General features: G+C 44.2%; 3 protein-coding genes across 3 annotated transcripts; 1 reads left to right on the forward strand and 2 right to left on the reverse strand.

Moving 5' to 3' along the window:
* The first annotated feature begins 4,950 nt into the window (after positions 1 to 4,950).
* Positions 4,951 to 63,523, forward strand: b4galt5 (UDP-Gal:betaGlcNAc beta 1,4- galactosyltransferase, polypeptide 5). The gene is made up of 9 exons (XM_046365002.1): positions 4,951 to 5,479; positions 50,394 to 50,513; positions 55,804 to 55,917; positions 56,785 to 56,912; positions 58,004 to 58,120; positions 58,788 to 58,975; positions 59,267 to 59,389; positions 61,842 to 61,943; positions 62,519 to 63,523. Exons 1-9 carry the CDS (start codon positions 5,374 to 5,376, stop codon positions 62,667 to 62,669), a joined length of 1,149 nt encoding a protein of 382 aa, XP_046220958.1. The 5' UTR covers positions 4,951 to 5,373; the 3' UTR covers positions 62,670 to 63,523.
* A 9,986-nt stretch (positions 63,524 to 73,509) lies between these two features.
* LOC124045020 (EMILIN-3-like) lies at positions 73,510 to 75,975 on the reverse strand. Its single transcript, XM_046364222.1, has 2 exons — positions 75,703 to 75,975; positions 73,510 to 75,440 (listed from the first exon to the last, which is right to left on the reverse strand). Exons 1-2 carry the CDS (start codon positions 75,958 to 75,960, stop codon positions 74,298 to 74,300), a joined length of 1,401 nt encoding a protein of 466 aa, XP_046220178.1. The 5' UTR covers positions 75,961 to 75,975; the 3' UTR covers positions 73,510 to 74,297.
* A 6,357-nt stretch (positions 75,976 to 82,332) lies between these two features.
* Positions 82,333 to 103,184, reverse strand: LOC124045421 (EMILIN-3-like). Its single transcript, XM_046364715.1, has 6 exons — positions 102,460 to 103,184; positions 87,884 to 88,006; positions 84,741 to 85,045; positions 84,309 to 84,646; positions 83,724 to 84,071; positions 82,333 to 83,475 (listed from the first exon to the last, which is right to left on the reverse strand). Exons 1-6 carry the CDS (start codon positions 102,657 to 102,659, stop codon positions 82,333 to 82,335), a joined length of 2,457 nt encoding a protein of 818 aa, XP_046220671.1. The 5' UTR covers positions 102,660 to 103,184.
* Between the last annotated feature and the right edge of the window lie 40,995 nt (positions 103,185 to 144,179).

Raw genomic sequence — 144,179 nt, forward strand, 5'->3', positions numbered from 1 at the left:
ACTCGAAATTGCACTCAGGTGCATCATGTTGCCAATGATCATCCTTGAGTTGTTTCTACAACTTGATTGAAATCAACCTGTGGTAAATTCAATTGATTGGACATGATTTGGAAAGCCACACAGCTATCTACAGTTGAAGTCAGAAGTTTATATACACCTTAGCCAAGTACATTTAAACTCAGTTTTTCACAAATCCTGACATTTTATCCCAGTAAAAATCCCCTGTCTTAGGTCAGTTAGGATCGCCACTTTATTTTAAGAATGTGAAAAGTCAGAATAATAGTAAAGAGGATGATTTAATTCAGCATTTATTTATTTCATCACATTCAAAGTGGGTCAGAAGTTGACACTCAATTAGTATTTGGAACATTCTCTCTAAATCATTTAACTTGGGTCAAACATTTCGGGTAGCCTTCCACAAGCATCCCACATTAAGTTCCTTACAGAGCTGCCGTAACTGAGTCAGGTTTGTAGGCCTCCTTGCTCGCACCAGCTTTTTCAGTTCTGCCCACACATTTTCTATAGGATTGAGGTCAGGGCTTTGTGATAGCCACTTCAATACCTTGATTTTGCCATAACTTTGGAAGTATGCTTGGGGTCATTGTCCATTTGGTAGACCCATTTGCAACCAAGCTTTAACTTCCTGACTGATGTCTTGAAATGTTGCTTCAGTATATCCACCTAATTTTCCTTTACTCGTGATGCCATTTAGTTTGTGAAGTGCACCAGTCCCTCCTGCAGCAAAGCACCCCCACAACATAATGCTGCCACACCCGTGCTTCACGGTTGGGATGGTGTTTTTCGGCTTGCAAGCCTCCCCATTTTCATCCAAACATAATGATGGTCATTATGGCCAAACTGTTGTATTTTTGTTTCATCAGACCAGAGGATATTTCTCCAAAAAGTACGACCTTTGTCCACATGTGCAGTTGTAATCCATAGTCTGGCTTTTTTACTGCAGTTTTGGAGCAGTGGCTTCTTCCTTGCTGTGTGGCCTTTCAGGTTATGTCGATATAGGACTCTTTGCTGTGGATATAGATACTTTTGTACCTGTTTCCTCTAGTATCCTAAAAAGATCCTTTGCTGTTGTTCTGGGATTGATTTGCACTTTTCGCACCAAAGTTAATCTCTAGGAGATAGTGCGCGTCTCCTTCCTGAGAAGTATGACGGCTCTGTGGTCCCATGGTGTTTATACTTGCGTACTACAGTTTGTACAGATGAACGTGGTACCTTCAAGCATTTGGAAATTTCTCCCAAGGATGAACCAGAATTGTGGAGGTCTACAATTATTTTTCTGAGGTCTTGGCTGATTTCTTTTGATTTCCCCATGATGTCAAGCAAAGAGGCACTGAGTTTGAAGGTAGGCCTTGAAATACATCCACAGGTACACCTCCAATTGACTCAAATTATGTCAATTAGCCTATCAAAAGCTTCTAAAGCCATGACATAATTTTCTGGAATTTTCTAAGCTGTTTAAAGTCAAAGTCAACTTAGTGTATGTAAACTTCTGATCCACTGGAAGTGTGATACAGTGGATTATAAATGAAATAATCTGTCTGTAAATAATTGTTGGGAAAATTACTTGTGTCATTCACAAAGTAGATGTCCTAACCAACTTGCCAAAACTATAGTTTGTTAACAAGAAATTTGTGGAGTAGTTGAAAAACGAGTTTTAATGACCCCAACCTAAGTGTATGTAAACTTCCGACTTCAACTGCATATAAGGTCCCACAGTTGACAGTGCATGTCAGAGCAAAAACCAAGCCATGAGGTCAAAGGAATTGTCTGTAGAGCTCTGAGACAGGATTGTGTCGAGGCACAGATCTGGGGAAGGGTATCAAAAAAAGTTCTGCATCATTGAAGTTCCCCAAGAACAAAGTGGACTCCATCATTCTTAAATGGAAGAAGTTTGGAACCACCTAGACTCTTCCTAGAGCTGGCCACCCGGACAAAGTGAACAATCTGGGGAGAAGGGCCTTGGTCAGAGAGGTGACTAAGAACCCAATGCTCACTCTGACAGAGCTATAGAGTTCCTCTGTGGAGATTGGAGAACCTTCCAGAAATCCAACCATCTCTGCAGCACTCCACCAATCGGACGGAAGCAACTCCTCAGTAAAAACCTCATGACAGCCCGCTTGGAGTTTACCAAAGGCACCAAAAGAATCCCAGACCATGAGAAACAAGATTCTCTGGTCTGATGAAACTAAGATTGAACTCTTTGGCCTGAACTCTTTTTCCTGCCAAGCGTCAACTCTGGAGGAAACCTGGCACCATCCCTACAGTGAAGCATGGTGGTGGCAGCATCATGCTGTGGGGTTGTTGTCCAGCGGCAGGGACTCGGAGACTAGTCAGGATCGAGGCAAAGATGAACGGAACAAAGTACAGAGAGACCCTTAATGAAAACCTCCTCCAGAGCACTCAGGATCTCAGACTGGGGTGATGGTTCACCTTCCAACAGGACAACGACACTAAACACACAGCCAAGACAACACAGGAGTTGCTTTGGTATAAGTCTCTGAATGTTGTTGAATGGCCCAGCCAGAGCCCGGACTTTAACCCAATCGAACATCTCTGGAGAGAAAGTAGCTGTGCAGCCACTCTCCCCATCCAAGTAGACAGAGCTTGAGTTGATATTTAGAGAAGAATGGGAGAAACTCTCCAAATACAGGTGTGCCAAGCTTGTAGTGTCATACCCTAGAAGACTCAAGGCTGTATGTGACTGTATAGCTAAAATTCAAAAAATCTGTTTTTACTTTGTCATTATGGGGTAGATTGATGAGGCAAAAGCTATTTAATCAATTCTAGAATAAGGCTGTAAACTAACAAATGTGAAAAAATTCAAGGGGTCCGAATACTTTCCAAAGGCAACGTATTCCAGTGTGTTTCTATGATCTGTGGTTTTAAAATGATAAGGCCTAAAAAAATGCTCAGTTTTCACATATTTAGACAGTAGTTTGTTGTTGCAGATAATGAATATGAAGTTGAATATGAAGTTGAAAACTTTCCTATTCATATTTTTTTTGCAACTTTTACTTTTACTCCACTACATTCCAAAAGAACATATGGGTTGGGTTGTACCGTGGCGGAGATCTTTGTGGGCTATACTCGGCCTTGTCTCAGGATGGTAAGTTGGTGGTTGAAGATATCCCTAGTGGTGTGGGGGCTGTGCTTTGGCAAAGTGGGTGGGGTTATATCCTTCCTGTTTTGCCCTGTCCGGGGGTGTCCTCGGATGGGGCCACAGTGTCTCCTGACCCCTCCTATCTCAGCCTCCAGTATTTATGCTGCAGTAGTTTATGTGTCGGGGGGCTAGGGTCAGTTTGTTATATCTGGAGTACTTCTCCTGTCCTATTCGGTGTCCTGTGTGAATCTAAGTGTGCGTTCTCTAATTCTCTCCTTCTCTCTTTCTTTCTCTCTCTCGGAGGACCTGAGCCCTAGGACCATGCCCCAGGACTACCTGACATGATGACTCCTTGCTGTCCCCAGTCCACCTGGCCATGCTGCTGCTCCAGTTTCAACTGTTCTGCCTTACTATTATTCAACCATGCTGGTCATTTATGAACATTTGAACATCTTGGCCACGTTCTGTTATAATCTCCACCCGGCACAGCCAGAAGAGGACTGGCCACCCCACATATGCTCTCTCTAATTCTCTCTTTCTTTCTCTCTCTCGGAGGACCTGAGCCCTAGGACCGTGCCCCAGGACTACCTGACATGATGGCTCCTTACTGTCCCCAGTCCACCTGACTGTGCTGCTGCTCCAGTTTCAACTGTTCTGCCTTATTATTATTCGACCATGCTGGTCATTTATGAACATTTGAACATCTTGGTCATGTTCTGTTATAATCTCTACCCGGCACAGCCAGAAGAGGACTGGCCACCCCACATAGCCCGGTTCCTCTCTAGGTTTCTTCCTAGGTTTTGGCCTTTCTAGGGAGTTTTTCCTAGCCACCGTGCTTTTACACCTGCATTGTTTGCTGTTTGGGGTTTTAGGCTGGGTTTCTGTACAGCACTTTGAGATATCAGCTGATGTACGAAGGGCTATATAAATACATTTGATTTGATTTGATGTACTTTTTACCCGCATACATTTTCCCTGACACCAAAAAGTATATGTTACATTTCGAATGCTCAGACAGGACAGAATGATGGTCCAATTCATGCGCCTATCAATATAACTCGTCATCCCTACTTCCTCTGATCAGGCGGAATAATTCATCACAAACAGTAGTGGTGCGTGGGTAAAATCACCAGGGAAGGCAAGCCAGGAAAAAAGCCATATTACAACCTATGTGTTAGGATAATTGCGTTATTTGCTCTATAACCTGTTAGTTCCTACTGTATGCCTTGACACCGTGATATATAGTCCGAGACAATAAGAAGACAATGACAGAATAAATTCAACCACACCTTTGTTTCATCACAAAACTGGAGACATATTTCCGGTTAAGTCCATAAAACATATTGCATGTGTAACAAACAGTTACATGACCTACAGCATGGTCAAGCAAGTGAATGTTTCCGACATTTTCGCACTACTAAACAACTATTGACTTTGAACCATGGAGAGTTACCGCAAGTTGCAAAGAAAACAGGCGACGCCTCCACTATTCTAGCACCATTTCAACATAATTTAATCACCTACGCTTAGTCTAATACAGTGACATCTAAAATATAACAAAAACGATTTAGTCCAATTAATGTAAGCTAAATATGATGTCACAACTGAGCTAACTCAGTTTAGCTCAATGCTGATGAGCTATTATTATTATTTTTTAAATACATAAACAGAAGCCATTAAACAGTCATTTTCTATGAATGTATCTTTACTTTTACTCAAGAATGACAATTGAGTACATTTTCCATCACTGCATAAAGTCAATCAGTATCAGTGACGTAGTGAAAGAGTTTGCACACACTCCCTATGGGGAAACGAGACGCCTCCTCATAAAGGCATGGCACATTTTTTTGTGGAAGGTAGACGCTAGTAGCTTTCCGTTCATAGTAGGCTACCACCGCCCGAGCGGCCGAGTTCCCCCGCGTCTTACTGTAGGCTAATGATGTCCTTCCACTGAATACGAAACCGACAGTTTTGACTGCATTTTCGCGATTAGCTGTTCCACATTGGGACTTCTTCTAAACTGAATCAAAGCTGGCTTTAGCTGTCTCACCTTTCGATTCTGTCTTTCTATTCTCTAGACTTCCTACTCGCCTGGCCACTCATCTTTCCCGCAGAATATCTGCTGCAGTCGACAAATAAAACCGATTATTCGCAGATTGCGTTTACATCTGGACACGCTCGGGAGATTTGAGGCCTACTGTTAGCCCATCTCTATTGTAAAGAAGAAAACGTCTACGTGTTTTTGCGACTATATAATGCCGACACATCTGCGATTTCGGAGAAGGTCATTCCTTGGGCTTATATTCCTCTTCTCACTGTCCACCACGGCATTGTACTTCATCTATTCAGCGCCTGGTATCGGTAAGTCAGTCCCCATTGATCTGTAATACACTGAAATCACCCTTTATGTGATTATAATGAGATCCTCACGTCTGTGTTGAAGATCATGTACAGCTCGCACTGGCAACTAATGGGTGTGTTTCATAGGCTTGGGAAGCCGCGCGCCTCTCTGCTTAGGCTGCTTGGAAGTCACCAGACTATTTTATGGCTCATGATTCCGGGACGCAACTGGATGCTAGCAATGCACCTGCGTGATGATGGCGAAGTCATTGTTGATTTTCTGCCTCTGAGGATAATCATAACGGCTTTAGGGTTCCTGCTCTTTTGCAGATGAGCAAAGTAGCATATTGGATCAATCTACTTCTATAATTGGTGATTTTATTATCCTTACTAACGTTGGAAACATACGGTTCAGAGTGCAACATGCATGGTTGAATAGAATCGAATTAATGAAATGGAATACTTTGTTATAGAGGATTGATTTTTAGTTTGGTACCAGTCTGTTTAGCTTTCATTGCTTCCACTCCTGTCATTTGCCAAGTCTTTGGCAATGATTTGGCAAAAAACAGGAGTGGCGAGTGGAATGATAGCTGAACAGTCTGGTACCCAGGCTAGATTACAGTAACTGGGCTGCTCCCACTCCCACGGGACTTTACAGTAACTGGGCTGCTCCCACGGGACTTTACAGTAACTGGGCTGCTCCCACGGGACTTTACAGTAACTGGGCTGCTCCCACTCCTACAGGACTTTACAGTAACTGGGCTACTCCCACAGGACTTTACAGAAGAGTAATTGGGTAGCTCCCACTCCTAGAGGACTGTACAGTAATATAGATGCTCCCACTCCTAGAGGACTGTACAGTAATGTAGCTGCTCCTACTCCTAGAGGGCTGTGCAGTAACGTAGCTGGGCTGCTCCCACTCCTAGAGGACTGTACAGTAATGTAGCTGCTCCCACTCCTAGAGGACTGTACAGTAATGTAGCTGCTCCCACTCTTAGAGGACTGTGCAGTAACGTAGCTGGGCTGCTCCCACTCCTAGAGGACTGTACAGTAATGTAGATGCTCCCACTCCTAGAGAACTGTACAGCAATGTTGCTGCTCCCACTCCTAGAGGACTGTGCAGTAACGTAGCTGGGCTGCTCCCACTCCTAGAGGACTGTGCAGTGATGTAGATGCTCCCACTCCTAGAGGACTGTACAGTGATGTAGATGCTCCCACTCCTAGAGGACTGTGCAGTAACGTAGCTGGGCTGCTCCCACTCCTAGAGGACTGTGCAGTAACGTAGCTGGGCTGCTCCCACTCCTAGAGGACTGTACAGTGATGTAGATGCTCCCACTCCTAGAGGACTGTACAGTAATGTAGATGCTCCCACTCCTAGAGGACTGTACAGTAATGTAGATGCTCCCACTCCTAGAGGACTGTACAGTAATGTAGATGCTCCCACTCCTAGAGGACTATACAGTAATGTAGATGCTCCCACTCCTAGAGGACTATACAGTAATGTAGATGCTCCCACTCCTAGAGGACTGTACAGTAATGTAGATGCTCCCACTCCTAGAGGACTGTACATGTAATGTAGATGCTCCCACTCCTAGAGGACTGTACAGTAATGTAGATGCTCACACTCCTAGAGGACTGTACAGTAATGTAGATGCTCCCACTCCTAGAGGGCTGTACAGTAATGTAGATGCTCCCACTCCTAGAGGACTGTGCAGTAACGTAGCTGGGCTGCTCCCACTCCTAGAGGACTGTACAGTAATGTAGCTGCTCCCACTCCTAGAGGACTGTACAGTAATGTAGAAGCTCTCACTCCTAGAGGACTGCAGTAACGTAGCTGGGCTGCTCCCACTCCCAGAGGACTGTGCAGTAACGTAGCTGGGCTGCTCCCACTCCTAGAGGACTGTACAGTAATGTAGATGCTCCCACTCCTAGAGGACTGTACAGTAATGTAGATGCTCCCACTCCTAGAGGGCTGTACAGTAATGTAGATGCTCCCACTCCTAGAGGACTGTGCAGTAACGTAGCTGGGCTGCTCCCACTCCTAGAGGACTGTGCAGTAACGTAGCTGGGCTGCTCCCACTCCTAGAGGACTGTGCAGTAACGTAGCTGGGATGCTCCCACTCCTAGAGGACTGTGCAGTGATGTAGATGCTCCCACTCCTAGAGGACTGTACAGTGATGTAGATGCTCCCACTCCTAGAGGACTGTACAGTAATGTAGATGCTCCCACTCCTAGAGGACTGTACAGTAATGTAGATGCTCCCACTCCGAGAGGACTGTGCAGTAATGTAGATGCTCCCACTCCTAGAGGACTGTACAGTAATGTAGATGCTCCCACTCCTAGAGGACTGTACAGTAATGTAGATGCTCCCACTCCTAAAGGACTGTACAGTAATGTAGATGCTCCCACTCCTAGAGGACTCTGCAGTAACGTAGCTGGGCTGCTCCCACTCCTAGATGGCTGTGCAGTAACGTAGCTGGGCTGCTCCTACTCCTAGAGGGCCAGTTTATCAGCTGAGGTGTCCAGCTGTAGTCATGAGTTTCTTTGTGTGGCCCAAAGGTCAGCTGTTTTTATTACACCACGCTGTACTGTATTATGACTCTTATCCTGTTGTGTGGGATGATTCTTGGCATTTTATTGCCTGTCTTATGCTGCCTGTGAGAGTCACTGTGAGAGACTAGAACAGCAACCTGTTAATGCCACAACATGCAAGGCTACTGTTTAGAAAATATAGTTATTTCTTGATTAGACTCAATTAGTGGTGTGATTATTTAATGAATGATCAGAACAGTTTGACTTCCACAGCACAGCGAGTGAAGAGAGATTGTCATACTTGAGTAAAAGTAAAGATGCCTTAATAGAAAATGACTCAACTGAAAGTCACCCAGTAAAATACTACTTGACTAAAAGTATTTGATTTTAAATATATTTATGGATCAAAAGTAAATGTAATTGTGAAAATATGCTTAAGTATCCAAAGTAAAAGTATACATTTCATATTACTTATATTAAGCAAACCAGATTACACAATTTTACTTGTTTTAAAAGAAATGTACGGATAGCCAGGAGCATGCTCCAACACTGACATAATTTTCAAATGAAGCACGTGTTTACTGAGTCCACCAGATCAGAGGCAGTAGGGATGACTGGGGATGTTCTCTTGATCAGTGTGTGAAATAGACCATTTCTTGTCCTGCTAAGCATTCAACATGTAACAACTACTTTTGAGTGTCAGGGAAATGTGTGGAGTAAAAAGTACGTCCTTTTCTTTTGGAATGTAGTGAAGTAAAAGTCCTCAAAAATATATACCCTAAAAATGACTTAAGTAGTACTTTCAAGTATTTTTACTGAAGTACTTTACACCACTGGATAGGTATATGACTGAGTAAGCTAAACACCAGGGTGGGCGTGTCTCAGTAAACTAGTAGGTACTACTGTGCTGAGAAGGATGAAGTCGCCCTTAATCTAAGGTCAGTTTTGTATTTGAGGAGGGTTGATCAAGCACCTTTACTTCAACTCTGAGCATATAGCACTCCAGCCCCATGCTGTTGAGAAGCTTGGACATGAATCAATGTGCAGCTTTACATTCCGCATGAAATCTGACACAAATGACACAACTGTTTCGAGTAACAATTCCTATGATAAAGAACAAGTTAATAGTTATTTAGTTGAAGTGAGATAACCGATCACATGGTTCGTACTATCCAAACGGCAGAGGCGGGCCCAATCAGAGGCAGGGAAGAAGGGTTACTATAGGGCATATGTTTTGTACGGTAGGCCATGAATGGTTTCACGACTAGTCAAAGATGGCCTTGCTAAAACTAACAATGTGGTAATATATTCTGCTAAAAAAAATGTCTTCTTCCCCCTAGCACTACACAGCTGATTCAAATAATCAACTAATCATCGAGCTTTGACAATTTAAATCAGCTGTGTAGTGTTAGGGCAGAAACCAAAACGTGCACCCCTCTGGATCCTGAGGATCTAGTTTAGGAAATGATTGGGTAGAGGTAAAGTAAGGATTTCAGACAGCACCATATTTCCCTCTGTCCTGGACTCCTTTAAATAATGATTTCATATGCTTATAATGCTTTATAAATGTATTATATAAGAGACCATAGTCAGAACATCACTTCTATTTCAACATACAGCCATCAACGTACAATGTAGTCTAAACTGTTCTGACTTGTCTCTTGATCAGAAGCTACAGTGCTCATGTGCTATTTATTCAATATGCTCATATTCATTGAAGCCTTAATATTGTGCTTCAACCACTTCACTGGAGAACATCCTGCTGTTTTAATGGTGCTATGCTGCTTCACTGGGACGAAAGGCACACTCCTACATAATGCCGACCTCCCCTTACTCAAGCCCCAAACAATTGTCCATGGACAGACATATAATACAAGTATAAAGCATTATAAGCATATGAAATAATGATTTATAGTCATATTAGCTATTATAAGGACGGAGTCCTAGTTCAGCAGGTGTATTTGTTGGTAAACATGTTGATGTCCCATTGGACATTTGATGTCCCCAACCCATTGGATGTCCAACACCTGCTCCAATCCATTGGATGTCCAACACCTGCTCCAACCCATTGGATGTCCAACACCTGCTCCAACCCATTGGATGTCCAACACCTGCTCCAACCCATTGGATGTCCAACACCTGCTCCAACCCATTGGATGTCCAACACCTGCTCCAACCCATTGGATGTCCAACACCTGCTCCAACCCATTGGATGTCCAACACCTGCTCCAACCCATTGGATGTCCAACACCTGCTCCAACCCATTGGATGTCCAACACCTGCTCCAACCCATTGGATGTCCAACACCTGCTCCAACCCATTGGATGTCCAACACCTGCTCCAACCCATTGGATGTCCAACACCTGCTCCAACCCATTGGATGTCCAACACCTGCTCCAACCCATTGGATGTCCAGGTCCTCCCTTGTAAGTCACATGTTGGAACTTTACCAATCATCAAAGGGTAAGCTGATCTCCCTATGTCATCAGAATGGCTATTGACCCACCTGTGCTTTTTACCTATTGAAGCTGACTTAATCAATAATTGAATCAATGTTCATATGGGGGAACACGTCAACTGATTGGAATTGGCTTTGCAGGTCATGGGTTTTTTACCCTGACTCTTGTCTACAATTGTTTTTAAATGTCAGCCAGTTTACTCTTTGAACAATTGACGGCCGTTCTAAAACCATAATTTGCCTTCATTCATTTACCACCATTAAAAAAAACTTAATTTATTGATGATCTCCGTTTGTTAGTGCAAACCGTTTTCCTTCCCTCTGTTATCCTGTCTTTCCCTCCTTCCCTCTGTCACCCTGTCTTTCCCTCTGTCACCCTGTCTTTCCCTCTGTCACCCTGTCTTTCCCTCTGTCACCCTGTCTTTCCCTCTGTCACCCTGTCTTTCCCTCTGTCACCCTGTCTTTCCCTCTGTCACCCTGTCTTTCCCTCTGTCACCCTGTCTTTCCCTCTGTCACCCTGTCTTTCCCTCTGTCTCCCTGTCTTTTCCTCTTTCCCTCTGTCACCCTGTCTTTTCCTCTGTCACCCTGTCTTTTCCTCTGTCACCCTGTCTTTCCCTCTGTCACCCTGTCTTTCCCTCTGTCACCCTGTCTTTCCCTCTGTCACCCTGTCTTTCCCTCTGTCACCCTGTCTTTCCCTCTGTCACCCTGTCTTTCCCTCTGTCACCCTGTCTTTCCCTCTGTCACCCTGTCTTTCCCTCTGTCACCCTGTCTTTCCCTCTGTCTCCCTGTCTTTTCCTCTTTCCCTCTGTCACCCTGTCTTTTCCTCTGTCACCCTGTCTTTTCCTCTGTCACCCTGTCTTTTCCTCTGTCACCCTGTCTTTCCCTCTGTCTCCCTGTCTTTTCCTCTTTCCCTCTGTCACCCTGTCTTTCCTCTTTCCCTCTGTCACCCTGTCTTTTCCTCTGTCACCCTGTCTTTTCCTCTGTCACCCTGTCTTTTCCTCTGTCACCCTGTCTTTCCCTCTGTCTCCCTGTCTTTTCCTCTTTCCCTCTGTCACCCTGTCTTTTCCTCTTTCCCTCTGTCACCCTGTCTTTTCCTCTGTCACCCTGTCTTTTCCTCTGTCACCCTGTCTTTCCCTCTGTCTCCCTGTCTTTTCCTCTTTCCCTCTGTCACCCTGTCTTTTCCTCTTTCCCTCTGTCACCCTGTCTTTTCCTCTGTCACCCTGTCTTTTCCTCTGTCACCCTGTCTTTTCCTCTGTCACCCTGTCTTTCCCTCTGTCTCCCTGTCTTTTCCTCTTTCCCTCTGTCACCCTGTCTTTTCCTCTTTCCCTCTGTCACCCTGTCTTTTCCTCTTTCCCTCTGTCACCCTGTCTTTTCCTCTTTCCCTCTGTCACCCTGTCTTTCCCTCTGTCACCCTGTCTTTCCCTCTGTCACCATGTCTTTCCCTCTGTCACCATGTCTTTCCCTCTGTCACCCTGTCTTTCCCTCTGTCACCATGTCTTTCCCTCTGTCACCCTGTCTTTCCCTCTGTCACCCTGTCTTTCCCTCTGTCACCCTGTCTTTCCCTCTGTCACCCTGTCTTTCCCTCTGTCACCCTGTCTTTCCCTCTGTCACCCTGTCTTTCCCTCTGTCACCCTGTCTTTCCCTCTGTCACCCTGTCTTTCCCTCTGTCACCCTGTCTTTCCCTCTGTCACCCTGTCTTTCCCTCTGTCACCCTGTCTTTCCCTCTGTCACCCTGTCTTTCCCTCTGTCACCCTGTCTTTCCCTCTGTCACCCTGTCTTTCCCTCTGTCACCCTGTCTTTCCCTCTGTCACCCTGTCTTTCCCTCTGTCTCCCTGTCTTTTCCTCTTTCCCTCTGTCACCCTGTCTTTTCCTCTGTCACCCTGTCTTTTCCTCTGTCACCCTGTCTTTTCCTCTGTCACCCTGTCTTTCCCTCTGTCTCCCTGTCTTTTCCTCTTTCCCTCTGTCACCCTGTCTTTTCCTCTTTCCCTCTGTCACCCTGTCTTTTCCTCTTTCCCTCTGTCACCCTGTCTTTTCCTCTTTCCCTCTGTCACCCTGTCTTTTCCTCTTTCCCTCTGTCACCCTGTCTTTTCCTCTTTCCCTCTGTCACCCTGTCTTTTCCTCTTTCCCTCTGTCACCCTGTCTTTTCCTCTTTCCCTCTGTCACCCTGTCTTTTCCTCTTTCCCTCTGTCACCCTGTCTTTTCCTCTTTCCCTCTGTCACCCTGTCTTTTCCTCTTTCCCTCTGTCACCCTGTCTTTTCCTCTTTCCCTCTGTCACCCTGTCTTTTCCTCTTTCCCTCTGTCACCCTGTCTTTTCCTCTTTCCCTCTGTCACCCTGTCTTTTCCTCTTTCCCTCTGTCACCCTGTCTTTTCCTCTTTCCCTCTGTCACCCTGTCTTTTCCTCTTTCCCTCTGTCACCCTGTTTTTCCTTTCCCTCTGTCACCCTGTCTTTTCCTCTTTCCCTCTGTCACCCTGTCTTTTCCTCTTTCCCTCTGTCACCCTGTCTTTTCCTCTTTCCCTCTGTCACCCTGTCTTTTCCTCTTTCCCTCTGTCACCCTGTCTTTTCCTCTTTCCCTCTGTCACCCTGTCTTTTCCTCTTTCCCTCTGTCACCCTGTCTTTTCCTCTTTCCCTCTGTCACCCTGTCTTTTCCTCTTTCCCTCTGTCTTCCTGTCTTTTCCTCTTTCCCTCTGTCTTTCCCTCTGTCTTTCCCTCTTTCCCTCTGTCACCATGTCTTTCCCTCTGGTTCTTCTGGGTGTTGATTGTAGTGTTTTAATGGCTGCGTGACCCTGAAAGTAAGATGGGTCCAGAAACAGAACTAGCAGCAGGCCATTAATAATGGATGGTAACTAGGAGCAGGACTGCTGCTACTAAAAGCTACAGTTTAGACCCCAACACTTGGGGCCTCACAGAGGGGTGATACAGGAGAAGAGGTCAGAGTACAGTAGTTCTGGGGGTGGAGAATACAATGGGGTTAGGGAAGAAGGGTGGAAATTGACTACGAAAAGGAGGAAGAATGAAGGAGAGAGATGTTGGATACAGGGACATCCTAAGTATAGCCTAACTCTCTACTCACTTACATGCACACACACATTTAAACATAACAAATATATTTCATTAATTTACTCATTTATAATTGGTAGATTTTGTTATGTGTTTTAACAAACCTTTATTTTAGTACTTTTTTTTGTGGTGTGGTTTTCATATAATACCTTGTGCTTCCAACCACAACCTACACACCATTTTTTGAAATGTTTTTATCTGTATTGTTCTCTTATCACTTTCTTTGGTGCAAATACATTCACCTTAAACTAATGGCCATACAGGGGAGGAGGAGTTTATGAAAGAAACCGGGGAGGAGATGTGTAGTGTAAAATGGAGGGGGAGGGTACAAGTGGTAGATACACCCTCCCATCTCTCCCCTCCCAATATCTACCACTCCCCCCCCCCCTCACCCGTCTCTCACACTTACACCCTCCCGTCTCTCCCCTCTCCTGTAAGTGGTAGATATAGGGGAGGGTGTAAGTGGTAGATATAGGGGAGGGTGTAAGTGGTAGATATAGGGGAGGGTGTAAGTGGTAGATATAGGGGAGGGTGTAAGTGGTAGATATAGGGGAGGGTGTAAGTGGTAGATATAGGGGAGGGTGTAAGTGGTAGAGACAGGTGAGGGGGGAAGTGGTAGATATTGGGAGGGAGAGACGGGAGGGTGTAAGTGGTAGATATAGGGGAGGGTGTAAGTGGTAGATATAGGGGAGGGTGTAAGTGGTAGATAGGGGAGGGTGTAAGTGGTAGATATAGGGGAGGGTGTAAGTGGTAGAGACAGGTGGGGGGAAGTGGTAGATATTGGGAGGGGAGAGGGAGGGTGTAAGTGGTAGATATAGGGGAGGGTGTAAGTGGTAGATATAGGGGAGGGTGTAAGTGGTAGATATAGGGGAGGGTGTAAGTGGTAGATATAGGGGAGGGTGTAAGTGGTAGATATAGGGGAGGGTGTAAGTGGTAGATATAGGGGAGGGTGTAAGTGGTAGATATAGGGGAGGGTGTAAGTGGTAGAGACAGGTGAGGGGGAAGTGGTAGATATTGGGAGGGGAGAGACGGGAGGGTGTAAGTGGTAGATATAGGGGAGGGTGTAAGTGGTAGATATAGGGGAGGGTGTAAGTGGTAGAGACAGGTGAGGGGGAAGTGGTAGATATTGGGAGGGGAGGACGGGAGGGTGTAAGTGGTAGATATAGGGGAGGGTGTAAGTGGTAGATATAGGGGAGGGTGTAAGTGGTAGATATTGGGAGGGGAGAGACGGGAGGGTGTAAGTGGTAGATATAGGGGAGGGTGTAAGTGGTAGATATAGGGGAGGGTGTAAGTGGTAGATATAGGGGAGGGTGTAAGTGGTAGATATAGGGGAGGGTGTAAGTGGTAGAGACAGGTGAGGGGGGGAAGTGGTAGATATTGGGAGGGGAGAGACGGGAGGGTGTAAGTGGTAGATATAGGGGAGGGTGTAAGTGGTAGATATAGGGGAGGGTGTAAGTGGTAGATATAGGGGAGGGTGTAAGTGGTAGAGACAGGTGAGGGGGGAAGTGGTAGATATTGGGAGGGGAGAGACGGGAGGCTGTAAGGGTAGATATAGGGGAGGGTGTAAGTGGTAGATATAGGGGAGGGTGTAAGTGGTAGATATAGGGGAGGGTGTAAGTGGTAGATATAGGGAGGGTGTAAGTGGTAGAGACAGGTGAGGGGGAAGTGGTAGATATTGGGAGGGGAGAGACTGGAGGGTGTAAGTGGTAGATATAGGGGAGGGTGTAAGTGGTAGATATAGGTGAGGGTGTAAGTGGTAGATATAGGGGAGGGTCTAGGTGGTAGATATAGGGGAGGGGAGGGTGTAAATGGTAGGTGGAGGGAAGAGACTGGGGAGGGTATAAGGGGTAGGTACAGGGGAGGTAGTCAAAGTATGAGGAACGTAGTGGGTGCAGAGAGCAGGGGGAAGAGAGAGGAGGAGAGGGACAGGGGAGGGTGGGAGAATTCTGGGATGAGTAGGTGAAAAGATACCAGAGGAGAATGAAACAAATAGATGAGGAGACATGAGGGGGAGGGATAGACAGATTGGGAATACCCTCGTTCTCTGTTACACTCCAGGGGAGCTTTCCCAAACACCACTATGTATGTTTTACCCAGCATGCCCCTCTGCCTTAGGCCCAGTCCCTAGTTTCTGCGTCACTGGAGTGTAGTCATAAAAACACATATAGACCCCCTCCAACAAGCTCAACAAACTGCACCACACACACACACACACACACACACACACACACACACACACACACACACACACACACACACACACACACACACACACACACACACACACACACACACACACACACACACACACACACACACACATATACCCACATGAGCTCAGCTTCTCTGTGGCCCTGGAGCATGGATGCTGTGATGCAGTTGGGAGGCCGGGATGCAGGCCACAGCTGGGCTTGATGACTGCAGTTTACTTAATTAAAACATGAGAGGATCCCGTCGGAGCTGGGGAAGGCACAAGTCCTATTTATAGAGACACCCACGCACTGGCACACTCAGAGCAAGGGAGACGAGAAATCCAGGTGCTTCTTATGTGTCAGTGCTGTGTGTGTCAGTGCTGTGTGTGTGTGGGGGGTTTGTTGTTTGTAGGTGAACCCCCCCCCCAGGTGTACTGAATGAAAGGAATGTTCTACTACTACATGGTCTGTGCTGTGTGTGTCTGTGCTGTGTGTGTCTGTGCTGTCTGTGTCAGTCCTGTGTGTGTGTGGGGGGGTTTGTTGTTTGTAGGTGAAACCCCCAGGTGTACTGAATGAAAGGGATGTTCTATTACTGGATGGCTAAATGACTTAAATGTAAATGTACTACATGGTCTGTGCTGTGTGTGTCTGTGCTGTGTGTGTCTGTGCTGTGTGTGTCTGTGTCTGTGTCAGTGCTGTGTGTGGGGGGTTTGTTGTTTGTAGGTGAAACCCCCAGGTGTACTGAATGAAAGGAATGTTCTACTACTACATGGTCTGTGCTGTGTGTGTCTGTGCTGTCTGTGTCTGTGCTGTCTGTGTCAGTGCTGTGTGTGGGGGTTTGTTGTTTGTAGGTGAAACCCCCAGGTGTACTGAATGAAAGGAATGTTCTACTACTACATGGTCTGTGCTGTGTGTGTCTGTGCTGTGTGTATCTGTGCTGTCTGTGCTGTCTGTGCTGTGTGTGGGGGGTTTGTTGTTTGTAGGTGAAACCCCCAGGTGTACTGAATGAAAGGAATGTTCTACTACTACATGGTCTGATGCTGTCTGTAAATGTCTGTAAATGTGTGTGGTCTGTGCTGTGTGTGTTTGTTGTTTGTGTCTGTGCTGTGTGTGGTCTGTGCCACTGTTAGTTGTCTGTGCAGTGGGTGTGTCTGTACAACCATGTCTGTGTCAGTAAACATTTTGGTTACGTTTGTTGTTTACAGTCTGAAACCCCCAGGTGTACTGAATGAAAGGAATGTTAACTAGCTAGCTTGTGTTTTTATAGATTTTACAGTCTGCTAACTAGCTAGCTTGTGTTTTTATAGATTTTACAGTCTGCTAACTAGCTAGCTTGTGTTTTTATAGATTTTACAGTCTGCTAACTAGCTAGCTTGTGTTTTTATAGATTTTACAGTCTGCTAACTAGCTAGCTTGTGTTTTTATAGATTTTACAGTCTGCTAACTAGCTAGCTAGCTAGCTTGTGTTTTTATAGATTTTACAGTCTGCTAACTAGCTAGCTTGCGAGCTTGTGTTTTTATAGATTTCACAGTAAATTGGAAATACAATTTGTATGTAATAATTTGTTTATTTGGGCATCATCATGTCATTAAAATCAATGTTTATAAAACACTGACCACAATGCATGGTTATGTTCTCAAAGCTAAAATTGCAGCATTGGAGGTATTACTTTAAACATATTGATGCAGCTAAACTGTCAACTTCCTTATTCTGCTCCCTTTTATGGGTGTTGAGGAAGTAAGTTCACTCTGTACCAGGAACAAGTAGGTCACGGTACGTTTGTGTAAGACATTCTGTGTCTGGTTATTCATTTGTAATTGCCCTATGGGTTTAACCTTTGGCCTCTAATGGATAGGGCTAAAGGAAATGTTTCTTAAAGAAGACACAAGCATATGCATAACCATGGGAGCACATGAAAGAGAACAGTTTGGAGCTTATGGGAAAAGTATTAGACTAAAGTTGAGAACACGAGGTCACCTGACACAAGACTGAATCCAAACATGACACTGTTGATTGTAACATAAACATAAATGACCGGGCCGAACACCTCTCTAAAGTGTGCGCAGTTTCAATGCACTTTTATGACTCACCAAACAGTCTTCAACTACAAGGTGCTTTTAATTAAAAAAAATGTTTTGCTTTTGCTCTCCTAGCTATGCTATTGAGGAATTAGAGCCAGCACACTTAGTTGTTTTGTTGGAAACACATTTAGGCTCGGCCCTAATTTATGTGTTTTCTGTTACATGGAACTGCATGGCAAATGGTCCAGGAGCAAAGGTCAATGCCCAAGGACTAGTCAGCCCTTCTCCCTCTGAGGGGCCAAAATGTATCTATGTTACAGTATCCAGAGTACTGACTATTGAATGACTGATAGATACCAACTGTTCACTGAGGAGAACTCTGATGCTATCTATATGGATGGATGGATGATCTCTGTGGTAACTGTTCACTGAGGAGAACTCTGATGCTATCTATATGGATGGATGGATGGATGGATGGAATGGATGGATGATGGATGGATGGATGGATGGATGGATGGATGGATGATCTCTGGTAACTGTTCACTGAGGAGAACTCTGATGCTTTCTATATGGATGGATGGATGGATGGATGGATGGATGATCTCTGTGGTAACTGTTCACTGAGGAGAACTCTGATGCTATCTATATGGATGGATGGATGATCTCTGTGGTAACTGTTCACTGAGGAGAACTCTGATGCTTTCTATATGGATGGATGGATGATCTCTGTGGTAACTGTTCACTGAGGAGAACTCTGATGCTATCTATATGGATGGATGGATGATCTCTGTGGTAACTGTTCACTGAGGAGAACTCTGATGCTTTGGATGGATATGGTAATGGATGAGAACTCTGATGCTTTCTATATGGATGGATGGATGATCTCTGTGGTAACTGTTCACTGAGGAGAACTCTGATGCTATCTATATGGATGGATGGATGATCTCTGGTAACTGTTCACTGAGGAGAACTCTGATGCTTTCTATATGGATGGATGGATGATCTCTGTGGTAACTGTTGTTCATCTATATGGATGGATGGATGGAGAACTCTGATGCTTTCTATATGGATGGATGGATGATCTCTGTGGTAACTGTTCACTGAGGAGAACTCTGATGCTTTCTATATGGATGGATGGATGATCTCTGTGGTAACTGTTCACTGAGGAGAACTCTGATGCTTTCTATATGGATGGATGGATGATCTCTGTGGTAACTGTTCACTGAGGAGAACTCTGATGCTTTCTATATGGATGGATGGATGGATGATCTCTGTGGTAACTTGTGTCTGGGCAGCTCTAAAACTGGCTCTAAAACAGGTTTTCTTGTCATTTCAGGAATTCTGTCTTATTTACACAAACCTTTAACTGCTGTGACATCCTGTTTAGGTTGGGCCTTGGTCGTCAGGTTATTCTGGTAACTCGGTATCGTTTGATTGACCAATGGTTGGTTTTGGGTTGAAAGGTTACGTCTTCAGATGTTCTAAATGGAATTAAATGCCTTTGTTCTCTCTCGTATCCAGTCCATGGAAGAAGGTTATATGATCAATTTTCATTTTCTAGGCCTCCGGTCTAGTAAGCGTCTCTTTGTTCATTTTTATTTTTACCTTTTATTTAACTAGGCAAGTCAGTTAAGAACACATTCTTATTTTCAATGACGGCCTAGGAACAGTGGGTTAACTGCCTGTTCAGAACGACAGATGTCATGCTTTGTCTTGTAAGTTAACCTTAGGATCTATATGCTTAGAATAAAGCATTCATTGCCTATTACTGTAACTCAACTATGGTGTTCTTGCATATTGCTAAATAATCGTTCTGGAGTCAGATAAACATTTTAATAGGCTAATTGCTTAGTCTTATTAGGAGTCGCATGTGATGCATTGATACATATTTTGCCCACAACACACAACCCTGGATCCTCGCCATCACACAATTACTGTTTACACAATCCCAAAATTGCCCATTTTCTAAATTGCAATCTGGCTCAGGTGGGCATCATTTGAAAGCTTGTTCTATTGCCAACATGACTAGCTAAGTTATGAAATACGATCTTACAGTGTTTCACAAGGCAATTCAGAGAAATGTAATTTTGGTGCACATAGAAAGGACTCATGAGTGCATTCAGGCATTTTCTTCACAATACACAAACAGGCTCATTCTGTTCAGAACAACCCAGGGTATGACGCCATGTCGACTTGCAACTGCACATCAAACCTCGTGATCATAAACGTTGACATGAGTTTTATGACTTGGAAATGTGAAGTTGACATTTGGATTTGTGGGAATTTATTATAATTCTCAAGGTCTCATCTTTCATAATACATCGTCCTCTTCATTTACAGCATTCCCCTCACTCGGACAACCAAAAAGTTCCCCACTTACCAGGAGGGATGGGGCAACTTCTTGTCACACGAGTTGCTCAAGTTCAGAACGTCAGTCAGCATAAAACCCACACATCTATACAGCCACTGCGTTCAGATTTAGGTGCTTATTAGTGCCCAAATCTGCCATTTTCAACCCATGTACGAGTGTAAAGGCTACATGCTTTGAACCAGCAAAACAGTGCTTTAGCTTAGTTAAGTGTCAGTGACTGACTGTACCCTGACACACACACACACCTCATAAAAATGACATTGCATACATCGCCAAGGTGTTGACTGCTAAAGCTTATCCTGCGACGCCAGGCTGATGACCATGGTTTTATGGCACACATCTCCATGGTATAATTCTCCCATCCTGATAGCATGTGATTCTGTTAATTACAGGGAGGGAGTGGGTGTGAACTGATAGTTAGTTCATGTTGCCTGCTGTGGTAACTATGGCTGTCTGTTTGTTTTTATGGTCGGTCAGTCACCCACACACAGCGACCAGTGGTAGCAGTCCTCTTTTCTCAGACCCCGGTGATCCGGGATACCCAAAGAGAGAGACTGAGGCTAAAATGTATTACTAGAGGGTGGACAGACAGACAGACAATGCCTATGTACAGTGTTGCAGCAGAGGGTTGGCTCTAATGCTTATTTAATAATAATAATGTTTTATTGTCGCACACTGGACAGGTGCAGTGAAATGTGTTGTTTTACAGGGTCAACCATCGTAGTACGGTGCCCCTGGAGCAAATGAGGGTTTCCTTGTTTAAGGGGACATCGACAGATTTTTCACCTTGTCGGCTTGGGTATTTGAACCAGCGACCGTTTGGTTACTGCCCCAATGCTATAACCACAAATGCCCTGCTGATGTTGCTAAGCTCCACACACTAGCTGCATCTGTAATGTGTAGATAACAGGCTATAGCCTTGCTCACCTGATAACATCTAGTGAAAAATTGGAGCGAGCTCAGCTTTCACTCAACCTGCCCTGGTCGGGTATGTCCGACCCCCCCCCCTCCAAAAGAAGTTATTTCACGGTTTGACTGGCCTCTCCCTGTTTGACTGGCCTCTCCCTGTTTGACTGTGTCTTTGTCTCCATGCCAACCTCTTACGTCACCATTTCCTTGCTGCATGCCACCTTTGAACCTGAAATCTGTTGTCTGGTTTTGTCTCTGCTTGTTTTCTCCATAAACCACTCTACAGCTATGGACAATTTGTGAGTTGGCAGGGTTTCAGCTGAAATCTGTTCATGCAGGGCCTAAATCGACTGCTTCTTTAAGGGTTTTGGAATCCGGTTTCCTGACTGTAAAACCCTGAGGCTTGCAAAACCCATCCAAGTAAAGGAAATGACTAGCAGAAATATTGTGTCTGTGATGCAAAGTTTTTACATTTTTCATTATCTGTTGAATTTGAGTTGTGTAGTTTCCTTGATGACTCAGGGTCAGTTTGTACCCCTCTTCCTGCATAGCTTGTCTCTCCAGGCTTTTTAGAGCCCCCACCCGAGTTTCCTGCAAGGCAGCTCAAAAAATAGCTGTGTTTCCTAGAAATGCTTTTAATTTGTGTGTGTGTGCGTGCTTTTATTTGTCCTGTGTGCCAGACTGGTCTCCTAGACTACATGTAACATAGTAAGCGTAAATCCAGGACACTGAAATTAGTATGCTATGTTGTATAACATGGAAGGTTACTTAATGCGTGTTCGAATCTCATCACGGACAGCTTTAGTATTTTTAGATAATTATCAACTTTGCAATGACTTACTACTTTTGAGCTATTTTGCAACTACTTAGCATGTTTTGCAAATTCGTAACATACGAAATGGAGTTTCTCAAAATTACGTACAGAATAATACAAAATGCTCTGAGACTACGTTTTGTGTGTGTGTGTGTGTGTGTGTAGCAAGCCACTTCCTTCCAAGCTGCCATTTTGGCTTAACAATGGAAGGCAGCAAAGCAGCATCCTGCTCATAGCATCATTTGAATCCTGATTTGTGTAAACTCAAAGGGTGTGTGTGTGTCAGCGCTCATATCATGAGCATGGTGGTGTGTAGCAGGGTGCTTTGCATTTTGGCAAACGCGAATGGAGGCAAAAACCATGTCTGGCTGTCAGTCTGTCTTGTTGACCTCCAGTCCGTGTGTAGCTGGTTGGTAGGGACTAGAGAATGACCATTGAGGGTAATGTCTAACTCATTAACAGTGAGGCAGCACTTTAGGGCCAACAAACTACAAACAACTATTTGGGATTTATAATGCCTAATATAATTAATCTGCTTAACAATACCATTCAGTCCATCCAAATCCAGTTAGTTTCATCCATAGTCTAAACAGTCTCCTTTCGTGTCACATCTGAGGTGAAAGAATTGGACAGGTGATTGTACACAGTCTACAAAACATTATGAACGCCTGCTCTTTCCATCAACTGACCAGCTAAATCCAGGTGAAAGATCCCTTATTGATGTCACTTGTTAAATCCACTTCAATCAATATCGGTGAAGGGGAGGAGACCGGTTCTTGAAAATCCTTCTTGAAGGGGGTGGAACTAAATATTAGGAAGGTGTTCTTAATGTTTTGTACACTGTATATTTCATCCACCATATTTCTTTCATGTGTTTTTCCATCAGTCAAGTTGAAGATGATGAGGAGAGGAAGCCTCCAACCATTAAGATGCCTCATCCTATATAGTGTATAAAGTCCTTTATTCTCCATGATGTTAACACACTATCCCAGATGAATAATGATACTGCTCTTTTCTCTTGACACATTTATAGACCCGGCTGCCTGTGTGGTTGCCATAATGGTGAGGACCGGGTTTGGACCTAAGTTAACATAGTGTGTAACTTGACGTCTGTTTTTTTTTATTGTATATTCAGGCATTTCTGAGTCTGTAGTGGCTCCACTTTAGAGCAGGACTGTGCATCTCCAGTCCTTGAGGCCAATAGTGAGGCAAATGTATTTTCTTTGATCAATTCACCCAGTTGGCTTCTTAGGGAACATTTCCAGTCACTAGTTCATTTTAACCCTAATTGTAACCCTAAACCAAACCCCTAAGCTTAAATTAACCTTTGTCCTTCTGGGGACCTGGAAAATTGAGAATGTTCCTTGTTTTACTATCCTTGTGGGGACTTTTGAGGAAGTCACACACCCACACTGCAGACTTTCCATAGATTGAATGTCTCCTCTTTAGACCATGAAACCTACTGTCTGTCTCTGACGTATGTCATTTTCTTGTGGTTTTTTAAACATTTATTTTTATTTGACCTTTTATTTAACTAGGCAAGTCAGTTAAGAACAAATTCTTCTAGTTACCGTGGTCCCCAATACCTTGATCAGACCGAAACACTGCCTTTGTATATCTTTATCGTCACAGTAACAGCAAACATTTTCCTTCCAGCCACAGTGCTTTGTGTGTGTGTGTGTGTGTGTGTGTGTGTGTGTGTGTGTGTGTGTGTGTGACTGCAGGTTCCTCCCCAAGAGAACCAAATGGAAAAGGCAGAGTTATTCTGTGCCTGGTGCATACATCCAAACACACTTAATCAGTCCCCATGCGTTTGGAATAAGTTAATGCTCTGCTGTGAAGGGAGTTGAATATATGTTTGGAATTAAATTGATTACGTCACGTGTAGTTAGATCTGCTTTCTCATTTTGCATATTAGTAGGCCTATTCATTAATATCTGCCAAATGGCCATTTCAAAAGAACATGCAATTTGTCAAAGTGACATGGCCACACATGGGTAATCAAACCGTGAAAGCTCTATGAATTGAGTACTTTTAATTTGTTCCATGGAAACCAGTTAGGTCTAGAGTGTTAGGTCGGTGGGCCTATGTCTTTCTGCCCTAACTGCTATTGGACCCATTGTTTTAAGCGTGTGTAAGGTGAGGCCCAAGGACATGTGATGCTATATTAACAAAGGAATTTGGTTAAACACTATAACGTGAGTTCATTGCACCTATCGAGTCTCTCTCAACCACCAGAAATCCGCTTATAGCCTTTCATTGACTGTGTTCCTTCCTTTACGAAAGCATTCACTTTCACACTATCTCTACTGCAATTTCTCTCTCACAACTTAATGACCATAACCTTTTGTGGTTACCATGGGACACAGTACTCTCTTGAGAGGCTATTAAGCAGGACTAACATAGTTGAGAAACCCACTTCCCCACTGATATGGCAAGGACAACTTATCTAGTTATCTATAGCAATCTATTGGTGCATTATCAATGATGCCCCTCCCCCCACTCATTGTAGGCTAATGAAGATGATGTATGTGGAAACTTCTGTCTAATTTACTGTGGGCCAATAAAGTGGCTGATAGATCAATGGTGTCACGGACTCCTCCTAGATACACACCAACAGTCACACCTCTCCTAAATAAATGGACTCTGCCATCATGTTGTGAGAATACTTCAGAAATACAAACTAGTGTCTGCAGGTTTTTGGTTTTTCCTGTCAACTAATCCCTAAACAACCAGGTGAGTGAAGTTCCTTACTAATTTATGAATCAAGTACAAGGGAGGAGCGACAACCCACGGCCACTTGGCCCTCCGGGGAAAGAGTTTGACACCTGTCTACTATTGCATGGCAGCTTCCTCACTGAAAGTATAGGCAGCACCTCTAGTTCACCATTGTCAGATTGTTTCAGCACAACATCCTGTCTCTATCCACCTCTGACGTAGATTAGTTCCCCCTAGTGACTACACTAGCAAAACCACATGATCCTACTCCAAAACATGTCAACTTCTTCTGTCACTCAGATTCAGATCTATTTCATTTAGATGTGTTGTCCTCTAATCTTGGGTGGGTTGTTTTATTAGGTGTGTGAGGATTGGGGTAGTTTGGAGTAAGGGAGATGGACACTAATCATCAGTGTAACCTGAGGGACAGGAGAATAATCTGTTTGTTTTCCGCGGCCCGTCCCTCCCCTTGTTATTGATACTGCTGCCGTGGTTACGCTGGTCTTGTGCTGCTGGCACACAGCAGCTGGTGGTAATGGAATCACTTGTTAATGTCAACAACATGACCACAACATGAACAGCCCAGTTATCTCATCTCATCTCATAGGGACCAGGGGGGGCGGTGTGATTGGGGGGGATGATGATGATGTCCACAACATGACCACAACATGAACAGCCCAGTTATCTCATCTCATAGGGACCAGGGGGGGCGGTGTGATTGGGGGGGGTGATGATGATGATGATGATGACATTGTCCTCACCATCATAACAAACAATGTTGTTACGACAAATACTGTAATGATGGTGATGACAATTTTAACAAGGTACCCGTTCCACTTTGCCATTGCAACAGATCCTGTTGTTGACCATGCCGTCTTAGTCATCTGCTGTTCAGGAACTCCTGTGTTTTCCTGTTGTCTGTTCCCCATGGTACCATGTATAAAAATAGTCTTGTCAGAGCTGCCCTGTAAATCCTCTAGAGGGGAGTTAAAGTCAGTTCTACTCTGGAGCTGTGGATGTATTTTTACATTTAGCAGTGGTCATGTATTTTTACATTTAGCAGTGGTCATGTATTTTTACATTTAGCAGTGGTCATGTATTTTTACATTTAGCAGTGGTCATGTATTTTTACATTTAGCAGTGGTCATGTATTTTTACATTTAGCAGTGGTCATGTATTTTTACATTTCACAGTGGTCATGTGTTTTTTTACATTTCACAGTGGTCATGTGTTTTTTTACATTTAGCAGTGGTCATGTGTTTTTTTTTACATTTAGCAGTGGTCATGTGTTTTTTTTTACATTTAGCAGTGGTCATGTGGTTTTTACATTTAGCAGTGGTCATGTGGTTTTTACATTTAGCAGTGGTCATGTGTTTTTTTTTTTACATTTAGCAGTGGTCATGTGTTTTTTTAACATTTAGCAGTGGTCATGTGTATTTTTTACATTTAGCAGTGGTCATGTGTTTTTTTACATTTAGCAGTGGTCAGGTAATTTAGCAGACACTCTTATGCAGAGCAACTTACAATTGGTGGATTCATTATTTATGTAGCAAGTTAGCTGACGTTTTTTTATATGCTTGTAGAGAAATGCTGCAGAAGCTACTATCTTCTGGTCCTGTTTTCAGTGTAGCAGTATAGGGTTTGTCTGTATCTTGCGGTTGTATGTCTGTAGTTGCTAGCTTCTTCCTCTCTTTATGTAGTGTTAGCGGAGTGTGCTGTGGCCTATTTGTTCAGTGAACAGTAGCAACCCTCAGCTGTGAGGAGACCCCGCCCTTCTTCTGCTGAGAAAGAGCGGGAGATGTAGAGAACGAGGAGGGGTGTGTTTTTTTTTTGTATGTTTGCTTGTGCGCGTGTGTGTGTTTTGTAAGGTGTGTGGCTTTTCAGAGCCAGAGTGAGCTACTGCAATAACACAATGTTGCTCTGGACAGCTGCCAAATAAAAGTGCAGTGTAGACTCTGCCAGTGGGATAAGTGCAGTGTAGACTCTGCCTGTAGAGGAGGGGGGTTGGAGAGTGGGATAAGTGCAGTGTAGACTCTTCCTGCAGAGGAGGGGGTTGGAGAGTGGGTGCCTGCAGGGGGGGGGGTTGGAGAGTGGAATAAGTGCAGTGTAGACTCTGCCTGCAGAGGAGGGGGTTGGACAGTGGGAGAAGTGTAGTGTAGACTCTGCCTGCAGAGGAGGGGGTTGGACAGTGGGATAAGTGCAGTGTAGACTCTGCCTGCAGAGGAGGGGGTTGGACAGTGGGAGAAGTGCAGTGTAGAATCTGCCTGCAGGGGAGGGGGTTGGACAGTGGGAGAAGTGCAGTGTAGACTCTGCCTGCAGAGGAGGGGGGGGATTGGACAGTGGGATAAGTGCAGTGTAGACTCTGCCTGCAGGGGGGTGGGGAGTGGGATAAGTGCAGTGTAGACTTGCCTGCAGGGGGGGGGGGGGACTTGCCTGCAGGGGGGGGAGTGGGATAAGTACAGTGTAGACTCTGCCTGTAGAGGAGGGGGTTTGGACAGTGGGATAAGTGCAGTGTAGACTCTGCCTGCAGGGGGAGTGGGATGGGTGCAGTGTAGACTCTGCCTGCAGGGGGTTGGACAGTGGGATAAGTGCAGTGTAGACTCTGCCTGCAGGGGGGTTGGACAGTGGGATAAGTGCAGTGTAGACTCTTCCTGCAGAGTGGGTGGAGTGGGATAAGTGCAGGGTGCCTGCAGAGGAGGGGGTTGGACAGTGGGAGAAGTGGGTGCCTGCAGAGGAGGGGGTTGGACAGTGGGGGCAGTGTTGGAGAGGGGGGGGTTGGACAGTGGGATAAGTGCAGTGTAGACTCTGCCTGCAGAGGAGGGGGACTCTTCCTGCAGAGGGACAGTGGGAGAAGTGCAGTGTAGACTCTGCCTGCAGAGGAGTGGGGGTTGGACAGTGGGATAAGTGCAGTGTAGACTCTGCCTGCAGAGGAGGGGGTTGGACAGTGGGATAAGTGCAGTGTAGACTCTGCCTGCAGAGGAGGGGGTTGGACAGTGGGAGAAGTGCAGTGCAGACTCTGCCTGTAGAGGAGGGGGTTGGACAGTGGGATAAGTGCAGTGTAGACTCTGCCTGCAGAGGGGGGGGTGGGGAGTGGGATAAGTGCAGTGTAGACTCTGCCTGTAGAGGAGGGGGTTTGGACAGTGGGAGAAGTGCAGTGTAGACTCTGCCTGCAGGAGGGGGGAGTGGGATAAGTACAGTGTAGACTCTGCCTGCAGGGGGGGGGGATGAGTGCAGTGTAGACTCTGCCAGTAGAGGAGGGGTTTGGACAGTGGGATAAGTGCAGTGTAGACTCTGCCTGCAGAGGAGGGGGTTGGACAGTGGGAGAAGTGCAGTGTAGACTCTGCCTGTAGGGGGGAGTGGGATAAGTGCAGTGTAGACTCTGCCTGCAGGGGGGGACTGGGATAAGTACAGTGTAGACTCTGCCTGTAGAGGAGGGGGTTTGGACAGTGGGATAAGTGCAGTGTAGACTCTGCCTGTAGAGGAGGGGGGTTGGACAGTGGGATAAGTGCAGTGTAGACTCTGCCTGCAGAGGAGGGGGGGGGTTGGAGAGTGGGATAAGGGGTGAGGCTGGGGATGCTGTAGGAATGAATCACTGCTCCGTAGCGTGGTCTGACAGGGAAACTCACCTCAGACTGAATGCTGCCTGGGAGGGGCACAAATAGAATTTGTGTGTGTGTCTGTGTGTGTGTCAGTTGCAGGATATTGGGTTAACCAGCTTTAGGGGATTACAGTGTTCAGACAGTGTCATTTAGGGATGAGCATGGTGTGCCTGTGAAACAGATGAGGAAGGGATTGGGAGGTGGAGGGATGGATGGATGGATGGATGGATGGGACAGGCAGGAAAGAACAGTTGTGAAAGAGTGTTTCTGTGAGGTGGGAGAGAGACGTGGGCTTATCTCTTTTTAAAATCCTACCTAATAGTATCCACCCATTTTTCTGTCTTTGCTCTCTCTTTTTCACCTGAGAAATCAACTGGGCTCTGTCCTCATCTCGTAGGATATCGCTTCACTAACCCACTCTGAAAGAAACAAAGAGCGCCTTGTTCTACCGTCTGCCTGCTCTGTTTACCACAGCAAGGATACAGCCAACAGTGCAAGAGAGGAGTGAAAGAATAAAGAGAAATGCAACAGTTTTCTGTCCCTCAGTTCATTTTCCAGTGTTATTCTACAGTAAAAGTGAGAATGTGTTTCTGGTACTCTAGTTTTGTATTTATGTTATTCTCTTCATCTGGTCCCCATGTTTTTCTGCAATGTTGCGTGGCTCAGCTCTGTGTGCAGGATGACTCAGGAGGTGCACACACACACACACACACACACACACACACACACACACACACACACACACACACACACACACACACACACACACACACACACACACACACACACAGACGGGACAGAAGAGCAGATGGAGGAGCAGAGTGGCTGGTGTGAGACAGAACATGAACTCTAGCTGGCCCCCTGCTCTCCCTGCTGGCTTATGTCCTCAATAGTATGTGTGCCATATTGTGTGTGCTCACTTCTCTTCCCATCCCTCCTGAACCAGCCAGCTTTTTACCCTCAGAACAGCCTCAATTCGTCGGGGTCTACAAGGTGTCGAAAGCTTTCCACAGGGATGCTGGCCCATGTTGACTACAATGCTTCCCACAGTCGTGTCAAGTTGGCTGGATGTCCTTTGGGTGGTGGACCACTCTTGATACACACGGGAAACTGAAAAACCCAGCAGCATTGCAGTTCTTGACACAAACGGGTGCACCTGGGATCTACTACCATACCATGCTCAAAGGCACTTTCAGCTTCTGAATGGCACACATACACAATTCATGTCTCAATTGTCTCCAGGCCTAAAAATCCTTCTTTAACCTGTCTCCTCCCCTTCATCTACACTGATTGAAGTTGATTTAACAGGTGACATCAATACAGGATCATAGCTTTCACCTGGATTAACCTGGTCAGTCTGTCATGGAAAGAGCAGGTGTTCCTAATATTTTGTGCACTGTGTAGCTAGATGTCACTTTCATTTGCCTATCACACTTTTGCATTATGTCAATTCTACATTGCAAAAGTTGTGTTGTCACTCCCACGTACTTCAGAACTGCATTTAGACGTTAGGAGATCATTTATGGTGATTTTAATCTCAACTGTACATATGGGTAAAATGCATGGAGAAATTCATAGAACGCTGATGTGCAATGTTCCAAACTGATTTTGGATATGTATGCAACATGTCATCTGGGCTGTTCAGTGACCTATAGTGTGAACACTGTATCATTTCAACACCCCCCCCCTCCCTAGGGCTAGTACACCTGCTGACACTGACATGGATAAAGAATGTGAATGACCCTTTTTAGATAATGATTGTGTTTGTATTTCTTCCTATATGATTGCCCATACGGGTGTGTTGTGCGTGTGTTGCTCACTATTGTCAGTGAATGATTCATATCTACCAGTCAGGAGGATTGATGGGTTTCTGGGAAAGTCCTGTCCCTAGTTTCTTAGTACACATGACTCACTGCCACTCACAGGTTAGTTTAATTTCTTTATTTGTGTCTCGTGTTTAGGGCTATTGGGTTGACTCTGAGGTTTGTCCTAATCAGTGCCAGAGCTAATTTGGTGACTAATTGTATGGCATTAATGTTGTTGATCTTACTCTGTAGCTGTTCGGATTGAAGGGATCCCTAAAACGCATCTCTCGCTTACCGCTTCTTACTGTTTCTAGCCTACGTTTAATGAGGAGTTGATGAGGATGTTGCATGAATAGTGTGTAGTCTCTGGCTTGTAATCATGCTTGGCCTGGTGCTGAATTGGGAGAGGGGGTGGAGAGGGATGGAAGAGGAAGCGTTGTGTGTTGACTCCAGCAGGAAGTGGGCACGGTGCCAAATAGCGCTGTGGTGAGTGATGTCATCATGGAACACAGACTGGAGAGCAGTTCCTCTCAAAGGGAGAATGAACAGATTTCTCTCTTCCATCTCAATCCCTCTAAGATGAGAGAGGAAGGGATGCGGAAGAGAGGAATTTGTTAGTGGAAATCATAAGAGTGGAATGGAAGGGGAAACTCCACAGACATCCGGCCCTTTATTCAGCGTAAAGTGTGTGAGTGTGGTCATGAATCAGATATTTATTTGTGTCTGACAGAGAGAGGAATTCATTCCCGCTTCTAGGAGCCGTGTGTGTGTGTGTGTGTGTGTGTGTGTGTGTGTGTGTGTGTGTGTGGAGGTGTCTACAGAGTGGCCCCTTGGGAAAGACAAACACATGCAGCTGATAATTTAAGGTTATGTAATCTCCGGCAACCAGGTGGATGGGGAGCGTGAAGGATGTAGGGAAGAGGAGGAGAGAGAGAGAGGGGTAAGAGGAGAGAGATATGATGGAGAAAGAAATTACAAGGGGGAGGGAGATTTTTTTTTTGGAAAGGAATGCGTGTCAATACAGCACAAAGAAGAGATGAGAGAAATAGAGCGCGTGATCAAGATGAAAGAGTGAGATAAATAACACGGAGGGGGGAGATGGGGAGGAGGGCATGGGAGAGCGAGAGAGGGCATGGGAGAGGGATAGTACAAAACTAGGGTAGAGGGATGAAAAAAGAAGGAATGTGACAAATCACTTTTTTTGTAGACCAGTTAAATTTTGGAAGTGCTTGCAAAGCCAGTCACTCTATGCTTTCTGGAAGTGTTTGTGTAAATATTGGAAGTGCTTGCAAAGCCAGTCACTCTATGCTTTCTGGAAGTGTTTGTGTAAATATTGGAAGTGCTTGCAAAGCCAGTCACTCTATGCTTTCTGGAAGTGTTTGTGTAAATATTGGAAGTGCTTGCAAAGCCAGTCACTCTATGCTTTCTGGAAGTGTTTGTGTAAATATTGGAAGTGCTTGCAAAGCCAGTCACTCTATGCTTTCTGGAAGTGTTTGTGTAAATGGAATTGGAAGTGCTTGCAAAGCCAGTCACTCTATGCTTTCTGGAAGTGTTTGTGTAAATATTGGAAGTGCTTGCAAAGCCAGTCACTCTATGCTTTCTGGAAGTGTTTGTGTAAATATTGGAAGTGCTTGCAAAGCCAGTCACTCTATGCTTTCTGGAAGTGTTTGTGTAAATATTGGAAGTGCTTGCAAAGCCAGTCACTCTATGCTTTCTGGAAGTGTTTGTGTAAATATTGGAAGTGCTTGCAAAGCCAGTCACTCTATGCTTTCTGGAAGTGTTTGTGTAAATATTGGAAGTGCTTGCAAAGCCAGTCACTCTATGCTGGAAGTGTTTCTGGAAGTGCTTTTGTGCTTTAAATAAATTGGAAGTGCTTGCAAAGCCAGTCACTCTATGCTTTCTGGAAGTGTTTGTGTAAATATTGGAAGTGCTTGCAAAGCCAGTCACTCTATGCTTTCTGGAAGTGTTTGTGTAAATATTGGAAGTGCTTGCAAAGCCAGTCACTCTATGCTTTCTGGAAGTGTTTGTGTAAATATTGGAGGTGCATGCAAAGCCAGTCACTCTATGCTTTCTGGAAGTGTTTGTGTAAATATTGGAGGTGCATGCAAAGCCAGTCACTCTATGCTTTCTGGAAGTGTTTGTGTAAATATTGGAGGTGCATGCAAAGCCAGTCACTCTATGCTTTCTGGAAGTTTGTGTAAGTATTGATGACGGTATAATCAGTAAAACAGAAACCGTTACATAGAGATGTAGGGCTTCCATATGCAGTGCCTTTTTTAAACACATTTTTTTTACGTTACAGCCTTATTCTAAAATTGCTGAGTTAAAAAAAGTATCTATAATATTTATTTCTTTTTTCTACACACAATAACCCATAATGACAAAGTGAAAAGTTTTGGGGTATAAATAGAAATACCTTATTTCCTATGAGACTTCAAATTGAGCTCAGGTGCATCCTGTTATCAGTGATCATCCTTCATTTTTCAACAATTTGATTGGAGTCCACCTGTGGTAAATGAAATTGATTGGACATGATTTGGAAAGGCATAACTGTCTGTATAAGGTCCCACTAAGACAGGATTGAGTCGAGGTACAGATCTTGGGAAGGGTACCAAAAAATGTCTGCAGCGTTGAAGGTCCCCAAGAACCCAGTGGCCTCCGTTCTTAAATGGAAGAAGTTTGGAACCACCAAGACTCTTCCTAGAGCTGGCCACCCCCGGCCAAACTGAGCAATTGGGGGTGGTAGCTTGGCTAGACAGCCTGCTTGGAGTTTGCCAAAAGACTCTCAGACCATGAAAAATTAATGATGAAACCAAGATTGAACTCTTTGGCCTGAATGCCAAGTGTCACGTCTGGAGGAAACCTGGCACCATCCCTACGGTGAAGCATGGTGGTGGCACCACCATGCTGTGGGGATGTTTTTCAGCGGCAGGGACTGAGAGACTAGTCAGGATAGAGGGAAAGGTGAACGGAGCAAAGTACAGAGATCCTTGATGAAAACCTGCTCCAGAGCACTCAGGACCTCAGACTGGGGCGACGGTTCCCCTTCCAACAGGATAATGACCCTATCGCACAACCAAGATAATGCAGGAGTGGCTTTGGGACAAGTCTCTGAATGTCCTTGAGGGGCTCAGCTAGAGCCCGGACTTGAACACAATCGAACATCTCTGGAGAGACCTGAAAATAGCTGTGCAGCAACCCTCCCCTCCAACCTGACAGAGTTTGAGAGGATCTGCAGAGAAGAATGGGAAATACTCTCCAAATACAGGTGTGCCAAGCTTGTAGCATCACATCCAAGAAGACTTGCGGCTGTAATCACTGCCAAAGGTGCTTCAACAAAGTATTGAGTAAGGGGTCTGAATACTTATTTCCTTCTTTTTTTTTTTTTTTGCAAACATTTTGCTTTGTCATTGTGTGTAAAACAAAAACATTTTTTTAGAATAAGGCTGTAAAGTAACAATATGTGGAAAATGTCAAGGGGTCTGAACTTTCCGAATATACTGTACAGTCGTGGCCAAAAGTTTTGAGAATGACACATATTAATTTCCAGTTTCAAAAGGGTCAAATGCTTTTATTGACAATTACATGAAGTTGATGCAAAGAGTCAATATTTGCAGTGTTAACCCTTCTTTTTCACACCTCTGCAATCCACCCTGGCATGCTGTCAATTAACTTCTGGGCCACATCCTGACTGATGGCAGCCCATTCTTGCATAATCGATGCTTGGAGTTTGTCAGAATTAGTGGGGTTTTGTTTGAGGTCTGGGGAGTTTCCTGGCCATGGAACCAAAATATTGATTTTGTTCCCCGAGCCACTTTAGTTATCACTTCTGGGTTATGGCAAGGTGTTCCATCATGCTGGAAAGGCATTGTTCGTCACCAAACTGTTCCTGGATGGTTGGGAGAAGTTGCTCTCGGGGGATGTGTTGGTACCATTCTTTATTCATGGCTGTGTTCTTAGGCAAAATTGTGAGTGAGCCCACTCCCTTGGCTGAGAAGCAACCCCACACATTAATGGTCTCAGGATGCTTTACTGTTGGTATGACACAGGACTGATGGTAGCGCTCACCTTGTCTTCTCTGGGCAAGCTTTTTTTTTGGATGCCCCAAAAAATCGGAAAGGGGATTCATCAGAGAAAATGACTTTACCCCAGTCCTCAGCAGTCCAATCCCTGTACCTTTTGCAGAATATCAGTCTGTTCCTGATGTTTTTCATTTTTTCTTCTTTGCTGCCCTTCTTGACACCAGGCCATCCTCCAAAAGTCTTCGCCTCACTGCGTGTGCAGATGCGGCCATTCCTGAGCAAGCTCTGTGGTGGTGGTGCCCCGATCCCGCAGCTGAATCAACTTTAGGAGACGGTCCTGGCGCTTGCTGGACTTTCTTGGGCACCCTGAAGCCTTCTTCACAACAATTGAACCACTCTCCTTGAAGTTCTTGATGATCCAATAAATGGTTGATTTAGGTGCAATCTTACCGGCAGCAGTATCGTTGCCTGTGAAGCCCTTTTTGTGCAAAGCAATGATGACGGCACATGTTTCCTTGCAGCTAACCATGATTGACAGAGGAAGAACAATGATTCCAAGCACCACCCTCCTTTTGAAGCTTCCAGTCTGTTATTCGAACTCAATCAGCATGACAGAGTGATCTCCAGCCTTGTCCTCGTCAACACTTATACCTGTGTTAACGAGCGTATCAACTTTTGGCCACGACTGTATATTGTACTTGTTTGCATTCGGCTAACTGTATCTAACTGTATGCCCGGCTAGCATCACCACACTGGATGGTTCCGACCTTGAATATGTGGACACCTATAAGTACCTAGGTGTCTGGCTAGACTGCAAACTCTCCTTCCAGACCCATATCAAACATCTCCAATCGAAAATCAAATCAAGAGTCGGCTTTCTATTCCGCAACAAAGCCTCCTTCACTCACGCTGCCAAGCTTACCCTAGTAAAACTGACTATCCTACCGATCCTCGACTTCGGCGATGTCATCTACAAAATCGCTTCCAACACTCTACTCAGCAAACTGGATGCAGTTTATCACAGTGCCATCCGTTTTGTCACTAAAGCACCTTATACTACCCACCACTGCGACTTGTATGCTCTAGTCGGCTGGCCCTCGCTACATATTCATCGCCAGACCCACTGGCTCCAGGTCATCTACAAGGCCATGCTAGGTAAAGCTCTGCCTTATCTCAGTTCACTGGTCACGATGGCAACACCCATCCGTAGCACGCGCTCCAGCAGGTGTATCTCACTGATCATCCCTAAAGCTAACACCTCATTCGGCCGCCTTTCGTTCCAGTACTCTGCTGCCTGTGACTGGAACGAATTGCAAAAATCGCTGAAGTTGGAGACTTATCTCCCTCACCAACTTCAAACATCTGCTATCTGAGCAGCTAACCGATTGCTGCAGCTGTACATAATCTATTGGTAAATAGCCCACCCATTTTCACCTACCTCATCCCCACAGTTTTTATTTAACTTTTCTGCTCTTTTGCACACCAATATCTCTACCTGTACATGATCATCTGATCATTTATCACTCCAGTGTTAATCTGCAATATTGTAATTATTCCCCTACCTCCTCATGCCTTTTGCACACATTGTATATAGACTCCCCTTTTTTTCTACTGTTATTGACTTGTTAATTGTTTACTCCATGTGTAACTCTGTGTTGTCTGTTCACACTGCTATGCTTTATCTTGGCCAGGTCGCAGTTGCAAATGAGAACTTGTTCTCAACTAGCCTACCTGGTTAAATAAAGGTGAAATAAAAAATTAAAAAATAAATCTAAGGAATGAGTTTCTCTCAAACAATGGCTCTGATTTCCTTAGAAATGCCAGTCTGCAGACTGTATACAGAAACCCACAAGTGCACAAATATGTGAAGTGTGTGTGCTTGTGTGCGCACACTGGTCAGGAAGGGGTGTGTATTTTAAGTCTGTATGAATGGCACAACCCTTCTAGGCCCACATAACAAAACACAGCCATCTTGATGGTAAGTTTGACCTACAGGTAAGAGATACATCTTCCATGTACACAAGTCGTCCTTCTGCAGACTGTGTGTGTGTCTTGATCGATTATGCTCTTACAGTATTGTGCAGTTTTGTGCTTTTGATTGAGGTTTTGAAAGTGTGTGTGTTTCTTGAGTTAGTTAAATACATATTTTCTAAGTGTCACTCCAGTCACAATACAAAATACAGATTTTTGTTTAAGTACCACTCAGAGTTTTGAGACAATCCTAGTCAAACATGGTTCAGGGCTTTCTTTGGCGTCATCTATAATACATCATCTTTACATTGGTATCATTATAATCCATCAGGTAATCTCTCTTAGATATATATCTATCTCACACACGCACACACACAGTTGAAGTTGGAAGTTTACGTACACCTTAGCCAAATTCATTTAAACTCAGTTTTACAATTCCAGACATTTAATCCTAAACATTCCCTGTTTTAGGTCAGTTAGCATCATCACTAAATGTCAGAATAATAGTTGAGAGAATTATTTTATTTTTTATTTTATTTCATCACATTCCCAGTGGGTTAGAAGTTTGCATACACTACATTAGTATTTGGTAGCATTGGGTCAAACATTTCAGGTAGCCTTCCACAAGCTTCTCACAATAAGTTGGGGGAATTTTGACTCATTCCTCCTGACAGAGCTGGTGTAACTGAGTCAGGTTTGTAGGCCTCCTTGCTCGCACACGCTTTTTCAGTTCTGCCCACACATTTTCTATAGGATTGAGGCCAGGGTTTTGTGTTGGCCACTCCAAATCATTGACTTTGTTGTCCTTAAGCCATTTTTGGAAGTATGCTTGGGGTCATTGTCCTTTTGGAAGACCCATTTGCGACCAAGCTTTAACTTCCTGACTGATGTCTTGAGATGTTGCTTCAATATATCCTCATGATATTATCTATTTTGTGAAGTGCACCAGTCCCTCCTGTAGCAAAGCACCCCCACAACATGATGCTGCCACCCCTGTGCTTCACGGTTGGGATGGTGTTCTTCGGCTTGCAAGCCTCCCCCTTTGTCCTCCAAACATATCGATGGTCATTATGGCCAAACAGTTGCAAAACGTAGTCTGGCTTTTTTTAATGGCTGTTTTGGAGCTGTGGCTTCTTCCTTGCTGAGCTGCCTTTCAGCTTATGTCGATATTGGACTCGTTTTTACTGTGGATACTAGAGGTCGAACGATTTTATGATTTTTCAACACCGATACCGATTATTGGAGGACCAAAAAAGCCGATACCGATTTAAATCGGCCAATCCCCCCCCACATTTATTTGTAATAATAACAATTTACAACAATACTGAATGAACACTTATTTTAACTTAATATAATACATCAATAAAATCTATTTAGCCTCAAGTAAATAATGAAACATGTTAAATTTGGTTTTAAATAATGCAAAAACAAAGTGTTGGAGAAGAAAGAAAAAGTGTACTTTAGTATCGACAGTGTAACAGTATAGCTTCCGTCCCTCTTCTCGCTCCTCCCTGGGCTCGAACCAGCAACACAATGACAACGGCCACCATCGAAGCAGCGTTAGCCATGCAGAGCAAGGGGAACAACTACTAGAAGGCTGAGAACGAGTGACGTTTGAAACACTATTAGCGCGCTAACTAGCTAGCCATTTCACTTCGGTTACACCAGCCTTATCTCCGGAGTTGATGGGCTTGAAGTCCTAAACAGTGCAATGCTTGATGCACAACGAAGAGCTGCTGGCAAAACGCACGAAAGTGCTGTTTGAATGAATGTTTACGCGCCTGCTTCTGCCTACCACCGCTCAGTCGGATACTTAGATACTTGTATGCTCAGTCAGATACTTAGATACTTGTATGCTCAGTCAGATTATATGCAACACAGGACACGCTAGATAATATCTAGTAATATCATCAACCATGTGTAGTTAACTAATGATTATGATTGATGGATTGATTGTTTTTTATAAGAAGTTTAATGCTAGCTAGCAACTTACCTTGGCTTACTGCATCCGCGTAACAGGCAGTCTCCTTGTGGAGTTCAACGAGAGAGAGGCAGGTCGTTATTGTGTTGGACTAGTTAACTGTAACGCTGCAAGATTGGATCCCCTGAGCTGACAAGGTAAATCTGTCGTTCTGCCCCTGAACAAGGCAGTTAACCCACCGTTCCTAGGTCGTCATTGAAAATAAGAATGTGTTCTTAACTGACTTTCCTGGTTAAATAAAGGTATATAAAAATATATACATGAAAAAATATACATATTAAAATCTGAATATCGGCGCCCAAAAATACAGATTTCAGATTTGTTATGGCCATTCCGATTGATCGCTCGACCTCTAGTGAATACAGATACATTTGTACCGGTTTCCTCCAGCATCTTCACAAGGTCCTTTGCTGTTGTTCTGGGATTGATTTGTACTTTTTGCACCAAATTCCATCTCTTGGAGACAAAACGTATCTCCTTCCTGAGCGGTATGACTGCTGCGTGGTCCCATGGTGTTTATACTTGCGTACTGTGTTTGTTTGTACAGATGAACGTGGTACCTTCAGGCGTTTGAAAATTTCTCCCAAGGATGAACCAGACTTGTGGAGATCTACAATATTTATTCTGTGGTCTTGGCTGATTTCTTTTGATTTTCCCATGATGTCAAGCAAAGCGGCACTGAGTTTGAAGGTAGGCCTTGAAATACATCCACAGGTACACCTCCAATTGACTCAAATTATGTAAATTAGCCTTCAGAAGCTTCTAAAGCCATAACATCATTTTCTGGCTGTTTAAAGGCACAGTCAAAGTTAGTGTATGTAAACTTCTGACCCACTGGAATTGTGAGACGGTGAAATAATCTGTCTGTAAACAATTGTCGGAAAAAATGACTTGTGTTATGCACGAAGTAGATGTCCTAACCAACTTGCCAAAACTATAGTTTGTTAACAAGAAATTTGTGGAGTGGTTGAAATTTGTTTTAATTACTCCAACCCAAGTGCATGTAAACTTCCGACTTCAAGTGTGTGTGTGTGTGTGTGTGTGTGTGTGTGTGTGTGTGTGTGTGTATCTATCTATCGAAACACATGTACACTAGATGACACTACATTAAAGCACTTGTGAAGAAACGTCTCTGTTGGAGGATGAGGTGGCAGGCGTTGGTGCAGGCATTTATTGTTACCTGATAAAAGTTGACACAATTTATTATTTTCATCTAGACCATTCAAATCATTTGTTTAGTTGCCGAGGAAGATCATCCCTAATGTTGTTGTATGACCCACAGTAAAGCAAGGCTTGAGCCTGTTTCAATGGATCCATTGTTACAGAATGTACAGATCGGTTTATCTAAGGGAGGGTTTGTGTATCGACCAGTCTTTATAGCGAGAGGGGCCCCTTCACATCTAAATTTAGCTAAATGAAGTGTGGGTGTGTGGGTGTATGTGTGTGTGAAGCATGTCGATCTCGGACTGCCTTCGTGCTTCTCGGCATCACTTACTGTGGTCAAGCTGGGCTAGCGGTTCCAGAGAGGACATCCAATAATAGTTTAGCATCAACGGGAACCTTTCACCTGCAACAGCACCCCCTAATGATGCTAGAGCACTACTCTATGGTCCGTCATCATCAACATACTCTCTGATCTATAGTAGCAATCATCATCGACATACTTTTTGATCTATAGCAGCAATCAATCTTCATAATTGTGCGTTTTTTGTTGTAATTATTTGCGGTCCAATTGAATCGCTTAATTGTTTAAAGGCCCAGTGTAGTCAAATTTGGATGTTTCTGTGTTTAAAAAAAATATACTTCCACACTAAGGTTGTAATAAGAGTGTGACAATTATGATAATGCTTTTTTGGTGTTAGAGCTGTTTGAAAACACTGCCTGAAATTTCAGCCTGTTTTGGTAATTGGTAGACCAATAAGAGTTCCAAACCTCTGCCAATAACAGCTATCTCTCTGGTTATAGGGGTTCTTTGTATTTTGTGTTTGTAGGTCCTCAGGCTCTGTTGCAGGTATGTGGGAAGTGCTGATATGGGCTGATGGTAAAAATGACAGTTTTTCAGAGTGACAGCTTTAAAGCCTTAGTCTTGTGTGTGTGTGTTCCTATTGTAAACCTGGCCTTTCAGCTCTTATCAGACAGCCAGCAGGATCATCTCCTATTGCTGTGTGTGTGTGTGTGTGTGTGTGTGTGTGTGTGTGTGTGTGTGTGTGTGTGTGTGTGTGTGTGTGTGTGTGTGTGTGTGTGTGTGTGTGTGTGTGTGTGTGTGTGTGTGTGTGTGTGTGTGTGTGTGTGTGTGTGTGTGTGTGTGTGTGTGTGAGAGAGAGAGTTTATGGTCAATATTGCCTTCATGGCAGTATTTTGTGGTCGTGTTCTTGTTATCAGACAGCCAGCAGGATCATCTCCTATTGCTGTGTGTGTGAGAGAGAGTTTATGGTCAATATTGCCTTCATGGCAGTATTTTGTGGTCGTGTTCTTGTTATCAGACAGCCAGCAGGATCATCTCCTATTGCTGTGTGTGTGTGAGAGAGAGTTTATGGTCAATATTGCCTTCATGGCAGTATTTTGTGGTCGTGTTCTTGTAAGCCAGTTAACATTCTTTCAATCATTTAATCTCTGCAGATGACCAAGGAGAATTACATTTACATTTACATTTAAGTCATTTAGCAGACGCTCTTATCCAGAGCGACTTACAGAATTCACATGTACTAGATGGAAATACAGCCGAGCAGATATTAAACATCACATCATGCTGCATCTGCAGGGCCCATATTCACAAAGCATCTCAGAGTAGTGTAGATCTAGGATCCGGTCACCCCTCTCCATATAATCATTATGATCTAAAAGACCAAACTGATACTAGCCTTCCATCAAATGATTGAAAATACCAAACCCTGCATAGCTTCAAACGCGAGCCAGCAGTAGGATGCCAGTTGGGATGGCTGCTAGCTTACCAGAGCCCTCTTCCTTTACAGCTTCACATTCATCACTGCTGGTTGTCATAGTGGAACGTTGAAACTTGACAGAAAATGTACAGAGGGGGAGAGAGAGGAGGGAGAACACAGAGGGGGAGTGAGAAGAGGATAGGATAAAGGGAAGCCAGGTAGGGGTGAGCTTGGCATGAGAACAGTGTGTTTTTACAGAGCTCTGGAGAACAAGGTCGACCAAGGTCTCCCATCAAGCTTGAAAGGGTTCAGTGCTGGGCATGTGAGAAGGGTTTTACTGGACAGGTCTCAGATGGACTCATCCAAAAGATTTACTGTCTTTGTTGTTTACCCAGAAGGAGCATTACTTAGATGATTTGATCATTATGGACCCCCCCCACACACACACACACACACAGACCGTGACTTGTCTGTGAGCTCTGAGATAGGCTCAGGCATAACATGAGTTGGCATCGGCACAGAGTGATGAGTGGGTGCCTGCATGTGGAAATAAATATATATATATATATACACACACACACAGGAAATGCTACATTGATGTGGATACGGATGCAGAGTATTTTATTGGAATCTCAGCTATGTTTATGTGTTCTGCAGAAATAAGAGGAGAACATTAATTCAGTTATTGGTGGTCTGTAGTCTCTCTAGGTCTGCAACCAAGGCTATTATTGGTCTCTACCAATGTGAATGTCATGGTAATAGAATTACTGATAAATTACATTTCATGGCGTTACACACATACACAATCCATGCTCACGATAGCATACATGTAAGGCAGTGTACACACACAAAGAAAGCGAGTGTTTTGCGGAATGCTGCTGGGAATGGGATATTGGTTGATGAGATTAATCAAGAGATATGAAAGGCACACTGAGACAAAGCTCCTCTTGGCTCAAAGGCTCATTGTCCTCGACTTTCAGGCCTTGTGACTCAGCTAACGAGTGACACACACACACACACACACACACACCGTACGTACACTAATACACAGCGATGCGGACATAGACACAGCTTTGTAGGAATCAGTCAGTTGTAGTGGTCCTACCCTTCCACTGTTGTAGTCTCTCAGGCAACAGTCCAATGAACAATGGGCAGTGCTCCACTTAGCACCACTCTGCTAATTACTGGCTATGACATGGATACATGTGGACCATAGGTATATGTTTTACTAAAGGAGTATTACATGTATAGACCGCTGTGCAGCTGATATTATTATAAATACTGAACATATGGCCTTTGTAGTGCCGTGGTTGATTGTGCTATTAATCTACATTGAGTGTACCATTATGTACACCTGCTCTTTCCATGACAGACAGACCAGGTGACTCCAGTGAAAGAAATGCCTTATTGATGTCACCTGTTAAATCTACTTCAATCAGTGTAGATGAAGGGGAGGAGACAGGTTAAAGAAGGATTTTTATGCCTTGAAACAATTGAGACATAGATTGTGTATGTGTGCCATTCAGAGGGTTTAAAAATATTTAAGTGCCTTTGGATGGGGTGTGGAAGTAGGTGCCAGTTGCAACAGTTTGAGTGTGTCGAACGGCAACACTGCTGGGGTTTTCACATGTGTATCAAGAATGGTCCACCACCCAAAGGACATCCAGTCAACTTGACACAACTGTGGGAAGCATTGGAGTCAACATGGACCAGCATCCCAGAGGAACGTTTTAGACGCCTTGTCGAGTCTATTCCTCATTGTATTGAGTCTATTCTGAGGGCAAAACGGGGTGCAACTCCATATTAGGAAAGGTGTTCCTAATGTTTGTGTGTGTGTGTGTGTGTGTGTGTGTGTGTGTGTGTGTGTGTGTGTGTGTGTGTGTGTGTGTGTGTGTGTGTGTGTGTGTGTGAGAGCTGGGTATAGCAGTTGAACCACATCCTTTATGCATGTACTTTCCAGACGACACAAACAAGTCAGCCCACTCATGTGGTTCCCACGCCCAGACAGATGGACAGACCTGTTTAAAACCACTAACCAAACATTTACAGTGGAAGAAGAAGCCAGTGCTCTCATTTGGGTGACCAGAGCTGTGTTCAAATACATGTGTATTAGAGTATCTGTGTATTTGAGTACTTTCAAATACACAGACTCAAAAAAGTAATTTTATTTGAATGGTTCTTTTGTAAAAAAACAAATAGTCTACCAAAATCTATTTGACATTATTTTCAAATACCTAGGTTAAATACATGGGAGTGTATTTTCAAATACCTAGGTTAAATACATGGGAGTGTATTTCCAAATACATACAAATATATTCAAATAAAACAAAATCAGAATACTTACTTCAAATGTATTTGAGATATTTTAAGCAGTATTTGAACCCAGGTCTTGTGCTGACAGAATGAATGATAACAATTTAGACATTCTTGATTCTTTTGGTCTGTTTGGTCTTGTGATTTGGTGCGTATATGTGGTGCGGTGCTGCCTATATGTGGTGTGGTACTGCCTTCAGTTGAAGTCGGAAGTTTACATACACCTTAGCCAAATACATTTAAACTCAGTTTTTCACAATTCCTGACATTAATCCTAGTAAAAATTCCCTGTCTTAGGTCAGATAGTATCACCACTTTATTTTAAGAATCTGAAATAATAATAGTAGAGAATTCTTTATTTCAGCTTTTATTTCTTTCATCACATTCCCAGTGGGTCAGAAGTTTGCATACACTCAATTAGTATTTGGTGGCATCGGGTCCAACGTTTCAAGTAGCCTTCCACAAGCCTCCCACAATAAGTTGGGGGAATTTTGACCCATTCTTCCGGACAGAGCTGGTGTAACTGAGACAGGTTTGTAGGCCTCCTTGCTCGCACACGATATTTTCAATTCTGCCCACACATTTTCTATAGGATTGAGGTCAGGGCTTTGTGATGGCCACTCCAATACCTTGACTTTGTTGTCCTTAAGCCATTTTGCCACAACTTTGGAAGTATGCTTGGGGTCATGTTTATTTGGAAGACGCATTTGCGATTTAAGCTTTGACTTCCTGACTGATGTCTTGAGATGTTGCTTCATTGTCCACATAATTTTCCACCCTTATGATGCAATCTATTTTGAAGTGCACCAGTCGCCCCCGCCAGCAAATAAACCCTACAACATGATGCTGCCACCCCAGTGCTTCACAGTTGGGATGGTATTCTTCGGCTTGCAAGCCTCCCCCAAACATGTCCTCCAAACATATCGATGGTCATTATGGCCAAACAGTTGCAAAACATAGTCTGGCTTTTTTTTTATGGCGGTTTTGGAGCAGTGGCGTCTTCCTTGCTGAGCTGCCTTTCAGGCTTTGGTGATATAGGACTCGTTTTACTGTGGATATAGATACTTCTGTACCGGTTTCAAGGTCCTTTGATGTTCTTCTAGGTTTGATTTGCACTTTTTGCACCAAAGTACGTTCATCTTTAGGAGACAGAACGCGTCTCCTTCCTGAGCGGTATGACGGCTGCGTGGTCCCATGGTGTTTATACTTTTGTACTATTGTTTGCACACATGAACGTGGTACCTTCAGGCGTTTGGAAATTGCTCCCAAGGATGAACCAGACTTATGGAGATCTACAGGTCTTTTTTTCTGAGGTCTTGGCTGATTTCTTATGATTTTCCCATGATGTCAAGCAAAGCGGCACTGAGTTTGAAGGTAGGCCTTGAAATACATCCACAGGTACACCTCCAATTGACTCAAATTATGTCAATTAGCCCATCAGAAGCTGCTAAAGCCATGACATTTTCTGGAATTTTCCAAGCTGTTAAAAGGCACAGTCAACTTGGTGTATGTAAACTCCTGACCCACTGGAATTCTGATGCAGTGAATGATAAGTGAAATAATCTAAACAATTGTTGGAAAAATGACTTGTGTCATACACAAAGTAGATGTCCTAACTGACTTGCCAAAACTATAGTTTGTTAACAAGAAATTTGTGGAGTGATTGAAAAACAAGTTTTATTGACTCCAACCGAAGTGTATGTAAACTTCCAACTTCAACTGTATATGTGGTGTGGTGCTGCCTATATGTGGTGCAGGTTGTCATGTGGGAAGGTTGACAGTAGGTTAAAGGGAGAGAAACAGGCCTGTTTTCTGCTCTCTGACTCCCCAGAGAAACCTACAGGAAACAATTAGGAAAGACTTTAGTGCTTCTTTATTGCGGGTCTGTCTCAATTCCCAAAGCAAGTCAAATAGATAAATAAACAAATGAAACAAACAATTTAAAAAATGTACCTTAAACACTACACTTACAATAGTTTCAAAGGAAAAATACATTTTAAATGTGATATTATGTCTATATACACTGTTGTAACGATGTGCAAATAGTTAAAGTACAAAATGGAAAATAAATAAACATAAATATGGGCTGTATTTACAATGGTGTTTGTTCTTCATTGGTTGCCCTTTTCTTGTGGCAACAGGTCATCGGTCTTGCTGCTGTGATTGCACACTGGCATTTCACCCAGTAGATATGGGAGTTTATCAAAATTGGAAATGCTTATGAATTATTTGTGGGTCTGTGAAATATGAGTGAAAAATGTGTCTCTATGGTCATACATTTGGCAGGAGGTTAGAAACTAGGCAAGGGGCAGTGATGGGAGAAGGGTGGGCAGGGGCATATCAGGATTATTTTATACTATTGGACAGAATGGGAGGGGCCATCAGTATAAGATGTTCTTATTGGACAGACGGCAGAACTGGAGGTCAGATCTGCATAGAAAGTTTGGTGTTTATTTTTGTTCTTTCTCCTCGATATCAAGTGCAGCCATGTGAGTCTGTGATCATGGCTGGAGATTTGTCTCTCCTCTGATCATTGTTGCAGTTTCTGTTTTTTCCTTTTTTTTCTCTCTTCTGGATTTTGTGGGCAGTGTGCACATACACAGACCTGGCTCTCAAGAGAAGGCAGGCTAAGGCTGCCTTTCTCAATATCAAGGCTATGCTCACTGAGTCTGTTAAAGCTTTCCTTAGTTTTTCATCAGTCACAGTGGTCAGGTATTCTGCCACTGTGTACTCTCTGTTTAGGGCCAAATATAGCATTCTAGTTTGCTCTGTTGTTTTGTAAATTCTTTCCAATGTGTCAAGTAATTATCTTTTTGTTTTCTGATGATATGGTTGGATCTAATTGTATTGCTGTCCTGGGGCTCTGTTTGTGTTTGTGAACAGAGCCCTAGGACCAGCTTGCTCAGGGGACTCTTCTCCAGGTTAATCTCTCTGTAGGTGATGGCTTTGTTATGGACGGTTTGGGATTTTTTTTAGGTGGTTGTAGAATCTTTTCTGGATTTTGATCATTAGCCGTTATCAGCCTAATTCTGCTCTGCAAAAATATCCTCTGGGTGAAACACCAAATAATGCATGCAGAGTCTTTAATTTGGTGTTTGTCCCATTTTGTGAATTCCTGTTTGGTTCGCAGACCCCTGACCTCACAACCATGAAGGGGAATGGGGTTCTATTGCCCTTTTGTGGTTGTATTTTTAGCCTGTTGATATGTCAAATTTGATGGTCCGTTTGATTGCATAGAAGGCCCTTCTTGCCTTGTCTATCAGATCGTTTACAACTTTATGGAAGTTACCTGTGGCGCTGATGTTTAGGCTGAGGTACGTGTCTTTTTTTGTGTGTAATCTAGGGCAATTGTGTCTAGATGGAATTTGTATTTGTGGTCCTGGCAAATGGACTTTTTTTGGAACACTATTATTTTCATCTGTGCAGAAGATCTAGGTGCTGCGGTAGGCCCTTCTTGGTTAGGGACAGAAGCACCAGATCATCAGCAAACAGTAGACGTTTGATTCCGATTCTAGTAGGGTGAGTCGGGGCGTGGCACATTTGTTTTAGTGCCTTCGCCAATTCGTTGATATATGTGTTGAAGAGGATGGGGCTTAAGCTGCATCCCTGTCTCACTCCACGGCCCTGTGGAAAGAAATGTACATGTTAAGGCCAGAGCCAATTTTAACCGAACACTTGTTGGTTGTATATATGGATTTTATAATATTGTATGTTTTTCTCCCAACACCGCTTTCCATCAATTTGTGTAGCAGACCCTTAAGCCAAATTGAGTCAAAAGCATTTTTGAAATCAACAAAGCATGTTAAGATTTTGCCTTTGTGTTGGTTTGCTTGTTTGTCAATTAGGGTGTGCAGGGTGAACACGTGCGCTGTCGTTACCGTAATTTGGTAAAAAGCCAATTTTGACATTTCCTCAGTACATTGATTTCACTGAGGAAATGTACACGTTTGCTTTTAATGATAATGCAGAGGATTTTCTGAAAGTTGCTGTTGACGCATATCCCACATTAGTTATTGGGGTCAAATTTGTCTACGCTTTTGTGGATTGGGGTGATTAGTTCCAAATATTATTGGGGAAGATGCCAGAGCTGGTTGGAGGGTTTGTATTGTACATTCTATGGGTTCTTCAGTTACATTGAGCTGATTTCTGATGTGCTGTTCCTTTTTCCATAGTGTGTTTCTGTATTGTTTTAGTGATTTACCATCGTGAAGGCGTAGGCTCAGGTTTTCTGGTTGGATAGGTTTCTCAATTTCTTTCTTTGGTTTGATGAAGAACGCAAAAACCTTTTTATTGTTGTTAATTATCTTAAGTTGTCTGCTTGACATTTTGGATTTGATACGGAAGCTGAAAGATCAAATATATGGTCTAGGATTTCTACTGCTAAGTTTACACCTTCGCTATTAAGAGAAATGTTTTGTCCAGGAAGTTGTCTGGAATGGATTGAATTAGTTTTTGTTTTTCTTAATATTATGTTTTATTGATGTTTTTCTTAATATCCTTTGGATTTGATGCCTCATGATTTGAGTATTACTTAAGTTGAGTGTGATTTTGCTGTGATAGGGGTGTCAGTGGGCTGACTGAACGCTCTGAGAGTATCTGAGTTGAGGTCTGTGATAAAGTAATCTACTGTACTACTGACAAGGGATGAGCTGTAGGTGTACCTACCATAAGAGTCCCCTCGAAGCCTACCATTTGACTATGTACAGATCCAGCGTGAGACAGAGCTGTAGTCGTTGTGACTCGTTTTTGTTGGTGGTTTTGTCATAGTTGTGCCGAATAGTATATTTGGGAGGACATGCTGTCTGTGTGCTAAGAGTGTCAGGTTATTTTCCAGTTCTGGCATTTAGATCGTTAGACTAGTACATGTCCCTGGGCCTGGAAATGGTTGATCTCCCCCTCTAGGATGGAGAAGTTGTCATCGTTGAAGTATGAGGATTCTATTGGAGGTATATAAACTCAGCAAAAAAATAAACGTCCTCCGTCAACTGCATTTATTTTCAGCAAACCTAACGTGTAAATATTTTTATGAACATAACAAAATTCTACAACTGAGACATAAACTGAACAAGTTCCACAGACATTTGACTAACAGAAATGGAATAATATGTCCCTGAACAAAGGAAGGGGGGCAGTCAAAAGTATCTGGTGTGGTCACCAGATGCATTAAGATGCATTTGCCAGTTCTTGCTGTGAGATGTTACCCCACTTCCACAAAGGCACCTGCAAGTTCCTTGACATTTCTGGGGGGAATGCCACTCACCCTCCGATCCAACAGGTCCCAGAAGTGTTCAATGGGATTGAGATCTGGGCTCTTCGCTGCCCATGGCAGAACACTGACATTCCTGGCTTGCAGGAAATCACACACAGAACGAGCAGTATGGCTGGTGGCATTGTCATACTGGAGAGTCATGTCAGGATGAGCCTGCAAGAAGGGTGCCACTTGAGGGAGGAGGATGTCTCCCCTGTAACACACAGTGTTGAGATTGCCTGCAATGACAACAAGCTCAGTCCGATGATGCTGTGACACACCACCCCAGACCATGACGGACACTCCACCTCCAAATTGATCCCGCTCCAGAGTACAGGGCTCGGTGTAACGCTCATTCCTTTGACGATAAACGCGAATCCGACCATCACCCCTGGTGAGACAAAACCGTGACTTGTCAGTGAAGGGCACTTTTTGCCAGTCCTGTCTGGTCCAGCGACAGTGGGTTTGTACCCATAGGCGACTTTGTTGCTGGTGATGTCTGGTGAGGATCTGCCTTACAACAGGCTTACAAGCCCTCAAACCAGCCTCTCTCAGCCTATTGCGGACAGTAATTGCAATGTATTGCCCTGGCCACATTTGCAGTCCTCATTCCTCCTTGCAGCATGCCTAAGGCACATTCATGCAGTTGAGCAGGGACTCCTGGGCATCTTTCTTTTGGTGTTTTTCAGAGTCAGTAGAAAGGCCTCTTTAGTGTCCTAAGTTTTCATAACTGTGGCCTTAATTGCCTACCGTTTGAGCGGGCTCGAGCGGTCACGACAACTCAGACGAAAATTCCAAATAGTGTCCACAGAAACATGTCAAACGTTTTTTATAATCAATCGTCAGGTTGTTTTTTAAAATATGTAATCGATAGTATATCAACCGGCATGGTCTCTTTTTCAGTAGGAGAGGGAGAGACGATGGCTGCCCAAGCTCTGTTGCGCAAGCAAAACTCATGCGAACACCTGACGCAATGTTATCTTTCTCGCTCATCTTTCTTGTCAGCTCGGGGATTTGAACAACCTTTCGGTTACAAGTCCAATGCTCTAACCACTAGGCTACCCTGCCGCCCCTAAAGACTGACACCTTGAGGAAGCGATAGGAAAAGGAATATGGTTGATGTGTCTTTAAATGGAGCGAATGCAGGCTATGGAACATGGAGCTTTCAAAATAGAAGCCACTTCCTGGTTTGATTTTCCTCTGGTTTTCGCCTGCAATATCAGTTCTGTTATACTCACAGACAATATTTTGACATTTTTGAAAACTTTAGAGTTTTCTATCCTAATCTGTCAAGTATATGCATATTCTAGCACCTGGGCCTGAGAAATAGGCCGTTTTACTTTGGGAACGTTATTTTTCCAAACATAAAAATAGTGCCCCTACAATGTGATTTTCATAGTTGAAGTGTACCTATGATGAAAATTACAGGCCTCTCATCTTTTTAAGTAGGAGAACTTGCACAATTGGTGGCTGACTAAATACTTTTTTGCCCCAGTATATGTATTTTGTTGACAAGCTTGAAATGGGCTTGATCTAATTTGACACAACAAGCAAAATCGCATATCAAAGTTTAGCTCTCTTAATAAATCAGGAGGGGGAGAGAGAGTTCTGCCCTTATATTTACGTATAATATAGGAGTTTTGCCTTTGGAGGATATTCTTTTTATGTTGCAACCTCACTGGGCGCCCCCATTTTTAATTTTGGTTAGTTTCGGGTGGTTATATTAGACGCATCCATGCAAGATCTGAAATAAACATTCCAGTCTGAAAACACCCTTTATGAAAATGATTGCTCATTCAATGTTGGATTGAAAACTGATGTTACAGTTCCCTGACAGAGTTAGCAGTGTCTTTTTTCTTCATTGTAGTTCTTACTTACAGTAGTTCATCCTTCCTGTTAGTGATGTGGTTTCTAAATGTCTCCTCAATCTTTTTTGGCAGAAAATATACCAAATTGCAGGTAATTTTGACAGAGCAGGACCGTATGACTGTATCAATGAACTAACTTTTCACTCCTCTCTCCCTCCTCCTCTCTCCGTAGTAAATGAGTACCTGTTTATGGTGCAGGCCACAGGGATTCACATCAAGGACAACGTGAAGAATATCGGTGTTCAAGTTCTAGAGCAGGTGGTCAGAGGTGGTTACAATATCAATGGCACAGGTAAGACACAGCTAACACAGGTTCTTAATGTTAGGGCACAAGTCTGCCAACACAGGTTCTCGATTTAATATGTTTCTTAACACTTCTACATTATTGTGGATGCTACCATGATTACGGATAGTCCTGAATGAATCGTAAAAAATGATGAGTGAGACAGTTAGACACACCAATATCATACCCATAACACATGATAACCTCTCACCATTACAATAACATAGGAGTAGGGATGCATGATATATCAGTGAACATATCGGATTCGGACGATATTAGCTAAAAGTACCAACATCCATATCGGCTCATGTCTAGTTTAACGCCAAAGTGCAAAAACAATGTCAAAGCTGACGTGCATACCTATATAACGTAGGTACATGACGTGCATACCTATATAACGTAGGTACATGACATGCATACCTATATAACGTAGGTACATGACGTGCATACCTATATAACGTAGGTACATGACGTGCATACCTATATAACGTAGGTACATGACGTGCATACCTATATAACGTAGGTACATGACGTGCATACCTATATAACGTAGGTACATGACGTGCATACCTATATAACGTAGGTACATGACGTGCATACCTATATAACGTAGGTACATGACGTGCATACCTATATAACGTAGGTACATGACGTGCATACCTGTATAACGTATATAACGTACATGCATACCTATATAACGTACATGACGTAATGACGCCACATAAAATTTTGCACTAAACGTGCAACACAACATTCCTATCCTAGCCCACAATATCTTCTGTGTGGATCGAGCAGTCAACAAGTCGAGCAGTCATTTGAAAGAGTAAGAACATTTCAGCGAGACAACTCAAAGATGAAATCCATTAAAGACAAGATAATAGATTCATTGCCCTTTACAATCAACCGTTCTCTGTCGTGGGTGATGTTGGCTTTCGCACACTGGTCGAGCACCGGTACACACTACAAAGTGCGCTATTTTTCAGATGTTGCCCTATCGGAGTTGCACAGTAATAGCGTCACTGCTATTAGCTTCACGACATACTTGCTATGGAATGCCGTTTGGGTCTTTGCGTGTTAAAATAAGATACAGTAGCACTGTCAAAGCTGTACAAAAAGTCTGCAAACACCAGCCACGAACGATGTGTTTTCAATACCGCGTTGGTAATAAAGCATAATTTGTTAGACTGCAACTTCTGGGGTAGCTAGCTTTAGCCTTGGTACCTAGCTAGAACCAATACAACCAGCCTGAAAACAATGACCAGTAGAAACTGCAGTCATTTTCATTATTCTTAGCAATGATTTTGGAAACCTTGTGAGTAAGTATTAGCTAGGTTGCCACTTGTTGTTCACCTATTGAAATTGAACTTAAGTTCATGAAAATAAAAAGCTAGCCAGCTACTTAACCCTTTTGCCCAAAGCTAACATTATAAGCAGCCAGCTAGCTTCATCTTGCTAGTGAGGCTCGACCGGACTATGTGTTCTGAAGCTAGCCACAATAAGGATTAGGAAGAATAGTCTAATTTACGGGTTGCCTTCAAAATTAAAGTGTCATTGACAGTGCCGCAAATGAATACAAATAGTACAAACAGCAAATAGGTCATTTAAAAAGTTATAGTCAATCGATCAATAATATAATTATTCTCTTGGCAAAACATTTGATCTTTAATTTACAATCTGTAAAAACTATGAGAATAGAAAAATTAAGCACAGTTGGAAAAATATATGCCAAATAGAAACTGTACCGTGTTCAGAGATGGATGGGAGGGGTTGTGAGGGGAGCTGAAGGGTGGGGCTAAAAAATAACATAACTAATGTCAAATATACTGTGTCCGTAATGTCAAATATACTGTGTCCGTAATGTCAAATATACTGTGTCCGTAATGTCAAATATACTGTGTCCGTAATGTCAAATATACTGTGTCCGTAATGTCAAATATACGGTGTACGTAATGTCAAATATACGGTGTCCGTAATGTCAAATATACGGTGTCCGTAATGTCAAATATACGGTGTCCGTAATGTCAAATATACGGTGTCCGTAATGTCAAATATACGGTGTCCGTAATGTCAAATATACTGTGTCCGTAATGTCAAATATACGGTGTCCGTAATGTCAAATATACGGTGTCCGTAATGTCAAATATACGGTGTCCGTAATGTCAAATATACGGTGTCCGTAATGTCAAATATACGGTGTCCGTAATGTCAAATATACGTAATGTGTCCGTAATGTCAAATATACGGTGTCCGTAATGTCAAATATACGGTGTCCGTAATGTCAAATATACGGTGTCCGTAATGTCAAATATACGGTGTCCGTAATGTCAAATATACGGTGTCCGTAATGTCAAATATACGGTGTCCGTAATGTCAAATATACGGTGTCCGTAATGTCAAATATACGGTGTCCGTAATGTCAAATATACGGTGTCCGTAATGTCAAATATACGGTGTCCGTAATGTCAAATATACGGTGTCCGTAATGTCAAATATACGGTGTCCGTAATGTCAAATATACGGTGTCCGTAATGTCAAATATACGGTGTCCGTAATGTCAAATATACGGTGTCCGTAATGTCAAATATACGGTGTCCGTAATGTCAAATATACGGTGTCCGTAATGTCAAATATACGGTGTCCGGTGTCCGTAATGTCAAATATACGGTGTCCGTAATGTCAAATATACGGTGTCCGTAATGTCAAATATACGGTGTCCGTAATGTCAAATATACGGTGTCCGTAATGTCAAATATACGGTGTCCGTAATGTCAAATATACGGTGTCCGTAATGTCAAATATACGGTGTCCGTAATGTCAAATATACGGTGTCCGTAATGTCAAATATACGGTGTCCGTAATGTCAAATATACGGTGTCCGTAATGTCAAATATACGGTGTCCGTAATGTCAAATATACGGTGTCCCGTAATGTCAAATATACGGTGTCCGTAATGTCAAATATACGGTGTCCGTAATGTCAAATATACGGTGTCCGTAATGTCAAATATACGGTGTCCGTAAAATGTATAGAAGTTCAGAAAACCGCACTGTTGAAAAGGATATGGCAATTTGAAATCAAAACTGGATGGTGTTCAGAGATAAATGGGAGGGGTTGGGGGGAGCTGAAGGGTGGGACTAAAAACAAACAGGCCCAACCTCTACTATTGTAAAGTGTACTGTGTCCATAAAATGTATGTATAAGCTAGAAGTAGAAGACTAAGTGTTGTTGTCCATAAGTTTACTCCAATTAGTGGAGGGGTGGTAGGGTTAGGGGAAAATAATAAAGGAGAATATTTATTTATTTACTAACAAATATATATGGGGATTGGAAATGATGCAGACAATTGAATTGATGGAACCCACAATCTATCTGCAATAAAGCTGTGCTACCTCCTAAAAAAAAACTGAAAAATAGCAAATGCATCCATTAAGTTTGTAGAGTCACAAGCTTATTGTAATCATTGTGAATATGGGACCAAATACTAAACTATTGACTACTTTAATTCACGTATACAGTACCAGTTAAAGGTTTGGAGACACCTACTCATTCCAGGGTTTTTCTGTATTTTTACTATTTTCTACATTGCAGAATAGTAGTGAAGACATAAACTATCACATAACACATATGGAATCATGTAGTAAAAATATATTTTATATTTTTCAAAGCAGCCACTCTTTGCCTTGATAACAGCTTTGCACACTCTTTGCATTCACTCAACCAGCTTCACCTGGAATGCTTTTCCAACTGTCTTGAGTAGTAGTAGTTCCCACATATGCTGAGCACTTGTTGGCTGCTTTTCCTTCACTCTGCGGTTCAACACATCACAAACCATATCAATTTGGTTGAGGTCGGGTGATTGTGGAGTCCAGGTCATCTGATGCATCACTCATCACTCTCCTTCTTAGTCAAATAGCCCTTACACAGTCTGGCGATTGAGTTTTGGGTCATTGCTGTGGTAGCCATGCTAAGTGTGCCTTGAATTCTAAATAAAGACCGTGTCATCTACAAAGCACCCCCACACCATCACACCTGCAGACATGCAGAGATCATCCATTCACCAACTCTCAAATTTAGACTAATCAGGCCAAAGGACAGATTTCCACTGGTCTAATGTCCTTTGTTTGTGTTTCTTGTCTCAAGCAAGTCTCTTTTTATTGGTGTCCTTTAGTAGGGATTTCTTTTCAGCAATTTGACCATGAAGGCCTGATACTCAGTTTCCTCTGACCAGTTGATGTTGAGATGTGTCTGATACTTGAACTCTGAAGCATTTATTTGGGCTGCAATTTTTGAGGGGGTAACTCTAATGAACTTATCCACTGCAGCAGAGGTAACTCTTGGTCTTCCTTTCCTGTGGCGGTCCTCATGAGAGCCAGATTCATCATAGCACTTGATGGTTTTTGCGACTGCACTTGAAGAACGTTTAAAAGTTCCGGATTGACTGACCTTCATGTCTTAAATTTACAGTCCATCATTACTTTTTCTTTGCTTATTTGAGCTGTTCTTGCCATAATAAGGACTTGGTATTTTACCAAAGAGGGCTGTCTTCTGTATACCCCCCTACCTTGCCAGAACACAACTGATTGGTTCAAACACATTAAGAAGGAAAGAAATTCCACAAATGAACTTTTAACAAGGCACACATGTTAATTGAAATGCATTCCAGGTGACTACCTCATGAAGCTGGTTGAGAGAAGGACAATAATGTGCAAAGCTGTCAAGGCAAAGGGTGGCTACCTTGAAGAATCTCAAATATAAAATCTACTTTGATTTGTTTACTACATGATTCCATATGTGTTATTTCATAGTTTTGATGTCTTCACTACAATGTATAAAATAAAGAAAAACCCTGGAATGAGTAGGTGTTTCCAAACTCTTGACTGGTACTGTAAGTGAATTTGTCCCAATGCTTTTGGTCCTCTAAAATGGGGAGACTCTGTACAATTTTTGAGATGTGTAACGATGTTCACCCGATATGGATGAATATACCCTCAAATTAAAGCTGTCAGTCTGCACTTTGACTTCATAGTCATTGTATCATTTCAAATCCAAAGTGCTGGAGTACAGAGCCAAAACCCACTGTAGTAGTCTAAGGTGTCATAATTAATGAGTTCTCTCTGGCTGCGTCTAGGCACCCTATTCCTTTTTATAGTTCACTAATTTGCACCACAGCACAAGGTGAATAGTGTGCCATTTTTGTACACAGTCTGTGTGTCCGGACGATTAACACTGAGCAACATACTGGCAGTAGTGGAAATGTATTTAGGTTAGGCCATTGATTTCTCCTTCTGTCTGGGACCAGATTATGCCTATGACTTCAACCTGAGTGAGAGTGATGTGCCGCCCACCACATACCTCCCCGACAGCTTCACCTATTTGTCCTCACAGATTTGCCCAGAGAGACTGCCCTCCATGAGTGAGTACACACACACACACACATGTTTGTTTTACTATACTTGTGGGGACCAAACGGTTGATTCCCTTTTAAAAATCTGCTTTTCCAATAACCTTAACCCCAAATCCCTAACCTTAAACCTAACCCTTAATTCTAACCCTATTGTAAACCTAACCCTTAATTCTAAACCCTATTGTAAACCTAACCCTTAATTCTAAACCCTATTGTAAACCTAACCCTTAATTCTAACCCTATTGTAAACCTAACCCTTAATTCTAACCCTATTGTAAACCTAACCCTTAATTCTAACCCTATTGTAAACCTAACCCTTAATTCTAACCCTATTGTAAACCTAACCTTTAATTCTAACCCTATTGTAAACCTAACCCTTAATTCTAAACCCTATTGTAAACCTAAGCCTACAATATCTTTTTTCCTTGTGGGGACCGGCAAAATGTCCCCACTTGTTTCCTTGTTTTACTATCCTTGTGAGGACTTCTGTTCCCCACAATGATAGTAAAACCATAAACACATCCTCTAGAATATTGGCCTAAAACCATTAGCTAGTCACATGGTACACACGTTTGATTTATTTCAAGCACTACTTTCAAAGAGTTCACTTCACAATGAGATTGGTATTTTATACCTATAGAGTTATATTCTGGGCTTTGTGCTCCCCTAGCTAGTTAAGTGAAAGACTGTTACCTCAGTTCTTGAATGTCAGTTTACTTAGTCTTACGAGTGTATATGGTTGCGTGCTGTCCTGTTCATTCAGTGTTGACCTCTCTCTCTCCTCTCTCTCTCTCACTCACTCACTCACTCACTCACTCACTCACTCACTCACTCACTCACTCACTCACTCACTCACTCACTCACTCACTCACTCAGAGGGGAGGCTGGAGGTGAATATGAGTGAGATGGCTCTGGAGGATGTGGAGAGGGTTCTGTTGAATGCTGAGCCTAGCATGACCCTGGGGGGCTACTGGAAGCCCAGGGACTGTGTCCCACGCTGGAAGGTGAGTTAGTGATTGGCGCAGTCAATCACACACACTGTCATACTGCACATGCATGTAGCCTGTATAGGACTCTGATGGAGGCACTGTACTGTACAGTCTGGATCAACACATCAGCCCTGGATAATGTATTTATTAGTCTTTTTCAAATTGAACTGGAAATATATATTGCACTTCAACAGTGTGCAGCCAGGACTTCCATTCCTCCCATGTCTAAATTCTTCAGGAAATGAAGGCACACAAACACATTCGCAAAACAGAGCAGCCAAACAGTGACACTAAATTCCAGCTAGATGTGTGTGAACCAGACACTGTTTCTGCAGCAAGACAGCTGATTGACAGAGGGGGTTTGATGGTTGACATCTCCATTTCCCTACTCAGGCTCAAAGGAAACCTAAAGACATGTTCTGGAACTTTGGCAATTATTATTATTATTATTATTATTTTACCTCCTGCTTTGGATGTGCCAATGTGTAGTTCATACATGCATCATCTCTGGGAATAACTACGGTCTTACCTCACTTAGCCACGTAACCCTAGTTTGAAAGTGACCATTTTTCTGGAACTTGTGCTGCACCATTTTCCATACAAGTTCCCCCACGTAGGCCAGTACTCTAGCAATTCGAGTTCTAGCCAATGAGCTTCAGCCCCTTGCCATTTGAGTGACAGCTAACCATATGCACACACAGCAGAGCGAGAAAGAGAGCAATGACGTGGTGCACATCTCTGCACAAGTACGCAATTTACTGGGATCAGTTTTGGCTTGTGAGCACTTCTTTCAGAACTACTGGCTAAGAAGTATACAAAAGTACTGGAGAATCTCTTTAAAGCTGCTGCTTTTACTAAGATGACTCTTCTACATTTACATTTACAAAAACCAAAACCAGGGAAAGCATTTAGTTGGCCCTCTCCAGAGTGACCTTCAATCCACCTATCCCCATGCTATGATCAGTAGATGCCATATCTGATTGTGTGAAATGTATATTTTTGAAAGGCCTTTCAAAAAGGCCTTTCAACAATGCCTTCTTCCTTACTTCTGTAGTGGTTGTGCCTTATCTGATGTGTAATAATGTTGTTCCCCTCCCTATCCCTAGGTGGCGATACTGGTCCCATTCCGAAACCGCCATGAGCACCTGCCTATCTTACTCAAACACCTGATACCAGCACTACAAAGACAGAGGCTACAGTTCGCCTTCTATGTTGTAGAGCAGGTAAACACGCATGCACACACTGCTTGGGTATGTGTGGCTCACTGGATAACCACAGAACTGCTTGGGTATGTGTGGCTCACTGGATAACCACAGAACTGCTTGGGTATGTGTGGCTCACTGGATAACCACAGAACTGCTTGGGTATGTGTGGCTCACTGGATAACCACAGAACTGCTTGGGTATGTGGGGCTCACTGGATACCCAAGCAGTTCTGTGGTTATCCAGTGACCCCCACATACCCATGCAATTCTGTGGTTATGTGGGGCTCACTGGATAACCACCGAACTGCTTGGGTATGTGTGGCTCACTGGATAACCACAGAACTGCTTGGGTATGTGTGGCTCACTGGATAACCACAGAACTGCTTGGGTATGTGTGGCTCACTGGATAACCACAGAACTGCTTGGGTATGTGTGGCTCACTGGATAACCACAGAACTGCTTGGGTATGTGTGGCTCACTGGATAACCACAGAACTGCTTGGGTATGTGTGGCTCACTGGATAACCACAGAACTGCTTCTGTATGTGTGGCTCACTGGATAACCACAGAACTGCTTCTGTATTTGTGGCTCACTGGATAACCACAGAACTGCTTCTGTATGTGTGGCTCACTGGATAACCTCTTTCTCTCCCCCCTCCCTCGGACCACTCCTCCCTCTCCTCCTAGGTTGGTAGTGAGCCCTTCAATAGGGCCATGTTGTTTAACGTGGGCTTCCAGGAGGCTATGCGGGACCTGGACTGGGACTGTATGGTGTTCCATGATGTAGACCACATGCTGGAGAACGACAGGAACTACTACGGCTGTGGAGACATGCCTCGCCACTTCGCTGTCAAACTCAACAAGTACTCCTACATGTAAGTCTCTCACAAACTTTCAGACACTCGTGTGTGTGTGTGTGTGTGTGTGTGTGTGTGTGTGTGTGTGTGTGTGTGTGTGTGTGTGTGTGTGTGTGTGTGTGTGTGTGTGTGTGTATTGTCACGTGCTAACACGCATACACAATTTTTCCATTAGTTGGAGTCCAGGTTTCTCCTAACCATTTCTTAGATGTGTGTAATGCTAACTGTGTGTGTGTGTGTGTGTGTGTGTGTGTGTGTGTGTGTGTGTGTGTGTGTGTGTGTGTGTGTGTGTGTGTGTGTGTTCTCTAGGCTTCCGTACAATGAGTTCTTTGGTGGCGTCAGTGGTCTAACAGTGGAACAGTTCACCAAAATCAATGGCTTTCCCAATGCATTCTGGGGCTGGGGAGGAGAAGACGACGACCTTTGGAACAGGTGAGGAGAACGCCCTCCATACCCACACGCTTCACTCCTCCCTTTTATTACTTCCTGTACTCATACAGAACATAAACAACACACACCGTGTCCCCTGTGACAGGTTTACAGTCCTGAACTATCCTGAACTTTAACCAATTGCAATTCAAAGTCTTTTTTTTTTACCCCTTTTTCTCCCCAATTTCCAATTGTTAGTAATTACTATCTTGTCTCATCACTACAACTTCCGTACGGGCTCAGGAGAGACAAGGTCGAAAACCATGCGTCTCCGAAACCCAACCCAACCAAGCCAAGCCGCACTGCTTCTTAACACAGCGCGCATCCAACAAGGAAGCCAGCCACACCAATGTGTCGGAGGAAGCACGGTGCACCTGGCGACCTTGGTTAGCATGCACTGCGCCCGGCCCGCCACAGGAGTCGCTGGTGCGCAATGAGAGAAGGATATCCCTACCGGCCAAACCCTCCCTAACCCGGACAACGCTAGGCCAATTGTGCGTCGCCCCACGGACGGTTTTGAGAAAGATACCATGTGAAATCAAATTTTATTTGTCACATACACATGGTTAGCAGATGTTAATGCGAGTGTAGCGAAATGCTGGTGCTTCTAGTTCCGACAATGCAGTAATAACCAACGAGTAATCTAACCTAACAATTTCACAACTACCTTATACACACAAATGTAAAGGAATGACTAAGAATATGTACATAAAAAAATATATGAATGAGTGATGGCCGAACGGCATAGGCAAGATGCAGGGGATGGTATAGAGTACAGTATATACATATGAGATGAGTAATGTAGGGTATGTAAACATTATATGTAGTGGCATTGTTTAAAGTGGCTAGTGATACATTTATTACATCAATTCTTCCATTATTAAAGTGGCTGTAGTTGAGTCAGTATGTTGGCAGCAGCCACTCAATGTTAGTGGTGGCTGTTTAACAGTCTGATGGCCTTGAGATAGAAGCTGTTTTTCAGTCTCTGCACCTGTACTGACCTCGACTTCTGGATGATAGCGGGGTGAACAGGCAGTGGCTCGGGTGGTTGATGTCCTTGATGATCTTTTTTTGGCCTTCCTGTGACATCGGGTGGTGTAGGTGTCCTGGAGGGCAGGTAGTTTGCCCCCGGTGATGCGTTGTGCAGACCTCACTACCCTCTGGAGAGCCTTACAGTTATGGGCGAAGCAGTTGCCATTACCAGGCGGTGATACAGCCCGACAGGATGCTCTCGATTGTGCATCTGTAAAAGTTTTATTTTTTGGTGACAAGCCAAATTTCTTCAGCCTCCTGAGGTTGAAGAGGCGCTGCTGCGCCTTCTTCACCACGCTGTCTGTGTGGTTGGACCATTTCAGTTTGTCTGTGATGTGTACTGTACACAGAGGAACTTAAAACTTTCTACCCTCTCCACTACTGTCCCGTCGATGTGGATAGGGGGGTGCTCCCTCTGCTGTTTCCTGAAGTCCACGATCATCTCCTTTGTTTTTGTTGACGTTGAGTGTGAGGTTATTTTCCTGATACCACACTCCGAGGGCCCTCACCTCCTCCCTGTAGGCCGTCTCGTCGTTGTTGGTAATCAAGCCTACCACTGTAGTGTTGTCTGCAAACTTGATGATTTGAGTTGGAGGCGTGCATGGCCACGCAGTCATGGGTTAACATGGAGTACAGGAGAGGGCTGACAACACACCCTTGTGGGGCCCCAGTGTTGAGGATCAGCGGGGTGGAGATGTTGTTACCTACCCTCACCACCTGGGGGGCAGCCCGTCAGGAAGTCCAGGACCTAGTTGCACAGGGCGGGGTCGAGACCCAGGTTCTCCGGCTTGATAACTAGTTTGGAGGGTACTATGGTGTTAAATGCTGAGCTGTAGTCGAGGAACAGCATTCTCACATGTTATTGAGTAAATGTATTTCTTGGTTTCTTTTCATTTTATTAAGAGAACCTTCAATTCATTGCATTTTTATTTGTTGATGTAAAAATCGAAATTGACAGATTTATTTTTAAGGTTGTGCATTAGATTTGAGGTGGGTTGGGGTCGCAAGAAATTCTTGGGAGAAAAAGTGGGTCCCCAGAGAAAGTTTGAATACCACTGCCTTAACCTTTACATTAACCATTAAGAATGAGTGCCTAAACGTAATGTTTAACCCTTTCCAAAACATTAAACTAAATTTGACATTTGGGACAACTTAGAAATTTGTTGTGTAGTGAGACTGAGAACTAGTTGGACACACAGCAGGCATTCTTCCTGCATTTGTCTTTGCCATACAGCATTGTTATCCCCCCACACACACACGACTCAGAGTCCACTCCCACTGAAGCAGATGTGTCTACTGCGCCCCAAGCTTTACACAATCACTGACAACAGTATGTACTGTACAGTTTGTGCTGTGTCTTTGAATTGTTTATACCATGCCGTAGTGAGTGTGTGACTCTGTAGTGTTACTGTGTGTCTGACAGGGTGCAGTATGCTAACTACACGGTCAGTCGGCCGCAGGGAGAGTTGGGCCGTTACATGTCAATCCCACACCACCACCGTGGCGAGGTGCAGTTCCTGGGAAGGTTAGTCTCACACACACACACACACACACACACACACACACACACACACACACACACACACACACACACACACACACACACACACACACACACACACACACACACACACACACACACACACACACACACACACACACACACCACTCTCTAGTACATTAACACACATCCCCGGTGATACTTGGGGATTTGGATAAAGAGGGTGTTTGTGAGATGAATGCAGCCTCGGCCCATGTGAGCCAGTCACATGAAGGGTCCGAGTTCGTGGCTTTCAGGGATTTCTCCACTCCTCCAAAGATTTTGCATGTGACTTGCTTGGGAGCTACATTCCAAGCATATCCTCTCTACTCTCATTCCTAAATACTTAACATCTTTTACAAGTCAGCAGTTGGTCGAACACATCAAATTGAGCCGTCGTAAACCTGGGGTATTTCCCAATAGTCTACCATGACTTCCTTCTGGTCTCTTCTACTTCATCTTCTCTGGGACCCAAACTGACCTTGGAACAGTGTCTAGGCTCGAGGCCGGCAGACTTCATTCTCCTCTGTCTGATCCCTGTCTTTCTTCTGTCCTCCCAGGTACACTCTCCTAAGGCGCTCTAAGGAGAGACAGAGTCTGGATGGGCTCAACAACCTGCGGTACTCCCCCCTATTGTCCCGGAGGCCTCTCTACACCAACATATCAGTCAGCCTGAGCAGGAAGCTAGCCCCTATAGCAGACTATAACTGACCAGGATGCAGCGGGCCACACAGCCCTCCGGGGAAACGAAGTCATTATGGACGTCAGCCATATCTCACCAGTCACAGCACTCCTTAGGACTTTTTAGTTCATTTACTTTGATTCGGTTTTTTAAGCAAAAAAGACATGCAGAACGGTGTTGATTGATCAATCCTCGTGACATGTAAGGAGAAAGCCGCACTCGTTTTGTGCTGTGGTCCATCAATCGCTTCTATCATCCGGGCTTCTCCACTCTTCTGTCTCCACCTGCCCTCCACACCATTTTGGGCCTTTAGCATTCATTCTTTCATTAATTTGTTCAGTAAGTCATTAATTCACTCATGGAGACAATGGCAACTGTAACCATAAGGGAAACAGGAACACTTTCCCTCTATAGGGCTGTGGTGTGGAGGGGACAGTAGTGTAGTTTGTGGATGTGGCTGAAGGAGTTAGGTTGTACACAAATCTGCTGACACAGTCCCGAGGCTTTGATTTTATTTTGACCTTGAATATTTGACCTGAATATTTTTCATTGACTTATTAAACCTGTGAAAAACAGACCCACACAGAGTAGGTCCTCACAGCTGGCTCTGTGTAGGACATGGAGGGAGAGAGAGACGCTGTGGACAAAGGTATAACATTAGCTTGAGACTGACTTGTGTGCAGAGTGGCTGACTGGTCACAGTAGACACACCTTTAGCTAAATAAACATACTAGCCTAGCAAATTGAACATATTTGACAGTACAGTGTGAGAGAGAGAGGGATAGCTATGTATGTGTGAGTGAGAGAGGGATAGCTGTGTATGTGTGAGAGAGAGGGATAGCTGTGTATGTGTGAGAGAGGGATAGCTGTGTATGTGTGAGAGAGAGGGATAGCTGTGTATGTGTGAGAGAGAGGGATAGCTATGTATGTGTGAGAGAGAGAGAGAGAGAGAGATAGCTATGTGTGTGTGTGTGTGAGAGAGAGAGGGATAGCTATGTGTGTGTGTGTGAGAGAGAGAGAGAGAGAGAGGTGTGTGTGATAGCTATGTGTGTGTGTGTGAGAGAGAGAGGGATAGCTATGTGTGTGTGTGTGAGAGAGAGAGGGATAGCTATGTGTGTGTGTGTGTGTGTGTGAGAGAGAGAGGGATAGCTATGTGTGTGTGAGAGAGAGGGATAGCTATGTATGTGTGTGTGAGAGAGAGAGGGATAGCTATGTATGTGTGAGAGAGAGGGATAGCTATGTATGTGTGAGAGAGAGATAGCTATGCACATGGGCTTGTCAGCATCCTGTTTTCACTGCTTTGAGGGATTTCTGATGTCAGACACATGTTTAGTGAGTCTCCTAAACTGAAATGTTCACTATTCACATCATGTCATGCAGTTTAAGCCTGTCTCCCAATTCACACTCTTTTCCCTATAGGCCTTTATGTTCCACAATCATGTGTAACACTGTATAGGAATAGGATGATGTTTGAGAGGCAGTCTAAAACTAGAGACCCTGTTCTATCCCCTTTACCCTAAACAGAAATGTTTATTCATCTATAGGGTCATTTGCGATGGAGCTTGCAGAGGCACTTTCACTAGTGTCTATTTAAAGAGACACTGCACTGTGTTTGCAGCTGCTTTGTGTAATGTCATTCTGACGTTGGTTAGACACCGTGGCAACGCTTTCCACCCCCCCCCCCCCATACTGCTGGACTATGATGACGGTGCCCTTAGGCACTGCTCAAAGGTCAGAAAGTAACTGCAGACACAGATTAAGTCATTAGCAGTGGTTAATCTTTTGCCAGTGTGTGTGTCTGTGTGTGGGAAAAGTCTGAATACTGGGGTTTGTGTTTGGGTGGAATGCTACATGAGACCTCACAAACTAAGGTACATTCACCACTCCAAATATCTCCAGCAATTCCAGCCCTTCCTCTTCTCATCTGTGCAGATATGTGTATTTTTGTATTTGTAGTTTTTAAGGATCTCCATTAGCTGCTGCTATGGCAACTCTTCCTGGGGTCCAAACAAATGAAGGCAAAAATAAAACGGTACATCATACAACATTATTACAGTAGAACATTTATAATCCCATCATACGTATGTGTGTGTAGAGTGCATGTGCTAGTGTGTGTGTGTGTGTGTGTGTGTGTGTGTGTGTGTGTGTGTGTGTGTGTGTGTGTGGCAGTGTTTGAGTGAATTGGTTTTGTCACAGTACTGAAGTAACATCAAATCTGGTCCTACTGTTGTCTCTGTTCAAAGGCCTATATTCCAACACACCGGCCCCGCCATGTCTTGGTGTCTCCATAGCTTTAATATACTGATAGTTCATTTCACACACATCGCCTTGTCAAATCATTGACTTTCTTCAGATGTATCATTTGGGAAAAAAGTTTTTTTTTGTGTTCCCATGATATGACGGAGGCGGGACCTCCTTTTATTTATTTAATCTTTTAAAGATGACTTCCTGTGATTGATTGATTGATTTTTGTTGTGGTGGTGATGATGATGATTCAGTAAACTTTCTGTGAGACAGGCTGTGTTAGAAGCACTGAAACTTGTGATTGTGAGATTGAAAGTTCAACCTGTGTGGAAAGATGTTCCAAATGAACCCCTGCCCCTAAACTCTATGCACTTAGATCTGAAACAATTAGCAAAATGGTAATGGCTCCACCTTTTTTAAAATGCTAGTTGGAATGTCTGCCATATTGCTTATACCTGTCCAATCCACTTGGATCTACACACATGCATAGAGATTAGGATATAGAGGTTAATTTTGGATTTTATATGTTCGTTAAATCAGCTGAACCGGCAATGTAGACGTAGGCCATTTTGTGTGACAACCACAGGAAGAGGAAGATGCCTAATTATAAAGTCACTTCCTCCTGCTAAGCACCTTCTGTTTCTTCATCGATAATCAATGGTGCTGATCTGCTTGCCCTTCGATTGGGGGAGCCACTCACTACATGCTGCCTGGGAACCAATCCTGTGTGTAGATAGCTACAGGAAGTACCCCTCTTATTGGTTCATCCTTCCTCTTTTTAATGTCACCCAACTAGAAGCATGTGTTTACTTACCTACTGTGGCCAATCACGTTGGAGGTGCTTAGTGGAGAGTTGTTGACATTTAGCTGCTAGTTTCTCTAAAGTCTTCCTCTTCGAGTGTGTTTGATTGAAATGGTGGAGCCTGTCAATGCCAGGGGCCCAGGTGTCATTTACAAGAGGTTGTTGTTTTTTGTTTGTAAATATTTAGGTTTTGTTTGTTTTCAAGCTCTGCTCTGCTCTGCTCAGAGAGCCTGAGTTTGTAGGCTGGAGTGTTCTGATTCGAGCCCTAAGGTTTCCACTACTGCTGGAGGAGGAGAAGAATAAAACCCAGTAGTAGTGCTAACCTGAGGCCTGGGTGTGAATCACCCTGCTGTCTGTCACTTCTAGGTTAACCCCAGACCTTCAAGGTAAATCCCAGTCCAGACCCGAGGCCTGCAGCCTCTGGTTCTGTTCCTTTGCCTTGAACCAGTGAGTGACCTAGACCTGGGAAAGCAAGTAAACATGTACTGTAGTATACTGTCTTGTCAGTGACATTGGTTGGTCTTTACAGTGCTGCAGCTCTCGAGGATTAGGACTGGGGACACCTTGGTTTAGGCATGGTCTTACGTCAGATAGCCCAACGATCGTCTTAACGGCGTGTCCCGTTAGAATAACGCCATCTGCCGGAAGACAATGGGGTTTAGATTGTTGTTGTAACTGATCCTGTGTCAGTGTGGTAATCCCAGAGCTCAGCCAGGGTGTGCTGCAACGCCCTGGTCTTGTCAGGCTCCTCTCTGACCGAGCAGAGCCATGATCTGATCCATTCTGTGCCAGTCCAAATGAAGGGCTCAGTGCTGCAACGCCCTGGTCTTGTCAGGCTCCTCTCTGACCGAGCAGAGCCATGATCTGATCCATTCTGTGCCAGTCCAAATGAAGGGCTCAGTGCTGCTCCGCCCTGGTATGACTAGCCACTGTTATTATTCTGTCTAGATGTACATGTAGCAGACTGGATAATCATGGAGGCTAGTCGTCTCAGAGATGAGCACTGACGCCCTGACAGACTGGCAAGCCTTAATAAAAACCTCTTTAATTTATTTCACTGTTTTCACACGCTTACATTTTTTTATGAGCAAATCTATTTAAATTGATGGAAAAGGTGCACATAAGATAAATGTCCACTCTGTAAATATTATTGTCTAGTGTTATTGAAAAGAGAAATTAAAGGTCTTAAATCCCTACAAATGCTTAACGAACAAGGGGTTCTGCTGAGTTCCTTCTGGTGCCATGGACCTACTTACCCTCATCAAGCGCTACATAATCACTTTCACGTTATTGGTTCCAAACTCATTGTAGATCAGGAATAATGTAAGGGTTAGTCCATCAGCATTAGAACCCATCAGCATTCTGGTATAGTTCCCATTGTCATGAAGTAGATGATGTGGGTCATCTCAGTAGTCTAAAGTGGTAAGGTGTAGGTGTAGCTTATAGGCAGTGCTTGACTTGGGGAGGAGCTCACCGGAGCCGCTTACCGGCACCTCAAATGTTCTCCTGCTTGAGCTCCTGTTCCTCTTATAGAATATCAGCTCAAAAGTATTGTGGAGCTCCTGCACCTAAATATAAACTGTACTGGCACCCAAAATGAGTACTCAATCTATTTCAGTCCAAGTCAAGTACTGCTTATAGGGTACAGGGAGAACTACATCAGCCAGAAACACCATTATGTTTATAGTAATGGGACAAGGAAGCGAAACCATGTTCCAACTGCAACCAACTCCAGATTATACACCCCCAAAATGTGTTTTTGTATAAAGGCAAATTAAAAGATGAATAAATACATGACTATATTACTAATATATCTTTCTCTGATTGTAAGGACTTTATTTCTCCTTGAATTGAAGCCATTTGAAGCCACTTGTAAAACTCGATGTCAGCCTTATGTCTGTCTGTCTGTCTGTCTGTCTGTCTGTCTGTCTGTCTGTCTGTCTGTCTGTCTGTCTGTCTGTCTGTCTGTCTGTCTGTCTGTCTGTCTGTCTGTCTGTCTGTCTGTCTGTCTGCATTATCTTTTGTATGATTTTTTTTTTACCATCGTTATTGTCAAAGTACACCAATAAAATTAACTTTAAACGATGTCCATGTGCTCTGAAATTATTATAATTAATGGAGCCATGTTGGCTCAGAAAAGGGCTAGAAATGGGAGGAGTAAGGAGAAGAGGGAGTGGTCAGAGCTAGTCGCACCAGTACTGTAGGAAAACTAGACCAAATCATGTCTCCTGTTAACAGAACTCTCCACTGCATGGCTGTTCTGTATCAGATCAGTGACTGGGACAAAGGTTGTTTAATGTTGTGTGTGTGTCATCTTTCACAGCAGGGAGCAGAAAGAGAGTCTGAGAGGAGGGTCACAGCTGCATTTAGAACGTCAACAACAGCACATCACAGGTTAGCCCACTGTAGTCACAGGTTAGCCCACTGTAGTCACAGGTTAGCCCACTGTAGTCACAGGTTAGCCCACTGTAGTCACAGGTTAGCCCACTGCAGTCACAGGTTAGCCCACTGCAGTCACAGGTTAGCCCACTGCAGTCACAGGTTAGCCCACTGCAGTCACAGGTTAGCCCACTGCAGTCACAGGTTAGCCCACTGCAGTCACAGGTTAGCCCACTGCAGTCACAGGTTAGCCCACTGCAGTCACAGGTTAGCCCACTGCAGTCACAGGTTAGCCCACTGCAGTCACAGGTTAGCCCACTGCAGTCACAGGTTAGCCCACTGCAGTCACAGGTTAGCCCACTGCAGTCACAGGTTAGCCCACTGCAGTCACAGGTTAGCCCACTGCAGTCACCCGCCTTTTCATTTGGCTCCATTCAATCGTCAAAAACCACTAGGAGACATATACCACATAATTGTACTGTCATATGGCCATATTTGCTCATTCATATACACTCTGTGCAGTGACACACAATTATTTTGACTGTTTTATTAGAGAAACGAATGTGAAAGGGTATACCTCACCTGTTTCACAACTGAATGTGTTCAAATGTGTCTTCCACATTTAACTTTAATCGAAGTCCATTTCATCGGTGCATATGCATATGTACACTCAACCAAAATAGAAACACAGCATGTATAGTGCTGAAATAAAAGATCCCAGAAATGTTCAATATGGAAAAAAGCTAACATCCCTGTTAGTTTTCATTCCTCCTTTACCAAGATAATCCATCCACCTGACAGGTGTGGCATATCAAGAAGCTGATTAAACAGCATAATCATTACACAGTTGCACCTTGTTCTGGGGACAATAAAAGGCCACTCTAAAATGTGCAGTTTTGTGTCACAAAACAATGCCACAGATGTCAAGTTTTGAGGGAGTGTGCAATTGGTATACTGACTGCAGGAATGTCTACCAGAGCTGTTGCCAGAGAATGTAACGTTAATTTATCTGTCATAAGCCATCTCCAACGTCGTTTTAGAGACTTTAGCAGTAAGTACAAACATCCTTACAACCGCATACCACTTGTATGGCGTCATGTGGGCGAGCGGTTTGCTGATGTCAACGTTGTGAACAGAGTTCCCCATGGTGGCGGTGGTGTTATGGTATGGACAGGTATTTCCAGCAAATTCGCACAGGCATTGAAGAGGAGTTTGACAACATTCCACAGGCCACAATCAACAGCCTGACCAGCTCTATGTGAAGGAGATGTGTCGTGCTGTATGCTGCAAATGGTGGTCACACCAGACACTGGCTGGTTTTCTGATCCAAGCCCCAACTGTTTTATAATGATCTGTGACCATCAGATGCATATCAGTATTCCCAGTCATGTGACGTTCATAGATTAAGGCCTAATTAATTTATTTCAATTTACTTCTTGTATGAACTGTATGCATGTTGCGTTTTGTATTTTTGTTCAGTATATGTATGTACCTGCGTTTGTGCCTCTCTCCAGTAGTCTTTATGCCACTAATGAAAGACTTGGCCTTCAGTGCTGATGAATGGCAATTTCTGATTCTATGGGTAGCACTTTGTTCCTATTCTGTGTGTGTGTGTTTTGGTGTGTTTCAGTCACTTCCCTTCATATCAGCACACAAAGTGACAAGCCTCAGAGCTGCTCTCTCTCCATCCTGTGTGTCTGTTCTCTAGGTCATCCATGGTTGGGTCCCTCTGTGCCTCGCTGCGTCCCCAGGGAGGAAGAGGGTAAAGTTTGCTGGAGCGGGCACCCAGCTGTTCCCTGCCCATGGGGCCCTGCTCACTCTGTGTTTGCTCTATCCTGCTGTGTGTTTTCTATTTGTGTGTATATAGGTATGTATGTATGCAGTTGAAGTCGGAAGTTTACATACACCTTAGCCAAGTACATTTAAACACAGTTTTTCACAATTCCTGACATTTAATCCTAAAATTCCCTGTCTAGGTCAGTTAGGATCATCACTTTATTTTAAGAATGTGAAATGGTAGAATAATAGTAGATTGATTTATTTAGGCTTTTATTTCTTTCATCACATTCCCAGTGGGTCAGAAGTTTACATACACTCAATTAGTATTTGAGTATTTGGTAGCAGTGCCTTTAAATTGATTAACTTGGGTCAAGTGTTTCGGTTAGCCTTCCACAAGCTTCCCATAATAATTTGGGTGAATTTTGGCCCATTCCTCCTGACAGAGCTGGTGTAACTGAGGCAGGTTTGTAGGCCTCTTTGCTCGCACACGCTTTCTCAGTTCTGCCCACAAATTTTCTATAGGATTGAGGTAAGGGCTTTGTGATGGCCACTCCAATACCTCGACTTTGTTGTCCTTAAGCCATTTTGCCACAACTTTGGAAGCATGCTTGGGGTCATTGTCCATTTCGAAGACCCATTTGCGACCAAGCTTCAACTTCCTGACTGATGTCTTGAGATGTTGCTTCATTATCCACATAATTTTCCTCCCTCATGATGCCATCTATTTTGTGAAGTGCACCAGTCCCTCCTGCAGCAAAGCACCCGCACAACATGATGCTGCCACCCCTGTGCTTCACGGTTGGGATGGTGTTCTTCGGCTTGCAAACCTCCCCCTTTGTCCTCCAAACATAATGATGGTCATTATGGCCAAACAGATTTTTGTTTCATCAGACCAGAGGACATTTTTCCAAAAAGTACAATCTTTGTCCCCATGTGCAGTTGCAAACTGTAGTCTGGCTTTTTTATGGCGGTTTTGGAGCAGTGGCTTCTTCCTTGCTGAGCGGCCTATCAGGTTATGTCGATATAGGACTCGTTTAACTGTAGATATAGATAATTTTGTACCTGTTTCCTCCAGAATCTTCACAATATCCTTTGCTGTTGTTCTGGGATTGATTTGCATTTTTAGCACCAAAGCACGTTCATCTCTAGGAGACAGAACGCGTCTCCTTCCTGAGCGGTATGACGGCTGCGTGGTCCCATGGTGTATATACTTGTGTACAATTGTTTGTACAGATGAACGTGGTACCTTCAGGCGTTTGGAAATTGTTCCCAAGGATGAACCAGACTTGTGGAGGTCTACAATTTCTTTCTGATGTCTTGGCTGAGTTCTTTTGATTTTCCCATGATGTCGAGCAAAGAGGCACTGAGTTTGAGGGTAGGTCTTGAAATACATCCACAGGTACACCTCCATTTGACTCAAATGATCAAATTATCCTATCATTATAAGTGAAATAATTTGTCTGAGATGTTGGAAGAATGACTTGTGTCATGCACAAAGTAGATGTCCTGTGTGTGTGTGTGTGTGTGTATATATATATATATATATATATATCCATTGTGTGTGCGTGCATTCCATCAGTAATTCCACAGCCTTGTTGTGACTCCTGCCTTCATATCTGTCAGGGACACGAGTGACGCCTGTTCACCCATCTGCTCTTCAAACACTCTCCTCTCTTCCTTCCCCTCTTCCAATATCATTCTTCCTCCCTCTCACCCTTCCATCTCTAACACAGCCAACCACAGCAGTGTTTCCCATCTCTCTACTCTCACCCTTCCATCTCTAACACAGCCAACCACAGCAGTGTTTCCCATCTCTCTACTCTCACCCTCCCCCTCCTTTCGCTGCCACCCTTTCATTCTCCTCTGGAACCTCCCCATCCTGGTGACAGTGCTGAGTCACATCCTGTCCTCCTGTTTACCCTGTAGTCTGACAGCATGGAAAACATTTTGTTCTGTTTAGTGAATGGTATGGAATGTGCAGTCCCTGATAAGGAGAAAGGGTTTAACATACTGTTCTTGTGTTTTGGAAATACTACTGAAAATCTGAATAATAAACCACAACTTCTGTCATTATCAGAGGATTTGATGCCCCCTGCTGGTTATTCTTAGATCTGCATCAGAACATGAGAAATCAAATCAGAGTTTATTGGTTGTATACGTAGATTTGCTAGTGTTACAGCAGGTGCAGTGAAATGCTTATGTTAGTAGCTCCAACAGTGCAGTGAAATGCTTATGTTAGTAGCTCCAACAGGGCAGTAGAATGTCTTATGTTAGTAGCTCCAACAGTGCAGTAGAAATGTCTCCAACATGTTAGTAGCTCCAACAGGGCAGTAGAATGTCTTATGTTAGTAGCTCCAACAGGGCAGTAGAATGTCTTATGTTAGTAGCTCCAACAGGGCAGTAGAATGTCTCTCAAACACAATACAAATACACAAATAATCAATAAATCAAGAACTGTCAGAACTAGTCCAATTAATACTCCAAAGATACTGTATATTAGCGTGAGCAGTTACAGTATATAAATATGTGATGTTTTATAGACAGCATGTCATTTGGAAAATAAAATGGTATGTACAATAGTAGGTATATTAGGATGGGCTATGTGGAGAATACAGTATATACATACACAGTGAGTAAGCAACAGTATATAAACAGTATATGAAGTTACCAGTGTTCAATGTCTCACATGGGACATTAGTCTCAAGATGTAGAGCGGAGTATCGGGCAGGTAGCCGGCTAGTGATGGCTGTTCAACAGTGTGATGACCTGGTGATAGAAGCTGTTTCTCAGTCTCTCAGTCCCGGCTATGATGTACCTTCTCCGTTAGACAGTATCAGAGTTAACAGACCGTGGCTCCGGTGACATGACAAATTTCTTCAGCCGCCTGAAGTTGAAGTTGTTCCGCCTTCTTTACCACAGTGCTGGTGTGGAGGCACCATTTCAGGTTCTCAATGATGTGCAGGCCAAGGAACTTGAAGCTTTTTAACCTCTAGACTGTGGCCCGTGGATGGGGACGTGCTACCTCTTCTGTCTCGTGTAGTTCACGATCAGCTCCTCTGCTTTGTTGACGTTGGTGGAGGGAGTATTTTCATGGAAACACTTTGCCAGGGTCTCTAACCTCCTCCCTGGTGGCTGTCTTGTTGTTCTGGTCCTCAGGACTACCACTGTCGTGTCGTCAGCAAACTTGATGATTTAGTTAGAGTCGTGATCGGCCAGACCGTCATGTGAGTACAGGAGGGGGATGAGCAAGCACTTTGTTGAGGCTCAGTATGGCAGAAGTGTTGTTGCCTGTCCTCACCACCTGATGTTGGCCTGTCAAGAAGTGTAGGACCCAGTTGTACAGGGATGACTTCAGGGCCATGAGCTTAGTGACGAGCTTGGAGGGCACTATGGTGTTGAAAACTGAGCTGTAGTCAATGAGCAGCGTTCTCACACAGGTATTCCTCCTCCAGGTGGGATAAGGCGGTGTGCAGTGCTTAAGAGATTTAATCGTACATGGATCTGTTGGGGTGGTATGCAAATTGTATGGGGTCTAGGGTGTCATTTAAGATGAAGGTTGTATGGTCCTTGACTCTCAAAGCGCTTCATGATGACAAAGGTGAGTTCTACAGGGTGATAGTCATTTAGTTCAGTTACCTTAGCTTGCATGGGTAATTTGAGGTTTTTTGTATGAGTAGGCCCAGTGGCCTAGTATGAGTGCCAGTCGGTTTGTGCCATCATGTCAACTGCCCGTCACTCATTGTTTGGCTTGACAATGAGCAATGGAGATGGAGAAGCACAAACAGATCTGGGACCAGGCTACTAGTTCACCTTAGTATCAAAACTCTTCAGCATAATACTATTCCGTCTTAGACATCAGAATGACCAAAGAAGAAAACACAAAACTTTAAGGAGAAATACATTTCTTTTTTACAATAAAAAACCCTAAATGTTTACAAATATTATAGCACCTTTCATGTTGACATAGGCTCCAGTATTTTTAAAGGAAGAGTCCACACAGAGTGGAGTGTGTTTGCCAGTAGAAAGCCATAGCTGCTCATTAGTCTTACATCATTCACTTTGTTTTTGTTATTGGTTTTACACACATCTCTAATACGTAAAGTATAACAATGCAACCATCATTTCTTCATATAAGTTAAAAAGTCAGTTATTAAAAATCCTAATAAAATGTCAAAAGAACAAAAATATCAGAAAAACAACAACAAAAATATCCCTTTAGGGAAAATATTGCCCAACTATACAACCAAGTGTGCATGTCAATAGTTTCAAATAGCCTCTTCTCCTCATCTCCTCTCCTTCCCAGATCTGAACAGTTAGGGTAGGTCAAAGCAATATGATGGAATCCTGAATTTCTTCTCAACTTTCCCATCAGAGGAGATGAAGGAAAGCAGATGAAAATGTGAATCCTCTTCACACTACTGACACACATAAGTCTCTCTCCGTAGCTCGGCTGCTACTGGTCTCCCCTATGATTGGCTGAGCCCTTCCCGACACAGTCTTTGATCTCTCCCTTCAGCTCGGCTAGCTGTGTAGAGTGACTGGCCAGCGTTCCATTCACCTGTGACAGGTACGAGTCAGAGTGTCTCTCCAGCTCTGCTCTGATCCTCTCCAGGTGGTCCGCCAGCTCCCCCAGGCTGCCACACTGTCCCTCCACCTGGGACACACGACTATCCACCTCCTTCACCTCCCTCTGAACCCCAAGGGCCGTGCTCCAGCAGCCCTGCAGCTCTCCGGCCAGCCTCCTCCTCAGGCCCACCAGTTCCCCCTTCAGCTGGGCTAATCGGCGCTCCCCGGCCCCTAGGAGGGAGGCCTGGCGCCCCACCAGCTGGGTGATGCCCTGGACCTCGGTGGCTAGCTGGTTCTCCCTGTGTGTCCATGTGGCATTAGCTTGGCCCACTCCCTTAGTGAACAAGCTAACCGAGTCCCTCAGACCCTTCAGGGTGCGGTTGACAGAGTTGACATTGATTTTGAGGAGGGTGATCTCTCCTTGGACAGAGCCTTCCTGATCCTCCTGGGCGATACGGTTCAGAAGGGTCTGCAGCGTGGTGTTGAGATGGTCTAGCTGGTCGGCATGGGAGTCCAGACGACCTGACACCTTCTTCTCTACCTCCCCACACTCCTCCTCTGCTAGGCCTGTCCCCGTGCCTCCTTCAGGGGTAGTTGCGGGGGAGCAGGAGGAGGTGCAGAGGAGCTCCAGGTCTGTGAGCTGTTTCTGAATGCCGTCCAGGTCTCCCTCCACCCTCCTCCTGACTGACTCGATCTCTGTCTCCAGGGCAGGCACCACCTGACCCTCCAGCAGAGCTGGGGCGGTGGCGTTTCTCAGCTCTTCCACGGCCACAAACACCCTGTTCTCCAGGGTCTTCAGCTTGTCCTCCAGGTTCTTGAAGCCGTCCAGCTCCCAAGGCACCCTGGCAACCCCTACTTCCCCAGACTCTGTGGCATTGAGCCGGCCATCCATGTTCTCCAGACGGGCCTCTATCAGGGTCTCGATGTGGATAGTCTGGTCAGTGAGAGCAGCCTGGAGCTGGCGCTGAGACTCCGTTAACCCCGTCACTGACTCCTCTAGCATCAACACCCGCTGGGACAGGCTGTTCACCTGCAATGACAGTGACATGTCAGGCATGTAGTGTAGCAATAAGCCAGTCATATGTACATGTTTAAGCCATTTACAGATTGTGTGTTACAGATTGTGTGTTACAGATTGTGTGTTACAGATTGTGTGATAGAAATGTAAAGTACATTTTCGATTGAGCTGTCATATGCAACATTTACTGTGAATGCATTCTCTGCTAAAGCGGGACGATTGCCTTTACATTTCAGCTATATGGATTGAATAGAGCCCCAAAGTGAATTGGTACCTGTCCGCAGCAGCTCTCAGTGAGGGTCAGTCCCTGTATTTGGGCCTGCAGAGTACCCAGCTCCTCTCTCAGGCCAGTCTCTCTGCTGTCCAGTGACTGCTGAATCTGTTCCTGTCCGTTCATGTGTTCATTATGACACTGTCTCTGGACCTCTCCTATCCTCTCCTCACAGTGGTTCTCCAGGCCAGACAGACGCCTCTCGAAGCTGTCCAGGATCTCAACGCGGACGCCAGCAAGCTTAGCATCCAGCAGCTCCATGATGGAGGGAGAGCCCGATCCAGGGATGGGCCTGCCGGTCGCAGCCTCCAACATCCTCTTCAGCTCCCAGTCATGGCCCAGAACCATACCCTAATGAATGAGAATGACAATGGTTTGGTTTTAGGTAGCACTTTCCTCAAACTCTTGACATTGTGTGGAAATAGGTCAGTGCGGAGTCAAAGATGTACAGAATCTCAGTGTGAGATTCAGGATCGTCCTGATTGGCATTGTGCCACAAGTTTGATTATTGATTTGGACTTGTTTTTCTACATTTCCATAATCTAGCATAAACTATTCTAATCACAAAACCTTAGCACCCACCTGTATCTCCTCCAGCATGTGTCACTTGGCTCTGAGCTCATCCTTCACCTCCGTCACCCTCCCAGCCAGATCCCCAAACCCGGGGGAAACCTCTCCCCCCTTCAGGCCGTCTGGGGTCCCGTCTGGGATAACCCCGAAGCCAACGGAAGAGTCGGAGAGACGGGGGGCACTGGAGAGCAGGGAGCCCAGCATCTTTGTGGTATCCTCCCGGAGAGAGAGGCGCAGACGGTCCTCCAGGCCAGCCACCACCCCGTTCAGAATGTCCAGACCCTGGGTTAGGCGACGCAGGTCCACCTCCATACGGTCCAGACGCTCTCCACTAACACCAACCTTATAACCTAGAGAGAAAGAAAATGATGATTACATAGGGAAAGGGAAGAGTAAAGATATAAGATATAAATTGGTTAATATTCCACCCCTGTCTGGTCTGACCACATGTATAGTGCTGAAATAGAAGATCCCAGAAATGTTCAATATGGGAAAAAAGCTAACATCCCTGTTAGTTTTCATTCCTCCTTTACCAAGATAATCCATCCACCTGACAGGTGTGGCATATCAAGAAGCTGATTAAACAGCATAATCATTACACAGTTGCACCTTGTTCTGGGGACAATAAAAGGCCACTCTAAAATGTGCAGTTTTGTGTCACAAAACAATGCCACAGATGTCAAGTTTTGAGGGAGTGTGCAATTGGTATACTGACTGCAGGAATGTCTACCAGAGCTGTTGCCAGAGAATTTAATGTTAATTTATCTGTCATAAGCCATCTCCAACGTCGTTTTAGAGACTTTAGCAGTAAGTACAAACGTCCTTACAACCGCATACCACTTGTATGGTGTCATGTGGGCGAGCGGTTTGCTGATGTCAACATACCACTTGTATGGCGTCATGTGGGCGAGCGGTTTGCTGATGTCAACGTTGTGAACAGAGTTCCCCATGGTGGCGGTGGTGTTATGGTATGGACAGGTATTTCCAGCAAATTCGCACAGGCATTGAAGAGGAGTTTGACAACATTCCACAGGCCACAATCAACAGCCTGACCAGCTCTATGTGAAGGAGATGTGTCGTGCTGTATGCTGCAAATGGTGGTCACACCAGACACTGGCTGGTTATCTGATCCAAGCCCCAACTGTTTTATAATGATCTGTGACCATCAGATGCATATCAGTATTCCCAGTCATGTGACGTTCATAGATTAAGGCCTAATTAATTTATTTCAATTTACTTCTTGTATGAACTGTATGCATGTTGCGTTTTGTATTTTTGTTCAGTATATGTATGTACGTGCGTTTGTGCATCTCTCCAGTAGTCTTTATGCCACTAATGAAAGACTTGGCCTTCAGTGCTGATGAATGGCAATTTCTGATTCTATGGGTAGCACTCTGTTCCTATTCTGTGTGTGTGTGTTTTGGCGTGTTTCAGTCACTTCCCTTCATATCAGCACACAAAGTGACAAGCCTCAGAGCTGCTCTCTCTCCATCCTGTGTGTCTGTTCTCTAGGTCATCCATGGTTGGGTCCCTCTGTGCCTCGCTGCGTCCCCAGGGAGGAAGAGGGTAAAGTTTGCTGGAGCGGGCACCCAGCTGTTCCCTGCCCATGGGGCCCTGCTCACTCTGTGTTTGCTCTATCCTGCTGTGTGTTTTCTATTTGTGTGTATATAGGTATGTATGTATGCAGTTGAAGTCGGAAGTTTACATACACCTTAGCCAAGTACATTTAAACACAGTTTTTCACAATTCCTGACATTTAATCCTAAAATTCCCTGTCTAGGTCAGTTAGGATCATCACTTTATTTTAAGAATGTGAAATGGTAGAATAATAGTAGATTGATTTATTTAGGCTTTTATTTCTTTCATCACATTCCCAGTGGGTCAGAAGTTTACATACACTCAATTAGTATTTGAGTATTTGGTAGCAGTGCCTTTAAATTGATTAACTTGGGTCAAGTGTTTCGGTTAGCCTTCCACAAGCTTCCCATAATAATTTGGGTGAATTTTGGCCCATTCCTCCTGACAGAGCTGGTGTAACTGAGGCAGGTTTGTAAGGCCTCTTTGCTCGCACACGCTTTCTCAGTTCTGCCCACAAATTTTCTATAGGATTGAGGTAAGGGCTTTGTGATGGCCACTCCAATACCTCGACTTTGTTGTCCTTAAGCCATTTTGCCACAACTTTGGAAGCATGCTTGGGGTCATTGTCCATTTCGAAGACCCATTTGCGACCAAGCTTCAACTTCCTGACTGATGTCTTGAGATGTTGCTTCATTATCCACATAATTTTCCTCCCTCATGATGCCATCTATTTTGTGAAGTGCACCAGTCCCTCCTGCAGCAAAGCACCCGCACAACATGATGCTGCCACCCCTGTGCTTCACGGTTGGGATGGTGTTCTTCGGCTTGCAAACCACCCCCTTTGTCCTCCAAACATAATGATGGTCATTATGGCCAAACAGATTTTTGTTTCATCAGACCAGAGGACATTTTTCCAAAAAGTACAATCTTTGTCCCCATGTGCAGTTGCAAACTGTAGTCTGGCTTTTTTATGGCGGTTTTGGAGCAGTGGCTTCTTCCTTGCTGAGCGGCCTATCAGGTTATGTCGATATAGGACTCGTTTAACTGTAGATATAGATAATTTTGTACCTGTTTCCTCCAGAATCTTCACAATATCCTTTGCTGTTGTTCTGGGATTGATTTGCATTTTTAGCACCAAAGCACGTTCATCTCTAGGAGACAGAACGCGTCTCCTTCCTGAGCGGTATGACGGCTGCGTGGTCCCATGGTGTATATACTTGTGTACAATTGTTTGTACAGATGAACGTGGTACCTTCAGGCGTTTGGAAATTGTTCCCAAGGATGAACCAGACTTGTGGAGGTCTACAATTTCTTTCTGATGTCTTGGCTGAGTTCTTTTGATTTTCCCATGATGTCGAGCAAAGAGGCACTGAGTTTGAGGGTAGGTCTTGAAATACATCCACAGGTACACCTCCATTTGACTCAAATGATCAAATTATCCTATCATTATAAGTGAAATAATTTGTCTGAGATGTTGGAAGAATGACTTGTGTCATGCACAAAGTAGATGTCCTGTGTGTGTGTGTGTGTGTGTGTATATATATATATATATATATATATCCATTGTGTGTGCGTGCATTCCATCAGTAATTCCACAGCCTTGTTGTGACTCCTGCCTTCATATCTGTCAGGGACACGAGTGACGCCTGTTCACCCATCTGCTCTTCAAACACTCTCCTCTCTTCCTTCCCCTCTTCCAATATCATTCTTCCTCCCTCTCACCCTTCCATCTCTAACACAGCCAACCACAGCAGTGTTTCCCATCTCTCTACTCTCACCCTTCCATCTCTAACACAGCCAACCACAGCAGTGTTTCCCATCTCTTTACTCTCACCCTCCCCCTCCTTTCGCTGCCACCCTTTCATTCTCCTCTGGAACCTCCCCATCCTGGTGACAGTGCACATCCTGTCCTCCTGTTTACCCTGTAGTCTGACAGCATGGAAAACATTTTGTTCTGTTTAGTGAATGGTATGGAATGTGCAGTCCCTGATAAGGAGAAAGGGTTTAACATACTGTTCTTGTGTATTGGAAATACTACTGAAAATCTGAATAATAAACCACAACTTCTGTCATTATCAGAGGATTTGATGCCCCCTGCTGGTTATTCTTAGATCTGCATCAGAACATGAGAAATCAAATCAGAGTTTATTGGTTGTATACGTAGATTTGCTAGTGTTACAGCAGGTGCAGTGAAATGCTTATGTTAGTAGCTCCAACAGTGCAGTGAAATGCTTATGTTAGTAGCTCCAACAGGGCAGTAGAATGTCTTATGTTAGTAGCTCCAACAGTGCAGTAGAATGTCTTATGTTAGTAGCTCCAACAGGGCAGTAGAATGTCTTATGTTAGTAGCTCCAACAGGGCAGTAGAATGTCTTATGTTAGTAGCTCCAACAGGGCAGTAGAATGTCTTATGTTAGTAGCTCCAACAGGGCAGTAGAATGTCTCTCAAACACAATACAAATACACAAATAATCAATAAATCAAGAACTGTCAGAACTAGTCCAATTAATACTCCAAAGATACTGTATATTAGCGTGAGCAGTTACAGTATATAAATATGTGATGTTTTATAGACAGCATGTCATTTGGAAAATAAAATGGTATGTACAATAGTAGGTATATTAGGATGGGCTATGTGGAGAATACAGTATATACATACACAGTGAGTAAGCAACAGTATATAAACAGTATATGAAGTTACCAGTGTTCAATGTCTCACATGGGACATTAGTCTCAAGATGTAGAGCGGAGTATCGGGCAGGTAGCCGGCTAGTGATGGCTGTTCAACAGTGTGATGACCTGGTGATAGAAGCTGTTTCTCAGTCTCTCAGTCCCGGCTATGATGTACCTTCTCCGTTAGACAGTATCAGAGTTAACAGACCGTGGCTCCGGTGACATGACAAATTTCTTCAGCCGCCTGAAGTTGAAGTTGTTCCGCCTTCTTTACCACAGTGCTGGTGTGGAGGCACCATTTCAGGTTCTCAATGATGTGCAGGCCAAGGAACTTGAAGCTTTTTAACCTCTAGACTGTGGCCCGTGGATGGGGACGTGCTACCTCTTCTGTCTCGTGTAGTTCACGATCAGCTCCTCTGCTTTGTTGACGTTGGTGGAGGGAGTATTTTCATGGAAACACTTTGCCAGGGTCTCTAACCTCCTCCCTGGTGGCTGTCTTGTTGTTCTGGTCCTCAGGACTACCACTGTCGTGTCGTCAGCAAACTTGATGATTTAGTTAGAGTCGTGATCGGCCAGACCGTCATGTGAGTACAGGAGGGGGATGAGCAAGCACTTTGTTGAGGCTCAGTATGGCAGAAGTGTTGTTGCCTGTCCTCACCACCTGATGTTGGCCTGTCAAGAAGTGTAGGACCCAGTTGTACAGGGATGACTTCAGGGCCATGAGCTTAGTGACGAGCTTGGAGGGCACTATGGTGTTGAAAACTGAGCTGTAGTCAATGAGCAGCGTTCTCACACAGGTATTCCTCCTCCAGGTGGGATAGGGCGGTGTGCAGTGCTTAAGAGATTTAATCGTACATGGATCTGTTGGGGTGGTATGCAAATTGTATGGGGTCTAGGGTGTCATTTAAGATGAAGGTTGTATGGTCCTTGACTCTCAAAGCGCTTCATGATGACAAAGGTGAGTTCTACAGGGTGATAGTCATTTAGTTCAGTTACCTTAGCTTGCATGGGTAATGTGAGGTTTTTTGTATGAGTAGGCCCAGTGGCCTAGTATGAGTGCCAGTCGGTTTGTGCCATCATGTCAACTGCCCGTCACTCATTGTTTGGCTTGACAATGAGCAATGGAGATGGAGAAGCACAAACAGATCTGGGACCAGGCTACTAGTTCACCTTAGTATCAAAACTCTTCAGCATAATACTATTCCGTCTTAGACATCAGAATGACCAAAGAAGAAAACACAAAACTTTAAGGAGAAATACATTTCTTTTTTACAATAAAAAACCCTAAATGTTTACAAATATTATAGCACCTTTCATGTTGACATAGGCTCCAGTATTTTTTAAGGAAGAGTCCACACAGAGTGGAGTGTGTTTGCCAGTAGAAACCCATAGCTGCTCATTAGTCTTACATCATTCACTTTGTTTTTGTTATTGGTTTTACACACATCTCTAATACGTAAAGTATAACAATGCAACCATCATTTCTTCATATAAGTTAAAAAGTCAGTTATTAAAAATCCTAATAAAATGTCAAAAGAACAAAAATATCAGAAAAACAACAACAAAAATATCCCTTTAGGGAAAATATTGCCCAACTATACAACCAAGTGTGCATGTCAATAGTTTCAAATAGCCTCTTCTCCTCATCTCCTCTCCTTCCCAGATCTGAACAGTTAGGGTAGGTCAAAGCAATATGATGGAATCCTGAATTTCTTCTCAACTTTCCCATCAGAGGAGATGAAGGAAAGCAGATGAAAATGTGAATCCTCTTCACACTACTGACACACATAAGTCTCTCTCCGTAGCTCGGCTGCTACTGGTCTCCCCTATGATGGGCTGAGCCCTTCCCGACACAGTCTTTGATCTCTCCCTTCAGCTCGGCTAGCTGTGTAGAGTGACTGGCCAGCGTTCCATTCACCTGTGACAGGTACGAGTCAGAGTGTCTCTCCAGCTCTGCTCTGATCCTCTCCAGGTGGTCCGCCAGCTCCCCCAGGCTGCCACACTGTCCCTCCACCTGGGACACACGACTATCCACCTCCTTCACCTCCCTCTGAACCCCAAGGGCCGTGCTCCAGCAGCCCTGCAGCTCTCCGGCCAGCCTCCTCCTCAGGCCCACCAGTTCCCCCTTCAGCTGGGCTAATCGGCGCTCCCCGGCCCCTAGGAGGGAGGCCTGGCGCCCCACCAGCTGGGTGATGCCCTGGACCTCGGTGGCTAGCTGGTTCTCCCTGTGTGTCCATGTGGCATTAGCTTGGCCCACTCCCTTAGTGAACAAGCTAACCGAGTCCCTCAGACCCTTCAGGGTGCGGTTGACAGAGTTGACATTGATTTTGAGGAGGGTGATCTCTCCTTGGACAGAGCCTTCCTGATCCTCCTGGGCGATACGGTTCAGAAGGGTCTGCAGCGTGGTGTTGAGATGGTCTAGCTGGTCGGCATGGGAGTCCAGACGACCTGACACCTTCTTCTCTACCTCCCCACATTTCTCCTCTGCTAGGCCTGTCCCCGTGCCTCCTTCAGGGGTAGTTGCGGGGGAGCAGGAGGAGGTGCAGAGGAGCTCCAGGTCTGTGAGCTGTTTCTGAATGCCGTCCAGGTCTCCCTCCACCCTCCTCCTGACTGACTCGATCTCTGTCTCCAGGGCAGGCACCACCTGACCCTCCAGCAGAGCTGGGGTGGTGGCGTTTCTCAGCTCTTCCACGGCCACAAACACCCTGTTCTCCAGGGTCTTCAGCTTGTCCTCCAGGGTCTTGAAGCCATCCAGCTCCCAAGGCACCCCGGCAACCCCTACTTCCCCAGACTCTGTGGCATTGAGCCGGGCATCCATGTTCTCCAGACGGGCCTCTATCAGGGTCTCGATGTGGATAGTCTGGTCAGTGAGAGCAGCCTGGAGCTGGCGCTGAGACTCCGTTAACCCCGTCACTGACTCCTCTAGCATCAACACCCGCTGGGACAGGCTGTTCACCTGCAATGACAGTGACATGTCAGGCATGTAGTGTAGCAATAAGCCAGTCATATGTACATGTTTAAGCCATTTACAGATTGTGTGTTACAGATTGTGTGTTACAGATTGTGTGATAGAAATGTAAAGTACATTTTCGATTGAGCTGTCATATGCAGCATTTACTGTGAATGCATTCTCTGCTAAAGCCGGACGATTGCCTTTAAATTTCAGCTATATGGATTGAATAGAGCCCCAAAGTGAATTGGTACCTGTCCGCAGCAGCTCTCAGTGAGGGTCAGTCCCTGTATTTGGGCCTGCAGAGTACCCAGCTCCTCTCTCAGGCCAGTCTCTCTGCTGTCCAGTGACTGCTGAATCTGTTCCTGTCCGTTCATGTGTTCATTATGACACTGTCTCTGGACCTCTCCTATCCTCTCCTCACAGTGGTTCTCCAGGCCAGACAGACGCCTCTCGAAGCCGTCCAGGATCTCAGCGCGGACGCCAGCAAGCTTAGCATCCAGCAGCTCCATGATGGAGGGAGAGCCCGATCCAGGGATGGGCCTGCCGGTCGCAGCCTCCAACATCCTCTTCAGCTCCCAGTCATGGCCCAGAACCATACCCTAATGAATGAGAATGAGAATGACAATGGTTTGGTTTTAGGTAGCACTTTCCTCAAACTCTTGACATTGTGTGGAAATAGGTTAGTGCGGAGTCTAAGATGTACAGAATCTCAGTGTGAGATTCAGGATCGTCCTGATTGGCATTGTGCCACAAGTTTGATTATTGATTTGGACTTGTTTTTCTACATTTCCATAATCTAGCATAAACTATTCTAATCACAAAACCTTAGCACCCACCTGTATCTCCTCCAGCATGTGTCCCTTGGCTCTGAGCTCATCCTTCACCTCCGTCACCCTCCCAGCCAGATCCCCAAACCCGGGGAAACCCTCTCCCCCCTTCAGGCCGTCTGGGGTCCCGTCTGGGATAACCCCGAAGCCAACGGAAGAGTCAGAGAGACGGGGGGCACTGGAGAGCAGGGAGCCCAGCATCTTTGTGGTATCCTCCCGGAGAGAGAGGCGCAGACGGTCCTCCAGGCCAGCCACCACCCCGTTCAGAATGTCCAGACCCTGGGTTAGGCGACGCAGGTCCACCTCCATACGGTCCAGACGCTCTCCACTAACACCAACCTTATAACCTAGAGAGAAAGAAAATGATGATTACATAGGGAAAGGGAAGAGTAAAGATATAAGATATAAATTGGTTAATATTCCACCCCTGTCTGGTCTGACCATAGTTGGGTTTGCCGTTCCCAGTGGGAAGTTGTCCAGTGGGAATGGGTCTACTATCAGGCTGATTTGGGAAGGGCCTCCCAGGGACAGGTTTGTGGTCCAAGGGGGGTCTGGGCTGCCCGTGAGGGTATCCCTTCGTTCCTGGGCGGTGGGGGGCACCACCCCTGAAGGGGGGCATCATATCGGGCAGGGAAGTGGGTCCATCGTAACAGTTCTCTCCAGAGTAGCCAGGACAGCACCTCCACTCCAGCTCAGTGATGGTTTTATAACCCACCTTGTATTTAGGCTTGTAGAAGGTCCGGTACCTGGAGTGGAGGATGGAGAGCAGGAGTGGAGGATGGAGAGCAGGAGTGGAGGATGGAGAGCAGGAGTGGAGGATGGAGAGCAGGAGAGGATGGAGAGCAGGAGTGGAGGATGGAGAGCAGGAGTGGAGGATGGAGAGCAGGAGTGGAAGATGGAGGAGTGGAGGATGGAGAGGAGGAGAGAGCAGGAGTGGAGGATAGAGAGGAGAGAGCAGGAGTGGAAGATGGAGAGGAGGAGAGAGCAGGAGTGGAAGATGGAGTGGAGGATGGAGAGGAGGAGTGGAGGATGGAGAGCAGGAGTGGAGGATGGAGAGCAGGAGTGGAGGATGGAGAGCAGGAGTGGAGGATGGAGAGCAGGAGTGGAGGATGGAGAGCAGGAGTGGAAGATGGAGAGGAGTGGAGGATGGAGAGGAGGAGAGAGCAGGAGTGGAAGATGGAGAGGAGGAGGGAGCAGGAGTGGAAGATGGAGAGGAGGAGAGAGCAGGAGTGGAAGATGGAGAGGAGGAGAGAGCAGGAGTGGAAGATGGAGAGGAGGAGAGAGCAGGAGTGGAAGATGGAGAGGAGGAGAGAGCAGGAGTGGAAGATGGAGAGGAGGAGAGAGCAGGAGTGGAAGATGGAGAGGAGGAGAGAGCAGGAGTGGAAGATGGAGAGGAGGAGAGAGCAGGAGTGGAAGATGGAGAGGAGGAGAGAGCAGGAGTGGAAGATGGAGAGGAGGAGAGAGCAGGAGTGGAAGATGGAGAGGAGGAGAGAGCAGGAGTGGAGGATGGAGAGGAGGAGAGAGCAGGAGTGGAAGATGGAGAGGAGGAGAGAGCAGGAGTGGAAGATGGAGAGGAGGAGAGAGCAGGAGTGGAAGATGGAGAGGAGGAGAGAGCAGGAGTGGAGGATGGAGAGGAGGAGAGAGCAGGAGTGGATGATGGAGAGGAGGAGAGAGCAGGAGTGGAGGATGGAGAGGAGGAGAGAGCAGGAGTGGAAGATGGAGAGGAGGAGAGAGCAGGAGTGGAGGATGGAGAGGAGGAGAGAGCAGGAGTGGAAGATGGAGAGGAGGAGAGAGCAGGAGTGGAAGATGGAGAGGAGGAGAGAGCAGGAGTGGAAGATGGAGAGGAGGAGAGAGCAGGAGTTGAGGATGGAGAGAGAAAGAGTGGAGGATGGAGAGGAGGAGAGAGCAGATAAGAGATCAGGAAGTGAGATGGGAGGAGAGGACAGGATAGATCAAAGGATTAGGGTGTGTATAATGAGATGGTGGAGGGTATAAACAGTAGATTAGGGTGTGTATAATGAGATGGTGGAGGGTATAAACAGTAGATTAGGGGATAAAGAGATGGTGTAGTGTGGAGATTATACAGGCTCAGGTGAGGGATTGTTACTAGGTTTATTACCCTTGTCTTTCTGATTCCCTCCATTTTCTTTGAAGTAGAAATCCTTTGACTATTTATCTCTTTGAGGTCACTACAGAGGACCTTTGAGAGGCTTCAGTCACACCAGAGAGAATATGACATCCCAGCTCACACCCTCATTACATGAATTACCATAATATATGTTTGTTTATAATCCACTGGGATGAAAATAAATGGTCAAACAACACTTTCAAACCCCTGTGGCCGGTTCAGAGTCACAGAGCCACTGACAAAACAACACAGTTGGGTGTGCAGCTGGGGGGACGGTATGGCGTTAACTAGTAGTACACACTGACACCACCAGAGGGCAGCACAAAACAACTTTAAGGAAAATATTTTTTACATTTTTTTACATTTTTTATGATCAGTTCACATAATATAATTTTAAAGTATGCAATAAGGTGCATGTAATAGAATATACCGGTCAAAAACGAATGTAGATATTATAACATGTCATTCTAAAGCTTCCAAAATCTCGTTTGCAATAGGAGTACCATCATGGCTGCACGGTTGTTTCCAAACAGCGCCCCCTGTCAGTCATCCATGATTTATACATATCATTGGTCCAAATGCAAAGCACACTGACTACTTTGCCATGCTCGTCAAAAATACATGGAAAGTGTACAACAGTGGTTGAGTCTCATTGTCAGTATCCTTTTCAGCCCCCTCTTACAGTTCGTATGAGTGTCAGAGGCTGCTGGGTCTGAATTCTCTACAGTAATTATATAGTTTCCAGTTTTATGTTTTAATTGTCCTTTCCCAACAATGCAATAGTTCCATAAAAAAAGAAGTGAGCTATTAAAAGTAAGTAAGCTATATACAGGGTCAGTGCCAATACCATATTTATCATATTTAATATGCAGGGCTACTGGAGTGGTGGGGTAAGGTAACTAGGCATAAGGGTACAGTATGAATAACCGAGTAGCAGCAGCGTATGTGATGATTGCATGTGAGTATGTGTGCCTGTGTGTGTGTGTGTGTGTGCGCTGAGTCAGTGTAAATGTGTGCGCTGAGTCAGTGTAAATGTGTGCGCTGAGTCAGTGTAAATGTGTGCGCTGAGTCAGTGTAAATGTGTGCGCTGAGTCAGTGTAAATGTGTGCGCTGAGTCAGTGTAAATGTGTGCGCTGAGCCAGTGTAAATGTGTGCGCTGAGTCAGTGTAAATGTGAGCGCTGAGTCAGTGTAAATGTGTGCGCTGAGTCAGTGTAAATGTGTGCGCTGAGTCAGTGTAAATGTGTGCGCTGAGTCAGTGTAAATGTGTGCGCTGAGTCAGTGTAAATGTGTGCGCTGAGTCAGTGTAAATGTGAGCGCTGAGTCAGTGTAAATGTGAGCGCTGAGTCAGTGTAAATGTGTGCGCTGAGTCAGTGTAAATATGTGCGCTGAGTCAGTGTAAATGTGAGCGCTGAGTCAGTGTAAATGTGAGCGCGTGAGCAAGTGAAGTGTACTTACATGACGACAGGACACTTCTGCCCCCAGATGCACTTGGTTGTGTACTCTGCCGTTACGTAAGTGGCCATACCGTCCTGCATCGTACACGTGATGTTCTTCTGGACCACATACGCACAGTGGTTTCTGATAGAAAGAGAGAGAGAATAACAATAACGACACAAACAACAACAGGATATCATCAAGTCCCCAAGCCAATGCTGTTTCTCCTGTAGAACTCTGTCCATAAGAGCATTAGTGATGGTTGCCACTCCAGCACATATAGCAGCTCTTTACAATGACCAAGGTTGGAATTCACTCATTCCGTATCACACTTTCTGAAAGTGCAGTGATGAAAATCAAGTTGAATTCTGGCCCATGTTAGACATTTCCAATGACACTGATTCCCGCATATACTATACTTTAGGCCAAAATCCTACATGAAGACATATGTGTTGTTGAGCCATCGACTGTCTCCAAGAGGCTCTGCAGGCTCATTCTGTCACTTTGACGCCAGTGCAACTATAGCAACTGCTAAATGTTCCTAGGCCGCTCCACACAGGAAGCAATGCTCCGGCTTCTGTAGGACGTTAGATGTTGTTGGGTTTCCAAGGGATAATTATTATTAAGTGTGAAACGTAGCACTGCTCCACAGCACACAGAAGTGTTTTGGAGGAAAATGAGGGAATACGTTTGAGGCAGAGAAGTGTGTGTATGCCAAGTTAACAGGTTCATGGGGCAAAGAGAGAGGACAGGCTGTCGGAAATTATGAGAAACCACTGCCTTATTGGTTTAGGCATCCCTTAGCTTTCTCTCTCTCTCTGTGTGTGTGTGTGTGTGTGTGTGTGTGTGTGTGTGTGTGTGTGTGTGTGTGTGTGTGTGTGTGTGTGTGTGTGTGTGTGTGTGTGTGTGTGTGTGTGTGAACTCTCGCTCTCTCCATGTGTTGACTCTATTGATAGGGGACTGGAGCAGGAATGACTGGGCTCCTTTCATACAGAGCAGGAAACCTGTTGCCGGGGTGTGCGTCGTCAAGGAAGTGGTTAGCTGTGCTGTCGTGTGACCTGACCTGTTGAAGTATTATGGGATGTTCTTCGAGTCTATGGACTGCACTAACGCCACTTTCTAGTGGGAGGGATATATTGTGCCTTCGGAAAAGTCTGTGTGCATTTTCTCAAAATAACAAAAAGCAAGAAAGTACACATGCAAATCACTGTGCACATGTACACAGACAAAGGCAAACATGAACACAGACATCCCCTCTCACCCATATTCACGTAGAAGACCTCCTTTACAGTAAAATGCACAACATACAACTGGTTTTAGAATCATACAGTAAAATGCACAACATACAACTGGTTTTAGAATCATACAGTAAAATGCACAACATACAACTGGTTTTAGAATCATACAGTAAAATGCACAACATACAACTGGTTTTAGAATCATACAGTAAAATGCACAACATACAACTGGTTTTAGAATCATACAGTAAAATGCACAACATACAACTGGTTTTAGAATCATACAGTAAAATGCACAACATACAACTGGTTTTAGAATCATACAGTAAAATGCTGAAGAGGATTTTATGCTGGTAGTTTCCTCCCTATAAAGGCTGGATATATTGACAGTATGAAACAGCTTTCCTTCTTGTTATTGGTTAATTCATGAGAGTGCAAGGAGAAGGCCTGTTTTAGGGTTAAGAAGTTAAGGTGATTGACAGCTGATGGAAAGGGGACTGTGTTTGTGTGTGTGGTGTCAGATGGAGGAGGGAAAACAGACTACACTCTCAGATTTCTTTGTCAGGTGCACATCTGGGCTGAGTGAGCAACCTTTAGATTCTTATCACTGAGGCCTAAAGACCAGGAATCCAAATGGGCACAGCCACCAGAAAGCCTCTGCTCCCCTCTTCTCCTTCTTTCCCTGCTTGCTTTCATCCCTCTCTCCCCTCCTCCTTCTCCTTACTTCCTCCACTTTGATTACCCTCCCTCTCCCTCATCCTTCTCCCATTCCCTCTTCCTCTACTTTCTCCTCAAACTTACTATCTCCTTTCTCTCCAACTTGTCAGCCCCCTTTTTTACCCCCTCTTCTCCTCCTCCCTTCTCTCCAGCCCCCTATTTCATGAGTCTGTCAATGTAATTTGGGTCTCTGTGTGTTATTCATTCCTAGCAGGTGTCTCAAAGACATTCAGAGAGAGAGTGAGACAAAGAGATGGAGGGAGGGTAAAAAGAGAGAGTGGGAGAGCATGAAAGTGACAGAGAGAAAGAGAGTGTGAGAGAGAGAGCTAAGATACTGTCAACTCAGTGTGTCTCTCTACAGACAGTGATTTGGGCCAGAGCACCTCAAGGCCAATCCATCTGCTTTGGAAAGCAGATGGATGGAGATGAAGAGATAAACCTGAGAACAGCACCACAGACACACACTGGAGATCTGACCTCCTCGCCTCACAACCACTGAGACCGCAAAGCAAGAGCCATAAAGATTACAAGGGCTTCACAGCTGTGTGTGTGTGTGTGTGTGTGTGTGTGTGTGTGTGTGTGTGTGTGTGTGTGTGTGTGTGTGTGTGTGTGTGTGTGTGTGTGTGTGTGTGTGTGTGTGTGTGTGTGTGTGTGTGTGTGTGTGTGTGTGTGTGTGTGTGTGTGTGAGTGAGTGATTGGCTCAGCTGCTGTCCTGGTACTGAGAATTTGGACTTGGTCTGTTGTGTAAAACTGCGTTAATCCTGACTCTGGGGAACAGGGATGAACTGATCCAGGATCTGAGATGAGAGGATTAAACGTCATACTGTTCTCAGTCTTTCCATCTTCACCATCAAAGATGTGTACAAAACAGAGATCTGTCGATAACCCTACATGCTATTGCCTGAAAGACAGTTCTCTCGTCATTCTTTTCAACCATTCCACACTACCCAAAACAGATATCTCACCTTCCAAGCTCTCTCCCCAAAAACAAACCTTCCTCTTCAACCTTACCCCACCCTGCCTCACCCTCTTTCTCTCTATGCCTCACCTCTCACAACTCCCCCCAACCTCCCCCAAAAGACAGAGCACAGCCCCTTCCTCACCCTTTCTCCCAATACTTCTCCACTCTCTCTCTCAATTCAATTTAATGGCTTTATTGGCATATGTTAACATTGCTAAAGCAAGTGAAGTAGATAATAAACAAAAGTGAAAAAAACAATACAAATTTAACAGTAAACATTATACTCACAAAAGTTCAAATGTCATATTAAGTACAGTGTTGTAACGATGTGCAAATAGTTAAAGTACAAAATGGAAAATAAATAAACATAAATATGGGTTGTATTTACAATGGTGTTTGTTCTTCACCGGTTGCCCTTTTCTTGTGGCAACAGGTCACACATCTTGCTGCTGTGATGGCACACTGTGGTATTTCACCCAGTAGATATGGGAGTTTATCAAAATTGGGTTTGTTTTTGAATTCTTTGTGGATCTGTGTAATCTGAGGGAAAAATGTCTCTAAAATATTGGCCTTAATTTAACTAGGCATGCCAGTTAAGAACAAATTCTTATTTACAATGACGGCCTACCCCGGCCAAACCCGGAGGACGCTTGCCAATTGTGTGATTCAGCCTGTGAGTAAGTCGTTTTTCTGGTGTAGGTCTGGTCCCACTGTAAATATTTCCAGTATATCCTTATAGTTCCTAAATCCCCACTGAGTCTCCGAAGGGGAAAGGATCATTCCCTTTCAAATTCTCCTATGGAGCGCTTTGGCAAATATTATTGCAAGTAGTCCCTCAACCTCTCCCAAAACAACTCACCTCTCAATCCATCTCCCCTTTTCTTTGTTCTCCTTCTTTCTCTGCTCCTCCTCCTCCTCATTCTCTCTTTCTCAATTTATATTTCATTTCCTAACTTTCTCACAATCTCTCTCCTCCCCAAACACTATGCTCCAGGGATCAACAGCTTTTCTGGAATGGGTGGTTGGGGGACCCAAACCATAATTACTAATCATTTGTAAGAAGCCAAACAGATATGTTTGACTATAACATAAGTTGAAACCTTGCTAACAGTTGTATACGATCACGTGTCACTCTATGATGCGTGGAAATACTTGGACAGATTTCTTCAATCACTGCTGATTTCCTCCTGTTTTTACAGTCTTTTATGTCCAACATTGAGAATTCCACACCTTCTCTTGCTGTCTTCCATAGTTGTAGTGCCAATGTGAAGTGTGATTTTACCATGTTGTTCTCAACTGCAAGGGTCCTGCCTACCTTTCCCTCAAACAGATTTATTCGTGGACCAGGGAAGAAACTTTCCAAAAAGTTTCAACGAATGATCAGTCTTGCATATGACCCCCAAAATCTCTTTCCTGATCTCTCTCTTTCCTTCAGTCTCTCTATCTCTTGGTCTCTCTTTCTCTCTCTTCTGAAACTTCTCACGAGGGGCCGCAGTTGCCCCCCCCCCCCCGCCCCATTTGGCAATTTTATAACTAAATTCCTGGCCATCCCTGTCTTAGAACAATGAAATGATGCAGGTGCAGTTTTTAATATGATATCTGAGTGAGACAATCAATAGTGGTCCCCCAGCAGGTTATTAAACCATGATACAAGTTTACATTGCTGGCCGCTAAACTAACTTAGCAATCTGAAAAATGTTAGCTGGCGTGGGCTCATCAGTGACTTACATAACGAGAGATAAACCGATGATGCACAACCAAATTTAGAGAAATTAAAGTAAGTTGAGCCCCCCCCCCAAAATAAAAAATCAAAGCGCCTTGAAAAGGGGTCCAGCTCAGGCGTATACAGTGCATTTCCTATAGCTTGTTTACTTTTGGAAGCAGAGTAAGACTCAAATACTGGCAGTTCTTGTGCTAGCCCATTTAAATACCTCTCTTTAGCCCAAGGTATTTCCTGATGCATTTAATCTACTTTAGGCTATAGCTACTAAAACTAAGGGATTGCAGTCCGGGAGTAAAATGACTGCCATCGTGGGAAAGTATGTTGTGTTTGCTACAGTATAATGCATGCCTGTCTGTCGGACATCTACTTCGCATTATGAGTGAGCAAAGAGAAAACAGTATAAAACTTATAGTGACAAGCTCAACTGCTTGTTGAGAAATATTAAAGAGTATTAAAAAGTTATTTCTAACCTCTCGTTCTCCGTTATGAACCCATACAGCACACAACAGCAGAGTTGACTATAGCTGAATGCATCCATGTCAAAGCCTCTACAGCCCCATTCTCATCGACAGGGCAGTAGTGGAGCAGATCGAGATATTCAAGTTCCTTGGTGTCCACATCACCAACAAACTATCATGGTCCAAACACACCAAGACAGTCGTGAAGAGGGCACGACAAAACCTTTCACCCCTCAGGAGACTGAAAAGATTTGGCATGGGTCCTCAGATCCTCCAAAAGTTCTACAGTTGCACCATCGAGAGCATCCTGACTGTTTGCATCACCGCCTGGAATGGAAACTGCTCTGCCTCCAACCGCAACGCCCTACGTCCCAGTACATCACTGGGGCCAAGCTTCCTGCCATCCAGGACGTTTATACCAGTCACTGTCAGAGGAAGGCCCTAAAAATTGCAAAAGATACCAGCCACCCCCCCCCCCCACCCCATTTTTATTCTGCTACTACTCTCTGTTTATGATCTATGCATAGTCACTTTACCTCTACCGACATTTACATATTACCTCCATTACCTCAACTAACCTGTGCCCCTGCACATTGACTCTGTACCGGAACCCCCTGTATATAGCCTTGTTGCAATTATTTTATTGTTGCCATTTACTTATTTGTTATTTTTCTATTTTCTTATTTTTTACTTTGTCTATCCTTTTTACTTCAGTTTATTTTAGCAAATACTTTCTTGACACTTATTTTTCTTAACTGCATTGTTGGTTAAGGGCTTGTAAGTCAGCATTTCCCTGTAAAGTCTACACCTGTTGGTTAAGGGCTTGTAAGTCAGCATTTCCCTGTAAAGTCTACACCTGTTGGTTAAGGGCTTGTAAGTCAGCATTTCCCTGTAAAGTCTACACCTGTTGGTTAAGGGCTTGTAAGTCAGCATTTCCCTGTAAAGTCTACACCTGTTGGTTAAGGGCTTGTAAGTCAGCATTTCCCTGTAAAGTCTACACCTGTTGGTTAAGGGCTTGTAAGTCAGCATTTCCCTGTAAAGTCTACACCTGTTGGTTAAGGGCTTGTAAGTCAGCATTTCCCTGTAAAGTCTACACCTGTTGGTTAAGGGCTTGTAAGTCAGCATTTCCCTGTAAAGTCTACACCTGTTGGTTAAGGGCTTGTAAGTCAGCATTTCCCTGTAAAGTCTACACCTGTTGGTTAAGGGCTTGTAAGTCAGCATTTCCCTGTAAAGTCTACACCTGTTGGTTAAGGGCTTGTAAGTCAGCATTTCCCTGTAAAGTCTACACCTGTTGGTTAAGGGCTTGTAAGTCAGCATTTCCCTGTAAAGTCTACACCTGTTGGTTAAGGGCTTGTAAGTCAGCATTTCCCTGTAAAGTCTACACCTGTTGGTTAAGGGCTTGTAAGTCAGCATTTCCCTGTAAAGTCTACACCTGTTGGTTTTCCCTGTAAAGTCTACACCTGTTGGTTAAGGGCTTGTAAGTCAGCATTTCCCTGTAAAGTCTACACCTGTTGGTTAAGGGCTTGTAAGTCAGCATTTCCCTGTAAAGTCTACACCTGTTGGTTAAGGGCTTGTAAGTCAGCATTTCCCTGTAAAGTCTACACCTGTTGGTTAGCAGGGCTTGTAAGTCAGCATTTCCCTGTAAAGTCTGCACCTGTTGGTTAAGGGCTTGTAAGTCAGCATTTCCCTGTAAAGTCTACACCTGTTGGTTAAGGGCTTGTAAGTCAGCATTTCCCTGTAAAGTCTACACCTGTTGGTTAAGGGCTTGTAAGGGCATTTGTCTACACCTGTTGGTTAAGGGCATTTCCCTGTAAAGTCTACACCTGTTGGTTAAGGGCTTGTAAGTCAGCATTTCCCTGTAAAGTCTACACCTGTTGGTTAAGGGCTTGTAAGTCAGCATTTCCCTGTAAAGTCTACACCTGTTGGTTAAGGGCTTGTAAGTCAGCATTTCCCTGTAAAGTCTACACCTGTTGGTTAAGGGCTTGTAAGTCAGCATTTCCCTGTAAAGTCTACACCTGTTGGTTAAGGGCTTGTAAGTCAGCATTTCCCTGTAAAGTCTACACCTGTTGGTTAAGGGCTTGTAAGTCAGCATTTCCCTGTAAAGTCTACACCTGTTGGTTAAGGGCTTGTAAGTCAGCATTTCCCTGTAAAGTCTACACCTGTTGGTTAAGGGCTTGTAAGTCAGCATTTCCCTGTAAAGTCTACACCTGTTGGTTAAGGGCTTGTAAGTCAGCATTTCCCTGTAAAGTCTACACCTGTTGGTTAAGGGCTTGTAAGTCAGCATTTCCCTGTAAAGTCTACACCTGTTGGTTAAGGGCTTGTAAGTCAGCATTTCCCTGTAAAGTCTACACCTGTTGGTTAAGGGCTTGTAAGTCAGCATTTCCCTGTAAAGTCTACACCTGTTGGTTAAGGGCTTGTAAGTCAGCATTTCCCTGTAAAGTCTACACCTGTTGGTTAAGGGCTTGTAAGTCAGCATTTCCCTGTAAAGTCTACACCTGTTGGTTAAGGGCTTGTAAGTCAGCATTTCCCTGTAAAGTCTACACCTGTTGGTTAAGGGCTTGTAAGTCAGCATTTCCCTGTAAAGTCTACACCTGTTGGTTAAGGGCTTGTAAGTCAGCATTTCCCTGTAAAGTCTACACCTGTTGGTTAAGGGCTTAAAGTACACCTGTTGGTTAAGGGCTTGTAAGTAAGCATTTCCCTGTAAAGTCTACACCTGTTGGTTAAGGGCTTGTAAGTAAGCATTTCCCTGTAAAGTCTACACCTGTTGGTTAAGGGCTTGTAAGTAAGCATTTCCCTGTAAAGTCTACACCTGTTGGTTAAGGGCTTGTAAGTAAGCATTTCCCTGTAAAGTCTACACCTGTTGGTTAAGGGCTTGTAAGTAAGCATTTCCCTGTAAAGTCTACACCTGTTGGTTAAGGGCTTTGTAAGCAGTAAAGCAGGGCTTTTCCCTGTAAAGTCTACACCTGTTGGTTAAGGGCTTGTAAGTCAGCATTTCCCTGTAAAGTCTACACCTGTTGGTTAAGGGCTTGTAAGTAAGCATTTCCCTGTAAAGTCTACACCTGTTGGTTAAGGGCTTGTAAGTAAGCATTTCCCTGTAAAGTCTACACCTGTTGGTTAAGGGCTTGTAAGTAAGCATTTCCCTGTAAAGTCTAAAGTCTGCACCTGTTGGTTAAGGGCTTGTAAGTAAGCATTTCCCTGTAAAGTCTGCAGGGCTTTCGTTTCCCTGTAAAGTCTGCACCTGTTGGTTAAGGGCTTGTAAGTAAGCATTTCCCTGTAAAGTCTACACCTGTTGGTTAAGGGCTTGTAAGTAAGCATTTCCCTGTAAAGTCTACACCTGTTGGTTAAGGGCTTGTAAGTCAGCATTTCCCTGTAAAGTCTACACCTGTTGGTTAAGGGCTTGTAAGTCAGCATTTCCCTGTAAAGTCTACACCTGTTGTATTCGTGGCATGTGACAAGTAAGATTTTTTCTGATTTGATCTTGGAGAATGTCAAGAATATCTATCACTGCTGTCATCTCTGCAAATCTTACAATATACTGTATACACGACTTGTAATTGTCAAGTTTACCAGATGGACGGACAGACAGACAGAGTCGGTATAGCCTTTGCCCCTACCCACTGGTACCCATATCTGGGTCTGGCTCACATAACCATTTTCCAGTCTATTGACAAGATGTTTGTGAGAATCAGCTGACTCTTAAGAACCCGCCCCTTTTTTAAAAATGATCGCCTAAAATGACATACCCAAATCTAACTGCCTCTAGCTCAGGCCCAAAAGCAAGGATATGCATATTCTTGGTACCATTTGAAAGGAAACACTTTGAAGGTTGTGGAAATGTGAAAGGAATGTAGGAGACTGCCCAAATGTGCCTAATTTGTTTATTAATCACTTTTCATGTTCAAAATTGTGCACTCTCCTCAAACAATAGCATGGTATTCTTTCACTGTAATAGCTACTGTAAACTGGACATGGCAGTTAGATTAAAAAGAATTGAAGCTTTCTGCCAATATCAGAAGTGTTCATGTCCTGGGAAATGTTATTGTTACTTACAACCTCATGATAATTGCATTAGCCTACGTTAGCTCAACCGTCCCGTGGAAGGGACACCGATCCCGAAGGACCATACTGTCCCATGGGAATCAAGCTTGGGGATGCACTCCATACGTTTCCTGTGGAGCCCTCCCTCTGAATGCTGTGTCTGTAACCACTACATTTCTGGAGTTCTGTTAAAATGAAGACAGAAACATGGCAGCAGTAGAATACACCACAAACAACATCCCAATGAGCTAAGTTGGAGTGCAAACAAAGATTTTCCCCAATACTCCCCCTGTAGCCCTCTATGGTCTGTGTAAGTCCCCATGCAGTCCAGTTGTAGGCATTGTGATCATTGTCTACCTTGTTACTACCAATGAGGAGAGGGCCACATTCCCTCCCACCAGGAAATAGTCGGCATGAATGGGACTGAACGGCTGTCAAATCACATGCTCCATTGCAACAAGACAGTTAAAAGCAAAACAAGAAAAACGGCCAATGCACCAACGGCTGAAGACTAGACGGAGAACGTTGTGATGTGTTAATTCCATGTAGTGACTAGTAGCCTATGGAAATAAATGTATTTTGTTATGTAGCTTTGTACATGTGTGTTATGTTATTACTGGTATTTATAGGTGTTAGACATTCCAGATAATCAAGCTCACACACACACACACACACACACACACACACACACACACACACACACACACACACACACACACACACACACACACACACACACACACACACACACACACACACACACACACACAGGCTCATTGCAGCGCGTGTGATATTAGTAAAGTAAAGTACCAGTCAAAAGTTTGGACACGCCTACTCATTATCTTCATTTTTACAATTTACTACACTGTGGAATAATTGTGAAGACATCAAAACTATGAAATGACATGGAATCATGTGGTAATAAAAACTCAAAACAATGAAAATATATTCTATATTTGAGATTCTTCGAAGTAGCCACCCTTTGCCTTGTTAACAGCTTTGCACACTCTTGGCATTCTCTCAGCCAGCTTCATGAGGTAGTCACCTGGAATGCAGGTGTGCCTTGTTAAAGGTTAATTTGTTCCAACATCTAGTGGAAAGCCTTCCCAGAAGAGTGGAGGCTGTTATGGCAGTAAAGGGGGGACCAACTCCATAATAATGCCCATGAGTTTTGTAGTGAGATGTTTGACGAGCAGGTGCCCACATACGTTCGGTTATATAGGGCATATCCACTGCCCCAGACACCAACTGAAGTCATATATCTACGGTGACTGTTTGCCTGTGACAGATCCCCAGGGTCCTGTATGACCTGGGTGAGTTAGACAGCCTATTAATACAACTGGAAGATAGATAGATGTCCACCTGTCTCTTTTTGTTTACCTTCAACTATGTCTCCACTGCAGCTAAAGGTAAAGAATTAAAGGTTGCCACACTCAATTCTTTAGAGACTCATTGGCTGCAGGGGTTCAAGTGCCTATTCTACTCCTATGCCGAGGTTATAGACCATGAATCTGGAAATGCATATGTGTGTGTTCCTGTGTGTATATTTAAACCTATTGGCATCAGTGTCCCTGTCGTAAACCAAATAATCTGCCACTATAAAGGAGCACTAGGCCCTGTCTCGTGACAGCACAGTTGCAGTGGCATTTCAGCCATTTTAGACTTCACTGTAAAACACCTACTGTCTCTATGGAGATGTAAGGCAAGGGTGAGGGAGGAGGTTGAGGGTGAGAGGGAGGGATAGGGAGGAAGGGGGAGGTTGAGGGTTGAGGGTGAGAGGGAGGGATAGGGAGGAAGGTGGAGGTTGAGGGTGAGAGGGAGGGATAGGGAGGAAGGGGGAGGTTGAGGGTGAGCGGGAGGGATAGGGAGGAAGGGGGAGGTTGAGGGTGAGCGGGAGGGATAGGGAGGAAGGGGGAGGTTGAGGGTGAGCGGGAGGCATAGGGAGGAAGGGGGAGGTTGAGGGTGAGACGGAGTGACAGAGATAGGGAGGAAGGGGGAGGTTGAGACGGAATGACAAGGAGGAATGTGGTTGAAGAAGAGGGGGAGGGAGAGGTAGTGAGCGAGTGATTGATTGAGGGTGAGGTTAGAGAGACTGAGGAAGGGGAGAGAGAGTGAGATCTAGTGAGGAATGGTGTGGTGAATATATGGATTAGGGCGGGATAAAGACAACATTAGGAGAGACATCTCTGGGTCAATTAATGTGAGGAAATGATAAGGGTAAGGATAAGGGCAGGTGGGGAAAGAGTACTGATGTCACACCCTGATCTGTTTCACCTGTCTTTGTGCTTGTCTCCACCTCCCTCCAGGTCTCGCACATTATCCCCAGTGTATTTATACCTGGGTTCTCTGTTTGTCTGTTGCCAGTTCATTTTGTTTCGTCAAGGCTACCAGCGGTTTTCCAGTGCTCCTATCTTTCTCTAGTTCCTGTTTTCCCAGTTTTGACCATTCTGCCTGCCCTGACCCTGAGCCTGCCTGCCGTTCTGTACCTTGTCACACCACCCTGGATTACTGACCTCTGCCTGCCCTGACCCTGAGCCTGCCTGCCGTTCTGTACCTTGTCACATCACCCTGGATTACTGACCATTCTGCCTGCCCTGACCCTGAGCCTGCCTGCCGTTCTGTACCTTGTCACACCACCCTGGATTAGTGACCTCTGCCTGCCCTGACCCTGAGCCTGCCTGCCGTTCTGTACCTTGTCACACCACCCTGGATTACTGACCTCTGCCTGCCCTGACCCTGAGCCTGCCTGCCGTTCTGTACCTTGTCACACCACCCTGGATTACTGACCTCTGCCTGCCCTGACCCTGAGCCTGCCTGCCGTTCTGTACCTTGTCACACCACCCTGGATTACTGACCTCTGCCTGCCCTGACCCTGAGCCTGCCCCCCTGTTTTTGTAATAACTTTTTGTGACTTTGAAAGTGTCTGCATTAGGGTCTTCTCCTGAACCTTGACAACTGAACTATCCTGCTCTAGTAGAAGTATCGTTACTTCAATTACATTTGACTCAAGTAAAAGTAAAAAGTAGCTCATTTAAAAAGTACTCAGAGAAAAAGTAATTGAGTTACTTAAAAAAAATAAAAAAATAAACCTTGATAATTAGCAAATTTTTCTAAGGTTACCTGAACATTGTTACACATTATCTTTTCAATGCATTACATTGAAAAAGGAAGAGAGGAAATTAATGTACAGTAGGAACTACATTTTCTTATATGAGTTGCAATAAGGTACATCTGTATGTAAAAGAAAAATAAGGATTTGTCAAAAATATGCAATTAACATTAAACATTCAAAGCAATTAAAATGTTTTAATAAATAAAAACGCAATGCAAAATGAGGTGCATGAACAATAAAATTGCCAGACTTCAATATACTTCAGACTCCAGAAATAAACATGTCTAATTCTTTCACCCATTCAATCCCTCGTTCACCCCTCTGTTTCTCCATGGGACCGGTTGACATTCACTCACTCACCCATTCACACTCTTTCCCTCACTGCACTCACTCCCTCTTTCCCTCACGCACTCCCTCACTCACAAACTCTCTTTCACTCCCTCACCAGGGGTGGAAAGAATACTGAAATATCCTGCTCAAGTAGAAGTCAAATTACATACTTTGAAAAATACTGCAAAAAGTACTTGGAAAAGCTACTCAATTATTACTTTCCACCTCTGTGTATGGCTGATGCGGGTGATAGAGGCTGGTTAAGAGTCGGAATAAAGACTACGTCGGGCTGGGTCAGGGTCTGTCTGCTTGGTGAATTAGGGTGAGAAGGGAGTAGGGTGAGGGAGGGGTGAGGGTGTAGGAGGGGTGAGGGAGGGGCGAGGAAGGAGTAGGGTGTAGGAGGGGTGAGGATGAGGGAGTGGTGAGGAAGGAGTAGGGTGTAGGAGGCGTGAGGGAGGGGTGAGGAAAGAGGAGGGTGTAGGAGGGGTGAGGGTGAGGGAGTGGTGAGTAAAGAGGAGGGTGAGGGAAGGGTGAGGAGGTGGTGAGTAAAGAGGGGGTGAGGGAAGGGTGAGGGAGTGGTGAGGAGGGAGGAGGGTGAGATATAGGGTGAGGGAGTGGTGAGTAAAGAGGGGGTGAGGGAGTGGGAGTGGTGAGTAGGGAGGAGGGAGGAGGGTGAGGTAAAGGGTGAGGGAGTGGTGAGTAAAGAGGGGGTGAGGGAAGGGTGAGGGAGTGGTGAGGAGGGTGAGGGTAAAGTCTAAGTAGGGCCAGACCAGGCTCTGTCTGCTGGGGCTGGTAGAGGAAAACAGCAGGGAGCTGTCCAGAGTGGTCCATCTCTCAGGGGAAGCCAAGCAGGAGAATGAGAGAAAGGAGACAGCAGACCCCAGGGCCAAACAACCTAACAATTCCTATGTTCGTGTGTATAATCAATGAATTGCCATGATAGTCTTTTTTAGGTTTTATAATAAAACGAGGGAGAGAACCACAGGAAGTGGAGCGAGAGATTATCCTCCCAGAGCCAGCTATTTTATCACTTGGGTAAGTATTTGGTGGTGAATAGAAGAGATCAAAAGCTTTACTTGCGTCGGAGCACAAAGTATGTCCCCACATGTTTACCCCTTACTGTAAATCTACTGTAGCCTGGTATTGAATTACACTGAGGCTGGAATTCAATCAAATTCACCACAGTCATGTCTTCATGACCAAACTTTAGCCACCACCAAATACTTACCCAAGTGATAAAATAGCTGGCTCTGGGAGGATAATCTCTCGCTCCACTTCCTGTGGTTCTCTCCCTCGTTTTATTATAAAACCTAAAAAAGACTATCATGGCAATTCATCAACACACTTCTTATTTTGACACAAGCCACAAGACTCAACGTGAGGGAAGCCTGTCAGGTAGTAGTAGGTTTTCCCTTCCCAAAATACATCATACCTCAATAAGGGTTTGATTGAATTGAGCTGTGAATTACTACATGACTAAAGCAGGATCCAAAAGCAACAAGCCTTGGTACTGGTTTAGACTTCTATTAGCATCACTCCCATCTGGCTAGGGGTACCCAGCTGTATGTCTGCTTCTAATTGAGCTCACACACACACACACACGTGCGCGTGCACAAACACACAGAGCTCAGAAGATCAATACCCCTGACATCAGCTCAGCTCTCCTCTTATAATGAGCTCTTTGTCTCCATAATGTAGCATGTCATTGTTTCTTAATAATGTTTATCTTCAGTCACAGATGGTTTTAACCGCAGAGATAGGCTGACGGTGTGTGAGAGAGAGAGAAACAATTCAGTCAATTCAGCCAGTGTTATTGAAGCGATACAGTAACCGAAAGCATATTTGTATTACCCATCCGTGACATGGGTTAAGATATAAGATTCATGTGGAAAAGAGCTATAAGCCCATATTCTATTTGCCATGGAAATCCTTATGGCCTTGTAAATCACTTGGAGAGGTGCTGTATAAATGTATGATTAGTAAAGTTGAAGCTAGACGCAGTTTCAGGAGATGCACTTACTTGTGGCGGGTCATGGGTTTTCCTGGGGTGTAGTGTGGGTTGACTCCAGCCTTGTACAGGTTGTATCTGTTGCCATGACTTCCTCCAAAGAACGGGTTCCCATGGCCTGTTCCATAGAAGGTTCCTTTGGTGTCCACCAGTGACAGGAACACTCCTAGAATAAAGGGCTGCAGAGCAGCTTGAGAAAACCTGGACCTCATTTTCTCTTCGTAGAGGCTGCCAAAATAGCACCCGTGGAAAAGCACCAAAAAGGAGGACCAATATAAATGATTAAGGAACCGATTGATATCTAGAAAGGATATTTTTTTAAAGAGCTGTGTGTCAGGTGCCTGCAGTGTTGTTGTCTTGTCTTCAGTTAGCCCTGAGGGAAACCTCTAGTCCAAACATCTGCAGTGTCAACAGCAATCTGACCTGTCCTCTATCTCTCTTCTTCAACACATCTCTCCCAGACAGCTGCCAGCAATAGGCAGAACAGAAGAAAACCTAGAGAATGAGATGGAGAAGGAAAGAGGGAAATAGGGAGGGAGAGAGCACAACCAAATGTAAAGTAAAGGACAGGTGAAAAAGGGGGAGACAGACAGAGGAGAGTGAGAGATAGAGATGGTCTCTAGGAATGCCACAGCTCCATACACAAACACGAGTGTGTGAGTGAGCGGGGGACGTGCTGACTAAGCTCCCCCAGCCTTCTGTATGCTGTGTGGGTGTGTGTGTGTGTGAGGTGTGTGGATCAGCGTGCTCCACTACTGACTCTGAGGGGGCAGGCTGACAGGCAGCAGTCATTTGCATATCCCTCCCAAACCCCAGCCCCTACCCCTGGCCTGACATGTTGCCCAGCCCAGACACAGGGGAACAACCCCTATTTTTTTCTCTCTCTCTCTCTCTCTCTCTCTCTCTCTCTCTCTCTCTCTCTCTCTCTCTCTCTCTCTCTCTCACTATCGCTCTCTCTCTCCAACCAGACTCAAATGGAAAAACAGAGCAATCCAGGCCAGCACCCACCTAACCTACCCTCTTTCCTCTTTACCCCTCCTTAACCCCTCCTTCCCTTTACCTCTCCTTAACCCCTCATTCCCTTTACCCCTCCTTAACCCCTCCTTCCCTTTACCCCTCCTTAACCCCTCCTTCCCTTTACCCCTCCTTAACCCCTCCTTTCCTTTACCCCTCCTTAACCCCTCCTTCCCATTACCCCTCCTTAACCCCTCCTTCCCTTTACCCCTCCTTAACCCCTCCTTCCCTTTACCCCTCCTTAACCCCTCCTTCCTTTACCCCTACTTAACCACTCCTTCCCTTTACCCCTCCTTAATCCGTCCTTCCCTTTACCCCTCCCTAACCCCTCATTCCCTTTACCCCTCCCTAACCCCTCCTTCCATTTACCCCTCCTTAACCCCTCATTCCCTTTACCCCTCCTTAACCCCTCCTTCCATTTACCCCTCCTTAACCCCTCCTTTCCTTTACCCCTCATTAACCCCTCATTCCCTTTACCCCCCCTTAACCCCTCCTTCCCTTTACCCCTCCTTAACCCCTCATTCCCTTTACCCCTCCTTCCCCCTTTACTACCTCTCTCTCTTCTTCCCCACACACACCAGCTCTTGCAGCAGTAGGCTTCTCTCTCTCTCTCTCTCTCTCTCTCTCTCTCTCTCTCTCTCTCTCTACCCCTCCCTCATATCTACCATCCACTTCCTTCTCTGTTTCTTTCTCTCGGTCCCCCACTCCCTCCTTCCTATACGCCCCCATCCCTCTCCGCCAGTCTCTCGCTAGCAGCTGGACATCAAAGGGGAGCCACTGTGCAGTGAGGGGTTTCCATGTGCGCCTCTACCCAGACACAAGGATGGACCCTCTATCAGCCTCCCTGTGTTCCCTCTACCACTTACCCCACACCGCTCAGCCCCCACTGGATGCATTCATATAGACACCTCATCCATCTTCATATAGCCACCTCATCCATCTTCATCATGTCTACTTACAGTACATGACAAAACGGATGCACATACAATTCATTTGATGAACAGTGAAAGAAACAGTGTCAGCCAAAGCGTTCCCCATACGACCCTGTCTTTCATAACCCTGGGAAACCCAAACACTCAAGTGTCAGAGACCTCACATAGTCTTATCAGTTAAACACCGCCTTGCTTTCTGTATATCTTATCAGTTAAACACCGCCTTGCTTTCTGTATATCTTATCAGTTAAACACCGCCTTGCTTTCTGTATATCTCTTATCAGTTAAACACCGCCTTGCTTTCTGTATATCTCTTATCAGTTAAACACCGCCTTGCTTTCTGTATATCTCTTATCAGTTAAACACCGCCTTGCTTTCTGTATATCTTATCAGTTAAACACCGCCTTGCTTTCTGTATATCTTATCAGTTAAACACCGCCTTGCTTTCTGTATATCTCTTATCAGTTAAACACCGCCTTGCTTTCTGTATCTCTTATCAGTTAAACACTGCCTTGCTTTCGGTATATCTCTTATCAGTTAAACACCGCCTTGCTTTCTGTATATCTTATCAGTTAAACACCGCCTTGCTTTCTGTATATCTCTTATCAGTTAAACACCACCTTGCTTTCTGTATATCTCTTATCAGTTAAACACTGCCTTGCTTTCTGTATATCTCTTATCAGTTAAACACCGCCTTGCTTTCTGTATATCTCTTATCAGTTACACACCACCTTGCTTTCTGTATATCTCTTATCAGTTAAACACCGCCTTGCTTTCTGTATATCTCTTATCAGTTAAACACCGCCTTGCTTTCTGTATATATCTTATCAGTTAAACACCGCCTTGCTTTCTGTATATCTCTTATCAGTTAAACACCACCTTGCTTTCTGTATATCTCTTATCAGTTAAACACTGCCTTGCTTTCTGTATATCTCTTATCAGTTAAACACCGCCTTGCTTTCTGTATATCTCCTATCAGCTTAAAATATAACAATGTCATTGGGACACACCTGGATAAATAACCAGTAAGTAGATGGTCATCTGTGCCTGGTTTAGGACACTAAATGTCACTTCCCTTCCCTCCTCCCTAACTGTGTCTTATTGTTGACTGTGAGAAGAGAGTCGAGCCATCCTGAGAGTCGTGAAGGGAAAGAATGGTGTATGGTGTGTTTGATGTGGGAGACCCTTCTTACCACTGTGCCTATAGTTTACACTGTCTTGTTTGCTCTTAATTTGTAAGCCATTGTAAAAGGAAAACAGCACCTCACAGTATTCTAAACGATGCACACACATAAAGGTACACACACACACACACATTTTCTGTCCTCTGAATTGCACAAAGAATATCACTCAACATTTGCAATGGTATTTATCTCATAAAAGCAATGCACTGGTAGAGCTGTTTAGCAAACAAAGGGTTGGTATCTACAGAATTGTTTCGCTTCAGCTTCATGCTGACGCTGATCTAGATTCTGGAAGCTGATGAAGATTCCCTCTCTGTCTTCCCAATAACTGACACACGCACGCACGCACGCACGCACGCACGCACGCACGCACACACACACACACACACACACACACACACACACACACACACACACACACACACACACACACACACACACACACACTGATTCTGTCTACGGAGGCAGTTGGTGAAGATTCACCCTTTGTCACCCCCATAACTGTCACCTCCAAGACAAATGTGAAAAACTGTTTTTGACAGTGTCACCTCCAAGACAAGACAAATGTGAAAATTGAAGAGGAAACTGTTTCTAAACTGTGTATTTTCTGGCAGTGAGAGATCATTTGAGAAGTGTGTTTTGAAGCCATCTTTTTGGTGGATCACCGACAGGAGACTTTGATGGCTGTCTCCAACCAAGCCACTCCTAAACCAGATGCTATTACATCCTAGCCTATCCAGTCAGGGACTATGTGGGGAAATTAGCTGTCCGCTAACTCACTAAATCACTTTTACGTCTGTTGATTAGGAGATGATGATTATATTGACAATCTAAAGTAGATCAAATAATGGAAGAATACATATTTGACTATGTTCTGTAGCAGAGCTTTCTGTTTTCTGGGAGCTTTCTGCTTTCTGGGAGCTTTCTGCTTTCTGGGAGCTTTCTGCTTTCTGGGAGCTTTCTGCTTTCTGGGAGCTTTCTGCTTTCTGGGTGCTTTCTGTTTTCTGGGAGCTTTCTGTTTTCTGGGAGCTTTCTGCTTTCTGGGTGCTTTCTGTTTTCTGGGAGTTTTCTGCTTTCTGGGAGCTTTCTGCTTTCTGGGAGCTTTCTGCTTTCTGGGAGCTTTCTGCTTTCTGGGTGCTTTCTGCTTTCTGGGTGCTTTCTGTGAGCTTTCTGCTTTCTGGGTGCTTTCTGTGAGCTTTCTGCTTTCTGGGTGCTTTCTGTTTTCTGGGAGTTTTCTGCTTTCTGGGAGCTTTCTGTTTTCTGGGAGCTTTCTGCTTTCTGGGTGCTTTCTGTTTTCTGGGAGTTTTCTGTTTTCTGGGAGCTTTCTGTTTTCTGGGTGCTTTCTGCTTTCTGGGTGCTTTCTGTGAGCTTTCTGCTTTCTGGGTGCTTTCTGCTTTCTGTTAGCTTTCTGGGAGCTTTCTGCTTTCTGGGTGCTTTCTGCTTTCTGTTAGCTTTCTGGGAGATTTCTGCTTTCTGGGTGCTTTCTGGGAGCTTTCTGCTTTCTGGGAGCTTTATGCTTTCTGGGAGCTTTCTTGCTTTGCTGTTTAGTCAGTGCAGGTGTGCACATGAAGTGATTTGTGCTGTCAGGTTTATGAACTTTAATCAAATTGGTAAGTTGTTATAAAACAAACTTCAAGAAACAAATGAAGGTGATAGGAATCCTGGGAATCCATAGTAATACTCCTGATTTTCTCTTGATTTGATGCCTCTTCTCTCTGGTCATTTCTCTGTGATTTGGTGTAGATCAGTCCAATATGGTACCCATATTCCTCGTAGCTTCATAGTTTTATAAAACGTTTGTGTGCCGTTCCAGATAAGCACTCTTATCTATCTGGACAAATAGCGTCCATACCTCCAAGGGAACTTTGCATTGGCCTCCTATTGTTCACTTTGTGAATATGTCAAATGCTTTCCAAGGTTTCTCAGCACTACTCTAAAGTCTAGAGAGCTCCCTGATCCTATGGTCCCACAACACAGTGTGAACAGTCCTGCGCTGAAAGAGCCACCAGAGACTGGCTGAATGAAACCACTTTAGCGAAACAGTACACCACTCAATTAGTTGCATTACTGTAACCCTTCTATGAACATCACTGCCTCCTATTATCAGCCTGTGCTTTTTCTGGACACACTTCTATTAGATTCAGACAGAAAAAAGACAGACAGACAGACAGACAGACAGACAGACAGACAGACAGACAGACAGACAGACAGACAGACAGACAGACAGACAGACAGACAGACAGACAGACAGACAGACAGACAGACAGACAGACAGACAGACAGACAGACAGACAGACAGACAGACAGACAGACAGACAGACAGACAGACAGACAGACAGACAGACAGACAGACAGACAGACAGACAGACAGACAGACAGACAGACAGACAGACAGACATATACACACAGAGACACAGAGACACACAGAGACACAGAGACACACAGAGAGAGATTCCTGGGTTGTGACATCAGCCTTTTATTTCAGAGTTAGGACACTCGATCCATTCTCATAGTAGTGACCTGGGAAACGACCCTCTCTCCATAAAGAGAGGGAAGAAGAAAAAGGAGAGGATATTTATTTAAGTTATTATGGATTTCATAGGCATGTGGATTTCGCTCCAGCTCAGCAGCAACTGCCAGAGTGGAGAATGGGCCTGGGTCACATGTGTACATAATCAGTTCTAATATATGGTGATATGTTGATTTCCCTTCGCCATGCTTCTGCCAATGGACATGGGGCCATTTGTGGTGTATGAGGGAAGAGAGGGAGAGTGTGTGTGCATGCGTGTTTGCACGTGTGATTGTTGGTTTTCAACGTAGCCTGGACTTCAGTTTTCATTGATTATTGTATCAACTAAAAAACTGTGAGGTAAAAGAAAGTATAGGGTCTGTCTCGTGTGACATACACTTTAGGTGATTTGACCTCACTCTCTTACTCTTTTAACCCTGGCCATTAACCCTTTACTCCTGGGAATTGGCCTCTACGAATAGGGCAAAATGTAAATGTTTCTTACAGAAGAAATATGAAAATCATATGCATAACCATGGGAACAACTGAAAGGGGACCGTTTGGAAGTAAAATGGAACATTATTAGACCAAAGGTGAGGACACAACTGTTCACCTGACACAAGACTGAATTCAAACATTACACTGCTGTTTTTTTTGTGTTTTACATTTAATGTACTTTTCGCCACATTTGTTGATAACGAAGTCTTAAAATACTCTGGATAAATTCAGTAACATGATGACTATTCCTGAAAAATGTGGGGTAGGTGCAACACAAAAAATGACAAGGGTTTGGGTGAGAGGACTAACTGGTGTCTCCAAGTTGCCACACACCTCTCCAAAGTGTGTACAGTTCCTATGTAAGTTCAATCCACTTTTATGACTGAAAGAAGAGTTCAACTATAAAGTGCTTTTTTGAGCTCTCCTAGTTGTCCCGTTGAGGAACTAGAGCAAGCACAATTGTAGTTGTTTCGTTTGGAACATAACTCTGCATCCCTGCCATCACACAATTAATGTTGTTGTTTACGCAATCTCAAAATTGTCCATTATAAACCTCACTCTGGGCCAGGTGGGCATGATTTCAAGCTTGTTCTATTGTCAACATGTCTAGCTAAGTTATGAAATACGATCTTACAGTGTTAGGCTTTCACCTCATTTTGTTGAGCATAGAAAGGAGTCATGAGTACATTCAGGTGTGTGTTCCGCTGCAAATTGTCTTCACAACACACTAACAGGCTCATTCTGTTCAGAACAACCCAGGGTATGACCACACGTCATCTTGTAACTGCACATCAAACAGACGGCTCCTGTTCAGAACAGGGTATGACGCCATGTCATCTTGAAACTGCACACTAAACATAGTGATCATAAACATTGACAATGAATATGAATTGAGTTTTATGATTTGCACATTTGGACTCATGTGTGTTTGCTTGTATGACATGATCACGGTATTTATTATCATTCTCAACATTGTATCTTTCGAATTACATCCAGTCATCTTAAAGGAGAAGTTTACCAAAAATCCAGAAACTTCCAAGTGATTCCACGTATTGCGACTAGTTCAGTGGAGTTTCCCCTCTTCCCCTCTCTCTCTCTGGAGGGCAGAACTGAGACAGCTGCAAAAACAGGTCACATGACTTGTTAAGTTGCTTGACGCAGGCCTCACTCAGCTCCATTGTCAGTGAATGCATGATTTACAATAATACGAACTGTGGACAAATTCATTGTTTTATTGAAAGAGTACCGAATAGCCAAATTTGCTATTTTGGTCCAAAGTACTATCCGTTTGGAGTCAGGAAATCTGTACTTTTCCACCTAAAATATTTGCTATTATTTGATGTAATGATTTAATGTAGCAGACCGACACAGCAGTGAAGATGGGTAACAACTGAGCATAAACACTCTCGTAGGGGAAACCCTGCTACGTAGGAACTTCACAATATGCCCTTATATGGAGATTGATGTCAGAAATTTGTGTGTTTTGGAGGGTAGAAGTAGTAAGGATATTGAAGGCATTTGATTTGATCTTCTGCATCTCTATATATCCTTTACTGGAAAACAATACCATTTGGTGCCTCCTTCCCTTGATTTCCTGTATAAAGTGCAGCTAGAGACTGAACACCAGCCTGCTCTTGATACCATCTATTTTTCCACTCGGCGAAACTAACTTTACTGCGATAGGTATAACGATAGGTATACTCAACTTTTGCACCAACTCCTTCTCCCACCAAATAAATCTGTGACATCAAGCTCCATATAAGGGCATATTGTGGGCAGACTTTCCCCCACGAGGGCGCACATGCACAGTTACACATCTCCGCTACTGTGGCAGTTGGCTACATAAAATAATGACATAAAATATTAGCAAATATTTTAGGTGGGAAAGTACAGATTTCCTGACTCCAAACTGATAGTACTTTTGAGAAAAATAACTAATTTGGCCTTACGCTTTCAATTAAACAATGAATTTGTCCACAGTTTGCGGATTTGTGAATCATGAATTCACAGACAATGGAGCAGAGCGAGGCCTGCAACCAGCAACGTCACAAGTGACCTGTTTTTGCAGCTGTCTGCATTCCAGAGAGAGAGGGGAGAGGGAAATCGACGCAAGTTTCAACGTATGGAATCACTGGAAAGTTTGGGGATTTTGTGTAAACTTCTCCTTTAATTTACAATAATTCCCTCAGTTAGACAACAAAAAATTTGCAAAAGTTGCCCAGTTAGTGGGAGGGATGGGGGCAACTCAAGGCAGTCAATACCCACACAGCACTCTGAAGGCAGAGCCAGAGGTCTGATGTCATGTATCTATGTACAGGCAGTACTTTCCAGTTTAGGCGCTTATTAGTGGCCATTTTCACCCCGAATACAGGTAGGAGTTAAAGGGCTACCATCTGACACACACACACACACACACACACACACACACACACACACACACACACACACACACACACACACACACACACACACACACACACACACACACACACACACACACACACACACACACACACACACACTATAAACCCTGGCTGTTAACATTTGACACCAACTGTAAAATCAGACCCCCATCTTTAACCGCTCACGATGAACAGCAATAAATTACCTCCCAATTTACACACCACTGGTATTAAAGGCCCACAGATGATCTCCGCAAAGAGGGGGGGGGCATACAGGGTAACGGCTGGTTGGTGGGTGGTGGATATTCACATGGAGCAGAGGAAAAAGTACCTTGATGAAGGCTAAATATGTCTTTATTTATTTATCTACCATTGTCCCCCATGAGAACAGCACCATTTAAAATAATTCATTAAGTATTTTATCCCATACATTTTATCCCTGTAGACCACCCCTATAGACCAGCCCTGTAGACCACCCTTATAGACCAGCCCTGTAGACCACCCCTATAGACCAGCCCTGTAGACCACCCCTATAGACCAGCCCTGTAGACCACCCCTATAGACCAGCCCTGTAGACCACCCCTATAGACCAGCCCTGTAGACCACCCCTATAGACCACCCCTATAGACCACCCCTGTAGACCAGCCCTGTAGACCAGCCCTGTAGACCCCCCCTATAGACCACCCCTATAGACCAGCCCTGTAGACCAGCCCTGTAGATCACCCCTATAGACCACCCTTATAGACCAGCCCTATAGACCACCCCTATAGACCAGCCCTGTATACCACCCCTATAGACCACCCCTATAGATAGCCCTGTAGACCAGCCCTGTAGACCACCCCTATAGACTAGCCCTGTAGACCCGCCCTGTAGACCACCCCTATAGACCACCCTTATAGACCAGCCCTATAGACCACCCCTATAGACCAGCCCTGTATACCACCCCTATAGACCACCCCTATAGACCAGCCCTGTAGACCAGCCCTGTAGACCACCCCTATAGACTAGCCCTGTAGACCCGCCCTGTAGACCACCCTATAGACCAGCCCTGTAGACCACCCCTATAGACCACCCTTATAGACCAGCCCTATAGACCACCCTATAGACCAGCCCTATAGACCAGCCCTGTAGACCACCCCTATAGACCAGCCCTGTAGACCAGCTCTATTGCCACCCACAGATAGAGGGACAAATACATTTTCATTAGGTTCACAGGTTGGCTTCCTGTGATGAAATTATATCTCTTTCTGCACAATAAGACCAAGGGGATATGACATAGATAGGTGTGGGAATGGAACAAAATTTCACCATATAACCAATGCTCACCTTTTCCTCTCCTCTTTCCTTTGTTTAACCCACACAGTCCCTCGTGTCTTTTAGTGTCCCTGTGACAGGTGTGTATGACTACTCACCCTCTGTTAGGTTTGTGGTGGAGGTGTGGAGGGAATAGGGGTGAGAGGGCATGGGGGCATGGGAAGAGGGTGAGGATGTTGTCACAGAGGGGTGAGGTGAAACAGAGAGGTACCCAGTTGTGACCGGAGGGGGCATATTGCATCCTGGCCACCGTTAAGAGAATGACAACGGTCCCAAATGAAAAGCAGTTCTCGTATGAGCCCTGTTCTCTCTCGTGATCTTTCTATGAAGTAAAGCAGTTAGTTCACTCTAATCCCATGTTATTTGTCCCATGCTTCATGAACAACATGTGTAGACTAACATTGAAATGCTTACTAACCAGTATTTTTTTAACAATGCAAAAAAAGATTAAGATTCAAATAGAAATAGTGAAGCAAGGAATAAATACACAGTCAATAAGGAATAACAATAAGGAGTAAAAGTTACACGGCTATACAGGGACTACCAGTACTGAGTCGATGTGCAGGGGTATGAGGTAGTTAGCTACCTCTCGCTGTGACTCTGTCAAAGAGTTGTGTTTTATCTACACTGGAGATATTTATGACAACAGACACCCAGGCTGAAACAGAGACAAATCTGTTCTCACAGGAACACATTGTAAGATGTGGTTTGATGACTAAGGTCCAATACAAAACAGCAGTCATCACGGAGTCTGATGCAGATTACCAAACTACTACATTACTGTTCACTATTTACATTAATAATGTTGGTTTGTCCATGAATAATAAGAACTGGGGCTTACATCTCTTTGTGGATGACACGGTTATTTATTACCATGACCCCTCAGTGCAGCAGGTCCTTCATGACCTTCAGCTTGGCTTTTATTCAATTCAAGAATCACTCACTGATCTTAAATTGGTGATAAACATTGATAAAACCAAGTTTATGTTTTTCTCTGGGTCTCGTACAATGTATCCTAAAGACCTGCGTATCTGCACCTTGAGAAGAGTCCAAATTGAGCTAGTCCCCCATTATACATACATGTATATAGGTATTTGTTTCTACTGCCCTTTTGAATGTAACATAATTTATTAGAAATGTTGTAACTACATTTGTAATGATCATGCTTGAACTGTTGTTCTCAGGGCACCATTGGAAATTATACCCTGGTCTCAATGGGTTGCCCTGGTTAAATAAAGGTTCATAAATGTCTCGAATCCTGTCCAGGTTTTACCATTTCCATTTCGACCGGAACCCAGCACCTCTCCTCTGGACAGTACTTCTCCCACTCCACGAGATATTAAAGGACCCTTGCCTGGCGCCTCAAATCCAGTATGGAGCGAACGGAGTACGCCAGGGCCCCCCCGATGTCCAGAGGGGGCGGAGGAACCTCCCACACCTCAGACTGCTGGAGCGGACCAACCACCACCGGCCTGAGGAGGGACACATGAAACGAGGGGTTAATACAATAATCAGGAGGGAGCTGTAACCTATAACAAACCTTGTTCACTCTCTACAGGACTTTAAATGGCCCCACAAACCGCCATCTGCATTCTCCTGCATTCTCCATTTTGCGCGTCCACCCCTGAGGTGGAAATGTGATACCCTAGGAAGGAGACGGACTGCTGGGAGAACAGGCATTTCTCAGCCTTGACGTACAGGTCATGCTCCAACAGTCGACCAAGCACCCTGCGCACCAGGGACACATGCTCTGCGCGTGTAGCGGAGTATATCAAAATGTCATCATTATACACCACTCCACCCTGCCCGTGCAGGTCCCTGAAAATCTTGTCTACAAAGGCAAGGAAGACTGATGGCGCATTCATCAACCCGTAAGGCATGCCGAGGTACTCATAGTGCCCTGAGGTGGTACTGAAAGCCGTCTGCCGTCTTCCACTCGTCTCCCACCTGGATACGCACCAGGTTGTAAGCGATCTAGTTTGGTGAAGAAGCGCGCCCCGTGCATTGACTGAATCGCTGTGGCTATGAGAGGTAGCGGGTAATTATACCTCACAGCGATCTGGTTCAGGCCCCGATAGTCAATAGACGGGTGCAAAGACTATGTTACAACGGTGCAGTTTAATAATAAGATCACAGAGAACAAACACAAATAAATAAAAATGATGGGACAAAACCCTTCGCACGCCAGACATAACGTGCACAAACTCTTACAATCAACAATACCGGACAGGGACATGTGGGGAACAGGGGGTTAAATACACAACATGTAATTGATGGGATTGAAACCAGGTGTGATGGAAGACAAGACAAAACAAATGGAAAATGAAAGGTGGCTCGGCGATGGCTAGAAGACCGGTGACGTCGACAACTGAACGTCACCCTAAACAAGGAGGAAGTCATGACAACTATGCAACAGTGGTGGCATTGTTAACAGAAAAGGTACACAAAAGCATTTGTGAAATAAGTAGTTCTTACCAAAAATCCAAATGCCTCCAAATGTAATTACGTCTCAATGGGTCAACAGATTAAATTGATTAAATCTGTCCAGGTCACTTGTTAGGTTAACATGTCAAAATTGATCCAAATGCATCTACAGTAAAAGAGGTCTGAATCACAGATCTAGATACATATATGTCTGTTTTCCATTTGCCATGCTATCCTTATCGGTACAGTTATTATATGAAATCCATATGATTGATGAATCCATCCATACGAGACATGAGCTCATGCTAACTTGCACGACATCCCTGGTCTGCCATTATGGCTTTGTGATTACATTGAATTTATCATCAACACTCTCTCTGTCACGTTGTAGAAACACACACACACACACACACACACACACACACACACACACACACACACACACACACACACACACACACACACACACACACACACACACACACACACACACACACACACACACACACACACACACACACACACACACACACACACACACACACACACAGAGAGAGAGAGACATAGAAACACACAGAGCCATTCTCTCTCCAGGGGGTACAATAGTCTACTCAACATCAGGCTTTAATTACCGCAGACCACCACCACCCTTCCCACAACTACTGCAACACACACACGAACACACAAACGAACACACAGCCATCATCTCAGCCATATTCCGTACCTCATTATACCGCTCTCCAGTCCCTGAAAAACCCAAGCACAATGTCTGCTTTTATCTAGGGATAGAGCCAAGTTTACCATTTACATACCTCAATCCCCTCACGACGTTGGACAAAGAGCTGGCTGTAGGCTATCAGACCTAACTACTACCGTTACTGCTGTGTGCGTACCTGCACACATACGTATGTGTGTGTGTGTGTGCGCGTGTAGGACTGGGATCCTTTATCTTAATTGTTGCGTTCATGTATCCTAATTGTTCTGCTTGTGTTAGCTCATAAATGTTGTGGACTCTTGCTGGGTTTGTGTGTGTGGAGTGGCGCTGGTGGTGCTGGCGGAGCTGGAAGGCAGGCGGGCTGGGGAGAACTGGTGTGTTGAAAATATGAGGTGTGTTGAGATGAACATGCTCTTACAATGGGCCCCTTGTTTTCCAGACCAATGTGCTCTCAGTTGCATGGCAATTAAAGAGCAGTTTACTGGCCAGGACCAGTCCTGTTCCTCTTTTTACCTCTGACGCAATCCTCCTGCTGCCCTGGCCGCGGAGCTGTGACCAATGCTGATGTTCACACACCTTCCAGGTCTGGCAGAGAAAACATACTGCCTTCACAATGCACAGGGCATGCACTGTATCCAGACCACTTTAAAACCTCAGGTTTTAACGCTGAGGTCATATTTTATACCGTGCTCACTTTATTACAGAAATGTACAATCACTTTGACACTACTTTCAGAACCTTGGTCATTTTTCAAAAATCTAGACACAAAACTGAAAACGGTCATCACTTGTCAATGTTCAAAACATTGCATATTCATATCTTTAAAGAAACCTTGCAGTGGAAGAATCATCGGTTCAAATAACTCATTTATCATGAAATACCAGAGGAAGATTCATTTAGATCACCCACACACAAGATACCGATAGTTTCACTGCCTAGTTGTTCATACAATTATTAAATATTTATATATTCACAAATTATGTGAAACATTGTTTCATTATGCTACTACACATAAATACATTACTGTAAAATGACTAGTAGAGAGAATACTACAGACAGTGGAGTCACTGAACAAATGTATTGATGAAATACAATAAAATCACAACATAGGTTTCTTTGAATCAAAGTGTAATGGCTGTTGGTGGAAGAAGGTGAGGACCAAGGTGCAGAGTGGTGTGTGTCCATATTTATTACAATGAACATGGAAATAACAAAGAAAATAAACAGAAAACAGTTCTGGCTGGTGCAGACACACAACAGAAAACAGTTCTGGCTGGTGCAGACACACGACAGAAAACAGTTCTGGCTGGTGCAGACACACAACAGAAAACAATCACCCACCAAACACAATAGAAAACAGGATCCCTAAATATGGTTCTCAATCAGGGACAACGATTGACAGCTGCCTCTGATTGAGAACCATACCAGGCCAAACACAGAAATAGCAAATCATAGAAAAACTAACATAGACAACCCGCCCAACTAATGTCCTGACCATACTAAAACAAAGGCATAACAAAAGAACTAAGGTCAGAACGTGACACAAAGCAAAAATAATTAGCTACAAAAAATAAAGAAACTACAGTAAATGTCAACTGCAGTGTTCCTCACCTGGCTTACTGTAAAACATCACTGCTGTGTTCCTCACCTGGCTTACTGTAAAACATCACTGCTGTGTTCCTCACCTGGCTTACTGTAAAACATCACCACTGCTGTGTTCTTCTTAGCTAGCTACATAGCCGTCTTTGTATCAAAGATAATTGGGTAATTATCGTATTTTGTCGTCCTAACGTAGTCTTCACTGCTCTGCCCAGCAGCTAGCCAGCTAGCAAACTTCCACCGATTAGCTGCACTGTAGAAACTATTACACTCAACTGAACGACTTGATTAGTGTAGTGTTAGCTAGCTACATAGCTGTCTTTGCTGTCTTCGTATCCAAGATAATTGTGTAGTTTAGAGTGTGTAGTCTTAGAGTGATTATCTTAATTTACCGAGGTTAGCTAGCCAGCTATTTGTCGTCCTTAACGTAGGAGACTCTGCTAGCTAGCCAACAGCTAGCCAACAGCTAGCCAACGTCTTCTGAATAGAACTCAACAACCCGGTCGCATTCACAGGTAGTATCACATTTTCATTTCATTTCATTACAGTAAAACGGTTTGATTTGTTTGATCGTAGCTAGGCACATAGCTAGCTACATAGCCGTCTTTGTATCAAAGATAATTGTGTAGTCTAGAGCGATTTTCTAGGTTAGCTAGCCAGCTATTGTCGTTCTTTTAACGCAACGTAACGTAATCAACACTGCTAGCTAGCCAGCTAGCCCCGAATAGCAGCACTGTCGAAACTATTACACTCAACGGAACGACTTGATTAGTGTAGTGTCAACAACGCAGCCACTGCCAGCTAGCCTACAAAATCAACAACGCAGCTACTGCCAGCCAGCCTACTTCAGCAGTACTGTATCATTTTAATCATTTTAGTCAATAAGATTCTTGCTACGTAAGCTTAACTTTCTGAACATTCGAGACGTGTAGTCCACTTGTCATTCCAATCTCCTTTGCATTAGCGTAGCCTCTTCTGTAGCCTGTCAACTATGTGTCTGTCTATCCCTGTTCTCTCCTCTCTGCACAGACCATACAAACGCTCCACACCTCGTGGCCGCGGCCACCCTAATCTGGTGGTCCCAGCGCGTACGACCCACGTGGAGTTCCAGGTCTCCGGTAGCCTCTGGAACTGCCGATCTGCGGCCAACAAGGCAGAGTTCATCTCAGCCTATGCCTCCCTCCAGTCCCTCGACTTCTTGGCACTGACGGAAACATGGATCACCACAGACAACACTGCTACTCCTACTGCTCTCTCTTCGTCCGCCCACGTGTTCTCGCCCACCCCGAGAGCTTCTGGTCAGCGGGGTGGTGGCACCGGGATCCTCATCTCTCCCAAGTGGTCATTCTCTCTTTCTCCCCTTACCCATCTGTCTATCGCCTCCTTTGAATTCCATGCTGTCACAGTTACCAGCCCTTTCAAGCTTAACATCCTTATCATTTATCGCCCTCCAGGTTCCCTCGGAGAGTTCATCAATGAGCTTGATGCCTTGATAAGCTCCGTTCCTGAGGACGGCTCACCTCTCACAGTTCTGGGCGACTTTAACCTCCCCACGTCTACCTTTGACTCATTCCTCTCTGCCTCCTTCTTTCCACTCCTCTCCTCTTTTGAAAAATGTGCATTTTGATCATCAGTTGTGAGTTTTGTGTCTAGAGTTTTGAAAAATGACATCAAGGTTCTGAAATTAGTGCTAAAGTGTTTGTAAAAAACTGTAATAAGCATGGTAGGTCATTGAGAACACATATAACAGGCAGTGTTTGGAACTATCATCCTCTTATGTTTGATTGATTTACCCCCCTCTACCAGTATACCGTTTCAATCAAAATTTAGTGTAAATTAGCTCCGTTACATATTTTGCCTCCCCTGTATATTGAGTCAGAGAAATGTCTGTGACCTTTTAGGACAGTTCAACCCACTGATGACCTTCACAAATCGAGGCTGAGCTGAAAAGGCAAGAAGTTTGCAATAAGTCAATGTTATTCCCTTTCATACCACTAATAAACGCCCTGTGTAATGAATATTCCAAGGCTAAATATTATTCCGGTTTTGTGGGTCGGTATCCAGGGATCTGGTGGGAATGTGCAGGGTATGTGTTTTTGCTGTGGGACTACCTCGGAAGGCAGATCCTCATTCTAGCACTATACTCCACATTGTGTGAAGGGGCATAACTGTGTCCATGTGTGAGGGATAAGTTCTTACTTTCTACATTCTCTCTGATTCCTTTCCAATAAGACTATAGATACACACATGAAAGGGCAAAGCCCAGCATCATATGGAGGGTCTGAAAGCTGCGTTTGGAAATGGTTGAGCCAGTCAAGTTCAATGGGTTTTACACTTTGCTTTGTGTGGACACACATATGCCTACCCTCTCTCTGCTGTGAACTTAACAGAGAACCAAAACTTCAACCCTGCTGTGGCTTGAGTTACGTAAATCATTGAGGATTATATTATCAGGCACTTGAGGAAAATAAATCAAGCCAAGTTGCACTTGCTCCTGATAAGAGGGGTGTTGTCCTGTCATAGTCAGTGAAGGGGCCTGGAATAAATGTGTTTGCTCCTTTGTGGTTTCGGGGTCAATGTTCTGCAAGTGGGCCTATCATTCTAATGGTTTGGCACTAGATTCTAGTGTGTGTGTGTGTGTGTGTGTGTGTGTGTGTGTGTGTGTGTGTGTGTGTGTGTGTGTGTGTGTGTGTGTGTGTGTGTGTGTGTGTGTGTGTGTGTGTGTGTGTGTGTGTGTGTGTGTGTGTGTGTGTGCGGGCGGGCGGGTGTGTGAGCACCCGCGTGCGTAGTGTGTGCAGTGAGCACCCGTGTGCTTGTCTGTGTGCATGCGCGCATGTGTCCGGTTCACTCAAGGTCCCCTAAACATACCATGTGGGTGGTGTGTGCAGTGAATGTGTTTGTCTTATATAGGTCCATGAGTCCATCCATTTTGTTTTGGTATTATAAAACAGAGTAACACACCAACACACTCTCTCCTTGCTTACTTTTGACCCCTTCAATCTTGGCCTGAGAATGTTACCCACCACCTTCTCCTCCCCTACCCTCACTCACCCCAAACCCCACCACCCCACCCCAAGCCCCACCGACCCCTAACCCCACCCCTCCACCCAAAACCCCAACCCTCCTCCCCTAACCCCCATTTCTCCATCATACTAGAGTGGTTTGGTTCTGTGTGCTGACCAGTGTTTCTCCCTGGCCACTGGCTTGGCTTGGGTTCTAAGCTGATTCTGAAGTATTGAGCGGTACCAATGTCGCTGCTTTCCAAAACACTGGGGAGCGGGCCAAGAAGACTGGGGAATGTTTGGAGTAGAACCATAGAACCAGGAGCCCAGAAACCTTTGGATTGGAACAAAGCGCTTGGTGTCACAATACACTCTGACCCCCAAATCTACAGCAGCAGTGTCTGGTTGTATTGAGCTAGATGAGGCCCTGGACTGGCTATATAGAGATTTCCACTGAATGGTCTCCTCAACCATTGATCTTACAACAAACCTTCAGCATCCAAAGCGTTATTCACTTCAGGGCCACACAAACAGTGGGGTTTGATGGTAAACTCAAAGGTGGCTGGTCAAGTGACTATCCCACGATGCTGCATACTAAAATAGCCCTTCCCAGGTCTATATACTGGAGTAGGCCATTCTGAGTCTGAATGAGGGGAATAGAGTTCCCTCCCTCCATGCACGCCCCGTCAATGAAGCATTGCCCTTACTCAGGCCTCGCACTGACAGACATCAGATCCCTGAATGGGGGTCGGCTGGTGGGAGAACTTCTACACAGTCAATTGATTGACCCTGAACTGACAATAATGTGTGTTTCTGTTACTGTGTTTATCCTTGCACATCACTAAGATCATTTTTTTCAACAGTTTTGAGTGGCAATAAAGTGGGACTGCGTATGATCTTCTTCTAGATGACAGATTCAAATGCAATTGTGAAGAATCTGCCCCAGCTTTGCTGGGGCCCAAAACCAATTGTTTTTGGACTGTTTTAATGTGCTCTCTTCTCTCCACAAGACTGTCTCCGTGATTTAAGACAGGCCTCCACTGCCGTGTGAAGGATCAGAGGGAGGATTATACATACAGTACTTAACCTCTGGCCCTTCACAGTCTGTGGACACACACACAAGTGCGAGCGCACTTACACACACAGGCTCAGGGGACAACTGCCTGGTTTGTCCACCTTTACCTCCCCTCCCCTCCTCTTCTCCGTAGCCCTGTCCACAGTAGGCTGTCCCTGTGCTGATTTTATGACCTCTCAGTGAGGCAGAGGAGAGGATTTGGCCACAACCGGAGGATTCTTCACCACCCTGTGATCTGGGTCTGGGTCTGGGTCTGGGTCTGGGTCTGGGTCTGGGTCTGGGTCTGGGTCTGGGTCTGGGTCTGGGTCTGGGTCTGGGTCTGGGTCTGGGTCTGCTTCTCTTTTGATCCTTTATCACTCTATTCTTTACATTGTCTGGACACTGGTCTGTCTGTCTGTCTGTCTGTCTGTCTGTCTGTCTGTCTGTCTGTCTGTCTGTCTGTCTGTCTGTCTGTCTGTCTGTCTGTCTGTCTGTCTGTCTGTCTGTCTGTCTGTCTGTCTGTCTGTCTGTCTGTCTGTCTGTCTGTCTGTCTGTCTGTCTGTCTGTCTGTCTGTCTGTCTGTCTGTCTGTCTGTCTGTCTGTCTGTCTGTCTGTCTGTCTGTCTGTCTGTCTGTCTGTCTGTCTGTCTGTCTGTCTGTCTGTCTGTCTCTGTCTCTGTCTGTCGTCGGTTTCTCTCTCTCTCTCTTGTTTTCACCAACCGCTCCTTCCTTTTTTGTAGTAAAATACTTTAGCAGTCCTCTGTCAGGTAAATTCCCCAAACTGGAGAACTTCAAGACCATATGTAATATAATGAAATCACCAACTGGGCTTATGTCATTGACACTTGACATAAGCTAATTTTTTCCACACGTATACTGTAGAAGATATTTACATTTGTAATTTTGAGGGTTTTGTTTTAAAGCTTGATTTGAGGTTCTTAATTGAGGTGATTGCAATCAACACAAAAAAATAGAGAAAATAAAGGTACCAACTCTTTTAAGAGCTACACACACCTCACATTTTCATAAAACTCTGTCTGAGAGTTAAAGCTTTGGCTTTTTTCTCAATTTCCTGTGAGGCCGGCATGTAGTAAAGACTGCCTCATACGGGCCACAGTCTGGGACACACACACACACACACACACACACACACACACACACACACACACACACACACACACACACACACACACACACACACACACACACACACACACACACACACACACACACACACACACACACACACACACACACACACACACACACACACACACACTCATGCGCATGCATGCAGGCACGCATGCACATGCGCAAACACGTGCAACACACACACACACACATACACCACGTAAGTAAACCCTGGACTGCATACCTAGGAGCAGAAACAGGATGCAAGAGGTACAGCATCAAAGAGGTACAGCCGCCAGTTTAAACACTGGAGCAGAATATGAGCTCTGGGCTGGGCTAGGCAGTAGCAGAGCCCTGAGTAAGTATGTATCTTTCTCTATAAGATAGAGATCTGACAGTACAAGGACAGGACCCATCTCTTGAAGACATGAGTACAAAACAACAGACAGCCACTCTATCTATTTGAAAAAGAGGAACCAATATAGAAGTGATAGAACTTGTGTCTTTGGAGAGCAGAGCAGATAGGAAAGGATAGAGTGTCTATTTATCTCAGATACAGAACGAGCAGGGTGTTAACCTAAAGTCAGACATACAGGAAATGTGCTAACAGGAAGGATAAATTAGCTTGTAATGGACATATGGAGAAATAAGTGTGTCCACTTTGGCCAACAATCCTCCATTAATAAGATACGTCAATTAACTGATTCAGTAATTTGGTAGATTATGATTCACTCAGTTGTCACTCATCTCCCCTTAAAGAGCAGTTATGGGATGTAGATTCACTGATCTCCCTCCCAGCCACAAACACGCACACCTACACATGCAGGAAAGGGAAGGCCATTTTCTGCTTCAGCATGACAATGTCATCATGCACAAACAAAGGTCCATACAGAAATGGTTTGTCGAGATCGCTGTGGAAGAACTTGACTGGCCTGCACAGAGCCCTGACCTCAACATCATCGAACACCTTGGGATGAATTAGAACGCCGGCAAGAGACAGGCTTAATCACCCAACATCCGTGTCCAACCTCACTAATGCTCTTGTGGCTGAATGGAAGCATGTCCCTGCAGCGATGTTTCAACATCTAGTGGAAAGGGGCCTAGCCCAAACCATGAAAAACAACCCCAGAACATTTTTTCTCATCCACCAAACTTTACAGTTGACACTATGCATTCGGACAAGTAGCGTTCTCCAAGCATCCACCAAACCCAGATTTGTCAGTCGGATTGCCAGATGGTGAAGCATGATTCATCACTCCAGAGAACGACTTCCAACTGCTCCAGAGTCCAATGGTGGCAAGCTTTACACCAATCCAGCCAACGCTTGGCATTGCGCATGGTGATCTTAGGCTTGTGTGTGGCTGCTCAGCCATGGAGACCCATTTCATGAAGCTACCAACGAACATTTCTTGTGCTGACATTGCTTCCAGAGGCAGTTTGGAAATCAGTAGTGAGTGTTTTTACTCGCTACGTGCTTCAGCACTCAGCGGTCCCGTTCTGTGAGTTTATGTGGCCTACCACTTCGAGGCTGAGCCGATGTTGCTCCTAGACGTTTCCACTTCACATTAACAGCACTTACATTTGACCGGGACAGCTCTAGCTGGGCAGACATTTGACAAACTGACTTGTTGGAAAGGTGGCATCCTGTGACGGTGCCACGTTGAATGTCACTGAGCTCTTCAGTAAGGAGATTCTACTGCCAATGTTTGTCTATGGAGATTGCATGGCTGTGTGCTCGATTTTATCCACCTGTCAGCAACAGGTATGGCTGAAATAGCTGAATCCACTCATTTGAAGGGGTGTCCACATACGTTTGTATATATAGTGAAAGTATATATATATATATACAGTGTGGAAAAAGTAATAAATTGTCATACTTTAGTCAAAGTAAAGATACCTTTAATAGAAAATGACTCAAGTAAAAGTCACCCAGTAAAATACTACTTCAGTAAAAGTCTAAAAGTATTTGGTTTTAAAAATACTTAAGTATCAAAAGTAAATTGAATTGCTAAACATCTACTTAAGTATCAAAAGTAAAAGTAAAAGTATAAATATTTTCAAATTCCTTATATTAAGCAAACCAGACAGCACAATTATATTTATTTTATTTTACTGATGAATAGCCAGGGGCACAGTCCAACACTCAGACATAATTTACAAACAAAGCATTTGTGTTTAGTGAGTCAGATCAGATCTAGTAGGGATGACCTGGAATGTTTTCTTGATAAGTGTGTGAATTGGACCATTTTCCTGTCAAAATGTAATGAGCACTGTTTGGTGGGGGGTGGGGGGGTGAATGCGTCCTAGGTAGAATGGTTTATTTATTTTGTAAGGGGACAACGTTTATTTGAGACCATCAGGTGACGTCCCCGGGTCAAACCGGGAACCCGACAGAAACCTCCAGGGGACCATGCCACAACGTCCCAAGAACATCCTAAAAACATCCTCTGGGACCACAGTAAACTAGACAAAACTTTCAGGGGACTATGACACAACGTCCTGGTGACCATTTCTTGACATCCCGGGGACGTCCTAACGACTCATTATTGTTAGCAGGGAAAGTAGTTAATTGTTCCCACGTGCCACAGACTGTTGGCACAGGCTCTGGCCACTCTCCATTCACTGGGGCCACAACTAGTAACCACCATTCTATAAATAAGCCCCACTATACCCCACCAAACCCATAAATCTTATATGGTAAAAGTGTGTGTGTGTTTGTGGGTACGTGGATGTGTGGGTGCATGCTTGCGTGCATGTGTGTGTTTGCGTGTGTGTATAATGTATGGCTGGTTTTATTTCCCTTGTGGTATCTGGCATCATTTGTCACATCTGCGGCAAGCAATTAGATATAAAAACAACCCAGTTAACCAGAGAGAAAGGGCGCTGGTCGGTGCCAATAGCCAACACTATGCTAAACCTCACCGCAACCAGACAGTGATCTGAGAGCTCTCAAAACAGGATATATCAATCGTTGTAAGAGAGATATGCAGTTTGTGTTCTGGGTTGGCTGTTTGTGCCCATCGAAGGCAGAGAATGCACCAATGTAGAGTGCAATCAAAGTGCCCTAGCTCTTATGGTCTGGGATCCTACATTTAGTAGGTATACATACAAAATAGGCCAATGCATGAATGCACATACACACACTACACCCTTTCATACTTGTACAGCTGGCATGGATATCATAGAGACTGATGAGATAAATATGTAGGTTACTACAATTGAGCACCATACGTTGTGGTAATGTACAGTACCAGTCGAAAGTTTGGACACACATTCAAGGGTTTTTCTTTATTTTCACTATTTTCTACAAAACTATGAAATAACACATATGGAATCGTGTAGTAAGCAAAAAAGTGTTAAACAAATCTAAATATTTTTTCGATTTTCGATTCTTTAAAGTAGCCACACTTTGCATTGATGACAGCTTTGGACAATCTTGGTATTCTCTCAACCAGCCTCATGCGGAATGCTTTAACAACAGTCTAGAATGAGTTCCAATATATGCTGAGCACTTGGCTGCTTTTCCTTCACTCCTCGGTTCAACTCATTCCAAACCATTTAATTCGGGTTGACGTCGGGTGATTGTGGAAGCCAGTTCATCTGATGCAGCACTCCATCACTCTCCTTGGTCAAACAGCCCTTACACAGCCTGGAGGTGTGTTGGGTCATTGTCCTGTTGAAAAACAAATGATAGTCCCACTAAGCGCAAACCCGATGGGATGGTGTATCGCTGCAGAATGCTGTTGTAGCCATGCTGCTTAAGTGTGCCTTGAATTCTAAATAAATCAGTGTCACCAGCAAAGCTCCCCCACAAAATCACACCACCTTCTCTATGCTCCATGGTGTGAACCACACATGAGGAGATCATTAGTTCACCTACTCTGTGTCTCACAAAGACACGGCGATCGGAACCAAAAATCTCATATTTAGACTAATCAGACCAAAGGACAGATTTCCACCAGTCTAATGTCCATTGCTCGTGTTTCTTGGACCAAGCAAGTTTCTTCTTCTCATTGGTGTCCTTTAGTAGTGGTTTCTTTGCAGCAATTTGGCGATGAAGGCCTGATTCACGCAGTCTCCTCTGAACAGTGACTTTTGACATGTGTCTGTTACTTAAACTCTGTGAAGCATTTATTTGGGCTGCAATTTCTGAGGCTGGTAACTCTAATGAACTTCTCCTCTGCAGCAGAGGTAACTCTGGATCTTCCTTTCCTGTGGCGGTCCTCATGAGAGACAGTTTCATCATAGCGCTTGATGGTTTTTGCGACTGCAGTTTAAGAAACTTCCAAAGGTCTTGAAATGTTCCAGATTGACTGACCTTCATGTCTTAAAGTAATGATAGAATGGTGTTTCCCTTTGCATATTTGAGCTGTTCTTGCCATAATATGGACTTGGTCTATTACCAAATAGGGCTATCTTCTGTATACCACCCTATCTTGTCACAACACAACTGATTGCCTCAAAGGCATTAAGAAGGAAAGAAATTCCACAAATGAACTTTTAACAAGGCATACCTTTTAATTTAAATGCATTCCAGGTAACAACATCATGAAGCTGGTTGAGAGAATGCCAAGAGTGTGCAAAGCTGTCATCAAGGCAAATGGTAGCTACTTTGAAGAATCTCAAATATAAAATATATTTTGATTTGTTTAAAACATTTTGGGTTACTGCATGATTCCATATGAGTTATTTCATAGTTTTGATGTCTTCTCTATTATTCTACAATGTAGAAGAGTAAAAATAAAGAAAAACCCTTGAATGAGTCGGTGTGTCCAAACTTTTGACTGGCACTGTATACATGTCATTGTATAGAGTCATTGTGTAGTGTTTCCTGACTCACAACTGAGTTGGCGTTACTCTGGACCCTGATCTCTCTTTTGAAGAACATATCAAGACTGTTTCAAGGACAGCTTTTTTCCATCTACGTAACATTGCAAAAATCAGAAACTTTCTGTCCAAAAATGGTGCAGAAAAATGTATCCATGCTTTTGTCACTTCTAGGTTAGACTACTGCAATGCTCTACTTTCCGGCTGCCCGGATAAAGCACTAAATAAACTTCAGTTTGTGCTAAATACGGCTGCTAGAATCCTGACACAGAACCAAAAAAATTGATCATATTACCCCAGTGCTAGCCTCCCTACACTGGCTTCCTGTCAAGGCAAGGGCTGATTTCAAGGTTTTACTGCTAACCTACAAAGCATTACATGGGCTTGCTCCTACCTATCTCTCTGATTTGGTCCTGCTGTACATACCTACACGTACGCTATGGTCACAAGACGCAGGCCACCTAATTGTCCCTAGAATTTCTAAGCAAACAGCTGGAGGCAGGGCTTTCTCCTATAGAGCTCCATTTTTATGGAATGGTCCCATGTGAGAGACGCAGACTTGGTCTCAACCTTTAAATCTTTACTGAAGACTCATCTCTTCAGTGGGTCATATGATTGAGTGTAGTCTGGCCCAGGAGTGTGAAGGTGAACGGAAAGGCTCTGGAGCAACTAACCGCCCTTGCTGTCTCTGCCTGTCCGGTTTGTTATGCTGGTGAATGAGGACCCAAAAGCGACTTGGCGAAAACAGAGTCTTTAATCCAGTAAAGTAAAAATACAATCATAAAGCACAATTCCACTCGTAATGACGAGAACAGACTGGAGACTCGATCTTGAACTGCAGGTTGCCTCGGGAAGGCACTTGAACGTAGCAGACTCAGACACCTGCTCACCACGCAGCATCTGAGGGAAACACGACACGACAGGGCGATACACAGACACAGCACGGTGAACAATAGACAAGGATCCGACAGGACAGAAACGGAAAACAAGGAGAGAAATAGGGACTCTAATCAGGGAAAAAGATAGGGAACAGGTGTGGGAAGACTAAATGATTGATTAGGGGAATAGGAACAGCTGGGAGCAGGAACGGAACGATAGAGAGAAGAGAGAGAGAGAGGGAGAGAGAAACAGGGGAACGAACCTAAAAAGACCAGCAGGGGGAAAACGAACAGAAGGGAAAGCAAAATGACAAGATAATATAAGACAAAACATGACAGTACCCCCCCACTCACCGAGCGCCTCCTGGCGCTCTCGAGGAGGAACACTGGCGGCAACGGAGGAAATCATAGATCACAAAAGGTCCAGCACGTCCCGAGAAAGAACCCAACTCCTCTCCTCAGGACCGTAACGAAAAACGATAAAAAGGGAAACTAGGGTACTACTCTAAAAAAAAAATGAGACACGGGTAGAGAACTGAAAGCTTTAGAGCAAACAGCACCAAACAGGCCAGGAGAGTAACAACTAGGGACAGACTGAGACACAGCAAGGGCAGGAACAAGAACAGGAGAGATGCGATGGCAGGGAACAGACTGAGACCCAGCAAGACCAGGAGCAGAAGCAGAAAATTTTTTACCAGACTTCTTCTGCGCGCAGTCTGAACACGCAGCCACGAAACGGTGCGTGTCACGCTCCTGAGTAGGCCACCAAAACCGCTGGCGAATAGAAGCAAGCGTACCCCGAACGCCGGGATGGCCAGCTAACTTGGCAGAGTGAGCCCACTGAAGAACAGCCAGACGAGTAGAAACAGGAACGAAAAGAAGGTTACTAGGACAAGCGCGCGGCGACGCAGTGTGCGTGAGTGCTTGCTTAACCTGTCTCTCAATTCCCCAGACAGTCAACCCGACAACACGCCCAACAGGAAGGATCCCCTCGGGATCGGTAGAAGCCACAGAAGAACTAAAGAGACGGGATAAAGCATGAGGCTTGGTGTTCTTAGTACCCGGGCAATAAGAAATAACGAACTCGAAACGAGCGAAAAACAACGCCCAACGAGCATGACGCGCATTCAGTCGTTTGGCAGAACGGATGTACTCAAGGTTCTTTTGGTCAGTCCAAACGACAAAAGGAACGGTCGCCCCCTCCAACCACTGTCGCCATTTGCCTAGGGCTAAACGGATGGCGAGCAGTTCGCGGTTAGCCACATCATAGTTACGTTCCGACGGTGACAGGCGATGAGAAAAATACGCACAAGGGTGGACCCCATCGTCAGTATCGGAGCGCTGGGACAGAATGGCTCCCACGCCCCCGACGCGTCAACCTCAACAATAAACTGTTTAGTGACGTCAGGTGCAACAAGGATAGGAGCGGATGCAAAACGCTTCTTGAAGAGATCAGAACAACAATCATACGACCGGTGAGGAGGAAGGGAGTTGGTTCTGGACCGACTGAAGACCGTGCGCAGACCATGATATTCCTCCGGCACTCCTGTCAAATCACCAGGTTCCTCCTGAGAAGAGGGGACAGAACAAACAGGAGAAATAGCAGACATTAAACACTTCACATGACAAGAAACGTTCCAGGAAAGGATAGAATTACTAGACCAATCAAAAGAAGGATTATGACACACTAGCCAGGGATGACCCAAAACAACAGGTGTAAAAGGTGAACAAAAAATCAAAAAAGAAATGGTCTCACTATGGTTACCAGATACAGTGAGGGTTAAAGGTAGTGTTTCATATAATATACTGGGGAGAGGACTACCATCCAAGGCAAACATGACCGTGGGCTCCCCTAACTGTCTGAGAGGAATGTCATGTTCCCGAGCCCAGGCTTCGTCCATAAAACAGCCCTCCGCCCCAGAGTCTATTAATGCAATGCAGGAAGCTGCCGATCCGGTCCAGCGTAGATGGACCGGTAAGGTAGTACAGGTACTTGACGGAGAGGACCGTCTAGTAGCGCTTATCAGTCGCCCTCCGCTTACTGATGAGCTCTGGCCTTTAACTGGACATGAAATGACAAAATGACCAGCGGAACCGCAATAGAGACAGAGGCGGTTGGTGATTCTCCGTTCCCTCTCCTTAGTCGAGATGCGAATACCCCCCAGCTGCATGGGCTCAACACCTGAGTCAGTGGGGAAAGATGGTAGTGTCAGGGAGAGGGGAGACACAGTTAACGCGAGCTCTCTTCTATGAGCTCGGTGACGAAGGTCTACCCGTCGTTCAATGCGAATAGCGAGTTCAATCAAAGAATCCACGCTGGATGGAACCTCCCGAGAGAGAATCTCATCCTTAACCTTAGCGTGGAGTCCCTCCAGAAAACGAGCGAGCAACGCCTGCTCGTTCCAGTTACTGGAGGCAGCAAGAGTGCGAAACTCTATAGAGTAATCCGTTATGGATCGATTACCTTGACATAGGGAAGACAGGGACCAGGAAGCTTCTTTCCCAAAAACTGAGCGATCAAAAACCCTTATCATCTCCTCTTTAAAGTTCAGATAATTGTTAGTACACTCAGCGCTTGCCTCCCAGATAGCTGTGCCCCACTGCCGAGCCCGACCAGTAAGGAGTGATATGACGTAGGCAATCCGAGCTCTCTCTTGAGTATGTGTTGGGTTGGAGAGAGAACACTATATCACACTGGGTGAGAAAGGAGCGGCACTCAGTGGGCTGCCCAGAATAACATGGTGGGTTATTAACCCTAGGTTCCGGAGGCTCGGAAGACCCGGAAGTAGCTGGTGACACGAGACGAAGACTCTGATACTGTCCTGAGAGGTCGGAGACCTGAGCGGCCAGGGTCTCAACGGCATGCCGAGCAGCAGACAATTCCTGCTCGTGTCTGCCGAGCATCGCTCCCTGGAACTCGAGAGTAGAGTAGAGAGAATCCATAGTCGCTGGGTCCATTCTTGGTCGGATCCTTCTGTTATGCTGGTGAATGAGGACCCAAAAGCGACTTGGCGAAAACAGAGTCTTTAATCCAGTAAAGTAAAAATACAATCATAAAGCACAATTCCACTCGTAATGACGAGAACAGACTGGAGACTCGATCTTGAACTGCAGGTTGCCTCGGGAAGGCACTTGAACGTAGCAGACTCAGACACCTGCTCACCACGCAGCATCTGAGGGAAACACGACACGACAGGGCGATACACAGGACAGAAACGGAAAACAAGGAGAGAAATAGGGACTCTAATCAGGGAAAAAGATAGGGAACAGGTGTGGGAAGACTAAATGATTGATTAGGGGAATAGGAACAGCTGAGAGCAGGAACGGAACGATAGAGAGAAGAGAGAGAGAGAGGGAGAGAGAAACAGGGGAACGAACCTAAAAAGACCAGCAGGGGGAAAACGAACAGAAGGGAAAGCAAAATGACAAGATAATATAAGACAAAACATGACACGGTTACCCTCTTTCCACTGGGATTCTCTGCCTCTATTACAGGGGCTGAGTCACTGGCTTACTAGGGCTCTTTCATACCGTCCCTAGGAGGGGTGCGTCACTTGAGTGGGTTGAGTCACTGATGTGATCTTCCTGTCTGGGTTGGCGACCCCCCTTGGGTTGTGCTGTGGCGGAGATCTTTGTGGGCTATACTCATCCTTGTCTCAGGATGGTAAGTTGGTGGTTGAAGATATCCCTCTAGTGGTGTGGGGCTGTGCTTTGGCAAAGTGGGTGGGGTTATATCCTTCCTGTTTGGCCCTGTCCGGGGGTGTCATCGGATGGGGCCACAGTGTCTCCTGATCCCTCCTGTCTCAGCCTCCAGTATTTATGCTGCAGTAGTTTATGTGTCGGGGGGCTAGTGTCAGTTTGTTATATCTGGAGTACTTCTCCTGTCCTATCCGGTGTCCTGTGTGAATTTAAGTATGCTCTCTCTAATTCTCTCTTTCTCTCTTTCTTTCTCTCTCGGAGGACCTGAGCCCTAGGACCATGCCTCACGACTACCTGGCATGATGACTCCTTGCTGTCCCCAGTCCACTTGGCCGTGCTGCTGCTCCAGTTTCAACTGTTCTGCCTGTGATTATTATTATTTGACCCTGCTGGTCATTTAGGAACATTTGAACATCTTGGCCATGTTCTGTTATAATCTCCACCCGGCACAGACAGAAGAGGACTGGCCACTCCACATAGCATGGTTCCTCTCTAGGTTTCTTCCTAGGTGCTTCTACACCTGCGTTGCTTGCTGTTTGGGGTTTTAGGCTGGGTTTCTGTACAGCACTTTGAGATATCAGCTGATGTACGAAAGGCTATGTAAATACATTTGATTTGAATTGTATTTGTATATTTTTTATTTGATTTGAACGGGGTATTTCTGTCTAAAATAGGCATTTCCTGTGTCACACCCATTTACATCCCCCTGCATCACACCCTATGCCAGCTAGAGTGCTGTGTAACCAATCATCTCACACAGAGACGTCTGCTGCCTCTAGCTACCTCACAGTCCAACAAAGGTGCACAATTTAAAATTTGATATACAAAACATATCCAGCCACTCTGGTGTAAAATGGAAGCTTGTTAAGCGTGTTGGCATTACAGCCTTGATAAGGGTCATGTTTTTGATCAGCCATCACAGACAACCGTCTGGGTTTGTACCCCGTCTGTCTACTCCACTCTAAACCAAGTGGGGAGTTTAATTACTGCATCTGTTTCTCTTCACTCTTAAACCGCAATTAGGAGGCTTCGCAACATGGGAGTTCACCAGCACAACTCCCCTCTGAACAGCAGTCTGTAGCTCCAACAGAGAGGGCTCTATTTCCGCCATTAAGTCAACGCAATTGTTAAACGCACACTTGTTTGCAATTTCGACCTTTTAAAGCAGGCACTCTTCTGTTTTCAAACCGTAGCGCCAGGATTGGTCATTTACCTGTCTTGTAAGAGCTTGGAACAAGTGAGATATCATTATGTGCCCATAAACCTCTAATTTAGAAACGTAAAATGTTTGAGTTTTTTGACCCATTTCGTTTAATTGAATTAAAAACCAAGAGTAGCCTCCCCTCCCTCAAAGAAGGCTTTTTTTAGGTGTTCTGCCCAGTGCATTAGCCAAGTAGTCAAGACTATCATAAAGGGTTTGGCTCGTGAGACCCCTTTGAAGTAAACCTTAATCACCAAAGCTTTATTCAAAGATTCAGTTTTGAAGCATCCTCTTTTAATCTATGAAGGCTATAGTAGATTATTTTATTAAACAGCTCCTGTTGTTATCTTGGTTGTGTGTAAAAAACCCTCCATCTAGGCTATATGCCCATCATGGAACGAAACATGATATAATCCATTGACTTCTATTTAGAAACATTGAAGTTATTTTACTGTAACATTTGCTTGTTTTCCATTTCATTTGATTGAAAAGCTAACACTAATAGGCTAGCCTACTTTAATGAAAGCTGGTTTGACAGCAACGTGCCTGCTGTCTTGCTTCTCCTGGCCATTCATTAGCCAAGTAGCCTATCGATAAAAGGTTTCGAAATGGCCTACTCGTGAGACTTCTGCCGTAATGCTTTTGCATTATTAAAATTCACACAGTCCTACATACAGAGCAGGTACGTATGTATATTTACAACCAAATACTTTTCGACTTTTACTCAAGTAGTATTTTACTGGGTGACTTGCACTTTTGCTTGAGTCATTTTCTATGAAGTCATCTTTACTTTTACTCAAGTATGAAAATTGAGTACTTTTTCCACCACTGATTGTATGTGTGAGGCATGTTCTCAATAAGCAAGATACAGTGCCTTGCGAAAGTATTCGGCCCCCTTGAACTTTGCGACCTTTTGCCACATTTCAGGCTTCAAACATAAAGATATAAAACTGCATTACTTTGTGAAGAATCAACAACAAGTGGGACACAATCATGAAGTGGAACGACATTTATTGGATATTTAAAACTTTTTTAACAAATCAAAAACTGAAAAATTGGGCGTGCAAAATTATTCAGCCCCTTTACTTTCAGTGCAGCAAACTCTCTCCAGAAGTTCAGTGAGGATCTCTGAATGATCCAATGTTTCACCTAAATGACTAATGATGATAAATACAATCCACCTGTGTGTAATCAAGTCTCCGTATAAATGCACCTGCACTGTGATAGTCTCAGAGGTCCGTTAAAAGCGCAGAGAGCATCATGAAGAACAAGGAACACACCAGGCAGGTCCGAGATACTGTTGTAAAGAAGTTTAAAGCCGGATTTGGATACAAAAATATTTCCCAAGCTTTAAACATCCCAAGGAGCACTGTGCAAGTGATAATATTGAAATGGAAGGAGTATCAGACCACTGCAAATCTACCAAGACCTGGCCGTCCCTCTAAGAGGCCCATGATCACTCTGGATGAACTGCAGAGATCTACAGCTGAGGTGGGAGACTCTGTCCATAGGACAACATTCAGTCGTATATTGCACAAATCTGGCCTTTATGGAAGAGTGGCAAGAAGAAAGCCATTTCTTAAAGATATCCATAAAAAGTGTCGTTTAAAGTTTGCCACAAGCCACCTGGGAGACACGCCAAACATGTGGAAGAAGGTGCTCTGGTCAGATGAAACCAAAATTGAACTTTTTGGCAACAATGCAAAACGTTATGTTTGGCGTAAAAGCAACACATTGCATCACCCTGAACACACCATCCCCACTGTCAAACATGGTGGTGGCAGCATCATGGTTTGGGCCTGCTTTTCTTCAGCAGGGACAGGGAAGATGGTTAACATTGATGGGAAGATGGATGGAGCCAAATACAGGACCATTCTGGAAGAAAACCTGATGGAGTTTGCAAAAGATCTGAGACTGGGACGGAGATTTGTCTTCCAACAAGACAATGATCCAAAACATAAAGCAAAATCTACAATGGAATGGTTCAAAAATAAACATATCCAGGTGTTAGAATGGCCAAGTCAACGTCCAGACCAGAATCCAATCGAGAATCTGTGGAAAGAACTGAAAACTGCTGTTCACAAATGCTCTCCATCCAACCTCACTGAGCTCGAGCTGTTTTGCAAGGAGGAATGGGAAAAAATGTCAGTCTCTCGATGTGCAAAACTGATACAGACATACCCCAAGCGACTTACAGCTGTAATCGCAGCAAATGGTGGCGCTACAAAGTATTAACTTAAGGGGGCTGAATAATTTTGCACGCCCAATTTTTCAGTTTTTGATTTGTTAAAAATTTTTGAAATATCGTTCCACTTCATGATTGTGTCCCACTTGTTGTTGATTCTTCACAAAAACAATACAGTTTTATATCTTTATGTTTGAAGCCTGAAATGTGGCAAAAGGTCGCAAAGTTCAAGGGGGCCGAATACTTTCGCAAGGCACTGTATAGCCTAGGCCGTTGATATGGCTTTAAAGGACTGAATAATTTGTTGGGAGGAGAGCGTAACCAGAAAAGAGGCGCTCATTGAAAATAGGGATGGATACAAACCGAAAGGAGTAGCTACTCTGGCACTCTGACATATTGCTGGGATCTCTTAACATCCCAGTCTGACAGAAGAGTGGAAGTCTCAGCTGTAGGAGGCAAACATAAGCAGTGAAACAAAATATATTTCCAGCTATGTGGGGGGAGAGTATATTTAGTGTGTACAAAATACCACACTTACCCTTGAACCAGGGGCTAAAGTTCTGAATGACATTCCTTCTTGTGTCACTGGAGAGAAAGGGAAAGGGAGAGAATGGGACCTTTTTAAGGGAAAGGATGTGGAGGGTGAGAAAAAGGACTGGCAACCGGGTTGGAGTAAACAGGGCAGAAGGGAGGAGATGAGGGGCTTAGGAATTGATCGATCTGCACCAGTGATCTCATCTCGATATCCTCCCAGTCCATTCACCCAAGTTTCATCCCTATTCTGATCCTGGTTTTTGCTGCTCTTTCCCAAGATCAGCTAAAACCTCCATTATGTGTGTGTGTGTGTGTGTGTGTGTGTGTGTGTGTGTGTGTGTGTGTGTGTGTGTGTGTGTGTGTGTGTGTGTGTGTGTGTGTGTGTGTGTGTGTGTGTGCGTGTGCGTGTGTTTGTGTGTCTGTCCAGTCCATTCAGAGCTTCCTCTCTTTATTGGTTGCCAGTTTGGCCACTGAGTCTATGAGTTTCACCTTTGAGCCAGGCCTACCCACACTGTGGGCCCCATCCCAGAAAGGAGGAGGAGGAGGAGGAGAGGGAGGAGGAGGGTATGGAGGAGGAGAGGGAGGAGGAGGGTATGTAGCTCAGTTGGTAGAGCATGGCGCTTGTAACGCCAGGGTAGTGGGTTCGATCCCCGGGACCACCCATACGTAGAATGTATGCACACATGATTGTAAGTCGCTTTGGATAAAAGTGTCTGCTAAATGGCATATATTATTTATATTATTATTATTAGGGTATGGAGGAGGAGAGGGAGGAGGGGGAAATGAGGAAATAAATAATGAAGATTTAATTTAAAATTGTATTGACAGCACTTTTTACAAAATGTTAAATTACAAAAGTATCCTTACACACCTCACAGCAACAGCAGGAACCTGGAACAGTCTAAGATCAGGACAAAACACAGGTGCTTTATAAAAACAAAACCCTTAATGCCATTGTATCAGAATGAATGTCTAAAACAGACTGAAAGGAGAATAATGAAGAGGTTGTTGAAGTATGATCCTCCGTTGGCAGCTTTTCCCACGGCTCATTTTCAAGAATTTGTGAACCTTTTATGGTTGTTGGTATTGAACGGCAGTTTGCTGAGCAGAGAAAATATGTCCTGATCCAACACAAACATGCAGATTACAGAAATACGGAATATATTCAAATATACAGTAGATCTCCTGCTACGCTCACACAAAATAGAGAATGTTATTTGTTGTAAATATAATGGCACTCCATGTCCAAAATAAATGTTTTGAGCATATGGAACATTTTATGTATGTAGCTTATCAGTACAAACTGTTTGTGTGCGTGCATGCATGCGTGGGTGGGTGTGCATAGGTGCAGGTGCATGTCCCAGGCTCTCAGACACACTTTGAAGACATGACTACTACATACAGTGAACCCCCTACTGTTTAAAGGAGCAGCTAATTGCCTTGTAGTAAAGTTGTGTGGGTGTGTGTTTGACATGAGCCAGGTGGCATTACAAAGTGCCTTGTACCTAGGAAGTTGTCTTCCATTAAGAACACAAGGTTGTTCTCTGTTTATTACCTCCTACGGTCCCACCTGACACCGCCGCCCCTTTTAAATAGTGTGGGTACTATCGGAAAAAAACTAACGCAATGGTAAATCTTAGAGCTGGCGGTAGGGCTTTTGGTCCGGGGGTGTGGCAGAAAAGTTTTTGCTATTTTCACTGTGGGAATTATGAGTGCAATAGCTGGCGATATTGCGAAAGGGCTGGGTTTTGATTAATAAATAAATTCCACTCACTGGCCAATCAACGCATTTCATGGTTTAACATCTTCACTTCTTCAGGATCAGTGGCGGATTCTTAAGAAATTCTTTGGGATCGGTGTCCCATACGTGGGATGGTTGATCTTACGTAGGCAAATGCATTTAGCATGAGGTTGTAAGTAACAGGAATATTTCCCAGGACATAGACATATATGAAATTGGCCGAAAGCTTACATTCTTTCTAATCTAACTGCACTGTCCAATTTACAATAGCTAATACAGTGAAAGAATACCATGCTATTGTTTGAGGAGAGTGCACAAGTTCAAACATGAAAAGTTATTAATAAACAAATTAGGCACATTTGGGCAGTTTGAACAGAAACACAACGATTCATTGTATCAGTCTAAAACTTTGCACATATACTGCTGCCATCTAGTGGCCAACATCTAAATTTCCCCTGGGCTGGAATAATACTTTATGGCCTTTCTCTTGCATTTCAAAGATGATGGTACAAAAAAATACAAAATAACATCAGATGTATTTTTGTTCCATTCTCCTACATTCCTTTCACATTTCCACTAATCTCGAAGTGTTTCCTTTCAAATGGTACCAAGAATATGCATATCCTTGCTTCAGGTCCTGTGCTACAGGCAGTTAGATTTTGGGTCATCACAAAAAGTTACATATTGCAGGTTTAAAGTGATGTTCTCAAATTGTTCCGAGAATGTTAAGAAACAATGTTTTTTTGTGGGAATTTCAGAACTTTCATCATAACATTTCCTACAGGTTTGCTCATGGTTCTATTTAAAGTTATGTTCTCAAATTGTTCCGAGAATGTTGAGAAACAACGTTATTTTGTGGGAATTTCAGAACTTTCATCATAACATTTCCTACAGGTTTGCTCATGGTTCTATTTAAAGTCATGCTCTCAAATTGTTCTGAGAACTTTCAGAAAACTTTCCATAAAAAACACAAGAAAGCTTCTGCAACGTTCAGAGACTGTTCTAAGAATGTTATTTAAAAACATATACATTCCGTTCTCAGCATCAGCAAAACTCTCTATCCTCTATCTTGTTAAGTGTTCATTTTTTTGGGCCATGCCCACTAATTGGCCAGACCTGATCTTAATGAGTGCTTGTTTCTTTTGAAATGTGGTCTGTTTGAAAATACTCAAATAAACTTCTTTGAGTGAGTAAAGAAAAACACAGCATGCTAGCCCCCTCTTGGTGGTGCGGTGAACTAATTCCATGGACAGAGAACAGAAGCTCATAGGTTTGAATCTCACAGATGCCGTGCCACGATAAAAAATATATCTTTATAATATAATATTATTGCCGAAAAAAATCTATTTCCACGTGTCCTATCCGTGCTTGGAGTTCAAAACAGCTAACCTAAGCTAGCAGTGTTATTAAAATTGGAAACATGTTCTCAGAACGTTATTTAGTTACTTTCGAATAACCTACAAAAAACGCTCAAGGAAAACTTTCAGGGAACCATAGTAAAACCTGCTCAGAACCTACTTGGAACCCAAAAATGAATGTTCACTTTCAATTTTACTGATCAGGAAACATATGGTTTTGTTCACAGAACCAATGGGAAACCAAAAACATACATTCCCACAACTTCCAAGGAGCCAAATGTGCTAGCTGGGTAGTCCAATCAATAATTTACTGTAGTCATGTCTTTTTTTGTAGATGTTTGGGTCAACTTTTTTTTTTACTGTCAATTACAAAACACCATTACTGTGTTTGCCTCCTACAGCTGAAACCAACACCACAATGTCAGACTATCAATGTTAAGATACCCCAGTCACAATCTCTAACCCCTATCTGTCTATTCTGGCGACCCAGCGAGGATGTGGCAGAGCATTCTAAGGGTTAAAATGATACTCCTGACATATTGTACAAGGCATAGCAACAAGCGTTAAAGGTGAGAATAAGGTCTGTGTGTACTTTATGTGTGCGTGTGCGTGTGCATGTGCGTGTGCGTGTGCGTGTGCGTGTGTGTGTGTGTGTGTGTGTGTGTGTGTGTGTGTGTGTGTGTGTGTGTGTGTGTGTGTGTGTGTGTGTGTGTGTGTGTGTGTGTGTGTGTGTGTGAGAGAGAGAGAGAGATGGGAACTGGCCTGCTGTGCATTCTAACCAATACTTGTACCCCCTGGGTCACGAATAAGAACAGAATGCACACAAATTAATGCACCTCCTATTGTTACAGATAAACACACACACACACCCCTACACTCACACACACATCTGCAAAAACAGATGGTCTAAGAATCTAATTTAAGCATCCTGTGGTTTGCAGTGGTGTAAATTACTTAAGTAAAAATACTTCAAAGTACTACTCCAGTAGTTTTTGGGGGTATCTGTACTTGACTTTTCTATTTTTACTTTGGACTACTTTTACTTCACTACATTCCTAAAGAAAATATTCTACTTTTTACTCAATACATTTTTCCTGACAACCAAAAGTATTCGTTACATTTTTAATGCTTAGAAGGACACGGAAATGGTCAAATTCACATACGTATCAACGTACCTACTGCCTCTGGTCCGGCGGACTCACTAAACACAAACTCATCTTTTGGAAATAATGTCTGAGTGTTGGAGTGTGCCCCTGGCTATACGTACATTTTTAAAACAAGAAAATGGTGCCGTCTGCTTTGCTTAATATAAGGATTTTAAAAATGATTTATACTTTTACTTGTACTTTTGATACTTAAGTATATTTAATACTAAATACTTTTAGACTTTTACTCAAGTACTATTTTACTGGGTGACTTTCACTTTTAATTGAGTAACTTCTATTAAGGTATCTATACTTTTACTCAACTATGACAATTTCTTACTTTTTTCAAAACTGGTGGTTTGACCCTGTAAGACAATGCAAGCATTTTTATCCTAATATCAAATAATTTCTGGGGAACAATGTGATTGGTTTCAATAAAAATTGTTTAGAAAAGAAACACCATTTTTATCTTAGCAAAGAGCAATTTTTCAAGCAAAACCCCCTGAAAACTAACTGTTATTGGCAAAAAGGTTCAGAACTCTGTCTTATTGGTCTATTAACTAATTTACTGCAGATGAAAGGTATGATGCCTTATCGATGTCACTTGTTAAATCCACTTCAATCTATCTAGATGAAGGACAGAAGACATATTAAATAAGGATTTTTTAAACCTTGAGACAATTGAGACATGGATTGTGTACAGTTGAAGTCAGAAGTTTACATACACCTTAGCCAAATACATTTAAGCTCAGTTTTTCACAATTCCTGACATTTAATCCTAGTAAAAATACCCTGTCTTAGGTCAGTTAGGATCACCACTTTATTTTAAGAATGTGAAATGTCAGAATAATAGTAAAGAGAACATTTTATTTCAGCTTTCATCACATTCCCAGTGGGTCAGAAGTTTACATACACTCAATTAGTATTTGGTAGCATTGCCTTTAAATTGTTTAACTTGGGTCAAATGTTTCGGGTAGCCTTCCACAAGCTTCCCACAATAAGTTGGGTGGATTTTGGCCCATTCATCCCGACAGAGCTGGTGTAACTGAGTCAGGTTTATAGGCCTCCTTGTTTGCACACACTTTTTCTGTTCTGCTCACAAATGTTCTATAGGATTGAGGTCAGGGCTTTGTGATGGCCACTCCAAATCATTGACTTTGTTGTCTTTAAGCAATTTTGCAACAACTTTGGAACTATGCTTGGGGTCATTGTCCATTTGGAGACAGAACGCGTCTCCTTCCTGAGCGGTATGATGGCTGCGTGGTCCCATGGTGTTTATACTTGCGTTTGTACAGATGAATGTGGTACCTTCAGGTGTTTGTAAATTGTTCCCAAGGATTAACCAGACTTGTGGAGGTCTACAAATTGTATCTTGGCTGGTCTTGGCTGAATTCTTTTGATTTCCCCATGATGTCAAGCAAAGAGGCACTGAGTTTGAAGGTAGGCCTTGAAATACATCCACAAGTACACCTCCAATTGACTCAAATGATGTCAATTAGCCTATCAGAAACTTCTAAAGTCATGACGTAATTTTCTGGAATTTTCCAAGCTGTTAAAAGGCACAATCAACTTAGTGTATGTAAACTTCTGACCCACTGGAATTATGATACAGTGAATTCTAAGTGAAATAATCTGTCTGAAAACAATTGTTGGAAAAATGACTTGTGTCATGCACAAAGTAGATGTCCTAACCGACTTGCCAAAGCTATAGTTTGTTAACAAGAAATTTGTGGAGTGGTTTAAAAATGAGTTTTAATGACTCCAACCTACAGTGGGGCAAAAAATTATTTAGTCAACCACCAATTGTGCAAGTTCTCCCACTTTAAAAAATGAGTGAGGCCTGTAATTTTCATCATAGGTACACTTCAACTATGACAGACAAAATGATTTTCTTTTCTTCCAGAAAATGACATTGTAGGATTTTTAATGAATGTATTTGTGTAAAAAAAGTATTTGGTCAATAATAAAAGTCTCTATACTCAATACTTTGTTATATACCCTTTGTTGGCAATGACAGAGGTCAAACTTTTTCTGTAAGTCTTCACAAGGTTTTCACACACTGTTGCTGGTATTTTGGCCCATTCCTTCATGCAGATCTCCTCTAGAGCAGTGATGTTTTGGGGCTGTTGCTGGGCAACACGGACTTTCAACTCCCTCCAAAGATTTTCTATTGGGTTGAGATCTGGAGACTGGCTAGGCCACTCCAGGACCTTGAAATGCTTCTTACGAAGCCACTTCTTCATTGCCCGGGCGGGGTGTTTGGGATCATTGTCATGCTGAAAGACCCAGCCACGTTTCATCTTCAATGCCCTTGCAGATGGAAGGAGGTTTTCACTCAAAATCTCACGATACATGGCCCCATTCATTCTTTCCTTTACACAGATCAGTCGTCCTGGTCCCTTTGCAGAAAAACAGCCCCAAAGCATGATGTTTCCACCCCCATGCTTCACAGTAGGTATGGTATTCTTTGGATGCAACTCAGCATTCTTTGTCCTCCAAACATGACGAGTTGAGTTTTTACCAAAAAGTTATATTTTGGTTTCATCTGACCATATGACATTCTCCCAATCTTCTTCTGGATCATCCAAATGCTCTCTAGCAAACTTCAGACGGGCCTGGACATGTACTGGCTTAAGCAGGGGGACACGTCTGGCACTGCAGCATTTGAGTCCCTGGCGGCGTAGTGCGTTACTGATGGTAGGCTTTGTTACTTTGGTCCCAGCTCTCTGCAGTTCATTCAATAGATCCCCCCGTGTGGTTCTGGGATTTTTGCTCACCGGGTGAGATATTGCGTGGAGCCCCAGATCGAGGGAGATTATCAGTGGTCTTTTATGTCTTCCATTTCCTAATAATTGCTCCCACAGTTGATTTCTTCAAACCAAGCTGCTTACCTATTGCAGATTCAGTCTTCCCAGCCTGGTGCAGGTCTACAATTTTGTTTCCTTTGACAGCTCTTTGGTCTTGGCCATAGTGGAGTTTGGAGTGTGACTGTTTGAGGTTGTGTACAGGTGTCTTTTATACTGATAACAAGTTCAAACAGGTGCCATTAATACATGTAATGAGTGGAGGAAGAGGAGCCTCTTAAAGAAGAAGTTACAGGTCTGTGAGAGCCAGAAATGTTGCTTGTTTGTAGGTGACCAAATATTTATTTTCCACCATAATTTGCAAATAAATTCATTAAAAATCCTACAATGTGATTTTCTGGATTTTTTTTTCATTTTGTCTGTCATAGTTGAAGTGTACCTATGATGAAAATTACAGGCCTCTCTCATCTTTTTAAGTGGGAGAACTTGCACAATTGGTGGCTGACTAAATACTTTTTTGCCCCACTGTAAGTGTATGTGTGCCATTTAGAGGGTAATTGGGAAAGAAGAAAACAGATTTAAATGACGTACGGGGTATGGTAGTAGGTGCCAGGTGCACCGGTGTCATGGATCTCAACGCTGCTGGGTTTTTCACACTCAACAGTTTCCCATGTATATCATGAATGGTTCACCACCCAAATGACCTCCAGCCAACTTGACACAACTGTGGGAACCATTGGAGTCAACATGGGCCAGCATCCCTGTGGAACGCTTTCAACACCTTGAGGTCCACTGCACTTGACCTTTAAGAACCTTCCTCATTTAACCACCCAAAACACTCTTGCTTTCTCTCTCTAAACTCTCTCCTCCACTCGCTACCCCCCTGTCTGTCTCTGTCTCTCTCTCTCAATCAGCCCAATTATATTCCTCCTTTACCCCTCCCTTCACATTCCATCAACAGGGTTGGGTAGGTTACTTTATAAATCTAATCTGTTGCAGCTGTTACCTGTGCAAAATTGTAATCAGTAATGTAACTTTTTGATTGCCTAAACTCAGTAACGAAATCTGATTACTTTCAGTTACATTTGGATTACTTTGCCCTTGAGGCATTCGAAGAAGACAAAAATGTTCCATCAAACTAATTTGTTGTGTCATCATAGTGGTCTCTGACCTGTGGTCAGACTCGCTCAGGTGGAACAAACATAAACTTTTTCAATGCTGAATTGAATGTCATTGAGAAAACAATGTGTATTTTTGCATCTTTTCTGAATTTAAAGGTAATCCAAGAACTAGTCATCTAGTTTTTAAAACGTATCGGTAAATAGACAATATTTTTGTTGGTAACGTAACTGTAATCAGCTACTCCCCAGCCCTGCCCCTTATTTCCCTCTATTTTTCTCTGTCCCCAACTTTCTCCTCCAGAGCTGGTCCCAGTACAGTCCCCCACCACTTCTATAAAACATTGTTAACAACTGAACCCGTCAGCCTATATCACAGCTTCTCCTTAGACATATCACCAGACATCATCACAATCACTACACGGCTCCATCCCATCTTCCAGATAAGCTCCATAAAATATGATT

This window comes from Oncorhynchus gorbuscha, linkage group LG10 (genome assembly GCF_021184085.1).
Source record: "Oncorhynchus gorbuscha isolate QuinsamMale2020 ecotype Even-year linkage group LG10, OgorEven_v1.0, whole genome shotgun sequence".
Lineage (NCBI taxonomy): Eukaryota > Metazoa > Chordata > Actinopteri > Salmoniformes > Salmonidae > Oncorhynchus > Oncorhynchus gorbuscha.

Coding starts and splice junctions, on each gene's coding strand:
- LOC124045020 (XM_046364222.1), bottom strand. CDS start 75,960: ATGGAGCTGCTGGATGCTAAGCTTGCTGGCGTCCGCGTTGAGATCCTG. Junction 75,441..75,702: donor CTGAGAGCTGCTGCGGACAG/GTACCAATTCAC, acceptor CTGTCATTGCAG/GTGAACAGCCTGTCCCAGCG.
- LOC124045421 (XM_046364715.1), bottom strand. CDS start 102,659: ATGAGGTCCAGGTTTTCTCAAGCTGCTCTGCAGCCCTTTATTCTAGGA. Junction 84,072..84,308: donor ACATGCTGGAGGAGATACAG/GTGGGTGCTAAG, acceptor CTCATTCATTAG/GGTATGGTTCTGGGCCATGA. Junction 83,476..83,723: donor CTGAGAGCTGCTGCGGACAG/GTACCAATTCAC, acceptor CTGTCATTGCAG/GTGAACAGCCTGTCCCAGCG.
- b4galt5 (XM_046365002.1), top strand. CDS start 5,374: ATGCCGACACATCTGCGATTTCGGAGAAGGTCATTCCTTGGGCTTATA. Junction 50,514..55,803: donor TTACAATATCAATGGCACAG/GTAAGACACAGC, acceptor GTCTGGGACCAG/ATTATGCCTATGACTTCAAC. Junction 61,944..62,518: donor GAGGTGCAGTTCCTGGGAAG/GTTAGTCTCACA, acceptor CTGTCCTCCCAG/GTACACTCTCCTAAGGCGCT.